Source organism: Cynocephalus volans, chromosome X (genome assembly GCF_027409185.1).
Source record: "Cynocephalus volans isolate mCynVol1 chromosome X, mCynVol1.pri, whole genome shotgun sequence".
NCBI lineage: Eukaryota > Metazoa > Chordata > Mammalia > Dermoptera > Cynocephalidae > Cynocephalus > Cynocephalus volans.
The window spans coordinates 117,024,959-117,169,137 of NC_084478.1; the positions used below are offsets into that span (position 1 = coordinate 117,024,959).

At 35.9% G+C, this 144,179-nt stretch overlaps 2 protein-coding genes across 3 annotated transcripts in view; both read left to right on the plus strand.

Moving 5' to 3' along the window:
- Positions 1-5,635: 5,635 nt before the first annotated feature.
- Positions 5,636-90,069, plus strand: RNF128 (ring finger protein 128). Of its 2 annotated transcripts, none has more exons than XM_063083572.1 (7): positions 5,636-6,041; positions 62,433-62,680; positions 74,837-74,908; positions 76,937-77,019; positions 77,993-78,089; positions 78,896-79,064; positions 88,636-90,069. In XM_063083572.1, exons 1-7 carry the CDS (start codon positions 5,636-5,638, stop codon positions 88,767-88,769), a joined length of 1,209 nt encoding a protein of 402 aa, XP_062939642.1. In that variant the 3' UTR covers positions 88,770-90,069. The 2 variants fall into 2 exon arrangements, with proteins under 2 accessions (XP_062939642.1, XP_062939641.1); XM_063083571.1 differs by lacking the exon at positions 5,636-6,041 and adding an exon at positions 37,097-37,796.
- Positions 90,070-96,900: 6,831 nt separating this feature from the next.
- TBC1D8B (TBC1 domain family member 8B) overlaps positions 96,901-144,179 on the plus strand; it is a 58,834-nt gene continuing 11,555 nt past the window's right edge. Inside the window, exons 1-14 of the mRNA XM_063083730.1 lie at positions 96,901-97,030; positions 110,115-110,225; positions 112,467-112,585; positions 113,281-113,506; positions 114,379-114,619; positions 117,498-117,705; positions 118,374-118,541; positions 129,497-129,646; positions 130,319-130,469; positions 130,931-131,145; positions 136,684-136,801; positions 137,780-138,065; positions 139,160-139,289; positions 139,820-139,918. Of these exons, the coding sequence (XP_062939800.1) occupies positions 96,901-97,030; positions 110,115-110,225; positions 112,467-112,585; positions 113,281-113,506; positions 114,379-114,619; positions 117,498-117,705; positions 118,374-118,541; positions 129,497-129,646; positions 130,319-130,469; positions 130,931-131,145; positions 136,684-136,801; positions 137,780-138,065; positions 139,160-139,289; positions 139,820-139,918 (2,352 nt within the window). The remainder of the gene's footprint in view (positions 97,031-110,114; positions 110,226-112,466; positions 112,586-113,280; positions 113,507-114,378; positions 114,620-117,497; positions 117,706-118,373; positions 118,542-129,496; positions 129,647-130,318; positions 130,470-130,930; positions 131,146-136,683; positions 136,802-137,779; positions 138,066-139,159; positions 139,290-139,819; positions 139,919-144,179) is intronic.

The following is a 144,179-nucleotide window of genomic DNA, read 5'->3' on the forward strand; positions in this document are numbered from 1 at the left end:
ATAAACTATAACCCGTTCTTATTTTTCTAAATTCATTTATATGGTTTGTAATTGAGCTGGTTACTATTTCACTAGTTACCTTCTCAGGTACATTTTTTAATTTTTTCTTTGTTAAGCATTGCTACCCAAGAATTTGTAGGTAAACTGATGGGATGTGGAATATATATCAATCAATCCTGCTTATTTCGGTAATCAACTGTTTTTAGTAAAGAATTTTTAGGGAAAAAAAAAACTTTAAAATAGGTAAAATAAGATTTGGGAATTACGTGAAATTTTCAGTTACTTGAGATTATATTTGAGTTTGTGTTGTCTCTAAAATAGAAACTCTAGTTATAAACTTTTTTCTTTATCCCAGTCATACCACCCACTATATTATCCCTCGGTTTTATATTGACACCACTCCTAGTGCTAAGTTTTTGCTTTCCTTTATACTAAAAAACAATAATAAACAATAGACTTTGAAATAAACAGATTTAAGGCTAGCCACAGCTATGTCCCTGATTCCCTGTGGGACCTTAAGGAACTCCACTTAAATTAATTGGCCTCAGTTTCCTTATTTGAAAAATTTGCCAAATAATGGTCCCATCTAGTTCTATGATTCTTTTGGTCTATCAATATTATTAAAGCACTGAAAATGTCTTTGAGTTATGTTCCTGTGTTTTATTAAAATGTGGTTTTCTATGAAGAACATTTTAAATTTATTGAACCATTATCAATTAATCAATGATAGCAGCTCACTGTAACCAAAAAATAAACATTGAAATCTTCTAATTCTAGTTATTTTTATTACTAGTGTTCCCCCTACTTTGTTGCCTGTTCAGTATTTTACGTATATACGAGGTTACTTCAAAAAGTTCATGGAAAGATTTGATTTATCTTTTAATTCTATTTATTCCACGAATTTTCTGAAGTACCCTCATTGGTATCTTTGAAATGGAAATCTGAAATATATTAGCTTTTTAAAAATGATATGCACATTTTTCATTGAAAAGCAAGCAACTTTTATTTTTTTTAAAACAGGAGTACCTCTGATGGTATTCTGTAGTTATTGTATCTCTTACTAGCTTAAGATCTAGAAGGTGCTCCTAAAAAGATTTTAATATCTGTTTTGCAGATGGGGAACTGAAATTTTAAAAAAGACTAAATGACTTAATGTAAAATAGTCCAGACAATTGAATTGTAAGGTCAAGCTTATATTCCAAAGTCTGTTTCTTTAAACTCTAATTTGAGCACAAAGTAAAATGTTTGAATAATAATACAATTTCAGTTAGTATGTCAGGTCACTATGAGATAAACTCTAAACCTTGGGGTTCATAAAATACTGAGACAAATTGTTGTAGCATATATCCAAATATCTGAGTGCCCACTCTTTGGGCTATTGGGTTAGCAATAGGAACACAATACTATACAAGAAAAAACTGACATGGCTTCTACTTTCCTGGAATTTACAGTGTTGTGGAGGAGAAAGACATTCAAATAATTGCACAAATAAGTGAGATAAATGTCACAAATAAAGGTATGTTTTTTATATTAGAGTTTTTTAACAAAGGGGGGAGGGGATGGTTGTTTCCAAGGAAGTGAACTTGAAGTACAAACGACTTGCAGCAGAAGGAGTGTTTGAGGCATTAATGACTGATATGGCTGAAGTGCAGAAAGTGGGATGCAAGATGAGACAGGCAAATAGACAAGTGCACTTGCAAACTATACAGAGCCTCAGAGGCCATGGTAAGGAATTTAGTTTGTATCTTTAAAGCACCAGGAAGCCATAAATGGTTTGTGGCCAGTATATGGTATGATTCAATTCATGTTTTAGCATGGTCACTGCTGGACGGAGAATGGATTATAAGGAGATTGGAAGAAACTGGTAGCTGTACCCCAGTGCCTGTTCTCTCCTATAGTAATAGATCTCCCAATTTTTAGCTGGGCACATGGCTACCTACAATAAAGAATACTTTTCCCTGCTTCCTTTGTAGCTAGGTATGTATGACTTTGTGACTAAGTTCTGACCAATGGGAGTGTATACAATTTCTGAATCTTTCCTTCAAAGGTTGAGAGAGAATGCTCTCGTTCCCTTTTCCACCTTTCTGCTGGCTAGAATGTGAGCACAGCGATGAGACATCTTGAATTATACAGAGAAGCACAGCACCCTAGGGATGGATGTCAGAGCAACTAGCTAGTAGGAGCCTCGGTCCCTGTCACCGTGCAGCTGCCATACCAGTTTTGTACTGCTTATCTGTTTTGGCTGTTACATGAGAAAAAGATAAACTATCTCTTTTAAGCCACCATTATTTTGAGTCTCTGAACAGAAGTCAAACCTGTATCCTACTAACAGAGGAGGCAAAAAGTGAAAGCAAGGAGACCAGCTAGGTGACAAATGAGATTGAGAGAGGTGGATATATTCAATAAAAATTTTGAAGGAAAAATTTAAAAACATTTAAAAATTCTAGTAATATTAGTTTGAAACAGTACTATATAGTAGTGGTTCTCAAACTTGGATTCATATTGGTATCACCTGGGAAGTTTTAAAAATTACTATGCCTAAGACTCACCCCTAAGTCTCTGTTTGGGGTGCAGCCCGGGCATCAAAATACTTAAAAGCTCCCCCAGTGATTTTAATGTGCAGACAAGTTTGAGAACGTTGGTATATGGTACTGTTTCAAGCATTTGTTAGCTTTATTAGAGCTCAGGCTTTACACAGTACTTTCAATTTACGTCCTATTCAGGTGCTAAAATTTCATATACTCTCAGCGCAGCTTTATCATGAATTATGCTGACAAGAAAGAAAAACTAGAAACTGATAATTTCTAAACAACTTTCATTTTCATAGAGTTCTATCACATCAAATCTGGAAAAGACTTCATAGAAAAATTCTAGTCCAACCTCTTTTATTGCACAAATGAAGAAAAAGCCCCAGAGAGGTTTTTATTTTTCCAAGGACATGATGATAGTTGTTGCAGAGTCGGCACTTGTGGAAACTTTTGGTTTACAAGATACTTCACAAATGTTCAAAGAACCACCTAAAGTACAAATAAACGTCAAATCTTTATAGATTGGAAGTTGAAGCACAGTGAGGTTGAAATAAAATAACAACTAATCTTTCGAAGCCAGAACTAGATCCAATTAACTATCCATCACAGACAAGTTGTATGAGCTAAAGTTTTTAAACTTGAAAGTGAATAGGAATTACCTGGATAGTTTATTTAAAATGCAAATTCCTAGGTTTTCCCTCAGATTCCAAATCAGGATGACGGAGGGTGGGACACAGGAATCCTCATTTTAAGGGATTCTAACGCATGTCTTCTGCAGACAAAACTTTAGAAGTACCCAATAAACACTTAGACCACTTGCCCTCCAAGAAATTACCTTAAGAGTTAAAAAGAAAATTGCATTGATCGGTATTTATTACTCCAGGACGAATTTTACTCAAGTGCAAATTTTTTTAAATGATTTAAATTTATCTTTGCAAGTTATGGCTCTTTGAAAGCCATAAAAGGAAAACATAAAAGCACTTATATATGAGGTATATAATGCTACTTACCATAAGTCATGCATTTCAACCTTCAGAGCAATTTAACCTAATCGTTTAGTAAAGTTCTCTTTAATACACCAGCACTGCTCCAAAGTGTTATGGGAAAGTTGTCATTTTTAAGCACATAATGATTTAACTTGTGCAAAAATATAATGTGAATATTTGAAACTAATATGTTAAGATTATTTTTAAAAATTTGACTTCTAATGGATTTAGCTAACCTCTCGCTAATGTTTTTAAACTATTTTATGAGAAATTTTTCCTTTAGGAGCAATTTAATAACTAAGAGAAAAGGTGAAATCAAATTTCTGGGACTTTACTAATTATTTTCATGTCGAATACTGATCTTGAATTTATCACAAATGACCATCCACCAGCAATCAGCAAGCTAATGGTTTTGACAATAATATTTATAACAACACTAAGAACATTTCTGTTTTCAGACTGATTTTCTTTGTCTAATGAGTACAGGCTTTAATACCATGATCTTTAACAAATCAAAATGTTAGTGCTAATAGCAAAATGATAAACCATTTGTGTTTATTCCTAAATAGACCATAAGCTAATACACAAGACCTTTGCACTTTTCAGTTCAATTACATGAATTATTAAGTGATTACTATGCGTAAGATACTGCTAATACCAGATACTGTGGGAGGGGAGAGATGAGTAATTGAAAGCTACGATATGATAGAAAGGGTGACATTTGTATTGTGCATCTGTTGGGATTTATTCAGCAGGTTCTGCTGATGATTTCCTGAATTCCTCTGCTCTGCAGGGTAGTGGTTACTGCTAGTTCCCACCTGCAGGGTCTTCTCCAACGTTCATATCTCAGATGCATAAGAACAGACGAGGGGGAAGACACTACTTCATTGATCGTCTCCATCAGCAATGTCTCCTATTTTCCTATTTTCTGTTGTCCCGTCCCCTTGACTCAGGTAGTCTTCCTGATTCCAGACTACTTGCCTTGGATTTTGGACTACCTTTGTGCCTGCCTTCCTTTTTACCTGATGGCTTTCTGCTTCTCTGACAGCCTGATGCCTTTTTATCCAGCTTGCTGACTTTTGGCCCAGTCAGACTCCTGATATCTCTGTTTGTCAGGCTGTCTGTTCATCTGTTCATCTATTCCTTCACCAGCCCTTGGCACACATTGCAATCTCCCCATCCCAGCAGTTTTCCCAGACTAGTTGACCCCATAGCAGCATGTGTCAGCGAGCTGCTAGCGTCCAATGTACTTCTGATTAAAAACAGAGCTTAAAATAAAGAAGGCAATGAAATAAATAAAACTGTCTATACATTTGTAAGAACTAAAATTAAAAACTCTAAATGTTAAAAATTAAACCTCAAACAGTCTTTTTTAGAGTATAGCACATGGGACGTAAGAATTAATGGAATACAGCAACTCACAGGTATCAATCAACAAATATTTGAGTAGCCTACCATGGGCAAAGCACTGTGCTTGAAAGGATCTCTAGCCACTCAAATATGTTTACTTTCTAACAAATCAACAAGGTAGCAGAGGATACTCCTTAGGGAGCCTGCTAAGAAAAAATCCACAAAGAAATTAGAGAGAAAAAAAGGCAGTAAAGTTCATTCTACTAATGCCATAGCAATTAAAATTACGGATCTTAACCTGGCTGAACTGGTTGATAGCATATTCCAGCAGGGCTTGGAAAACCAGTTTGGTGTTTTAGGTATTCTGAGAGAGGTGACTTTCAGCCTCGTCATGTAGGATTCCCAAGAGTCCAGTTCCTCATTCCAATCCACTCCATGTTTATGAAAGTGCATTAGCTGGAACAGTAAGAAGAAAAAAAAAAACTTCACTGCAGGAAGTCATCCAATCCTGATAAGTTGACATGCAGAATAAAGTTGATCGTGTTATTTATTCCTAAGGTAGTTCTGGTTAAGGGTTATGTGTGTATACAGTAGGAGGAGGGGCAGGCAAAGGGGAACGTAGATAACTAAAGTGAAAAAGAGCTGATGCATTCAGAGCTTATGTTGCTAGAGGTGAGATCAGTTACCTACCTGCAACTGAAATTTCAAACTTCTGTTTAGCAGGGACATGAGTGGACAATGGTGACTGATAGTTGGAAATATCAGCAGACAATGAACCCGGAGAATAAGTCCAGTTTTTTCCGGTTCCTTGTAATTTTTACCTTTTTACTTAGAAGTACAGCATCTTTTTCAATGAACGCCTATGTGACTGTGACTTACTACAACGAAACCAGCAACTGCACTACAACAGAGACGTGTGAATGTGGTGTTTATGGATTAGTCTCACCAGTGGCTAATGCTATGGGAGTGGTGGGCATCCCTAAGAACAATAACTACCAGGCTTGTGACTACGACACTGAATTTACCAATACTGAGAAGCCCTGGATTGCACTGATAGAAAGAGGTAATTGTACATTTTCAGAAAAAATTCAAACAGCAGGCAGAAGAAATGCTGATGCTGTTGTGGTTTACAATTCTCCAGAGACTGGCAACCAGACAATACAGATGGCAAATTTTGGTAAGTAAAATCGATTCCCAAAGATGGTTAGATGTCGTTGTTTATCTTCAAGTAGTATTTCCATCTAGAATTACTCTAGGATCTGACAATGAGGTTGTAAGAATTTTTTCTTTAATTTTTCATGTCCGGCACTACTAGGAATTACTTTATTATTCAATATTTTTAATTAATTTGTCTCGTGGACAATAGCAGTTCATGAAGGGGCTCCTATTTTCTTGCAGGTCTTCTTAGCTGTATTAGCTTTTTCAGTGTGCATTATATAATTGCTTTTTAATAAACTGTGCCTTTACCTCTAAACATTAAAAAAGCCTAACATTTTAATTTCATTATTACTTTGAACTTTTCAGTTTGATTCATTTTCTCGTGCAAAAAGAATTGTATATATTCAAGAATGTAAAACTTCAAAACTGATTCATTATTATGATAAAACAGTAGTATATTGTAACTGTGTAAAGTGTTAAGAAATGAGAATTTGACTCTAGGTTATGCATGTAAGATTTGAATCTGTTTGTGGGACTAATACATACAACACTACTCTGCAAGAAATGTTATCCACTGGAAAGGGTATAGCAGAAATAGGATAACACTAATTCACATCAAAAATAAAGATTTTCCTTAAAAATGTTTACTAATGACCTCATAAGTAAAAAGAATTAACTAATGTACTAACTTTGTAAAGGAATTTACTGCCAAGAATTACTGTTTTTATTTTATCTTATTTTATTAAAAAAAAAAAAAAGTGCCACTTTCCAAGTAGTTTTTTTACCCATTGAAGAAGTAGACTTCTGACCCATGTTTTCTACACTGTGGTTGGGTATGTGTATTTTTTGCCCCAGACTTGGCCAAGGGAAAAAAAAGGAGGGAGGCGGGAATAATATCAAACAAGGCAAAAGCTGACAGTAAATGAATATATTTTGGTAATCGGTGTTGTTATCGCCAAATTTGGCCTCTAAGAAAATGAATGCAAATTAAATTTAAACGGATTTCAGAATTGTAAAAAGGAGAAAATCAAATTTGTATTAAGAATAGTAGAGTGCTTGGAACATTCCAGATTATATACAGACGGTTTAACATTAATATTTGAAAAATAAGCTGCTTGTTCCCCTGGGTATTGAAAAAACAAGTAAGATGGTTTTCAGCAGTACAAAATCATTGTAAATGTAACAAAAGTTCTACTTGCTACCTTTTGTAACACATCCTGGCAAGACCTCAGGCATTCACATTTTTTTTCTTTTCACGCTAAGAGCATACCATAAGTATTCCCTGTGTGTTCCTATATTTTTACAAGTGACTTCTATTTTTGTAGAAAGAAAGCAGTGCAGTTTTCTGATGAAAACTGGAAATTAAACCTGTTCTAAGGAACCTCTTTCCTTTACATTTAAACTTAGAGATCCTCAGTACTCTAGGTTTCACTGCACAATCACATTCTGCTTATTCACTCTGCTATTATTTTTAAAGAATAAACAGTATCAAACTAAATAGTAGTCTGTTTTCAGAACTTGCTTTGTAACCTGCAGTAGGGACCAACATCTCTAGTGGAATGCATGTACCCCATCACTGAATTTAAAATATTTACCAAAGGTCAATCACAGTAAATCTCTCCAAAAGGCATGTGCATAGCCATTTGAATATGAGACTCTGAGAAGAGTTTTTAAAAGGTGGCGATTAGACCTATCATTCAAGATATACTTCCAGTATAATCAAAGACACGTGATCGAAAACATTTTTAAAGCTACAGCATTGCCCTGTTTTAAAATAAATACATTGAAAAAAATAGCATAATGATAGTAACTGTAATAGTTGTCATTTATCAGCATTTACTATATGCCAAACACTGTTCTAGGGCCTTTATTTTATTTAATAAATATTCTTCTGTAACATTGAATGATCTCAACCCCAAAGAACTAAAATACTAAGTTTAGGGTTTTGCAGTTATAAGACCTGTCAACTAGAGTGTCACTGGATTTCTTCCTTCCCAGAAATTTGCCTCATATAAAAACTGTTCTATGATGCAGTTGACTAACATAAGGAAGCAAGTGATGTGAGAACTATATGATTAGCCTCTAGATCATTGAAGACTGAGTCATCATTTATAACATAAGCTGAAATTCTATTTGTCATGACTCTTTTCATCAGTGTCTTGCTTTGTTTTGATACAGAGGGTGGGGGCAACAATTTCTCCTCCTCCTACAAAAGCTCATGCTTCACCTTCCATCATCTCACCTTTTATCACCCCTGTAGCCCCCTCAGACCCATGCACCCTTCCACTCTTCCCTGCCCCGCCCCCATCTCTTCATTCCTTCAGTCCCATTTTCCCACGCTAGGCCTTGCAAGCCCTTCAACAATGTTGTGTCTCTTCTTACTAATGTCAATGTCCTCCATCCAAAGACCACTAGCAACAGACCTGTAGTTTAAAAATTCAATTTATTACCTGTTACAGTAAAGGGAGAACGCACACCATGGGAAATCAAGTTAGAAAGGACTTATAGGATTTGGGCTTGCTTCAGGTGAGATGGGGGAGGGTTTAAGGAAGTGGACCATCATTGACAGACCAAACCATCTTACTTTGCTTGAGTTTTGAGGGATTTCCTGAGATGTGGGACTTACAGTGCTAAAACCAGGAAATTCTTGGGTAAACCAAGACAAGTTGGACACCCTAGCTGACTTTGTTCTGGATCTGGGTGCTGTCAGGAAGTGGGGATAATTCTGTGATTGGATTTCTAAATAAGTCTTTTTTATAATTGGGAAAGACTAGCCCGAGGCTAAAGGTGTAATTGGTAGAGAAGCAATAGTCACTTACATTAGCCAGAATAAGGGAGATCTTTGGTCATTTTTTGTGGCTTGGATGCTGTTCATATTTTGTATGTGTTCAGATATGATTACAGAGTGGTCTTGTTTTTGTCTTGATCCATCATGGTCACAGAATGACCTTCTCTAATGTTGATGTTCTGTGAGATGGTTTATATTTTCAGCAAGAAAACAAGGCCCAATTGAGAGTACCAGGTCAGGTCCTGGATATCAGGGGCTACTTGTCTCTTTCTCACTGACGATCCACTTTGCCCACTGCCTTACTGGTGTGCAAATACATTCTCTCCCCCCATATCCTTTTACATTTTTGTGCCTTCCCATTCCCTATAGACTTCCTTTAAGGACATCAATAAGCCTCAGGGATGCTTTTGCACCCCTTGCATCCCATGATTTCGTGATGGACGTGCAGAATGTCCTTACTCTGGGGCCCAGTCTATTTACAGCCTTTCTACTAGCAGTATTCTTTTTTCAAAGGGGATAACTTCAGTCTAAGAAGAGCTCCTGCTGAGGAGGAATAGCGTATAGTCTAATACTTAGGGGTAAACTTTTAATTCAGAGTTCCCCAATATGCTGTATGTTTTGACTTGCCATTTTGATGGGGTTGGAAAGAGAAGGATATGCTTACAGCTTCCTTAAGTAGGCATGTAACTTCTTAACAATCCTTTCCAAATACTGCAGAGACAGCCATTCAGTTCTACTCCAGATGTGTAGGACTCCTGAGCTATTCAAGCAGAAAATTCAGAACACGTTAAGTTCTTGTTTGCTGAGCAGACAGTTTTTGAAGTTAAGTATGCTACTTATAGGTATATTGCCTTAAGAAATGATTATATTTGAATGTAGTTTATGCCAGAAACGTCAATAATTTGGGAGGGATAAAATAGTTCTTACTTTTTTATCGTTTTCACTGTGTCCAATGAAGTAGATTACAGAGTGAGGTTTGCATCATTTCAGAATACCCCCATTCCAGAGCAATTAAGTGCATGGAAGGGAAGGGTTTAAGCAGAGCAACAAACTCACATGCTTTACAAAAATGTTTTTTCTAGAAATAAAAGGGGAAATAAAAACATATATAAATATATGAATAAACACATATATATATATAAATGAAGTGAGAAGATAATAAAAACTCTTCAATAAGACATAGACCCAAATATATCCATAAAGAAGAACTTAATTCAAGAAAACTAATCAGTTCCACTTCAAACAAGCCTCAAATCTGTCTAGTTCTATGCATCTCCAAGGCTTCATCCTCTCTATCTTAGACCTCTACAAGAACTTCCTAAATGATCTCCCTGCTACTCTCGCCGCACTCCGGAGTGTCTTCCACACAGCAGCCAGAGTGATCCTGTGGAAAACGTAATTCAGTCCCGATTAGAATAAAAACCAGGCTTTGTGCTCAGGCCTACAAGGCCCTCCATGATCAGACCTTATCCTATGCCCTTCTCCCCACATTACCATGCCTCAGCCACTCTGGTCTTCTTTCTGTTTCTTAACCAAGAGAAATATGTGCACTTGCTGCTCCCTCTGCTTTCATTTTTTCACATAATTCTGCCTCCAAAATATAACCATGTCTACAAGGAGTCTTCAAAAACTCCGTGGAAAGATTCATATTATCTTTTAATTCCATTTTTCCTCAAACTTTTTTTTTTTCATTATTTTGAAGTACCCTCAAACTACCACCAGTCTAGTGCAGGCTTCTATCATCTCTCACGCTGACTACTGAAAATAGCCCTCAAACCGGGCTCCCTGCTTCTACTTTTGCCACCTACCCCATCTATTCTCTACGTGGCAGCCAGAGTGATCTTCTAAAAATATAGGCTGATCACATCACTGCTCTTCTCAGAGCCTCCCAGTGACTTTCCATTGTTCTTCAAATAAAATCTAAACTTTACCATGCCTAAAAGGACTTGCATGATCTAGCCTCCCCCTACCTCTCCAACCTAACAATCCTTTCTCTCTCCCACAATGCTTTAACCACTCTAATCTTCAAACATTTTCTCCACCATTTGAAGCTTTTTCTGCATGAGACCCTTTTTGCTTGCTTTTCTCCCTCTCACCACCATCCCTGTTACATGAAACAGGTCCTCCAAATCCCAGTTTAAATGTCTCTTCTTCTAAGAGGTCTCTCTCGACTGTACCTATATCATTTCCCATCAAAACTTACTGCTCATTTCTGTTTAAATCTCTTATAAAGTGTAATTATTTGCTTATTAAATTTGTTATTTGCTTATTATTTGTATCTCGCACTAGGTTGTAAATTCCAGGGAAACTGCTTGCCATTGTATTCACTGTGCTGAGCATAGTGCATGGTCTTCACTAGCTGTCAAAATTCTAGTTTCTAGTTTCAACAACTAGTGAAGACCATAAGTTTAAGAAAGCAAAAAGCAATTCCCTTTTATATACGAAAAGACAGACAAAGTTAAATGAAGTTGATTGGGTGAATTTAGCAAACAATTATATTTTTTAATTGTTTTTATTTTTTTCCAATATGAGTAATAAATGAATACTTTCTCCTTGTAAAAAAAAAAATACTAAAGATATAATTAAAGTCCCCTCTTGACTACCACCCCTAATTCCAGGCCCCTTCCAGGAGATAACAATTGCTATTAATTCAGTATGTAACATTTCAGACTTTTCCGTTCATTTTCATATATAAACCTATGGAAAATACATAGTCAATTTGTGTTTAATTTTAACATTAACGAAGTTATTCTGTAGCATGCTTTAGCCATTCACCAGTAGGAACTGGAGTGATTTCCAGGTCAGTAAATTTAGATTTAAATATAATTCATTCTTTTAACTATTGCATAATATTACACAGTGCATAGACACAATTTATTTAACCACTCTTCTATTAATGAACATTTGGGTTGTTTCCAATGCTGCTCTTTTACAAACAATACTTCAGTGAACACAATTATAATTGCTACATAAGGAAGCTATTGATATTAATCTTGCATTACTATTGATGTTGACCTTGCATCTGACCACCTTGTTGAACTTTTACTAATTTTAATAGTTTGTTCCTTGATTCTCTTGAATTTTCAAGATAAAGGATCATTTTTTTTACAAAGTTTTGCCTTCTTTTATACTAATTATACTTCTTAATTCTTCCCAATGGTCTTATTCCATTGTCTAGGGCTACAATAGCAGTAATAGTACATATCCTTGACTTGTTCCTGACTTTACTAAAACATGCTTCCACTGTTCCACAATTAAGTGTATTGTTTGATAGAAGTTTCTGGGAGATACGCTTTATCAAATTTCAGGACTTTTTAGTAAGGCTTTGCAATCTTGTTATTCTGGCTTACTATATAAATATACAAGAGTACTTCAAAAAGTTAATGGAAAGATTCGTATTATCTTTTCACTCTATTTTTCCATAAAACTTTCGACATAACCTTCTATATGTATATATACATATATGCATATATGTATGTGTGTAGATAGATATAACAATAGATATAGTCACCATTGTAGGATACAACCCAAATGATAAATCCTGTAGTTTACCATCAGTTTGGGAAAAATAATAAAGTGGTATACAGAAAATAATAAAATGGTGTACAGGAATATATTCAAATGTAATTTTATGGATGCCCTGGATAAAAGAACTGAGAAAAATTGCATTACTTTTACATACGACTCCAAGTTGCGTGTCAAGTTGTAAGATACAAACAAAATTTAAAAGCATCTTGACAAATTAGGAAAATTAAATAAAAACAAGGTGAAGTACCATAGTGAATAGTAAAGAATAATATATGTATAGACAGGTATCAAATAGAAAAACATGGACAAAAAAAGGTTTACAGGCAAAAGATTTTACATTGCACCACAAGTTAAATAATGACACAGTTATTTTAAAAGCTGACACGATCGTGGGATGGTGCTAGCAAGTACATAACATGAGAGGCCTAGAAAATAACTCAGCAATGTGTGGAATTCATGGATCTCTGCAAACATTATGTGCCTTCGTATAACCTGTCTTACAATAACAAGGTTATAGTACCTATCTCAGACTTTCACACAAGTGCCCAAGTGCCACACCTCCTTGGTCCCCTGGGTAAAAGCATCCGCAAACATAACTGCATAAAAGAGTATGTACTTATAAGGAAATCTAGATACACTACCTCTGGACGCTGGTTTCCAGAAAAAACAAAATGAGTAAATTCACTGTGAACCCTTGAAAGTGCATTTTATCTCCCTTTTCTCCATTTTAAAATGGAGAAAATTTTCTAAGAGTCTAAAGACATGCTTGGCTTAACTCTTGGCCTCTTCCTCCCAAATTTTCAATGTTTTATTTATTATGTTATGATTTGCTGCTAGGACATTGATTTTCCCCAGAATTACTGATAATTGCTAAGAAAGAATGTGCATGTGCATGTGTGTGTGTGTGAAAATACACACAAAACAACGCCTGACTAAAGTTCCTCCTAAGTACGCTCACCCTCTCCTTTCAGTAATCCTTGGTTCCTAAGTACTCTTTCTCCAGCTGCCCCTCTTCCATCATTCAAGCCTACCTTCCATAGGCAGCAAGACTTCATGTAAATAAACTATATTCATTTCCATTTAAACTTGCAAGTCCTATCTCCTACTCATTTAGGGAATTGTTAGTATTCAAGAGCTATTTTCATAAAGTAGCCTGGGGTGGGAGATGGTCTACTTATTGCAACTGGAAACAACACACTTTAAGGGAAGTAAATAGATTTCTAACTGGCGATAGTATCAGGACCTTTGACAGAACTGTGAAAGAGTGAGTTTAAGAAAATGGTATGTTAGAGCATCTCTTATATTATGTAAGCAACAAACTATTCCACCTGTGCTCAGGACCCGCTTTGATCACATAAATGTTTAACAATATGATAATGCCAATTATAACTTTTTAGATTTTTGGATGGATATTTTTTCCAAAATTTTAATAATATATATTCCCAACATGACCTATCAAATGACTTCATTATGCAATGATAATGACACCATGTGGTGAAATAAACCAGTCTCTAGCAATAATCAATATAGAAGGAAATTAAAATTTGCTGAATAATTCACTTTCCTTCCATTACTATTTTAAATGAGTGTTTCTCAATATTATTACTAATAATAATTGGAGCCCCTTATTTCTTTCAGTATTGCTGTTGTTAAAATCTGTTTTTCCCTATCTTTTTATAAAGGCAATTGTTAATAGTGGGTAGTCTGTTAGCTACATGCCAAGCATTCTTCTAAGTGTAATCATCTCGACAACTCCATGTGGTATGTAGTGTTAGTAGTTTCTTTCTTGGTGTAAGGAAACTGAGGCACAGAGAGGTTGGTTAACATCCCCATGACCATACAGCTAGTAAGTTTCAAAGGTGAAGTTTGAAACCTAATATTCTGACTCCAGAGTCTGTACTCTTAATCAGTACACAATACTTTCTCTCTGGTGATCATATACTATGCAAGCTGTAAAAAAAAAAAGGTACAAGAACATCATCATTATTCTCAAGATGAGAAGTTTAGCAGTAGGTGGATATTAAAGTTATAAAAGATGACCAAGGTCAAGAGTTTGGATCCCTGTATTAGCCAGCCACCAAAAAATAAAATAAATAGAATAAAAGAAAAAATAAAGTTACAGATGATGATAGCAGAGAAGTCAAAGATCAGCACTGGCAATATGAAAATGAGAAAGTTATAAGGAGGCAATCAGAAAGCAGCTATTTCTGTTGCAATTTCAGAGGTCGAGCAGATCAGGATGATGATAATGTCCAGAGTATATCCACGGTAGTGGGGTAACTAAAGTGAAATGGAGGCAAAATCCCTGAGGTTGAATCACATCATGGGGTGAAGAGAATGGCTGTGATCCAAGTAGCAAAGTCTTCAATAAATGTGGAGGAAGGACTGGGAGGTGGGTCCATGACCAAACAGGGCAGAAAGGAATAGGCGGTAGTAAAACCAAATGCCATGTGTCTCCAAGAAGCTGGGGCTTTATTAATGAGGGTGGGGGAGAAGTAGTCTGGGAATAACAATGTGGGAGTCAGGAAACTCCTTGTACCCTGAAATATGTGGGGTACAGATGGATGCGCTGCCTTTACTGAAAGTAACTGAAGGAGAAGTGGTATCCTCAGGGGTAAGATGGGGGAATTTTACAAGTTAAACATGTGTCATATAACCTGAGATCTAGAAGACACAGCGGAAACTTTTGTAAGGGGAACAGTAGAAGAAGAAAGTAATGAGCTCTATGGAAAGGGAAGCACAGAAGTAAATATTAACCAAGTTAGCTTCCATTTGGGGCAGTAACTGAGGATGAAATAAATGTGAGGCTAGGTGGCATTAGGGTAAAGATTTCAAACTAAATTCTGGAATAAAGTTGTCTCAGGCAAATATAGAACTTGGTTTATCAGTGTAAAAGGCTGGCACTGTATATAAAACATAAGAGAATTACTCACAAGAGAGCAGGCACTCGTGAAGAAGCTGGGAAGGGCAGAGCTGAATGGGTTAGAGATGAAACTATGAAGAATTTAAATCAGAAAGGTTTGTTCCTAAAGCTGTGATTGTAGATCACAGGGATGAAGGTGATGCAAGTTAATGTTCGGGCAGGGAGGGAGGGTACGGTGGAGAATAATGGGTGCTTAATGACATGAATATAAAACTAACCTGCCCTAAGGTTCCAAATGGAACTGCTTTAAAGTCTTAATCCAAGTGCAAGTCAGTCCTTGACTTTAGTGTTACCTGGGTATCTGGAGGATGTTGCATAAAAATAGGAAATCTTTTTAAAGAATGAGCACATGACAAAATTCTTTTGGGCCATTTTAATAAATCAAATGTTCTGTTTGTTCTGGCTAATACTAATTACCTATCTCTGTACTGAGATTAGGATTTTAGTAAAAACTGGTAGAAACCCAGTCAAGGCCTTAGGATGTCAAAATTGCAAATCATTAAATGCCTGGATACGTTCCCAAGACCCCAAAGGTCCATTCACTTGCTGCTCAATAGCCAACAATTGAGAGACAATAATTGGTGTAAGGAAAGGTAGCCTTTAATCAGGAAGTTGGCAGCCTAGGTGAATGGTGGGTATGTCTCAAAGACTGTGTCTGCCTCTCCCAGGTTTGTCAAAGGGTCTTATATTGGTCTGTGGGGAAAACTTGATTCATGGTGACCAAGTGAGGACATGCAGACATACTTGAGTGTTTCAAATAATCATCAAGGAACTTCCCCGGTGAGAGTTGACCAGCTTTATACTTCATTCTCCATGGGCTCAGTTCCTGTCATTCTCAAATAAGATCAGGTTAGTAAGCTAGTAAAGAATGGCCACCTGGGTTAATTTTTCTCTAATTATTTTGTGTACAATGTGAGAGCAAGAGTCATTGTGTTCTGGCAATTAGCTGCAGACTATGTGGTTTGGGTTACTGGAGAAAAAACAGTTTTTAAATTCAAAGGTTTAACAAAATGGAGTCACTTCTGTTCAGGCTGTTACAGATACCTGCATCCTAGAATTGTATTAAGTCCAATCTACATTTACTTTGGAATATTTTTAGCTTTTAAATGGAAATGTAAATTGAGTTCTTTTCCTCAAAGCAGTCAATTCAGCTGAGGAGGAGGAGTGTAGAACCAAATAGGATTTTTGACATTATTTTAGCTCTAAAAATGTCAGCATGGACCAAATAACCATTTTTCAGAAATAATTTTTCAACTGATTTTTTTTTTCCTTACACAGGATGCAGGCAGCATCTAAATGCACAATAATTGATGTATGGTAACATTAGCTGCAGTTGGAGGGGTTAATTCTGACAAATTTAGTACTATTTCAACTGTACAGGCAGGCAACTGCTCTTAGAAAATCAATCTATGCAAAGAGGCCATATTTACCAAAGGGCTTTGTGAGGACTTCTTGGAAAAGAACTCACATGCAGAGAGGGGTAAGTTACATTTTGGTTAACGGAATATGGGTAGTTTGGCCATTTCACAAAGAACACATCCTTTCTCACCCAAAAGCTGCATCTCATCGCCTCAACAAGGGCAGCTTAAAGAATACCTAAAGAGAAATACTAGGGCTCTAACCTGATGCATATTACCACATGATACCTCACCCACCTGGGAGACCAAAGGGTAAAGAGAAACCTTAGGGAATAAAGCCCTGGGGTGCTATTCATTCTTGTTTACATTTCCATAGCCTGGGCCAAGGGTGGCTCTGCAGTGGAAAAAATCTCTTAGGGAGAGCAAGTTCTGGCTGACAACTGGGTTTTCTAACATGGGAATAAAAGACCATATTTTTTTTTTCTCAATCTAAAAAGCAAAGGTTTACTTATTCATTCAACAAATACTTACTGAGGTCCAACTATTTGTCAGACACTATCCTCCCAAGTTTTACATTTCATAGTTCCATCTCTGAGCCTTCAAGCGTGTGGCATGGTTTCTACCAGGAGCAGTGGAATGTAGTACTGATTTAGGGCATGGGCTTTGTAGGAAGAGAGACCTGAATTTGAATCCCACATCTGCTGTTAGTTTTCTAGCTATGTGATTTTGCACAAGTTACTTAAACTCTTCTCATCTCAGTCATCAAATCTGTAAAATGGTAATACTCATAGTAGTACTTTATAGGGTAGTTGTAAGGATTAAATGAGATAATGCATGTAAAGGAAACACTTCTCATGGTGTCTATTCTGTAATAGACACTCAAAAATATGGTAGGAGTAAGATGATGCGATTAAAGTCATCCTCCTTTTTGGTTTATTCTCCCTCTTCTTCACCTATCCACGTGTCTTTCTCACTTTAAAATCTTAGGCAAAATTTCATGTCCAACGGGAAGTGTTTTTTACTAGCAGTTTACCCTAGTCTCTCCTTTACTTGGCACCTATTCAACTATTACATACATAGTCTAGGTCATGTTACTTTCCTTTTTGCCTATTTTTATGTATTTTATGTATTCATTTGTATCATTACTGGATTTCTAATTATCATAGACTGACAGGTTCATAGACTGAACAAAGCAGGATATAAATCTTTCATGTACTTCAGGAATCCCTTCAACTAAAACCCTGTCTGATGGGCATCCATTTTTTGCTTGAGAACTTTTAATGATGGGCATCTCACAAGGCAGTTCAGTTCATTGTTGAACAGCCTAAGTTTTCAGGAAGTTGTTTTTCCAACTTCACCAAAATATGACTCCCTCTAATTCCCACACATTGTTCCTAATTGTGTCTTCCTAAACAATATAGGACAGTAGATTGTTAACTATTTGAAATTGCATTCTGTTTACTTTATATCATCCAGTCAATTCCCAGTCAGTGGTATTGACTTGTTGAGTTTTTATTTTACTAATGCTATAATTTGAATTTCAGTGTTTTTACAACTTAAACCTTTTTCTTTTTTTTTTTGTATTTATTGGGCGGGGGGCATTTCCTCTGCTTTTTGAGAATGACTTTACTTTTCATGTCTTGGAGAAGAATTTGACCTGTGTGATGTGATTTTTGGGGGTCCCATGAATTTCTTTGCCTAACAATATTCTCCTCCCTACTGATATGCTGTCTAAAATTTCATTCATTAAAGTGGCATTCCCTTGGGTTTTAAAAGCTATAGGATCTTTGGGTACCTGTTTAAAAGGCATATGGTCTTAGGAAAAGTAATATTATAACCTTAACAATTGATACCATTGCAGGGATTAATTCGTTGATAGTGACCTGACTGTAAAATAGCAGATTGGATGAGGTGTGACCTGGAAGCAGTACTAGACTGCTGAAGATCCAGTTTTGTTCAACTCTGTGTACACAGCACTTAGCACAGTGATTGACTCAGACTAGGCCCTCACTGATGAATGAATGAATGGAAGTATGAAAATAAATGAATGAGGCTAAAAAGGGGAGTATCTGCGCCCTCAAACAAATATTACCTACTTCAAAATTCTATCTATAACCATTCAAGTGTGGTGACAACAGAAATTTTGGAGTTCCTCAGCATAATGAAGCTATGCTGGCTATTAACAGTCTTTTTATCTCTATCTGTTATTCCTGCAGTTATGTGGTGTCTCACCATTAGCTGGCAGTCAGGGACATGACTTCCTTGTTAGGCTGCTTCTATATAAAGCTCTGGCAATAGAAACTGCCTAGATTACCACCAGTGATTCACGCAGCTACATAGAGTGCTTACACCCATACAGGGTCATGGAGTGAAGGAACCAGATTCCAGTTCAGATCTCATTTCACTGCACAATATTGTAGAGTTAACATTACTCTTCCACTTACCGATATAAGCTATTGTAGATGTAGTGATCTGCATCATACTATGTTAATTTGGATAGAGCATAAAAACCTCATTAATTCTCACCAGTGTTTAAGTTAAAAATCTGGAGTAGGCAGTTACAGAAGTGGGGAGATGATTAAGCACCTTCAGAGAGAACAGAAACTCTTTTTAAGCAATATGTAGAAGCAACTGTTTCCTGCAAACAGTCTTTGCCTATTCATTAAAGCAGATCCAGAAGAGCTTCTCTTTGGAGTCACTTTACTAGCAACCCATTTGTATTATATTCCTTGAAAATAATAAAGCTGCATTTTGTATTTTATTAAAGTTTTAAGAGAAAGGCCTGTCTGACAGCAGATCTCTGAACTATGCAGGGTATTTTAAAAATGTATATATAAACTCTTAGACATATACAAGAGTACTTCAAAAAGTTCATGGAAAGATTCATATTATCTTTTATTTTATTTTTCCACTAATTTTTGAAGTACAATAACATAATCAAAACTAATGAAATATAGAAATCTGCTTCAAAGAACAATGTAAATGACTTGAATTAACAGTACAATTGCTTTAATGCAAATAAATACTTCCTAAAGCACTAGAAAAATTGGTTTTCTTTTATAAGGTAACTGTTCCCAGAGCAGAACTTATATAAAATATGAATTTCCTTTCATCATGGAATGAGTCTTAGCCTTTCTCCAAAATACTAAAATATTACTATATTCTACCTTTTCAGTTACAGAACTTGCCAAATTTCAAGCAAGTCTGATTTAGTAAAGTTTTATTCTATTTGCAAAATAATTTCATAGTGGATGTAGAATTCTATTTTCTTTATTCTCTATGCTTGGATTGTGTTTCTGGCAATGAAAAAAGTTACACCTAAAAGAATATGCCCATTGTTCATCTGTGGAAATTCTTCAAATTGTTGGATATCCTATAAATGCTTATCTAAAGAATTAAAGTCCACAGGCCATTAAGCCCTCACTTTGTGAATGCTTAAAATGTTAGTACCATGGTAAATATCGATAAAACTTGTCTCGGGCCGAGCCCGTGGCGCACTCGGTAGGGTGCTGCGCTGGGAGCCGGTAATGCTCCCGCCGCGGGTTCGGATCCTACATAGGAATGACCGGTGCACTCACTGGCTGAGTGCTGGTCACAAAAAAAAAAAAAAAAAAAAAAAAAAAAAAAAAACTTGTCTCTTTCGAGTAGGAATACCTTATAAATCTGCTACTTTTGGCTTCTATTTAACTGAACTAAGATCTTAACCTGTAATTACATCTTAAAAACATAAAGTTATGGTGGTTTGGTTTGGTTTTGCATTAATTAGGGATAGTTTTCTGCTATAGCTTCTTATAGGAATATTTCTATTCCCCTACAGTAAGATTTTGGAGATAATATATTTGTTGAAAAAGTCTTCCCAAATCACATACCCTATTTACAGTTTAGAAGAAGAAAAAATTACTCAAAATAGAAGGGTAATTCAACACTTTCTGCCTTCAGCCAAATAAAATTGCAAAAACAAAACAGACAAGTGAACAAAAACCCCAATGTCCTAAATTTACTTTCAGATCAATTTAATTACTGTATAAATTGTATTCTGATTTCTGAGAAGCTAAACAGTAAAGTATCATGTTATACAGAAATATGAAAAAAAAATAGATAATCCCAATTCTCTTAATATGGTTGTTTTCCTGCCCCTGAGTCAGTTTCACCCTCGTCTTTGACATACCACTAACATTCATTACTAAAAGAAAAAAGTGAGGACCAGTACACAACAAAAGGCAAATTTCTACTGCTCCAAGCACTACTTTTACACCTGTTATTATTTATTCTGTTAAAATGGCCTATGCAATTGATAATGACGTTTTAGGAAACTCAGGAAACTACAGTTTAATTGAGGGAACTGACTTAAATGAGTCCAGGAGAATTTTTGGTTTGATAAAATTAAAACCTTTTTGAATCTCGGGGGTATGAAAAAGCTGATCTGGGTGCCTTAGGGGGAAATTCATAAACAAAATAGCTAACTATATGCTGGCCAATTTTATTTATTTATTTATTTATTTATTTTTAAAGATGACCGGTAAGGGTACCTTGACTTGGTGTTGTCCGCACCACGCTCTCCCAAGTGAGCTAACCGGCCATCCCTATATAGGGACCAGAACCTGTGGCCTTGGTGTTATCAGCACCACACTCTCCCAAGTGAGCTACAGGACGGCCCTCAATTTTATTTTTTGAGTGTCACTTGGCACAGGGGGTGAGGAAACACTAGTCTCTCTACGTTCTGTCTATTTCATGATTTGCCTCTTCTGAAGCTATGAGCAAATAAAATGTGTCTGATGTGTGTACAATTTATATAACGGAAGTGTGTACAACCTCATTTGACTTTGACGGAAGTTGTTGGAAAGATACTTGCTAGATACAGTATCTGCTACTTTACCACACAGGATGTTAGAAAATATTTTGATCCACACCAAAGATATAAATAATTTTTGCCAAAGAAAACACTGAATCTAATTCCCCATTGACCTCCGTAAGCAAAATACCCGTTACATTTATAGGAACATGTGCTTATTTATAGGAGTAGACCTCAGATACCACCCACCCAGAGTGGGGGTAGAAATGCATTTTTGCAAACCCTGCAAAAATCCTGAATTAATATCCACACCCTCACAGATATCTTCCTGTGGAGGATAGGATTATTTAGTTGGCTTACATATTTATGGAGAGATTGGCTTACAATAATACCGTCTTGTTTCATAAAACACAGGGGAATTCCTAAGAACATAAAAAAAGTTTTAGTTTATTTGGGCCTAGATGATATTTTAAATCTTCATTTTGCAACTAACTAAGTGAACTAGACTTATCTGTGCCAGAAAGACTTGTGAATTTGTATTTAGGGTTTATTCATCTCCTATTATAGTTACAGTGAAATTCCTTTTCTCAACCCACTGTATAACTAGATGACACAGCGTTTTTGTTTGTTTGTTTTTCCCAACCTTATAAAAGAAAGGCCCAGCAGAGGGCACGTTGAGCATTTTTATAACTAATTCAAACATCCCAGTACTTGTCTCAAGCATATTTAAATGGTAACTTGCTATGCTAGTATCTGAAATCAAATTTTCAATGTCTTCTGACACCATATGGCAACTCTTTCAAATAAAAGAACACCAAGACACTCATTGAGCCAAGGTCAGCCAAACAGATTTGAATAAAACAAAAATCAATCTAATTGATTATTTTAAAACCAAGCATCCTGAAGATGTGAATAAATTACCAGAATGAGTAAGACCAATGAGCCTATAGATTCTCTTTAGTGGCTACATGCTCTTGGGAGTAAGGTGATATACAGAATATAAATATGCTAAGTTATGCCTTTAATTTAATTATCTGTATGTGGCTAGTCCACTGGCAGTGTTTAAATTTCAGGCTAACTTTCTTTGATCACTTATCATATTTCAGAGTCACTGCTTACGGATCTGAATGCCTGCATAAAACATAGATGAAAATGTGCTGGAAAATGCATTTCAAAGCCAACTCCAAGTGTCTTTTTGATTATCTGCTCACTTGTATTATATACACCACTGCTTCCCATCTACTGGTATCTATAATTGAGATCTAATTCAATTCTTTTTTAAGGGACTAATAAACTGTAACCCTGAGAAAACTACCTTACTTTACGTGGAAAATGAACTTCAGTTCAAAAAAGAAAAAAGTTGATTTCAATAGCTGAAGGAGAAAGCCAGGAATGCAAGGATATTGTTTATGTTTTAAGAGTGTAATTCTTCTAAGAGAATGATCATCAGAGCTTTGGTAAATGGTTACCACTTCAAGCACAAATGTCTTGTATTCCTAAATACTTGACAAACTACAATGAACCAGAAAACTACTATTGCAAGACACATGTTCCCTTACATTTTCTCCACTTTTTTCCGCCTACACATCTAAAGTGTTACTCAACTCAGCTATTTATTTTTCCATCACAGCATTTAAAATCTTGCTGTTCCCCTCTTTCTATTTTAATAGCCCTTTGCCACAGTTAGTACTATACATGTTTACATGACACTAAAATAACTAAAAGATACTAGTTGAACAAAGCAACTGAATGTTCCACTTTTTAACCAATTGTTTTGGTGTTATATAAATAAGCCTGACTCTTGACTATCTCCTAATATCTATTCTGTATCTAGGTTCTCCTCCAAAAATACTTTCTGCATTTGAAACAATTCTTCCAATTTGCAAGGGCCAGTCCTGTGATCTTCTGTCATTATATATAATAACTGATATTATAAAAATTTGGGATCTATAGTCCACCTACTTCAAAGAGGATCTAAGATAGTCCTTGGTCAAACCCATTGCAAAATAAGACATTTATGGATAAAATAGAAGCAGAGGTCCTTGGAAGTGTATAGATGGGCCACATGGAGTCTCTATGCAGCTAAAGTATTCTTGAAATTATACGTTAATGAAATTAATTTTTTAATAACAGAAAATCTTATCCTAAATGTTTTAGAGCAATGCTGTCCGACAGAACATTTTGCAATAATACAAAATTCTATCTCTATGTCTAATATGGCTTGTGGCTATTGAGTAGTTTAAATATAGCTAGTGCAACCAGAAAACTGAATTTTAAATTTTATTTAATTTTAAGTAGCTACATGAAACTATTGGCCACCATATTGAACAGTGTATCAGTAGATGAACGTTATCATGGTGTCATTAGATAAGCTTCATGAGGTCCATAAAACTTCTTAAAACTGTGCACAAAATTGTGTGTTCATTTATTCTGTACATAGATTTCATCAAATTTCCAGAGATAACTGACCTCAAAAAGGTTAAGAACCACTATAGCATAAGCAGAAGTAGTTGCCCGTATTTGGGCTTTATGTTTCCAACAACAAAGATAAAACTGAAAATACGGTGAATTTTGTTCTTTTTTTTTATGTCATAAGAAAACATCCAAATTCCTCAGCAATAATAATAATAATAATAATAATCTCCCAAAGTTAAATTAAAATAGTACATTATACATTTCTACAATCAACATGTATTCCGCTTTTTTTAACTTTTTATTTGGAGAAAATTGTAGATTCACATGCAGTTGTAATAAATACAGAGATCCTATATACTCTTCACCCAGTTTTGCCCAATGGTATCACCTTGCATAACACCATAGTACAATACCACAACCAGGAAATTTACACTGATACAATCCACCCACTTTATTTGTATTTCACTAGTTTTACATGCACTCATTTTCATGTTCTATGCAATTTTATCACATGTGTAGGTTCATATGACCACCACCACAGTCGAGATTCAGAACAATTTTATTGCCACAGGGCTCCTTTGTGTTGCCCTTCTATAGCCACATGCACCTCCACCATACACCCTCTTTGTAACTCTGAGCAACCATTAATCTGTTCTCCATTAGTACAATTTTATCATTTCAAAAATTTTATATAAGTGGAATTATATAGTATGTAACCTTTTTGACATTGCCTTTTTTCACTCCGTATAATTCTCGAGATTCATCCAGATTGCTGCATATATTAATAGTTCCTTCCTTTTATTGGTCACTGGTAGTCCCTGGAACTGATGTACCACAGTTTATTTTATTATTCACTCACTGAAGGACATTTGGGTTGTTTCCCAAATTACTGTTGTGATTATTAATGAAGCTGATATGAAAATCTGTGAATGGGTTTTTTGTGAATGTAATTTTTCATTATACTGAGATAAAGGCCCATGACTGAAATTGGTGAGTAGTATGTTAGTTGCATGTTTAGTCTTATAAGACACTACCAGACTGTCTTCCAGATTGACAGTGCCATTTTACATTCCCACCAAAAATGTATGTATGATCCAGTTTCTCCACGTCCTCACCATCACTTAGCGTTACTTTCTTTTTTTTTTTTTTTTTAATTTTAGCCATTCTAGTAGGGATGCAGTGATACCATGTTGTGGTTTTAATTTGCATTTCCCTAATGGCTAACTATGTTGAACATCTTTTCATGTGCTTATTTCATTCTTATAACCTCTTTATTGAAATGTCTATTCATGTCTTTTATAATCAGAAAAAAAGTCCAAAATAGGAATGAGTTCTTCTTGCATAGGAATTTGAGTCACATCAGCACATAATATGATTTTACAAAAGAAAGAAATGCTGTTCAACAACAATTTTAAAAACTGGTTATCTGCTAAGACAACTGCTCTAGTATGAACTCTTACTTAGCTCAGTGAATATGTTTTTGCAGAGGACTAGGAAAATAGGATCCACAATCAATACTTGGCTTTCGGATACCTTGACTATAGAGAGAATTAAGAGAATACAAATGAATGGAGAGATAAGAGAGCCTTTGACAGGTATTGGATTCAGTCATTTCATGAATACATTTTCTAGTAAGTACCTGTTATGCAGATATTTACAGTATTTAGATGTAGTTTGTTACCTTGTTTTAAGAGTCACAGTTGTATACTCACCCTGACAGAGCATTCTTCTTCAGCTCAGGCACGGTAGCGGAATTACCTGCAGGCAAAACTATTACTCTTCTTAAAAAAGAGCTTGAATCAAAAACCTGCAATGGCTGTCCACTGCTTAATAAATCAAGTCCAACTCCTAAATATGTTATTCAAGGTCAACAAAGCCCTAACCTACCTTTTCTGCCCAATCTCCCACTCTTCCTCCTCTTGTGCTCAAGCCGAACTAAAATAGTCTTCCCCAAAATCACTCTGCTCTTTCCTGACTTTGAGCTTTTGTTCCTGCTGTATCCTTTACTGAAATACCTTCCCTCACCATCTGTGCCCATCAAAGTCTCATCTATCCCTCAAGGCCCTGCTCACATGTTACTTTCTCCATGTAACATCTCCAGATTCCTTGAGCCAGAAGCAAACATTCCTGCCTCTCCTCTAGCACCAGACTTTGTACTCCCTCACAGCACTCATCTCTCAGACCTCTCTTGTTTAAATGTCATGCCAATGCAATAACAAGGATGAATCTCAAATGTATTTTGCTAAGTGAAAGAAGTCAGACACAAAAGGCTACATACTGAATGATTCCATTTATATGACATTCTGGAAAAGGTAAAAACATAGGGAAAGAAAACAGATTATTGGTTGCCACGGAAAAAAAGTGGGAGAAGGGCTTGACTATAAAGGAACAGTGCAAGGGAGTTTTAGGGGTGATGAAACTGTTCTATCTTGATTGTGGTGGTGGTTACATGGCTGTATATGTTGTCAAAACATATAGAACTATACATTGAAAAGAGGGGATTTTACTTTACATCAATTATACCTTAACAAAAACAGTAGAAAACAATTCATACCAGCTAGGCAGCAAACTAGACAGACTGCCCTCGAGTTTTTGCCATCCATTTACTTGCTATTCAATGTACACTAATGTGCCAGGGTGAGATCTGGGGCTACAAAGAAGAAAGATACTGTCACTGATGAAGGAAATAGGTATGTAAGTAAATAAATGCAGCATAGTATAAAAGATGCTATATGTAATACAGGTATGTGTAAGGCACAGTGGAGATGTAAAGGAAGCAGTGGTAAGATTGAACTAGATTGTTGAAGGCCTAGAATTCCAAGTTAATAAATTTATATTTTTTTCTATATGCCATGAGAAATGACATAATCATAGCTAGGTTTTAGAAAGTATAATCTGGCTTTAATATAAAGAATATTTTGGAATGAGGGAGAGACTAAAAAACGGAGATCAATTAGAAGGCTATTTACAATTGTCTAAGAAAAAATTAATATCACTTCTCTTCTCCATTAGTAGACAACTGAAATTAGACTATGCTTTCAATTAAAGCTTGTATTTCTGATAACCTACGTCATGTAGGCAAAAACAAAAAGAGGGCCCACAGAATTTTTCTTCATACAATTTACCCCCAGTAGACTAAAAACTTTAATGAGACCTTGTTGAATTCATCTTTTTATCTTCCCTAGCAAATATCATAGGACTTTGTGGATAGTAGAAGCTCTAAACAACATTATTCTAATGAATAAATTAGAGAATTGATGAATTTTCTTTTAAATCACTGAAACTCTAAAATAGAAAATTACAATTCCTGTATGCCCAAATATAGTTATTGCTTACAATTTTGCATGTCAGATAGCCCAGAGGATCAAGGCTGGTGAAAAATAAATGTTTTATTCCTATACTGACTTTTAAATGTTTTATTTGTATACCGACTATAGTAATCAGGTAGGATGAGCCTAGCACATTTTCCCCAGCAGTATTATTTTATTAAAAGTCTTGGGCCAGCCCGTGGCTCATTTGGGAGAGTGTGGTGCTGATAACACCAAGGCCACAGGTTCAGATCCCTATATACGGATGGCCGGTTGATCACTTGGGAGAGCGTGGTACTGACAGCACCAAGTCAAGGGTTAAGATCCCCTTACTGGTCATCCTTTAAAAAAGAAAAAAAAGTCTGCTTGCTCATTGCTTGTTTGCTGCTACCTAATACAACTTGCAGTGAGTGACAAGGGTAAGATTTTGTTGAAAAGAAAGCTGGACAACAGCAGGCAGTATAATTCCCTGTCTCCAGTATACTGCTCTTAAGCAATTGACTACTGCCTCTGTGTAGAAACTTGAAAACCGCTGCCTAAAACACTGTACATGGGGCATATTGAAAGCACTAATGTAAGTTAGCCTGCTTACTGGAATGTGTATGTTGAGAAGTTTTCATTTTGCCTTTAATCCAACATAACAGAAGGCCCTAAAATCAGCAGGTTGCTGTGCCCTAAACATTGCGTAGGGCCCAAACATATGCTCTCATCAGGTCTTTAAACACCTCAACCACCACCTCAGAAAAACTAAGACATTTTACAAACTGGTGAGATTGTTGAAGGTAAACTTAATGAGGCTCTTCTTCAAACAAGAGCTTCAAGCTTTTAATTTCTGCCCTCTTTTTTTTCCATGAAAAGCAAACATTGCTGAACTACTTCACTGCCTCCAGTAGAAGGCTCTCTGTGGCTTTAAGCTGACAATATCCAGAATATTAACCAGTCACTGACTTCTGGGTCTGAACTAGTTTGTTACAAAGAACATAAAGTATTCTGATGCTATCTGCACTCAAAGTTACACAAAGACAGCTTAGGAGAAGTTTACTTATCCCCCTGCTAATTGGAAGATTGTCAGCTAATGGAGACGTGATTTTATGGATGCCAGAGTGTGCTGTTGTTTAGTGTATCTGGGCATTTTTTCCTTTTGATGTTCCTGTTAGTATTTTTCCCCACTAAATTTTCTATATTTTATACTGCATGATTTGTGGTGAAGTAAAAAACCAAAGTAATTTTCGTAGCTATAAAATACCCTTTTGTTGAAGGCCTGCTTGTCCCTCACCTGTTTCCTGCTATCAACATAACCATAACACCTAATTCTGGTGTGAGAACTTAATTACTGTGCGAATCATGAGTGTCAAGCCAGCCAATTTCAGTTGTCGCAACTCCGTGCTAGCACCTGGTCACATTGCCAGATACTTGTTTACTCCAAGTTATTGATCAAGTTTGAGCCCTGGGCAGCTGCAGCTAATCCTAATGCATATAGTTGGCAGCTGTAAATTTGTGACTTTGCCCCTTGGAATACAGAAGCTGCCTTTGCCCACACTCATGCAGACTTTAGCTTCTAAAAGGCAAGACGTAGCCTCAATAGCTGATTGTGATTATGCATTACAGTAGAAGAATGTTTATTCTTAAATTGCCTTTTCAGAAGCCCCAGCCTTACTAGGAATTACCAAATTAGGTTTCTATTGAAAAGGAATCACATTCTGCCTGTAGGTTAAAAAAAATTTACTGCCCATGTGCATTTTTAAGAGCTTAATTCCTGCTTCAACCTGAAGCTATAAAACTCCTAAAAGAAAACACTTGAAGAATTAAGACTGGGCAAAGATATTATCAATAAGACCCCAAAAGCACATGCAACAAAAGAAAAAATAAACAAATGGGATTATATCAAATTAAAAAGCTTCTGAACAGCAAAAGAAACAACAGACCGAAAAACAACCTACAGAATGGGAGAACATATTTGCAAACTATGCATCCAACAAGGGATTAATATCCAGAATATACAAGGAACTCAAATAACTTAGTAAAAAACAACTAACCCGATTTCAAAATCGGCAAAGGAGCTAAATAGGCATTTCTCAAAGGAAGATACACAAATAGCCAACAGACACATGAAAAAATGCTCAACATCACTCAGCAGCAGGGAAATGCAAATCAAAACCACATTAAGATATCATCTCACTCCAGTTAGACAGTCTATTATCAAAAAGACAGAGAATAACAAATGCTGGCGAGGATGTGGAAAAAGGGGAACCCTCATACACTGTTGGTGGGACTTTAAATTAGTGCAGCCATTATGGAAAACAGTATGGAGGTTCCTCAAACAACTACAGATAGAACTGCCATACGATCCAGCTATTCCATTGCTGGGTGTATACCCAAAGGAATGAAAATCATCATGTCGAAGGGATACCTGTACTCCCATGTTTATCATAGCTCTATTTACAATATCCAAGAGTTGGAACCAAACTAAATGTCCATCAACAGATGAGTGGATAAGGAAAATGTGGTAGATATACATAATGAAATACTAGTCAGCCATAAAAAAGATGAAATTCTACCATTCGCAGCAACATGGATGAACTTAGAGAAAATTATGTTTAGTGAAATAAGCCAAGCACAAAAAGAGAAATACTGCATGTCCCCACTCATAAGTGGGAGCTAAAAAAATAAACAAATAAAAAGGAGAAAGATAAAGCAACTACATTCATTTGTTGAACTTTCAAAAGGAGAGAACAGAACTAAGGCCACCAGAGGTGGGAAAAGGGGGAGGTGTTAGTGAGAAGTTGGTAAAGGGCCACAAAAAATAATTACATTGTGTAATGTTGAATATGCAATTATCCTGATTTGAGCATCGCATATTGTACATAGGTATTGATATTCAACCCTGTACCCCACAGATATGTACAATAATCAATTATGTTTCAACTAAAAAAAAATTCCTCCTTCGATCTCTGTACTGGCCAGCCACCCCAAAAATAAATAAAGAAAAAAACAAGAACTTAACTCCTCCCTAATTTACAAAATTAACCCTAGCCATGCTTTTCAGGTCCACTCCTTTCTATAGCTCTTCTGTTATTTGTCCTAAGTGGTGGCAAGATGATAGATATTTTATATATACTATCTGATTTGGTTGGCTCTATTCAAATGGACTATTAAGTGGTTATAAATAGATCTATTCAGTTTTTTGTTTGTAGTATATGTATTTTGTAGTTGAGAAAGAAGAAATAGAGACTTCCACAGTGTCACATAACCAGTCAACAACAAGGTTAAAAATAAGAACAGAGAGTGGAACGGGAGAGCATTGTGGATTTAGTCTATGGAGTGACACACTGGATCTGATGAATGGACTGGAAATAAACCTCAAATGTGTGGCCATATTTGTAGGGCACCATTCATTAAAAATATTTTTTCTCCCATTTTCCCCAAGTAATTGTTTATTCTTTCTTTTAATAACATATACACAAATCCTCTTGTGGTCACAGATTTAATTCTTTTGGAATCTTCATCTTTTATTTTGTTGTTGTTGTTGTTGGGTTTTTTTGGAAACTTAAAAAGGTGTCTTTATTTATTTTTTTTTTTTAAATTTTATTTTGTCGATATACAATGTGGTTGATTATTGTGGCCCATTACCGAAACCTCCCTCCCTCTTCCCTCTCCCCCCTCCCTCCTAACAATGTCCTTTCTGTTCACTTGTCGTGTCATCTTTTAGAAACCTGAAAAGGTTAACTTAGGAGACTTCATGAGACCAGATGATCTTCCCAAGTTGGTTGGCCTGATGCCACAGTGGAGGTTAAACACCACTCATTGCCATAGTTTCTTCTAGCACCTCCTTTGCCCAACTTTCCCCCAATGCCACCTGCCCCCATGCCTTGTGCCCTTCCCCACTCTTAATCCCTCTTCATGAGTCTGTGATCCTCTCAATCACCTCCCAACACTCAAGATAGCTAATCTGATCCCACAGTAATAATCAAGTAGACACAATTTAGCTCAAGTTTACTGCAATATCCTTCACCAATACGATTTCTTTCTGTGCCAGTTTTCATCAGTGGGCATAAAACACCCTTTCCACACGTAACATGTTCAAGCACTTCTCTCCATATAATCATGTGAGTGAGCATGTACAACTGAATATGTAGACATTTATCAATGCTTATGAAGCACTTGACTAGATGTGCTCTCATAATCTCTGTTATCTAGGATTTCTAGGGCTGATCAGCAGGACATCAGCACACTCTGGTGAGTGTGTTCTTAGTATGCTAAAAGGTGTTAGTGGATGTGGCTGAAAAACACCCATTCTTTCCACCTTGTAATAATATCCTTCCTATGTATGTGGAGAGGTACTACGGCAGAATGAAAACAGCATGGAATTTGGAGTCATACATACCCCATGTGAATTCCAACACTGCCACTTACTAGCTGTGTGACCTTAAGCAAGATACTTCACCTTCCTGTGCCTCATTTTCCTCATCTGAAAAATGGAAGTTAAAATTGGATATTATTTTCTGTTGTAAGAATCAAATGATGTAATTAATGCATGTAAAATGTCTGGCACATAGTAGGTTCTTTACAAGTATGTTTCCTTCTTACCTCTACTTTTGGAGGTAGTATTGTATAGAGTGGAAAGTGGTATAATGGAAAGAGTGTAGTTTTGTACTTAAATGTGGAGTCAAATTCCAATTCAGTCATTTGGTTACCATGGGTGACTTCAGACAGTAACTTAACTTGAGCCTCAGTTTCTTCTTCTGTAAGATGTACCATATAGTACTTATAGGTATAAAGCACCTGGCCCCATAGTACGCTCTCGATGGTAGCTATTCATGTTATGGATATGAGGAGACTGTTCTTAGTTTCAGATATAGCACATCTACATTCTGTAAAGCCTATGAAATTCTGTCCTTTCTTTGGGTGCATAAAAGCTTTGTTTAAAAAAAATCCCTGTTTTTTTATGGTTATATACCACCTTGAGCTGACTGAGCTTTTACCTACATTCGCAAGTGATATTATATTATTTGAAAGTATGCTGTGGCATCACACTTTGGCTTTCTGTTTTATTCTGTTTGGCTATTCCCTCTGTCTACACCACCCACATTTTCTTCTTGCTACGCATAGAGCAGCTGCCTAGAGATTTGTTGCCATGTCTTCTCTACACCTATGTTGTTGAGCTGTGTGGCCACAGCATCGCTTAGATGCCAGGGCACTAGCTGTCCCAGGTTGTGCTTTGCCGTTTATTTAATAATGGTAAGAAGCCAGACATGATGTTCTTACAGACATATTAAAGGCTAAACACTATCGTCCATCTCTACACCTCTGCAGAAACTCATTGTGATGGGAAACTTAATCTGCCACGATGGTGCCCCGCTGTTGCTTCTGCAGGATGCTGCTCTGTTTATCAGTTCATCATTAGATAGTGCACTGCTCAGGGCAGCTTTCAGTTCGGTATTGCTGATACAAATATTTGGCAGGGTGAGCCTTTGTGGTAGGATTTGAGGAATTCAAAAAGGCTCCTGGCCCAAATATATCTCCCTCAATGGTCACAGTGCCTGAAATGCATACAAGAAACATTTCACTTGAACTTTCTTTCTTTTACAAAGCAATATTAAAATGTGAATGCTGTTCTCCCAAGGGAAGATAGTGAGTGATTGTCAGCTATTAATACTTAGAATCAGAAATGCATTGGAATACTCCTTCTGTTCCTTAGCTATATGAGCTTAGGCAGGTTGTTGATTCTGAGCCAGTTTCTTCTGTAAAAAACTGGTGTTAATACTAGATGGTTATGAGGATTAAATAAGATAATGCATGTAAAGCACATAGTAACTACTCAATGAACAGTAGCTGTTATTAGCCTTAGGAAGAATAGGACCTTGAGGAAGTCTATTTACAACTAGTAAATTTGGTTCTTCAGGAATCAGGTGAGGTCTGGTACAGGGCACTGCTCAGAGCAAAGGTCCTGGTGGAGTGGTGATATAGCCAGGGAGTAGCATGGAAACTCTGAGGGCCTGGGGTTGGAAGAGGGGGGTTAGAGGAAGAGGAAGGACCGAAGAAGGGTCAAACTACACTTACACGAACTTTCCAACAAGTGTGGTCTTACTCAGGATGTGATGCTTTGTGAGGTAGTGAGCTTTAACACTGGGAGTGTTCAAGTAGAGGCTGGGTGCTGGCTACCCATCAGTAATACTCTAGTCTACCCCAGGACTTCTCAAACTTATATGTACTCACAAATCACCTGGGGATCTTATTAAAATGCAAGTTTTGGTTCAGTCAATCTGGAGTGGGACCTGTGACTCTGCATTTCTAACCAGCTCCCTGTTGATGCCGATGCTCCTAGTAAACAGACATACTCTTAGTAGCAAGGCTCTGTTGTAGTTTGAAAATAAGTCACAGTGAGACAGAGGAATATCATTGGGAATAGCCAGAGAGATACCCAGGCAAGTCTCCATAGAGTGGAAGGACTTTGATGCAGTCATGATCTACAATCTGTTTCTTACCTTGGTAAGCTTTGAAATTTGACTGGTAGCATAACCAGAGACTGGGCTCCTAGGGACTGACTCACACTTAACCAAATTCATAAGAGACCAATATATAAGCCAGAATGCTAATTGATTAATTTATAATGAGAAGTATAACTTCCAAGTGGATCAGATACTAGTGTCTGCTGATCAGAGCATTATCTCCCTGTAGGCATATTTACCTGAGGAGCTAAATGATAATAATAAGGTTGCTTGGTGAGGATGGACTCAGAGCAAGGAGAGTTCATGGGATGATTTTAATGGTTCATGTCATCGAGCTATAATAGTCTGATACCTCCATTCCACAACTGGGCTAGACTTCCAGAATAGTTCTGGGGATGGTGGCTTCCTCACTAGTCTCTCTACCACTGGTCTTGCCCTCATACAATCCAGATGATCTATTTAAGCCCAGATCTGATCATATCATTCACTTACTCCATTGACTTCAATATAAATTCACAATTTTAAACTCATTATTACAAAAAATTTAAAATATACAGAAAAATTGAAAAAAAATAGTACAATGAGTACCCATATACACCTGCCATTTAGATTCAACAATTGTTATCATTTTGCCATATTTGCTGTATGCACACACACGTGTGTGAGTATGTGTTTGGTCCATACTTTTTAACATAGTTTTCTACACTGTTCATGTTCTGGTACAACGTACTTGACAAGCTTCACTTCCCTTGGCTCCCCGTTTGAAAGTTATAGCTCAGCCATACCTAACTACTGAATGTTAATCCCCTGAATGTTCTCTGATGTCTCATATAATATACTATTGCCTACGCCTGAATATCCTTACTGTCTTTGCTTGGGTAAATCTTATTCTTAGACTCTGCCACACCCATGTTTCCATAGCACTCTATGCTTTTCTCAATCATAACATTTATTACACTGTTATTGTCTGTTTACCTCTCTGACTGTGCCACTAGACTGTGAGCTCACTGAAGGCAGGGACTGTCTCTTTTGTCTCCATATACCCCCACCTCTTCAGTGCTTTGCACTTAGTAGGTGTTCAGTAATCGGAAAATCCAACTGCTTATCACACAGTTCTACCTGATTACATCATAGGCACCTCAAAATCAACGTGGCTAAAGTGAACTCATCTCTCCTATTACCCACTCTACACATTTAAAACCCTCCTTCTGTGCTCCCTGATTGAATGCCATCCAGTCTTCTAAGCCAAAATCCTCAGAACAATCCCTAACTCCTCCCTCTCTTTTATCCCCAAAACCAAGTCCTGTTGATTCTACCTCCAAAATACATTCCCATTCTATCCACTTCTCTTCATCTTCACTACCTGTTTAGTCTAAGCCACCTTCGTCTCTCACCTGGAGCACTGCGAACAATCTTCTAGCTGGGATCCTTGCTTCTACTCATGTCCCCTCTGATCTATTACCCACAGAGAAGACATAATGATTTCTAAAATTCGGATCTGATCATATTACTCCTTGTTTTTGAATAAAGTCCAAACTCCCTAGCCTTACCCAACTGACTTTCAAGATCTGGCCTCCCCGCTGTGTACTTCTCCAACTTTATCTCTTGTATATACCCTAGGTTCTAATCACTTTGCACTTGAAGAAGCTGTAGTAATTGTAGTTTCCCAACATTTTCTCTTTCATGTCTCAGTGACTTTCCTTGTATTGCTCTTTGCCTAGAAAGGCTAACCCTCTCATACTCAGCACAGGTATAACCTCCTCTGGGAAGTTTTCTCTACTTCCCAGTCTGAGTTAGGTGACTTCTCTATTATCAACTACTGCCCTGGGCATATCTCTACCATAGCACTTATACTATATACATCTATTGCTCTATGCTTCGATTATCATTTTACTTGTCTGTCTCATCAAAGCTCCTTTATGAGCTTACTGAAAGCAGAGTTGATGTCTTATTGGATTTTGTATCCCAATGCTTAGGCCATGACATATAGTAGATGTGCAATAAAAAAATAAGAAAATAATGAATGGATAAACATTAGTAAATAGCTCTCCAAACTTCATTTTTGTAGATACCTTATAAAATACCTCCTTTCTTTTGAACACATTGTTTCTTCAAAGTACAATATAGTTGATTGTCATTCAAACAATATTGACTGATTGAATTTTGAGTGTTCTTCACCAACAAATTCAATTTCTGGAATTGTACCATTTCTTAGAGATGGCTGATCCTACCCATTTCTTTTCCTCTAGGTAATTTTTATCTCAGAGATTAACATCATCAGTATTGAAGTACCATGCTGTTGGCTCTATATACCTCCCTTGACTATAAAATCCCTTTCAAAATCTAGGGTTCAGGTTTTACAAAATTACCCATTTATTTATTTTCAAGGTGCTGTTGGTACATGTGTCCCTGAATCTGTTCAATAATAGTAATAACAGTAGTAGTATTTAACATATAATTTTTACAGTCTGCTAAGAACAGTTGTAAGTGTTTTACATGTATGAATTCATTTAATCATCTGAGCAACTCTATGATGTAGGTGCTATTATTTTCCCCATTTTACAGATGATGAGAAAACTGAGCACAGAGAAGTTCTCCAAGGTCAAAAGTTATTAATAACTGTCAGAAACCAGATGTATTTATTCAACTTAATTCAATGCACATTTACTGAGCACCTAGTAAATGTAATAACTGACAGGGTAGGCAAAAATCGTACACTTAAGTGAGGATAAATCATAATGCAATAGTGTTATGAGTGAATTACCTTGGTGAGTCAGGCTCCTTCCAGTTGTGGGAAATGGAGAAAGATTATACAGTTAAGGTCTTGAATGGTGCAGGAATATCTGTTTGGGTAAACCCAGTATGTGGAAGGTGAAGAAAAAGGCTTGGTTGTGAGGTGGTTGAAAACGGTAATTCTTTTGTAAAGACTAAGATTACTTTTAGAAGGGGCATCTGATTCAGTATATCTGGCCTGGGGTAAAGGTAAGAAGGAAACACATAGGCATGATGCTTGTTAGGCGCAGGAAAGGTGAATGGTGCCATTTGGAGCCAGTAAAAAAAAAAAAGGTAACAACGCGCTTTTCCTGCCCCTCCCCACCGCTAGAGAATCAGTAAACGGCCTGCCCACAGCACCTCCCACCTACCCAAATTCTTTTGACTGCAACTCAGACCCTTGGGATCCGCTTTTTAGAAGTACTTTTACATTCTGGCAGCGTAAAGCTGAAACGCCCTTTAGGCAAATATTCGGAGGGAAAAATATATTCTTGCAATTCAAAACGGACTCGAATCCTACCAGAAAGCTTTTACGTTCGCGGATTCTACAGTTCTTCACTTGTCTATTTTTCATAAAACGACGCGACACACCTGGCAACACAGCCTCAGATCCTACTCTAATGCCTTCCCATCCTGTTACCCTTTTAAGAGGCGGATCCCGCAGTGTCCTTTCCTCCCTCCCAGCCACCTCTACCCCCAGTCGGCTGGGCGGAGCTTCGTGCTAAAGCCCCAGAGCCCGACGCGGCCGCAGCAGTAGGGAAGAGAAGTGGAGCTTCCAGCAGCTGCGTCTGCCGCAACCTCTCCGCTGACGCTACGTGCTTCTCGGCTCGGACCGAGCTCGCGGCGCGCGGCTCTCTCTCCGCCCCCACCCCACCTGGCGCGCACCTGGTCAAGGCCAGGGTCCTGCCGAACGCCTGGACGGCGCGTGCCAGGGGCCCTAGGGAAACGAGGAACGCGCGCGCCATGGGGCCGCCACCCGGGGTCTCTTGCCGCGGTGGCTGCGGCTCTTCCCGATTGCTGGCGTGGTGCTTCCTGCTGGCTCTGAGTCCGCATGCCCCCGGTTCCCTGGGGGCCGAAGCAGTGTGGACAGCGTATCTCAACGTGTCCTGGCGGGCTCCGCAACCCGGAGTGAACCGCACGGTGTGGGAGCTGAGCGAAGAGGGCGTGTACGGCCAGGACTCGCCGCTGGAGCCTGTGGCTGGGGTCTTGGTCCCACCCGACGGGCCGGGAGCGCTCAACGCCTGTAACCCGCACACGAATTTCACGGTGCCCACGGTTTGGGGAAGCACCGTGCAAGTGTCTTGGTTGGCCCTCATCCAACGTGGCGGGGGCTGCACCTTCGCAGACAAGATCCATCTGGCTTATGAGAGAGGGGCGTCTGGAGCTGTCATCTTTAACTTTCCGGGGACCCGCAATGAGGTCATCCCCATGTCTCACCCGGGTGAGTGCAGCTACTAAATTTCCCCCCTCCAAACCTCTGCCAGAGCCAGTTTCTCCTATTTTCTTCAGTGCCCTCCTCTCCCTATCCCCTTGCTCCAAAGGAAAACGGGTGCCCTTTCTGCTCCCACTGAATGGGGCAGGGTCCTCCCCGAGATTCAACAAGGTGCGGGTTGGGCGGAAAAAATCCTTCAGATTTTGCCTCTCTGGTGAAAAATGTTTAGATAGACGAGATGCGGAGGCTGGCAAATCGACGATTGTTTGGGCTCTTTACGTCCCCTTTTGCTAGTGTTTCACAAGCGTGCCTTGCCTTGTATTAAGTGGTGGTGGGCATTGGCTTTTAAATGACTCTCAGAGAAGATCGCTTGGAAATCCCTTCCTCACTCTGCCATTTAACAGCCTCGGGACAGCAGCAGATTTTCCTCTCCTCTCTCCCTGTTTTTCTCTCCATGGTTTCCAGGTATCAGGTACAAGATTGTGTTACGGTTCCCTGTTAACCTCATTGCGATTTTGGTGGAAACTGCTTAGCTCTTGGGTTCTTCTCTGCCCAGTGGTCTCAGGTCCCAAGTGATTGTTGGTATCAGTGCTTTTCCTTGCTTCGGAAAAATCTGATTTAGGTTATTGGGTTGCAAAACCGGTGACTAAAGTTATTGAGAAAGAAGAGGTTTAGCATGAGTTTAAGGCCTAGTCTTTGGAAAAAGTAGTCCAGGTAGTTCTTAAATTTATGGGCCTGGTGTGGGTTGCTATTTTCCCCTCTTAAGTTATCCTTCCAGAAATCTCCCTATTTGTGATTAGGTATCCATGCCATATGTATATAGTGATCCTAGGTCCCAAAGGACAGAAAAAATAAAATTGAAGAAAAAGGAAGAGACACATGTAATAGCAGTCTGTCATCGTTGTCAGTAGGGCCTCAAGTCAGACCATGATTCAAAGTCCTGCTCCATTGCTTGTCCTGTGACCTTGGGCAACTTAAGTGAAATATCAGTCAAATGGGAATAAATAATAAGGAAGAATGTATCCAACAGGTTTGCCTTGAGGATAAAATGAAATAACGCCTTAAACAGTGAGTTTAGCACAGCGTAGCACATCATCCGCTCTCAGTAAAAGTTAGCTGAAAGGGTTAGCCTTCTGGAAGACACTGGAGAGATGAATCTGCTTATTTAGCTACTAGAGGATTTGTGTTTTTCCTAAAACATGTATGACTGGCCCTGCCAAGAGAGCACTTGTATTGCGTGGCTGGGTGGTATAATGGAAAGAGCACTGAACTGGAAATCGGGAGATTTGAGTTCTTTTAGCTCCTTCTTTGCCTCTATCAGCTTTGTGACCTTGTATAAGTTACTCGTATGTAGTATAGAGGCAGAGGGTGGAGGCCAAGTTGGCAGAGTATACAGAGTCAAAGTGAACTAGATGAACTCTAAGATCCAGCTCTACGATGCTGTGATTCTTAGATTTTATATTGATTAAAGGAGCAACTGTGTCTCTCTTGGTTGATAATTCATTGATTAGAATGAAATTCTTTTTAAAGCCTAGTAAAAATGAAGAATAAGGACTTAGTGAATTTTAAAGTCTTTACATTTCAGTTGGCTAGTTAAATGAATGGGTTTGACCTTGTCTCTTCCTAATGAGATTCATTTGCATAACTGATTTGTAATTGAAGAGCGTTTTTTAATTGAAGGGTTCCTATTTAGACCGTCGTCATTCCACTTCTGTTAAGGATATTCATCTGATAGTTTTAAGGGACAATAAAATTAACTTTTGGCTAGCTCTGGCTCTGTGCCAGGCACTCTACATACCTCTTATACTTTATTGAGAAACATTATGGTGTACTAGAAAAAGCACAGGCATTGCAGTCAAGATTACGAATCAAATTCTGGATTTACCACAGGATAGCTTTGTGTCCTTGGTCAGAATATTTAACTTTACTGAGCCTTGGTTTCCCCACCTGTAAGATGGAGAAAATATTTACATTGCTGTGATTATTAAGGATAATATATGTAAACTACCTAGCAGGTAATAGACAGTCAATGAATGTTAGTTATTATGATCGGCTAATGCTAACAGGATGCAAAAATTTAAAGTACAAATGTATGATTATGCAACTGTCCATTCAAAGACATGAATACACCGGGAATCTAATTTTGGCCGTTATGTTTCAGGATACCATATAGGAATAAAGCACTAAATATTGATCACTTAATTAAACTACATTCAGAAAGGTATTTCTATACTTTAAAAACTTATTATCCAAGATGATGGCCACAGCAATGTCTGCCATTAAGCTAGCCAAAACAGCGAGCATACTTGAGGTATGGAACCACATTTCTCCCTTGAACTCCTGGAGAAACTACTTTTCAACAAGGAGAAAAATCACTTTGCATTTCATCCACGTGTACTACTGAATATTTGTTTGCAAAGTGTTGTATTGTTTGCTTTACTCATTCCTGAGAGTAAGACTAGGGCTTCATTTTAAGTGCTGGTCAGAAATGACTTATCTTGGATCATAGTGGCAAAGACTTAGGACTGAGGTTAAAGTGTTGATTAAATCATTATATATTGCCATGAATTACACAGGGAGCACCAAATGTGGAAAAGCCATTGCTGTCTTCTTTGTTTACAAAAATATCTTTTCACCCACTCTCACAGGGGCCTGCACTTAAATCGTTTGTCCTTTGAGTTTGTGCTGAGTATCCACACTCTCACCTGTCACAGTCCTGTAACATGAAGACACATTTCTTTCATGTAATAGACCTAACTGGTTTAGAGTAGTTGCTTTAAAATTTTTGTTTAGTACACAGAAACTTGACTATATAAAAGCAATCAATTAGGAAAATGAAGCTGTTTTTATGTATACCAAAATTTCACAAAAGGTAGTCGCAGCCTAACATCAACCCATGCAATGTATTTCTGTATTTTCTTTTGGTTGCAGAGTATCCAGAAAATCCCGATTCACACAGATAAGTAATTGCAAATGTTAGATATTTATTAACAGCTTGCCTTGCAATCTTCAGATATTATTTCAATCAAACTGATCCAGAAACCTGGAAGGAAATTTTGGTTTCAAAGTTTAATCACTATTCAAATTCCTTATCTCAAATATGAAAATCAGATAAGAAGCAGCCAAAAGCAAGCACTAAAGCCATCTAAAATGTAGGATTGTCACGATGAGACATGTTAAGCATGTGCTCACTATTGTGTAACTTAACTGTTTAAGCAGATGGGCCCGAGCCTTGCCTGCTGTCTAATTGAGCACAGCCCCTGGGTTGAAGAGGTGTGTGTGCTTGCTTGTACAATTTTCATTGAGTCAACATGTGCAGGCATGAATTCATTGAAAGACCCGTGCAAAGCTACAACCTTCATAATCCATGACACATTTACAAGAACCTGAAACATATGCCAAGGTACAGCAGAAGCAGCATTATTCCTGAGGGCTGTTTAAAAAAAAAAAAAGTGGGAGTGGCCTGTTAGCTCAGTTGTCTAGATCCTCGTGCTGATAATGCTGAGGTCCAGGGTTTGATCACTGTAGGAGCCAGCTGCCAAAAAAAAAAAAAAGAAAGAAAGAAAAGAAATGAATGAACCAAGCAGTTTGAATTAATGATTTGATGGTCTCCAATGGGATAAATTTGATATGCAAAACAGTTGCTTGTGTACATTGTTGAAAGACAGTAGAGTAGATTAGTAGATTAGAGGTTGGGGTTTGCCACTTAGTATTTTTAAGATCATAGGCCAGTTATTTTATTTCTCTAAGATCCGGTTTTCTCTTATGTAAAATGGGCATAATAATAAACTTCCCTCATAAATTTACTGGGATTAAATGAGATAATGCAAATAAAGTGTTCAGCACTGTGTATGGCATATGGGGAGCAACTATTATTTTTTTAAATCACAGTTAAGACAATTAAATGTATTTTATAAAATGAAGGTTGAATCCTGTGTTTGTAGAACATAATTCGAAAACGAATAGCCTAGAATACTTCAAAGGCCACGTTACCTGAAATCTTAACTTGAATGCTTGAGCTCTTTAAGAATAGGGTCGGTAGACTGAATTCTTTATGAGAAAATAATTTTTTTTTTGGCCCTCCTATATTTGTCATTCTTTTCTCAAATAACTCCTTCTCCTTCCAGCTACCAATCTTCTTTCCATTCACGAAGAACTTTGGAATAGTGTTTTACACTGATTTATCACCACCCAACTCCTCAAACCCTTTATATTTAGTTTATATTCGTTTTTTTTTTTTTTTTCTAGGATATTGACTTTGAAAAGAACCTTTTTTAGGAGAGAGGTTCAAAAGTGGATGAAAAGAGATTGGCTGGTAATGCTTTACCAGTGTAAAATATCATTCCCAAATTCATTTCCAGATGCATCCTTTTTGACATCTCTGTAGTACTGTATTTGACACTGTGGACCACCCCTTCTTTGGAACTCTCCCAAGCAGTCTCCTGCTTCTTTTGCCTCTCTTTTGTTTCATTTCTGCTATTATATTAACTCATTCATCTAGTACTTCTGCTTCCTTGCATCCCGGTCACCCAGCTGTCCCCATCCAATAAATAGCTGCCACATCCAGTTGATTCTATCACTTTAAGTATTCTCGCATGCCAGAATATGTTGTATGTCCCCTTCTCCCGTGCAACTATTATTATCCTGCTTTCAGTTCCTGTGTCTTCTCACGGGAAAAAAATACTTAGCCTCTCGATTTGGTCTCCTTGCCTCCAGTCATTTTCTCCGTGCATGCAACTCTTCCTCCATATTGCCATCAGAACACAGCTCTGATCACATACATGCCATTACTTATAAATTGTATACTACATTTCTCTTCATGGCATATAAAACTCTTAATAATTTGGTCCCAGACTACTTTCAAAGCTTTGTATCCCTCTTCTCTTGTGTTGACCGTAAACATTCTCTGTCCTTTCCTATTAACATTCCTTTGCTTGTACTTCTGCTGTTTCCGACGCAGGCTTTTCTTTCCAGTTCTTCTGGTCAAAAATTCACCCATCCTTCAAAATCCAGCATAAATAGCTCCTCATCTTTGAAGCCTTTCTTAATTCCTTCTTTTCCTTTTCCTAGCTCACACCCAAAACGAAGCTATCTCTTTTTGTTCCCACAGCATTTCATTTCTTCTAGTACTTTCTGCATTTTGCTGGTAGTTTTTTGCTTACGTATTTTGCCTTCCTACTTAATTGTGATCATTTTAGAGTTTTGTTAATCTTTGTATGCCCTTTATACTATATGTGGTCTAGAAATGGTGGTTGAATTGCCTTAAAAAACCCAAAAACTCTAAGGCTACTGGACAAGTTTTACTAGAAAAGTATCTAATGGAAGGGGATTGGAATTCAATTCATTGAGCATTTGTCAAGGGTCTACTGTCTGTGCTTCTTGCCTGAGTATACAAAATAATTAAGGTAAAGTCCCTACCCTGTTAAGCAATATATAGCCTCTAGGAAGAAGAAGAAGAGCATACAGGAATAAGCGAGTACAAATATCTCAAGATTGCAGGCTCTCTAATTTCTGTGGTGATCACCATCATGGGACAGTTCTATGGATTTTTAATGTAGGTAACAAGAAAATAGTGACAAATGAGTTCTTAGAGTTTTTACATAGAACTTTCTTTGTGCTTTTTTTTTTTGAAGTTTTAAAAGCTATTTACACCAGCATTCAATTTATGTCTCCAATTAAAACGTTTCTATTGAACATGTTGGTGAATGTGGAATTTTATAACATAAAATAAAACACTTTAAAAAAAAAAAAAGGAAAATATAGCTTGATCAGCGAATTGTTTCCTAAACACATAAAGAATTTTTTCCCTCAGTCTCTGGAAGATGCGTGTTATCACATACAGAATGCCATAATTAATGTCTGTTCCTATTCTTAAATGTAAGAAAGAGAGGAAAGTGCCAAAGATATTTTCTAAGTTAATTTTGATTCTAAAATTAATTATGTTTCTTGTGAACTCTTGGAAAATACAGAAAAATATAAAACGAAAACTAAAAAATATACCCATGAAATTCACAACTCAGAGATAGCACCATTAATATTCCTCCTTGTCTCCTTTTCCATGCATAGGCATAGCTTTGTATTATCATAATGGTTAATTTTTCTTGAGCGTTAATGTAGTATTAAGAAAATACAAAAAAATTAAAAGAATACATACAAATTTGTAGATATAACATTTTAGCATTTTGGGGTGCTTTTGTTGCCCTTTTATCCTTTTGCTCTGCATATATATTATTTAAATAATTGTAATTACATACAATATATACTAGTTTTGTATCTTTTTTATTGTAAGAATTTCCCCATGTAATTAAAAATAGAGTGTTCTCTTGTACTTGAAAGTCATGGCCATTGACTGGGGGTTGGGGTTTGAGTCTTTCTTCCATTAGCTAGCAGAAGGGAAGTGCAAAAATGGTGATGGAGAGGGGTGTGAATTGAGGCATTTAAAACAAAATATATGCTGCACAGAGGTTTATGTAAAAATATGCTTACTAGCCATAAATGTGGCCTGCTCTAACCCATATGCATTGCCTATTGTGGTCTTGGTCCTTTGAAAGATTTGATCACCACTTTTGTGCTTTAGTTGCTTTTCTCCCACAATATTCCTGTAGATGGTATCTTTTTCACAATTGAGGTTTACACCCTATTTTCCTGTTGCTTGGTTAAGTAGCACCTTATTGACTAAAATGGCTTTTCTTTTATAATGAGGGTTATTGAACTGTAAACTATTGTTGGGGTTTTCCCCAAAGTTTACTTGATAGGGTACCATAAATATTTCCCGGGGGGTGAATAACTTTTTGTATATGTAAATTTTATTGAAGTATAACATACATACCAAAAGAGTACATAAATCATTAGTTTATAGCTCAGTGAATTTTCACAAAGTGAACATACCTGTGTAACCAGTACACTGCTCAAGAAATAGAATAGTACTGAACTCCAGAAGACCACCTCATACCCCAATATGAAGAATTTTTGATGCAGCACAATTGTCAACTTTGTCTCTTGGAGGAATGACCTCTTGCAGCATGTGGTAGGAGCCCAATCACCCACAGAAACAGTCTCTTCCACTGCACTGGAGCTATGTTATAGTAGTGGAGCTATGTTATAGTAGTGATCCTCAGCTACATACTGTAGGGAGTTATTACCAAGCACAGAGTACATGCACTTTTTGATGCAGTTACTAAGCCAGTTCAAGGTTGCCACACTTTCCTGTATAACACCCACCTTGCAGCCTTATGGGCAAAGCAGAACAAAAGGACTCTTTGTTATTATTCCATTTCCTGTTCTTTTTCTTTTTCAGCTGTATGTATGCCTTTCTATATATCATGGTATATAGTTACTGCTTGAATTTACCCATCGGCTTAGTACAATACTCATTTCTTTCAAAAAGGAAGTTTGGTGATAAATGCTGAGCTGTGGGAAACTGGATTTGATGGAAGATGTTAGGTTCAGAATCTAGTCTTGAATTACTTGGTTTTAACACTTGAATGATCAAATTTAGTGCAAATCAGGAATTTTGAGTTAACCCTATACATTTTGAACTTTTTTGAAAGAAGGTGGTACTAGAACTTACTTGTTGATGTGTGTGTGTGTTTGTCTCTAGATATTAACTTTTCATTTCAAACAAAATGTTGAAGTAACTTGTTAACTGCTGTCTGCAACTAAAAAGTCTTGCTTTTAAAAAGAAAATATACCATAATGTTAACAGTATTGGTAAAATTATGGGTGGTTATTGTTCTCTGCATTATTACTTTTCTGTATTTTCGGAACTTCCTACAATGAATATGTTATACTATGTAATCAGAAAAAAAATCGTTATTTGAAAAAACCCAAAATACTCCTGTAGTGTTGATAAATCCTAAAGAAAGCATTGATAATGTGACTATAGCAACAACAGGAACAATGCATATCTGATAATATAAATGATTTATAGACTATTGCGAAAATTTGAGAATTGCTTTGGCCTTTTGACTATATCTAACTCATATGATTGTTAGTGTGATCCTTTCTTGTTGACACTAATAGTTTTCTTCATATGTAAAATGAGCCTTGAACAGTAAAATAATTTTAGGACTGACTGTTTCTATTTTAGTATGGCATGTTGCTTTTCTCTTTGTCCATTGCATCACTATTTGTATTTTTTCTTTTTATCTGCCCCCACACATACACACATACTTCACTTTTCTATGAATTTTTGTTTCTTTCCTATAAGAGGCCCACTTACCCTCCTTAGCCCCCTTCAGTATGCATTCTATTCAGTACTTTTACTATTCATGCTAAATGTAACCACAAAGAAGAATTCAATATCTTGGCAATTTTTACCCATGAGACACTGGGTTCATCTGATGATGATAGCTCTTGTCATTCTAGAAAATAAATTTTGTTAGACTAAGGGCAAAGGGGAATCATGGCATTTTTATCTTACACTTTATTAATGACAGAAAACATACAAGCTCATTAAAATTGAATTACTTGTTTTAAAATTAGCATTTCCCTTGAAATTATATTCTGCTGTGTAAAATTCCACCAGTTGGTAGTTCACACAAAAAACTGTCAGATTGAAGGGTTTCTTTGGTACCACTTGTTTTCTTCTCAGGACGCATTTTGTGTCCTACTTTTCTATCCCCTTCCTCTGCCTTTAATAACCTGATTAATTCTATTTTAGGTAATCTCACACACACACACACCCTTTCTTGGAGCCTCTTCCTTCTTTTCAAAAATTTTGTGCATCCTTCTGTGTGATTCCACTTCTTTTGAAGTGAGTTTAAACATTGTAACAAACCAGTGTTCTCAATGTCTAAATGACCTTGAATGTGTCCGTAACTCATGCCCATAATCTTCACAAAAACCTCCCATCAACCATGTAATCCTGTTAAATATGCATTTTCTCATGTACCAGTATTCAAGATAAATTTTAAATGCTTTTGTTTGTTTTGCTTTAGGCATTGCAGTGATATCGTTTTCTGAAAAATTTTATTACAAATATGGATTAAATAATTTCTATTTGCTTTGCAGTTTCTAGTCCTCAAAGCATTTTTACATGGAATAATCTGTGGGCTCGTTTGAGAACCCAAACACTGTTTTACAACATTATTGTGGGGAAATGTGTTGTCTGTAGTTGCAAACAACTGGCTTACAAATGAACTTTTGAAACACACTCTGTTTGTGTTTCTATTGTGGTTATTGTTCATAATGATAGCCCCATAAAGTCTAGTTTATTATATTCTTTTCAACCATGCTGGTTTAGAGAGTCTTCTCTACTTTTTCAGTTTCTTTGGCATGTTGACCAAGGTTCTACCTCACCTTTTCCATGTGTTTCACCTTAAAAACTCTGCATTTTGTTTTTCTGGTCAGTGATGATCTCAGAAGACATTGGCATATTTTAATAGCATTTGTAATGCTCCTAAAAGTTTCAAGAAAATATCTTAACTTTGGCTTGTGGCTTAGTCATCAATAGATTTTCAAGTACACGTTTTCTTAAAGGATTTCAGCAGTCATTTGGATGAAGGTTATAAAAGTGTGAGGTTTTCATTCAGAGAACCATTAGCAATCTATGTTTAGCACAGTTCCAAAAATAGGGGTGTTTCAGTCAAATTCTTGTATTCCACCACTACCGTTTCATTTGGGCAAGAGTGCAGAATGTGTAAGAGAGACTGAAACTGGCCAGTTTAAAATCACCAGTCACCTCCCTTGCCTCGATCCCCAAACCTTACCATTTTTGCTGCTCCTGTCTGGCTGATGCCTTTCAATTGAACTGGCTAACAAGACAAAATAATTGACTTACCTTGAGTAATTATAGACAAACAGATTATCCTTTATTGGTAAATAAAACTACATGATTGCTCTATTTTTATTTCAATCTATTGTACCAAAGTGAATGTGTTCCATTTGAAATTGGGAGATAGCATATTACAGTGGAAGAACAGGTGTCCTTGAGTCAGACTGCTTGTTTTGAATTCCAGCTCTACCAATTAATAAATATGTAATCTTGGTCAAATTGTTAACCCAGACCTCATTTATCTTGCTCATAAAAAGGGGGATAATCATGCCTACTTTCTTTGATATTGTAAAGTGTTTGGCATGTAGTGAGCACTTAGTAAATGTTAGTTCTCTTGAACCTTTTGCTAACAATTTTATTACTACTAAACATAATACTTCTCCTTGGTTCACTACCACATTTTGAAATATATAATTGTTTTATATATAGAAGCAGATAAAAGCTGTGACATCCAATTGCTCTTTTTGGGGGCAGTTCCTGAGGAATGCAGGGAGAAATCACATAATCAAGAAACTGAAACAGCTATCTTGTCTTCCTTCTCCCCTGTGTATTTCCATTTTCAGCAACAGCAAAACCTTAAAATCAAGATATTAATCTCTAACAATGAACATGGCTGTGGATTTTTGACTGGCACAGTGGTAAAAAGAGGGAAGTTAGGAATCAGATGGATTTTTATATGAATCCCATCTCTATAATGTAATAACTTTTTTTTTTGGACCGGTAAGGGGATTGCAACCTTCGGCACGGTGCTGTCTGCACCACGCTCAGCCAGTGAGCGCACCAGCCATCCCTATATAGGATCTGAACCCACGGCCTCAGCACTACCAGCACCGCACTCTCCCGAGTGAGCCATGGGGCCAGCCCTGTAATGTAATAACTTTGAGACCTTAGCCAGATTAATGTCTTTAAGACTCAGTTTCTTTCCCTGTAAAATGGGGAAGATAATTGTATCTATCTCATAGGGTTATTGTGAGGGATAAATTAGATAATAAATGTAAAGTTCTTAGTGTACATCCTGATTTGTTAAAGAACAGCTTAACCACCTCCTCGCCCTCATTGATAGCCCAGTCTTAGAGATTGGCCATGCATGTGACTTCTGAGAGCCTCCAATATGCCAAAGAAACCCTGTTTAACTTTGTTCAGTGCATTATATTCTGAACTTATTTATCTATAGAACCCCTTTTCTCTCTGAATACTTAACATCTGAAATATAATTTAGGAAACATTAATTGCCATGCACTTGACAACTTCTTCCTTCTCTTCTGTTTTTTGGTTTTTTTGTTTTTTGTTTTTGAGGCCAGCCTCATATTTTCACTGTATCAAAGTTTTGTTGCTGTCAAGGATTGACTACGCCAATAAAGTTACCTCACTATGATAAGAACAGAATGCTTTCAGCTGTGTGACAAACATTTCATCATTTCTTATGTACTAATATGGTACTTTTTATATAAGTTTAATGTGGCTTCAAAGTGTAATTCCACAGTCTAGGTTTATCTCCTTATTGACTTTCAGAAACAATTTATTGTGAAAAGATAAGAAAATAAGTGAGACAAGTTTTGTTTGTTTTTATAATCAGCGTGTGGGTCTTGGTGCAAAAGCTAGCTTTTGTAATACTTCCTACAGGAGAAACTTTAATATATTCAGTACTAGAATGTTCTTATTTATAAATTTTTTGATACCTATATAATACTAAAAGTGATGCAGAAGCATAACAAAATCTCCTTTTCTTTAGTTTGGATACCTAATGGAATACTATTTGGACTACTAGAACTTTTTTGCCCCCTTGGTTTCTTGTGGCCAGGTCAAAAAGAATACCCTATCTCTCAACATAATACTCTTCCGAACTTTAATGATAAGTGTGATTTCCAACCTAATCGCCCTATTACTAACTATACCTGAAAAGAATGCATGCAAAAAGAGGTTCCAATTTCAATAAAAGTTTGAACACCCCTTTATGACCAGCACTGTGCTAGATGTTGTTGTAGCAGAGGAGTGAGCAGGTGATAGATAAACAATGATTTGGTCCTTTTCTTCTAGGGAGGTCACATTTCCAGCCTCTACTGCATTTTGTTTCCTTGTGTGTGTGCATTTGTGTGCGTGTGCATGTATGCTAATAATGATATTTTAGTCTGGCACTCAAATATCAGTTTAGGTAGGGCTTTCAGATCTACACAAAAATGGCACCGTCTAGAGTTTGGCAACAATTAAGATACAGAGTACATGTACCTTCCATGCATTCTTGCGCTAGTTCCACCTGGTCTGAAAGGGTGAGAGTAGAGTGGCACGTGGTGGAAGCCATGTCCCAGTTTCATTGTAAGTCTAGGCTGTGGCTTAGTTCTGTGCCCATATGTTTTCCCCTGGATACAGCAGTAATTTCTTTAATGGAATTTTCATTCTCAAGGCCTCACATTATAGGAAAACAGAACTAATGAGTACAAGGACAAACAGATCACCACAGTTTCTAATGTTTATTTGTATGAATTTTTTTTTAATCCTGAAACCCCCAAGTTTCCTGTCTGTTTACCCTTTTTTTACTGCCCAGCAAATAATATCTAATTATTTTAACCTGTTGTATATAACTTGTTAGTCAGTAGTTGCTTCACTTTGCACCTTAAAATATTCTTATCAGATTCTGAACAGCTCTGGATATTATACAATTTGTTATCCCAAGGGACCGAATACATTTATTATAGAGTTTACTGCCTAGCATTCATCTAGAAAATGGTAATAAACAGCAAATCTTGACTTTGGTTTCTAGAAATCTTACCACCCCCAAACAAAAACTACAACAATAGAAAATATTAGCATAAAATTTTTAATATAATTACAGAATATACTATTTATTAATTAAATAACATATATACTACAACTTATGCAAGGCCTTGCAATAGCATACTTTTTTTTTCCTCAGTATCAGCACAAATTTAAGGTTATATAGAGACCTATTCCAGCTGTTTCAAATGCTTCTCTTTTATGCCCTCTGAACCTCCTCAGAAGTACTCAAACCATCAGTCTCCTAGTGAACTTGGATGACTGTGTTCTAACTTGAGCTTAGGGCTAAAATGACATCTGTCCTAGCACCTGAATGTAAATCTGAAACTAAGGTGTAGCTGAGCCCCAGGCTGGAGAGAGATTATTGCCACCATAAGTGCAGCTTTGGCAGTAAGGTAATTTGAACAGAGTCAGCACTGTGGCGGTAAGCATCACACTACACCCAAGGTCTATGGAGTAGGATTAGTGCTTAACTTTTTATCTGTATATATGATACAACCTTGCTATAGGCAGACATGTCCTGTCTAGATATGCCATTTTTGTATATACACCTTAGACTCTGTTTACCACAATTATCTTTAAAGGATGCATTTGTTTTCAGGTCAAATCAAGATTCACATTATCACTAAATATAGCATATTTAAAGTTGCATTCATCAAACATCTATTTGACTTATGTTAATATGTCAGGTACTCTGATAGATGCTGTAAGTACAGTGATAAAAGACCCTACCCCTAACATGAAGAAGCTCATAGTCTAGCAGACAGTTAAACCAGATAACTTCAAGGTAAGTCTGCACTAGATAGTGTAAAAGTGGGACATCTAACCCAGATGGATTAGGATCTTATAAAAGGAGATTGGACTTTATTCTGTAGGTAAAATGGAGTTCTTTAAGGGCCTTTAGCAAAGGAATAATGAGTATTTTTCCCTTTTAGAAAATTTTATTTCTGGTAGACATGAGGAGAATGAATTGGAGGGCTAAGACTGAAGGCTTGGTATGTAAGTGGTTTTTTTTGTTTGTTTTTTTTTTTAATTTTATTTTGTCGATATACATTTTGGCTGATTATTGCTCCCCATCACCAAAACCTCCCTCCCTTCTCCCTCCCCCCCCCCAACAATGTCCTTTCTGTTTGCTTGTCGTATCAACTTCAAGTAGTTGTGGTTGTTATATCTTCTTCCCCCACCCCGGTTTTGTGTGTGTGTGTGTGTGTGTGAATTTATATATTAATTTTTAGCTCCCACCAATAAGTGAGAACATGTGGTATTTCTTTTTCTGTGCCTGACTTGTTTCACTTAATATAATTCTCTCAAGGTCCATCCATGTTGTTGCAAATGGCAGTATTTCATTCGTTTTTATAGCTGAGTAGTATTCCATTGTGTAGATGTACCACATTTTCCGCATCCACTCATCTGATGATGGGCATTTGGGCTGGTTCCAACTCTTGGCTATGCGATGAACATTGGGGAATGGTGATTTAGGTGAAAGGTAATGGTGACAGTGGAGATGTATTATAAAAGGAAAGGAATGAAATTATTTCTAATGTGGCTAGTTTTCAAACTTCTCTCTATGAAGTACATTACATACCGATAAAAACAAAATAATGCTATTGGTGGAGTTTTTCTAGGCACTGTTAAAAAGGATTGGCATTGAAACTCCTTGACCTTAGTGTCAGTCAAAGTATAATCAAACGCCAGCCCAATATTTCTCAAAGAATGGTCCACAGACCACATGCAGCAAAATAACCCACAGAACTTGTTAAACCTGCAAATTCCCAAGCCCCACCCCAAACATACCGAATGAGGGAATGAGGCCCAGGGAGCTCAATGTTTTAACAAGTTTCCCGCGTAATTCTCATACATATTAAAGTTTGAGAATCACTGATCTGGCCCAACAGTTCTCAAAATATGACTTGGGGACTGCTGGTCCCTGAGAGTCTTTCAGAGGTGCATGAGGTCAAAACTATTATTTTCATAACAATACTTAAACATTACTAGCCTTATTTACTGTGTTGATATTAACACAGATAATGTAAAAGCAATGGTGGGTAAAAATTTCTCTTAAGAATGCCCTCAATAAATCAGTAGGAATAATAAATTTTATTAAATCTCTACCCCGCAAAACTATACTCATGTCTGTGTGTGTGTGTATTTGTGTGCGATGCACATCAAAGTATGATTGTTATCTGAAGGAAAAGCACTTGTATGACTGAGTTGTGAGCTGAACTAGCTGCTTCCTTCAAACAACTCCTTTTAACTTGAAGACCTACTGACAAAAAACAGTTATTCAGACAGGTCTCTGGAAGATATTTTCTCAAAAATGAGCCAGATCCTAACTAGACTGTCATTTCAAGGAAAACAACTGACAGTGTTAGTTGCCAATGATAAAATCTAAGTTTTCAGCAAAAATTAGAATTGAAAAACTTTTATCCACCATGCGAGCTTGATAACTTCCCAATACTTAGACTTTTCTGATGAGATCAATGGTGATATTAATGACTGGCTTTTTCTGATATTGTATAATTTTGAAATGAGTCAGCATTTGGAAGATCTGCATAACTCAGTGAACTAATATTTTCCAAAATGACCAGTGCATGATATTACAAAACCACGCATGAATAAAAAAATCCCTTCAGTGTGCAAGACAGACCAATGAATTTTCATTAGCCAAGTAGAAAGAGTTTATTGATACGGTTTCAAATTCTACCTTCCACATAATATTTAAGACTCTATTATTTGTTAAGTTTTGGTGTGATATCAAAGAAGAATATGTGCAATTATCTGAAAAAGCTATTAAAACGCCCCTCAATTTTCCAATTGCATATCTGTTTAAGTACAGATTTCCTTCATATGCTTCAACCAAAACAATATATCACAATAGATCTAATATGGAAGCAGATATGAAGATCCAGCTTTCTTCTGTTAAGTCTAACATTAAAGAGGTTTGCACAAATGTCAAACAATGCCACTCTTCTTTATTACATTATTTAGGGAAAATATATATGGGGGAAATTTTATGTTAATTATATTAACATGAATTTATGATTATTTTAAATGAATAAATATTTTAAAAAGTCCTCAGTGTTAATTTCTAATATAGTAAATATCAATAGAAATAATCTACATAAACAAAAGTTCTTTGGGGTCCTTAATAACTTTAAAAAGTATGAAAACATCCTGAAACCAAAAAAAAAAATGGAGAATTGCTGATCTAGCCCTTTGGTTGTTATTGATGTTCTAAACATTACCATCAGTGGAAATTAGCATAGTCCAGGCAGGACTAGGTATTTTTTATAACAATTCCAAGAATTGTTTACCTGTTAGTATGACATGTCATAAATTATTCATCTGTGACCTTTTGAACAGTATTGCTTCTAATTCCCTAGTGTCCTTAATATGCCGTTTCCTGAGGACTCCATCTGCCAGAGATTGTTTTTTGTGCTGTATCAAGTCTGTGACCCATTCCCTAGTGTAGTATAGCCTTCAAAACCTACAGCAAAAGTTTTTTTTGGAGGGGCAGGGCAGAAAGGCATCTTGCTATACTATACATGGCTGTGTGCTTCTGTTTCATTTGTTGGCTTTTAAAAAGTGATTTTGATCACCTTCCTTGTCACCACCCCTGCCCACAAAAGATGATTTGTAACAATACAGAATGTTAAGAAGCATTGCTTTAATCAAAAGCCAACCTGTACTAATGCTTATTCTGCAACAGACTAGATTTTAACTAAAAGATAATTAGGAGCATAATGGCATATTGAAGGGGTGTGCAGTACTGACTTGGTCTGGTTCCCAGTGAACCATAGACATATATTTTCAGATACTTTAAAGAAATGTATATTTGTTTCTCTGATGAGGTGCAATGGTAGAACTATTTTTTTTTTAAATTGTGAGAACTGCTAGGAAGCAGTTTATATAAGAAACTGAAATTTGGTTAATCTGTGACTGGGAATAATCAAAAGGGAATAGAAAAATGTTGCCACAAAACAGGACTTTAAAGAAAGAGAAGCTAGTTAAGCTTAAAAGTTTAGATAATTTTTTTTTCTTTTTCTGTTTTAAAAAAGCACCATTTAGGATTCTTGGTCTGATGAGCTTTGATACTTCTTTGAATTAGTTGGCTTTCCCCAGTTGCCCAGAGAGTTTGCTCTATAGAGGGAAAAACTGAGCCTTTGAAAGCTACTGTGGACGAATGAATATTCAAAAGAAGTCCACTTGAATTGGCTCCAGATGTTCTAATGGAGGAAACGTTTCTTATGTTGGAACTCGTCACACCTAGATCTTGTTCATTCTAGATATCCGTGAATTCAAAAGTGCTGACCTCATTGTATTACCAGGATGTTTGGATAGTATTGAGTGTGACCTTAGTTATGGAAAAGCTACTTTGGCCTTCAGTTGCCTTTATTACTTGTAAGTCACTCATTGTGAACTCTTTTTTTAATATTAAAAGTAGAATACTGATTGAAAGAGATACTAGAATAGCTTTCCTCACCTCCTTGTATTTTGTGTTTGAATGCCAAGGTGCTATAAGTATGCTATCATTATGCTTAGAATATTTCATATATTGTAAAATGTTTTAAAATTTATTTTACGTTTTGAGACATGTTAATATTATGTAAATATGGGGGGGAGATCCAGAAGCACAGAACTTACTACATTGTTGGTGCTTAAATATTTGTTCAATGAATTTGTCTGTGTTCACAAATAAATAATTAAGATTCGACCAAAACCATATCATTAGATTTTTGAAAGAAATAAAAGGGCTTGGCCACCAGCAGTATCCTAGGTCAAATTTCTACACATTATGAATAATAACTAGAAAATGTTTTTCCCCATTAGTGCCAAGGATAGACACCCTTTATATGAACATTTTAATTGAATGATCTTCAGTAATAGTAGGAATTGCTACAGCCTGTTTAATTGCCTATGTTCCCAAGATAGGCACATGCCAAAAACCCTTTTTCATTATTGAACATTTGAAATTGGAGTCCATATTTTTTTCTACTGCTTAACTGCTACCTATTTCCAAACTGTTCCTTCTCCTGAAATACACTAGATAACAGAGTAAAAATGTGATAAAATTTGAGCCACATCATGTTATTTATTACTAATGACTTTTAAGTAGGAAGCTTAAGGATTCCTTATGGAATTGGAATCTATAAGTACTACATACATTTGTGGTATTAAAATCAGGGTCATTTAAGTTGTACTGGACCCAGGAATTTGTCTTTAACCAATTAGGGTCTAGATTAGCTATTCTTGACCATTAAATTGTCAAATATAAAGTGGTGTAAATACACTGGAATTATAAATTTATAAAAATGACAGCTTTTTCTGTTCAATTCTGAAAATGTATTTATCGTATATAATACATTAACATTTATGAATAAATCCTTGATTAGTTTCTTCAAATCAGATAGGCATTTAACTAATAAGTTTTATAGTTTGTCCTAATGATTTTGCCTAACAATTCAGGAAAGAAAAGGGTATAAATGGTCTCACAATCACCTTTGCAACAAATTCAGATTTAAAGAGATTGAAATCCTGAAAAGACAGTTCCTCTGTGATCGGGGTTTAGGTCAATAGTAGTTTGTTGTCCAATTAATGGTCAGTTTTCCTCATCAGAAACTTTCAGCAAATTAAAGATGTTTTCTTTTCTTTGGGATGGGTGCTGTGGGTTTGTTTTCTTGTTATTGTTGTTGTTGTTTTATAAAAACGGGATGAAATTAATAGCTGATTTGAAGATTCCATGAGGATAGAAGAAGAAATTTAGTCATATTCCTTTGCTCGACTTGATGATAGAACATTAGAAACCTAGTACATCTCTACCTACTTCAGGCAGAAGCTGCAACCCAGTCTTCTGATTCCCACGTCAGTGTTATTTTTGCTATGTTATGCTGCATCCCTTGCTCAAACTCTAGTCTGTTTTAAGTTACCAGCTTTTAAATAAAGAGCACTACCAAGTTGAGAAATATCAAAACAAGAACAAAACAATTTGTTATTTTACAAATTATTGGACACTGAAGGAAAATAAATTTTCTTTTTTATGTAGGAAGGTATTCTACTAACCCATTATCAATTTGTAATGTGATTTAGAAATTACCTTTTTTCTACGACTGGCCATGATATATATGCACAATTCACTTCACTGATTATATACTTCCTACTGGTGAATTGCTAATATATGGAAGATATTTGCAAGTGCCTAGAGGACAGGGACTATATTTTATTCCTTTCTGTAGCCCGAAGGCCTAGCACAGTGCCTGATATATGTGTAATACTAAAAAAAAAAAAAAAAAAAACCTTAATGAATGAGGTTGGAGTACGGTCCTCTGTATAATTGGTCTGCAAGAAGGTTAATTGAACCATAGCCTGGATCTTATTAGCACTATGTTTTAATGAGCTCAGCTATGTAACTCATGCTTGGCTTCTTAAGCCTGGCACTTTCCAAAGGAGATAATTGTTACAATGAAATTTTGCATAGAAAAACGGAAAGCTCTAGAACATGTACAAGCGTCTGTATATTAGTACATTGACATTGGTTTTAAAGATCAACTGTAAGAATAATTTGAGGAAATAGTAATAATTTTACACACTTGTTAAACTGTTTACACTTGATTTGTTGTTCTATTGTAAGAGAATAAACTGATAAGAAAAATTCTGCAACATCAATGAGGTAGGTTCAATGATATAGGATGGTTATCTGTTACGTAGACTTGTTTTCTTGAGGGTCTTCAAAGATCAATTTTCATGAGCACTGAAGATGTGCTTTGAGTTTCTCTTGGAAGGGAATAGCAGTACCTCACCTTTTCAAATAGGCAAAGGATTATATTTTAATCATCTCTTTGAAAAAGTATCATTCTTGAAATTTTTGAAATCTTGTTTGAGATGAGAAAAGCTTCTGGCCTTTGTGTATTTTAAATGTTCCCTTCACTTTCTCCAACACACTGGAAATAAGGGAGACTAAAAGTGCCAAATAAATTCTGAATATGACCACATCTGTATTGCTTATAATAAATGGCTAATTTTACATACAGAATGTTTTGTGATCCTTTAAAAAGGTTACTTAACAAAATCTCTAATGTTAATTTGAAAGGTTTGGAACCAGTTGAAGTATTCCAACAGCCCCCTTTCAATACTTTAAGGACAGAGAAAAGCTTAATGGAGAAAAAGGCTCAACAAGCACTGCTTTAGCAACAGAAACACACAAAAATTGGAAAAAGTTGTGGGTTTTTTGTTTTTGTTTTTTTCTGTTCCACAAAAAGAAGTCTGTTTGTTCTTTGGAGTTTCAGGGTACATATCTTATTTTGTAGTTTTCAGGAGAGCAGCAAGTAAAAAAAACAAATTTAATTTAGGATTGTACATGGATTTTGGTTTTTGGAAGTAGGTATGATTAAGTGAAAAGAATAAGCAAATTATATTTCTTACAAGTTAAGCTTTGAGTTGTATACTACTTGTACTTAACTTTGACTGTAATGTCCAGTGGTGAGCTGGAGCCAGTTTGATCAGTCAGTTGTACCCATTTCTTCTCAACTCTACATTTGTGTGGCTATGGTGGGAGTATTTACACCATGGAAATTGGCACATACTATAAATCAGGGCTTCCTCTGACCCTGAGAACTGGTTGCTCAACATTTGCCACTGTACTCCTGAATGTACCTATTTAATTTTCATTTTTGCAGTCAGATAATAGCTTTAGGTTTATTGAAGATAGAGAACTAATGTAGAATGGTGGCGAAGAGCAGAGGCACTAAAGCCAAACTGTCTGGGTTCAAATACTAGTTCTGTACTTACTACCGTTTGTTATCCCAGGAGAGTTAGTCAATCTTATCTTTAATGAAGATAATAACAATGCCCACCTTACAAGGTTGATATGAGGATTATATGTGTAAGGGCCTAGTTTATAGATAAATGTTTTCTGGCAACCTCAATTATCCACAGCATGGCCAGGATTCAGGAAGTAAACAAAAAATGTCACTGAGCAACTAATATAAATGTCACAGGGTACTTGCACTGAAGCCCTTAAGATCTCTCTGGAAGCCTGTTTTACTCTTTCTGTAGACCCAAGCTTGATTTTCTTTTCTGAGCCAATAGTAGATTAGAAAGAGAAGAGATAGGCTGCTACAAGCAACAAGTTAAGTGAGAACCTTCCTTTCTCAAAGAAAATTACCCAACGTGAGAGCTCAAAAATGAGTCAGACTAGATGATCTCTAAGCTCCATTCCAGCTCCAAAAATCCAGTGAAAAATCTTAAGTTTGGAGACAAATAATCTTACTACTATATTAAATAATGGCTTGCAAAGATGATCCAGTGTCAATAATAAATCCTAATTTGGATATCCTAGTTAAGAAAATAAGGCAGTATATATTACTTTTTAAATTCTGCCATTTGCAGCAACATGGATGAGCTTGGAGAAACTTATGTTGAGTGAAATAAGCAAAGCACAGAGGGATAAACACCACATGTCCTCACTCATAAGTGGGTGCTAAGAGAGAAAGAAGGAAGGAGAGAAAGACCACGTGGTGCGTTGGGCTTGCAGAGGGAGAGAACGCACCTAGGGATACAAAGTGGAGTTGGGGGGGAAGGGGTAGGGGGAGGGAGGTTGGAGATAACTGGGTGGGGGACTTGGGGTATAATCACAATTTGTGGTAATGGGCATGCTGCCCGTATGGATCTGGCCATCACGTCTTGGGCATAAGTGGTGACAATCAGCTTTGTAACTCATGAATATTCATAAGCAATAAATAAAATGTCTGTTCAAAATGGTTAAAAGTGAGTATTTGTGTAAAGCTTTTTGTTACCTATAAATTTTACATATATGGAACATCTAATTCCCTGACAATGCCAGATTAAGAAAGGTGTGACTGGTTAATGGACACAAAAAATGCTTATGTTTTGTAATGATAAATATGATAATTACCCTGTATTGATGATCACATATTGTACACAGGTATTACTATTCAACTCTGTACCCCACAAACATGTATAATAGTTTCAATAAAAAAAATTAAAAATATTGATAAGAACATTAAATGCAAATGATCTAAGAGTACCTTCCAATAAAACTTTGAGATGATTAAAAAAAAAATTGAGACTGTTCCTGCCCTAAAAAGGTTCTTAATTTAGAGAGAGAGAAAGGCATGTCAATTGAGATGCAAAGCAAAAGGAAGTACTACATAGAGGTTAAAAATCAAGTGACAGGAGAACAAAGAGGGAACATTTACTTTCTCACTGGGAACTTGGAGAAACTATATAGGAGCAACATTTGAGCTGGGACTTGAGTAGTACATAGACAAGCAGAGGAGGGGGAATCATAAGAGCAGATGTAGGGCATCTTAGGCTGAGGAAACCAAATGAACAAAGAGAGAGTTAAGAAAAGTGAATGACAGTAGTCTCATGAGGCTGGATCAGAGTATTTATGAGGTGGAGATCTAGTGGTGATATGTCAAACTGGCAAGGTCAGTTGAGACCAGATCATCCCAGGGGTCTTCAAAAAGTTCATGGAAAGATTCACATTATCTTTTAATTCCATTTTTCCATGACCTTTTTTATGTACCCTTGTATAAGCCTTTACATGGTAGGCTAAGGACTCAGACTTTAATGAGTAGTAGGGAGCCACTAAAGACTTCTGAACTGGGAAGTGGCATGATCTAATCAAGTGATGGCAAAAGTCAAACAGGAAGGTAAACTCTGATGAAGCTTTAAGAAGAAGGAGAATACTGGATATAGAGTGACCAGTTAGAAGGTTACTGAAATAGTTTAGGCAAGGAAATTGTGAGGGCCTTTACTAAGGCAGTGGGAATGGGAAGAAGGATCTGTTAATGGGAGTCACCAGGGAAGTAAGTAGCATCTGTGTGACTGACTAGGTGAGAAGTGAGGATTCAAACATGATTCTGAAGTTATTAAACCAGGTGACCTGAAGGGTTGTGATGCCATTAACTGTGATTGGGAACAATGGAGGGGGAGCAATTTTTAGATAGCTGCGAGAGTGTGGGGAGGAGGAGATATATCATAATGCTTAGAAATAGGTCTTTTATATGATTACAAAGCTAATTCAGTACATATTTTATAGTTGAACTATACATAGCATATATGAATATGGATTGTGGGGACTGAAACACAGCATTGTTCCTAATATGTAGACAATGTACATTTCTTCACTATCCTTGTTTTATTAATTTCCATCTGATCACAATGACCAGTATGTTCCTGAGTATCCACCCCTGCCACCCACCTCATATCTTCTAAAAGAATTTTTTTAAAAAAACTTATTTCCATTAGTCAAAAAACATATTAGAAGGCCACATCTGTGATTTCAAAATAAATCTTTAAAATTATAATATATTCCAAAGCCTGATTTTTAGAATTATCTATGCTTTCAAAGATTGTACAGGTTATAATATCAGAAATGAATGCTAGGTTATATAATTAATCAAAACTTTATAGCCGGACATTTTCCTGAGAGATGGCTTGTAGAGAAAAGACAAATAAGGTCTCTGCTTTTAATGTCATAGCTAGAAATTTAAAGCTCCCAAATAAATAGAAAAAAGAGCCACTTTTTCAAAAAATTGCCAGTTCTCCAGACCCAGAAGGGATATTTGGGTCATATACTGATATTGGAAGAAGATACAACAGAAGGTATCTACATTTCAGACTCCTTCACTCCCCATTACTTTTGAGATATACCCCATGTAAGTGAGAACAGAATGAGTCTCTAATGTCTATCAAACTGAGTGATCGCACATGAGGCAGTAAAGTTATAAAAGGGTTTAACAAAATGGCTATCATATGTAAAAATACTGTCTTTTGTAACTTTTAGGATATGTAATAATACCCTTTGAATATATTGTTTTGAATTAATAGCTTCAAATAAGGAGAAGATCATAGCTAGTGTACTGTGAGGTATTTCTGTTTGGCCTGATCTTATGAAGACTTTAGCTACTGAGGGCTGTAAATTTAAGGGATTACTTGGGTAATAATTCTACTGTGTATATTGATATTTAAGGTTTGTACTCTTAATTTGATCACTGAAAGTGTGAATACTGTTTTTAATATTGTACTTTCGTATTTAAATTTTGTCTAAAACGTACTTTTAGAGTCGGGTATGTGTGTGTATGCGTTGAGGGGGAAGGGGACATGTTTATTCCAGACTGGAGTTTGATCATTAACCTAAATAGTAGGAGGTTTCTCTGGTTGGCAATACCTTAACATTCAAAGAACTCTATTCTTTTGCTTAAGATTATTGGTCTTGGGTTATGTAAACTAGAAAGAACATAAACCCTGATAAGCACTGGAATGGCATGAGCAATGTGACATTCTCACAACACTGGGGAAGATGTTTGTCCTTTATTATTTTTTCAACAAAACTTACATATTTAGGTGTAGAGAGGGAGGTATTACAGATACTAGGCTGTTAGTAATAAGCTTAGCGTAATGTCAGGCTTGTTTTTAATTGGTGCTGAACAGAAACGTTCATTTCTATCAATTCTATGTGTTATCTTCATTGCTAACCTGATCAGGTCCATGTAAAACCTTAAAGCACCTTGTACAAATTTTATATTGCTTTTGAGTATATAGAGAAATGGTACATCATGGACATATTATTTGTCTGAAAGTACTATCTTGATATTTAAATCCTTATACATGTTATTAGTGAACTCATGCAATAGTCTACCACCTTGTAAATGGGGAAATGCATAGTTAAATATTTCTATATTTCCCAAGTCTCGGATTCCCTACGATATAAGCCCTATTTTCTTTCATCCAGGCACGATTTGTCTTTAAGCAAGCCCTCACGTAAGATGCAATTGGACCTCAAAGGCAATACTGTTGAATTATATGTAGTTAACCAGTGGAAGGGGTGGTATTTGTTATATGTAATGGCCTCCTTACTAAACTACACGTTCTTTAAGATTAGTAACTAAGTCTCATGTGTGTGTACATGCCCTGCATTTTTTTTATATGTAGTAAGTGCTCCATAAATGTTAATTGAATGAATGAGTATCCTTCCTTTGTCTAATTGGGACTCATTTAAAATTATTTTAGCAATTGAATTTTTATGTTAAGAATGCTTTACCAAACTAAACTGAATTCATTTTCTTTTACAGGTGCAGGAGACATTGTTGCAATCATGATTGGCAATCTGAAAGGCACAAAAATTCTACAGTCTATTCAAAGAGGTGTACAAGTAACAATGGTCATAGAAGTAGGAAAAAAACACGGCCCTTGGGTGAATCACTATTCAATTTTCTTCGTTTCTGTGTCCTTTTTTATTATTACTGCGGCAACTGTGGGCTATTTTATCTTTTATTCTGCTCGAAGATTACGGAATGCAAGAGCTCAAAGCCGGAAGCAGGTTTGTAATGGTCCTTTCTTCCAGTTTTAAAATATTTTTACTGTTTTAATTGTAGTTTCAGTGTCATGCATTTTAATTTATTTTACTTGCTAGACAATTACCTATGCATGTTTTATGAAATCTGGTAGTTTAAAAAAGTATGCCAGCTTCCATCTTCTCAAATCTTTTATTTTCTATAATATGTCAAATAACTTAATCCTGCCTGATTTAAATCTTCTAACACCACATTAGGGAGCATAGCCAGCATTTAATTATATATGGGTGTAAATACATATGTTCTTTTAAACATTTTTTCTAAATTACAAAAGTATTTCATACTCAATATAGAATATTTAGAAATTAGAAAGTACAGAGGAAAAAACCTTCACATAAAACCTTGTGTAACAAAATAACTGTAGTCACCACCCAAAGGTAACCATTGTTATTTACATGTATATGTGTATTTGCATGTGGGGGGCAAGCTCAGAAAAGAGACTAGGCTGAATATAATGACAAGGCAGGTTTAAAGACATCATTGTTCATGGCACAATAGTAGGCTCCAGAGTCACATATTTGTAATTTCTACTATATTGTAACACTGATGTATAAAAAGGTATAAAGTATAGAAAAAATACAGTAAAAATACTGAAGCATTGTTTAATAGGGAAGTACTGTGGTTGTGTGACATCGATGCTGCCACCTTTAAACTGTGCCTCGTTTCCTGATACCCTCACTTCTCTCCTTACCCAGCTTAAATTCCATGGTCGCTCCTGCTGATACATCTTCAATTCCCTTGGCCCTTCTTTCTGCTATGCTTCCTAGCAAAACTCATCCCTGGTTAAATCCTACTTCTCCCCTACTTTGTGTCTGCACCTTGCATAGCTGAAGTAGCAGAAAAACATTTACAGCTATACTGACTGATCTCACTTTAAGTTTATGATCACAAACTCAGAGTAAGCCCTTAATGCTGCCCAGGAATCATACCATGTTTTCTTAGCCATTTACTCTCCTACTTTCCTAGGTCACTAATACATGTTCCATTCTCCTTAAACTTCCAGCACAGCCTCCAACTTTACTCTCATCTTATATCTTTTTCTACTGAGAAAATTGAAGCAGTTAAGAGTACTTCCACACCTACCCATCTATTGCACCTGAGTCTATATCCTATTCCTCTGCCTTGTATTCTGTTACTGTGGATGAACTGTTCCCTTGCAAAGGCCAGCTTTTTCACTCATGTACGGGATCCTTTTTGTCTTTTGTATACTCAAGAACATCACTCCAGCAATTATCCTCTCTCACTGTCCTACTTTAGCAATGTCTCCTTTCCCTCTGGATCTTTCCCATCAACACACAAACACATTAATATCACTCCCATTTTCAAAAGAATTTCTCTTGACCCAAGGCCAGAAACCTTGGAGTTATTCTTTATTCCTCTTTTTCTCTCACTTTCCACATAACCTCCATCAGCAAATCCTTTTGGTTTTACCTTTATTATATATTCAGAATCCAATGATTTCTCACCATCTCCATTGCTGCCTGGTCCAAACCATCATCATTTTTTACCTCCTAACCTTCTTTATAATTCTCAATAGCGGCTTAATGCTTTCAGATAATCTCATAGTAAGAAGCAACAGAATAAATTTTTATATGTACTGAGAAGTTCGTCTAGAGTGAATTTCTGGCCACTTCATGCATTTTCTCCAATAAGCAAAGAAGAACCTAGTTTATTTGGGGGTGGGGAGTACAGTGAGGATTTCTATATAGCAAGAAAGTTAATTGAATTTAGGAACAGATGACAAATTGAAATTTTATTATAAAAACTTCATAAAGATTAGATACTGGCATATGATAATGAGTGATGATTATCTCAGTGTTTAAATTTAATTGACCTCTGTCCTTGTCCTCAGAGGAGCACCTTATCACATTGGTGGCAGTTTCAGCCTGTTACTAGCTGTGGTCAAAAGGATGTTTAAAATTCCTTGCCAGGCCCCTCAGTAGTTCACACTGTGTTAATATTTGACATTTATATATTGTGCTATTTTTATCTCTGAGGTTGGAAAGAAATTGGTATCCAGTATGACTAAGTATTCAAAGGTTATACTTACAGTGACAAGAGTGTTTGGTTTGTGTATGTTCATGGTGGGTATGTGTTTCTGTATTCTAAGTGCTATAATAAATCTATTAGCATAGCACTAAACCCCGTCAGCAATTTATAAGGTATATAAAGAACTTTTCCTGGTGTTCCACAAGTATCATTGGACATTTAACCCTGACCTCATTTAAGTAATTTTCATAGTTTATAATATATTTTATGAAAATTAACCTCTGTAGTAAAGGTCAGGAATACCATTAAAACTTCTCATCTATTAGAGAAGACTTTTGAAAGGGCTTCTTTTACTACTTAATGGACCATTATATGTTTATCCTTTGGGAACTAAAAGATTAAATAAGAAGGGTCTTCAAAAAGTTCATGAAGACATTCATTTTTATCTTTTAATTCCATTTTTTTTCTGTGTTCCAGTAAAACTTTATTCGTGAAAACTGAAACTTGAATTTCACATAATTTTCACATGCCATGAAATAGTCTCCTTTTAATTTTTCATCCACCATTTAAAATTTTAAAAACATTCTTAGTTCATGGGCTGTCCAAAAACAGATAGTGGTCTGGATTTTTCAAACTTTCTGAAGTACTCTCATATATGGCGAATAATCCCTTTTTCTTGCAAATATGTAAGGGTGCTATAATGTCATTTATGTATTTTGTTTTCATTACTTCCTACTTATTTTTAAAAGGCAGGTCTTGATGCATACAATGGTTATAACTATCACTAAATATTTAACTGCATTATCTCCATTTTACTAGAAATGGTGAAGCTGAGTTATGGAAACTTGCCTTTATTAGAATATTAGGAAAAAATGATATATTCAGGAATTTCTTTCTTCTGAAGATTATCATGCATAGTATACAAGGGTACTTCACAAAGTTCATGGAAAAATGGAATTAAAATATAATACAAATCTTTCCGTGAACTTTGTGATGTACCCTCATATGTCAAGCAAACTGATAACTGGGTAATCATAAGTTTTGAAGACTGAATGCTCAGATGAGCCATGAGAAGTAGTAGCCTGACGTGTCATACTGTGATGTATAAGAATACTATTATCCCTATTTTTGTGCATGGAAAGCTTTTAAATGAGGTGAAAAGTATTGATGAGTTGTGAGTGAAAATAACGTATTAGGCATTACAAGTTGGATTCGGGTCCCAACTGGGAACAACCTTAACCTGAGACAAAGAAGATTACGGTAAACCTTATGGCATACTCAGAATAAATTACATTTGGGAGTGACCACTATACACCTGTCTCTAGCATGGGGTACCCAACATTGTGGGGTATAGTACATGTACCCTAACTATGCTCAAGCAGTTAATACTCAGTTGCAACAGTGCAGGTGTTGGATTAAACACTGGCCAGTAAAACAAAAGAGGGCTCTAGGTGAAATAGGAGTTAACCTAGGTATAATGTGACAAGGTAAATTTCCTTTAAATGAAGGATGACTTTCAGAAGAAAAGGATTTACTAACTAAAATAGACAGATTGGAAGGATTCATCTTCAAAGAAGAGGGAAAAGGATAGGAATATACTTGGAAAGGTGAAAAAGCCTGGATAAAGTGGTCACACATCCAACACATAATGCTAGAGAATGCTGTGACTCAACATTGGGAAAGTGTACATACTGTGACACAGTAGAGTCTATTAACTATTTCACCTAAAATGGAGGCCCAAATAGCCATAGGGTAGTGGTCTTCCATTCTTAGCTGTGGAAACGCAGGGAAAGAATATTTAAGACACATGAAGAATCACAAATTTATGGAAATTTGGGGTGGGGGGGTGAATTGTAACTTACATTGCTAATCTCTGACTGATCTTGCCCAGAGGATGGATCAAAATAAGACTAGCTCATCGGAAGAGAATTAATACTGAACGATACCCATGTACTTCCCATGGGAAGGAGATGGCCTTGCTGCACAACAGTTAATGGGAACCTATAACTGTATAATATGAATTGAGACAAATAGTTGGCTTTGTCCCCAGCTAATATGGAACCTAGAAATAACAGAATTGTTGCCACTGGTGACACTTGTCTGTGATAATATCTGGTATATGGTCAAAGGCTGACTCTTCTAGGAAGGTTTAGTAAACATTTGTATGATACATTTATTTATTTGTATGATTTATTTTGTAACCAAACCAAACTGTATCATAACCATACTGTGATATGGTGTAATACTGTTATTGTTGGTAAGATTCAACTGCCTTATATAAATAAATCATGTGGTTATCAAATGTTTTGGGAAATTGAACTAACGTGTCCTCAGGATGTGATACCAATGGAGAGTGATTGGCCTGAGGAAGAATTAGAATGATTTAGCTCATTACCATATTAAATAACTCTATACAAGTTTATCACAAAATTGAAGTGGCCATAGATCAGTGGGGTAAATGGATAATTAAATTGGTGCAGCAATATAAAGATATTTGTGATGCTCTTATAGACTGAATGAATTGTTCCTTTCAGCCTATTTTCACTCTTCATTGGCTTCTGCAAATATTAAGTATACTAATGTTCTTATGGCATCTCATATATACATACTGTATTAATTGAACAGTATTTTATATATTGTAAATAGTCCAGTATATATAAAGATTGTACTAACAAGTATTTATATATAAATACTGTATTAACAGTTACTGTACTGACAGTTTTGTTGTAAAAATGTTTATTTTAAATTTTTATTATTACCGTATTCATTCTTGCAAATCGTGATAGTTCTTTATGCCCTTAGCCTGACCTATCAGTTCCCAAACCCCTTCCCTCCCTCACTCCTCCCCTTCTCTAGTATCCTTAGGTTTGTTCTCTCCTTCTGAAAGTTTAACATATTGTTGTGGTCTTTCTTTCCTTCATTCCTTCCTCCTCATTTCCTTCCCTCCCTCCCTCCCTCCCTCCCTTCCTTCCTTCCTAGCATTTGCACCAACATGGATGAATCTGGAGAAAATTATGTTACATGAAATAAGCCAGACAAAGAAACAGAAATATTGCATGTTCTCAATCATAACTGGCTGTTGTAAAAAGGTTTTGACCAACGGAAAGGGGTGAGATTGTGAGGAAAGAGATATCATAGCAGGTCTAGCTTTTTGCTCCTTGCATGTCCCCAAAGGGACTATGATTAGCCCTTGCCCAACCCTGGGAATGTGGTCCTCAAAGTGTTCTTTATGTTAGTGATTGATGATGTTGTTATATACACCTGGAGCATGGACCACGTTCTACCAGCTTGTCGGGGTCGCTTTGCACACCTGATTTCATTGTTGGGGTAATGAGTTTCAGGCAATATGGCCATTTGCTAGCAGTGACAATCCCCCTATCTGAGTCTTGGACCCTGATAACTCAAATTGGCTCCCTGGGCAGAGATATGCCACGCATGTCCCTGTAGTTTGCTGCTACAGAAATAGCACTCCAGAGTACTCTCCGATGAGGAAGGACTAGCCTATGTTAAATATCTTAAAAATCTTCCTTAAGCTCAAAGCATTACTAAAAATTATCTGAAATATTTCTGTTTATATTAGGTTCTTTCTACTCCACTAGTACATGAAATTAACTGGAAAACTCATCAGGTGTCTGCATACCGTATCACTATCAACATATACACATTTGTGGTTGGTATGTTTGTATGTATGTGGAGGGAAAGTGAAGGAAAATGGTCAGGGCCCCTCAGATATTCAGAATCTTGCTGAGCATTTGATGTAAATATGCACGTGCACCCAGGTGTTCCTTGGTTATTGTCTAATGTAATTGCGCATGTGCACCCAGGTGTCCTGGGTTATGGACTTAGGTATAAAGGATGAGTGGCTCTGATCCACTGGGCTCCCGCCCCCAGGATGCCCCCGGGGGGTGGGCACTGGGAGGCCGCTACTGCCGCTGGAGGCTATTGTTGCAAACTGTTGCTGCTAGTGCCCCTGGGATGCCCTGAGAAGCTGCCGCCACCTCCGAGAGTTGAGTTCCTATCATCTGCCAATGGCTTCTGGGATCTTTCCCAATTACCTAGTGTGGACCTGCGTGTGAGGGGTCTATGACCCAGCCTGGAATGTGAGGGGTCTGGTGACCCAGTCTGTACAACAGGTTTGAAGGGTCTGAGCCCTGGCCCTGACAATACAAATGGAAAACTTAGTGAAACTAAAATAATGAAATGTTTTGGTTTCAGTTATGAGTTGCTTTAGCAATACAATTGTCTACAATGGCAGGAGTCCAACAATAGCTCCAACCAGACAATTGGTGTAGCTATGGCCTTAACTCTTCAGTATGTATCATCTGTTCCTGGCTAAATTTGAGAATTGTTCAGGGCCTTTTACAAAACCATGAAAGTTTTGGCTCTTATATAAGAAGAGCAGATTAAATAAATTCTTTTCTATGTGAGACCTAGTTTTACAGTCTTCTGACTTTCCCACTGAACAAAAGGAAGCTCTTATAATGGGTCTTAGGATTTCTGTATGTTCACTTACTCTAACTTAACATTATATCACTAATTCTTTTTTCCAGCTTTGAGTTATAATCGACAATTAAAAATTGTATTGAATGTGTACAACATGGTTTGATATATGTATACATCGTGAAGTGATTACCACAATCTAATACATCCTTTACCAGACATAGTTACCATTGTGTGTATGTGTGTTTGTGTATGGTAAGGACACTTAAAATTTACTGAGAAAATTTCAAGTAAACCATGCTGTATACCAGATCCTCAGAACATATAATCTAGAAAAGTCAAACCCACAGAAGCAGAGAGCAGAACAGTGGTTGCTAGGGACTGGGGAGGGGAGGTAGAGGAAATGGGGAGATGTTGGTCAAAGGGTACAAACTTGCAGTTGTATCATTAATTCTAAAAGTGTTGCTTATCTTTCTTTGAAAATGCTATACTCTGAGCTATAACTTATCTACTGAGTCAAATTCCCCCTTTCTTCATGACTCTTCCTTACAGAGCATTTCCTTACACTGCTCACGGTGAGTATCTTCATAGGAATGGTCTGCTCTCCTATTTATCCCCATCTCTGTAATCGCATAGATGTATGGGAAGCTGTTTTATAGCCTGGACCTCCTCTTACCTGTAGGAATGCTTTCATTCAAATATTATGCCTAGGTTTTTGTTGAACGAAACAGATTTCTTTCATTTCTCATATACCTAAACAGCCACATGGCTCAGACATGGATTTTGTTCACAGGGATATTTCTGAGAAAAAGAATCCTCTTACTATAATTCTTGATTTTAAGTATCTTGTGTTACAAACTCTGAGCCAAATTTTTATGAAAATGTTTATTTTAAAAAGTTGGTGACTTAAGTGCAGGAAAATCTAGTTTGCTATTATCTTGCTTTTGCACACCTGCCTCCCATAGAGCAACTGGGTTTGATTTTATACCTAATGTTTTTCATGTTCATACCTAATTTTTATTCCTAGGTGTTTATACCTAATGGTTTCAGTTAAGCTAAAAGCTGAACTGCCTGGAACCAAAAACCAGGCTGACAAATCACCTGACTGAAACATGTATTTTACCTAATCGGATATAAATACACAAATGAACTAGATAGAATATCTTTGCATTGGCTGGACTTTTGATTTTCAGCCCCAATAAATTCCCACTCAGAACCAAAAACAAAAAACCCTTAACTATAAACAACTATATAGCTAAGATTCTTCAATGACTAGAGCTTTTGATTAGTCAGAGTACTGACATTAAGCTTCTGTTAAGAAAATTGGCCAACAGCCAGCTTCTTTGAATCAGTCTCCAACTCTACTGCCAAATATTCTTAGACCAGGTACTCTCAGGATTGGGGAGGAGAAGGGAAGGTTGGTATACTGTACTTGTTTTTAAAGATCCCCAAATCACAGTAAGTAGCCAATTTAGGAAGAATTCTGAGATTGGATAGTAGCTGACTTTGAGATTTTTTTTCTTATTTCTTTCATTTATCTTTTTCACAAGGAACGTGAAGCCATTTAAAGGCTTCTTTGCTATTACACAATGGAGTCAGTGTGCTACAGTGGAGAGATCATGAGCATTAAAGCCAGATAGAACCTGGGCTTGAATTGAATCACAGCTCTGCAGCTAACCAGCTGCCTGGGCTTTAGTCAGGCTTCTGAACCTTACTTTTCTTGTCTATAAAACTTAGATATTAAAATACCTATTTCACAAGGTTGTTAATTATTAAACAAGATGACCTGTAAAAAGCTTAGGGTTGAACCTGACGCGTGGTAAGGGCCCAATAGATAACCTCTAAACCTCTACCAAATTTAGTGGAGTAGAGGCTTTTAATAAAGTGAAACTGAGAAATGTGTTGGATGAGAAAGTTGTGAAAGTCTGTTTATATTTTCTAAATTCAGAAGGTATTCGTTGAGCAACTACTGGCCACTATGGGAGTTTTTTTAAATGACTAAAACCCAGTCTTCAGCTACTTACAATCTAGTAGGAAAGAAAGACACATGAGTAATACAATTACAGAACATGATAAGAGGTGGAAACTATGCTATTGGAATTTATAGGGTAGGAGGGAATTCTGATATGGTGGCAGAACATTGGAAAAGTATCCAATATAATTTGTGTAACAATGTAGGTATAGTCTTGAAGTTCTGTTTTTTAAGGAATACAATATAAAGTTTGCATTGGAGCAAAATATGTTTAAATGTTGAGGTATATTTGGGCACTCACAAGTTGACTTAACTAATATTGTGCAAATATACATATTTAATATAAACTACTTGGTCCTAATGCTTCTCTCATATGTCAGTTTTTTAGAGAGTAATACACCTTGAAACTCTTGTTATCAGTATGACAGTGAAATATTTTGAGTACTAATGGAAGTTTTGTGAGTGACCTTCATTCAAGCTCTAAAAATATAAACTGTTTTTGCCAAAACTTCTTGTCTTGCATCCATATTTAAAGAAAATGGCTTTTCTTTTCTTTATTCAAGCTCAGTAGGAACTATTGAAAATATCCAAATTTCCTTTCTAATCCAATTTTTATTCTTCGTTAAACATTGGTTTGTGCTATGCTGCAAATATTTTAGAGATCTTTTATAATTAAGTCCCTTGCTTAGTATCCTCTGGCATCTTAGATTTCGCCCTATTTTTATTTTTTAGTATAGGTCTTAATGTGAGTTCTACCATTCTCCTGGGAATAGACTTAGACATGTAAACATACAAAGTTTGCCTTTGATCCTGCACCTCAAATTAATTTACTATTACAGACTTGGCTATAATTGAGAAAGTTATATGTTTAACATTTATTCCTAATAAATTGATAAGCATTAGCACTGGAGACTCAGGCACTTACATTATGTTGAATTGAATACTGCGGAATGAAAACCAGACTAAATAGATTTAATCAAGTAAATACCCTAGGGGGCTATCACTTCCTTATGAGTGCATTTCCCAATTGTGTTATACAGCTTGTTGCTTAATCAGAAGTGCATTAAAGACAAAGAGCAAAATGATTGTCAAAGACTTATTATCTACCTTACTATTCTTCCCCCTTTTCTCTTGTTGGCTCTATATCTTTTTCCTGTTTTTATTTTTTTCCTTTCGATGTCTAATTAGCTTATGATCTATGTGAAAAGAAAATAGCGAAGTTCGGATTTCTGAGCCAGGGCCAAGACCCTGTGGGTATACTGGTTGTTCACTGAAAGGATTGTCACAGTTTGACAGACCATAGAATCGACAAGCTTAGAAACATATCAAAAGATAGCTGATTTATGGATGGTTATATTGTAATGGACTCTTGTAATATCAAGAACGGAGTTCCAGTACCAGCTCTATCAGTTACAGGATGCATGCCTTTTTGGATAAGTTATTTTACTTTTCCAAGCCTCCAGTTGCTCATCTTTAAAATGAGAATATTACCTCTTTCAGGAGGTTGTTGTGAAGATTAAGTGAGGTAATGGATATCAAGAATATTTTCAAAACTGTATAACAACTGTATGACTACAAGGAAGTGGTAGTATTAGCTACCTGCTCCAAGCCACAGTCAAAACAGATGGCTACCTTGATGTAACTCTGGGCTTTGGTGGGGCTGACACTAACCAGTTCTGATATTTTGAGCAAGGCATTCTTCCTCTTTGGTCATCAGTTTTCTTATCTGTCAGATTAGGTGTCAGGCTAGCTGATCTAAAGGTCCTAAGTGTACCTCTGTTCAGTGTTACTCTATTATTTGCTTATGATGCAAGTTAAAATAGACGGGAAGGTATTTGTTCTCAAAATAAAGCTCCAATATAGAATTCCCCTTTTAAGTCACAAGTCTCAAAATGGGAGTATAAGTGCTCAATTAGCACCTCTTTCATTCTTAGGATCTATTTCCATTCACAGCCTTCACCCGGGCAGCAAACTTATCTTCTCCAGGTTTGGCCATATAGTCCCCTGTGGCCGAAATGGCCCCACAGAGGAGCGGGGGCTTGTCACCAGGCTTCCCATGATTCTTAGGATCTAGGTCTTCCTATTACTGTTTCTGTTAAGCTATATTTGCTGGTCGGGTAACAATCCAAGAGGTTTCTGCTGTTCCTGTGACGCCAGAGAAATAGTTTGGCTAGTAATCGTCTTGGCATTTAGCCAAATACCTTTCACATAATGATATCTAGGTGACAGGTTTGGGCATTAAGGAGATTCCTCACATACCTATATATTCCAAAATATATTTGCTACAAATATGTAGAGACATGTTATAAATACCCATTATGCTTATTGATGAATGATAGTTTATATTTTCATTTAATAAATATTTTATTGAGTGACTGCCTTATTATACTATATTATTTTATACTAGATGCTTTACTTACATTATCTCTAAATTTCATGTAATCTAATGTCAGCTGGGGACCCTGCTGGAGATGGGATGGGGGATGAGGAAGCTGTTTACATTCTCACAACAACTTCCGGTTCTGAACGCCTAATTTTTGCTGAATTTTTGCTGAAAAGTTTATTCATTTTATGGTTCAAAATAGGGAAATTGCTTATCATCTTGCCATGCTGCACATGCTGTCTTTATATTCCACACGGCATCTACTCAGGTGTGAAACCTAGCTGCTACTTCAATTTACACATAGGTTATATTCACTTGAGGTATGTTCATTTGTGTATGTAGTAGATTTTGGTGAAAGGGAAGAAAGGATTTATTTGTACCATAACAAATAGCTTCAAATTAACACCAAACATCTCATACCACCTGGGATGTTTTCCTCTGGCCAGTTCACCCCACACAAAGGGACTGTCTCTCATTGATTCCTCTCTGTAATCTTTCCCTTACCTCTTAGATTCCTCCCACACCCCACATTCACTTCTGACTTAATTACATGTAATGTTTTAGTCCTTATTCCCTGAATGAGCCTTGTGCTTGCTTTTGCATATTCAGACTCATCCTGATATATGTTCAGTGAAACAAAAAGGCAACCATTCTCAGAATCCGTCCTCCTTATAAGGCAGTAATGGTTATAAACAGCAGTTTTTGTCCCTAATACCAAACACTGTAAAAGTTGGAATTAACAAGCTCAAAGAATTAAATGACCTGTCTAGGGTTATTCATTTGGTAAGTGACAAAGTCAGATTTTGAATCCAAATCTATTTGAATCCAAATCCTCACTTTTCCATCAAACAAGACATGATTCAAAAAGAAATTGGGAGAGATGCACTTTAAGTTCCTCTGAGCCTGAAAAAGGGAGATGGCTTTGAAAATTGATAGCATTTGAGTCTATTTGGAATAGGGACACGTAGCTTTACCATTATGGTCCCAAAGGTCCTGTTTAAGAATGAAGGGAAACAGGGCTGGCCAATTAGCTCAGTTGGTTAGAGTGTGGTACTGATAACACGAAGGCCCAGGGTTCAATCTTTGTACCGGCCAGCTGCCAAAACTAAAAACAAACAAGAAATGTAGGGAAACATAGGAAGTGGAAAGCTTCGGTAATTTGAAAAATCCTGCCTGATTTCAGATAAATGGGAAATATATTTTTTAATCAAATTTTATCTTTTAAAATTCATTTACACATTGATTTTTGCCTGATAAATATTTGTTAATAAACTCTACCCTTTTCATTTTACTCCTTTTAAAAAATAGTTTTTCTAATACCTGCTATTTTTATTACAGAGACAATTAAAGGCAGATGCTAAAAAAGCTATTGGAAGGCTTCAACTACGAACACTGAAACAAGGAGACAAGGTACATTTATGAATTTTAAATGCTGTTTGTTTTAAAGCAATGTTACCAAGCCATTGTTCAAGCTAAGTGTCCTTCCAAAGTATGCTTGTCACTGGTGTTTATAAACCTTATTGTCTTTTTCAAATTTATTTGGTGCTGGAAGTAGTCTGAATAATGGCCCCCCAAAGATATCTAGGTCCTAATGCTAGAACCCGTGAATGTTACCTTATATGGCAGAAAGGACTTTGTAGATATGATTAAATTCAGGATCTTGAGATAGGGAGATTGTCCTGGATTATCCAGGTGAGTCCTAAATACAGTCATAGTGTCTTTTATAAGAGGATTGAAGAGGGAGATTTGACTACAATTCAGTAGGAGATGTGACAATGGAAGGTTGGAGTGATGTGAGGAAGAAGCCATGAGCCTGTAGAAGGGGATTCTTCCCTAAAGTCTCCACAAGGAGCACAGTACTGCCAACACCTTGGTTTTAGACTTCTGATTTCTGGGACAGTAAGAAAGTACAGTTGTGTTGTTTTAAGCCACTAAGTTATGGTAATGTGTTGCAGCAACAACAGGAAACTAATACAGTGCTTCAGCGCAACTTTGCAGCTTGAACATCCATTTTCAGATTTAGGACAGTTGAAAACTACCATTGATGGGTGAAACATATTACAGAAAATAGCTGTAGAACTTATCAAAATAAAATTGTACCATTTTCTGGGGGTGAGTGGCGGAGGGGGATGGGGGGAAAGTGGTCAGTGGATACAACATAGTAGAGAGGGACAATGGGATCTGGGGTTCTATAGTAATATATGGTGACTATAGTTAACAACAAAGCACTGTGTATCTTCAAATAGCTAGTGAAGATGATGTCGAATGTTCCTAACACCAAGAAGTGACAAATGTTTGAGCTTATGAATATACTAAGCACCCTGATATGATCATTGTACACAGTATGAATGTACCCAAATATCATATTGTACTCCATAAATATATACAGTTATCATGGGTCAATTAAGAAAAATTAAAAAAAGAGAAATAGAGAATAGAATAGTGGTTACCAGATCCAGGGGAGGGTGATTACTAAGAGGTAGGAGACGGGGTTGGGGAAGGTTGGTAGACTGGTACAAATTTGCAAAGTTAAAGTTAGATAGGAAGAATAAATTCTGGTGCTCTAGGGTGACAATAGCTAATAATATTGTATTTTATAACTAAATATAGCCAGAAAAGAGGATCTTGAATGTTATAACTACAAAGAATTGAGAAATGTTTAGATGATAGATAAGCTAACTGTTCTGATTAGATCTTTATGAAATATATACACGTATTGAAACAAGAAACTGTGCCCCATAAACATGTACAATTAAAAAAAATAAAAAGTATACACTTAAGAAAAATTATACCATTTTCAACAGCACCAAACCTATATGCTAAAAAGTACAAAATACTACTGAAAGAAAGAATTCAAAAAAAGACCTAAATAAATGAAGAAATATACTGGGATCATGGGTCAGAAGACTCACTGTTGTTAAGGTGTCAGTTTCCCCTCAAACTGACCTATAGATTCAATGCAGTTTCAGTAAAACTTCTTGTGGTATCTTTTGTAGAAATGAGCAGGCTGATACTAAGTTTATATGAAAAAGCAAAAGAACTAGAAGAAACAAAACAATTTTGATAACTAGCAACAACTTTGAATGATTCACACTACCTGATTTGCAGAATTATTTTAAAGCTGTAGTAGTAAAGATAGTGTGGTACTGGAGAAAGGATAGACTTATAATTTAAAATTATAAGCTTTAAAACTTATTATAAATTTTAACAAATTATAAGTTATAAGTTATAAAAATTATAAGTTAAATTATAATTATAAGTTTTAAAAAATTATAATTGCCTATTGAAATTTTGTAGTTACATAGTCATTTAGTGATATGATGCCCCTCCTTTTTATAAAAATTTATGCTAGTTAAATGCATGTATATTCTGATCTTGTTCTGTAGGTTAACATATTTTTTCTTATCTATCAGAGTAACAATAACTATTTGCTCATAGGAAATTGGCCCTGATGGGGATAGTTGTGCTGTGTGTATTGAACTGTATAAACCAAATGATTTGGTGCGCATCTTAACCTGCAAGTAAGTTTGATTTTCTTTTATATCATCGGTAAGAATAGCTGACCCACGAAAAAGGATTGTGATGGGGAAAACCTGTTTTGAATGTTTCCAGACTGATGTAAATAAACTGTTTATTTTTAACTTATAACCATTTAAATATTGAAGAATGCTTTATTTGTTAATAACACTGAAATTGGTATGAGTCTAATTGTATAAAGTTTTCATAATCTGATACAATTTGTTCTAAACTAATTGTATAGAAAACTGAGAACCTAGCCAGCTCAGCAATTTACATATATATAAAAGTAGTACTGGATTATTTAATTTTAAATTTATTCTAACAATCCCACTGAGAAAAAAGTGAAATAAACTTATGATCACCTATTGGAAGTCTTCACTCTTTAGTTTCTTTTTATTATCACTCTCCTGAAGGTTGTTCTTAACATTCTCAACATTCTTTCTCTTAGCTCTAAAATAGTGGTGTTCGTAGATGATATCACATTGCCTAAAGCATCAGTACTGTGTTGTACTCAGTACTACATTGTACTATATTATTGAGAATTACCGTACCATTTTACACTTAGGGATTGACAAGATAATTGTTTAAGATTTGAAATACTGAGCAAAGTCTTAGGTCAGGTAGCATCTTAGCTATTTTCAACTAATGAGTACTGAAAATAGTTTTTTTGAACCTAGAGTAATGAGGCTTTTATATGAGGGTATCTTCAAAAAGTTCATGGAAGGACTCATATTATCTTTTAATTCCATTTTTTCCATGAACTTTTTGAAAGACATTCTCATATTTAAAAGTACTATATTATGAAATTTTCAAGTTTTGTTTCCGTGGCTATTTCTTTGTATTAATGTCTTTTTTAAAAAAGCATCCATTCAAAGACCAAGTAAAGTTACAGGGTAACCTGTTAATATATATTAGACAAAGTGTTTTTGCTATTTCACAACTGATAACTAAACTATGTGTTCTTTACTTCATTAGCCATATTTTTCATAAGACCTGTGTTGACCCATGGCTGTTAGAACACAGGACTTGCCCCATGTGCAAATGTGACATACTCAAAGCGTTGGGAATTGAGGTAAACATTGCTACACTATTTGTTTGGAACTAAAGCAGTGTTATTTATGTGCCTTTCAGGAAAATAGCATCCTTATTTTTTATCTATGTAATGTGCCAGACTTAAAACTGGATATATTTACATCGTAGAGACAGTGAGGTGCTATCTTGACCACCTCCATTTTCCTTCTTCTTCCCTCTCCTCAAATAAACTTGTTACTTTGTCAGAATTTGAAGTGATGACCATATAAACTACCAACTTCGCATTCCCCTTTCTGTTTTTTACTATCTTCCTTTTGTATCGTGACCAAATTTGTAGTTAAATGAGCGTATATAATTTGAGAAAGCATAATAAATATTAAATTATAATTTTATATTTGATTAATGAAAAAACGACCTATTTTCAAGATACAACAGAAAGTCAAGCTCAGCAAAATATTCTTGACTGAGGAAACACATAGATGACAGTGATTCACAGTTTCCCTAGGGGACAGTATGTTTCTTTGGGGGGTTTTTTGTTTGTTTGTTTTTTGAGTGCCTACCTTATACCAGGCATTATGTTATAAACTGCTGGAATCACCAAAATGAATATGTCAGATGTGAGGGCACTCTGCCTGTAGCATTTTTCACCATTGGTAGACCCAAATTACTCTAACTGCCCTCACTAGGATCAGCAAGAGATTTTTGTGATCATCAAAAGGGATTATAGGTTTAAAAGGTTAAGAAATATAGCTCTAATGAGTCACCTATGAAAAAATTTTGTAATGATATGTCAGGGAAAAGCATGTACTCTAAAAGTCTTTTAATTTGTTCCAATGTTTTCCAAAGGTGGATGTTGAAGATGGATCAGTGTCATTACAAGTCCCTGTATCCAATGAAACATCCAATAGCGCCTCCCCCCATGAAGAGGATAATCACAGTGAGACTGCATCGTCTGGATATGCTTCAGTACAGGGAGCAGATGAACCACCTCTAGAGGAACATGTGCAGTCAGCAAGTAAGCACCATATTGAGGGTCAGTGAGTACCCCACAAAGGGTCCATCTTGGATCACACGCCTGTCAGAGTACCCCTGCTTTTTAGCATTTGTTCCATTCATCCATTCACACATTCCAAGGTTTTTCTACTTAAAATGATGCAATGAAAGATGCACCTGTCTTAAACTTAATATACACATATTCAAATGTACCTGTAATAGATGAGATGCATAAAGAGTGGAGATTATTCACAAAAGAAAAATTTATTGGAAAGCTCTCTGATGCATTTAAATGTTGGCTCATTAACTACTTACAGAGGCTAAGAAGAAACATTAAACATTAAAAGCCATTGTGTATTGCAGATAAATCAGAAATTAAGATAAAGGTGTCCTGAAATGATAAAACAATTTAATTTACAAAAGCTTGATTTATACCCAGCTCCTCAGGAACCTATCTTTTGCAGATAGGAAACTGTGCTTTAAAAATGGTATGTGCTGCCACCTGTTGACTAATTACCATGTACCGAACAAACCATTAGAAACTAAAGTTGAATATATTATTTTCAAAACTCATGTGAATTAATATTGCAACTTAGTAATTTTTTACCAATGGAGATATTTTAGGGAATTTTGTTACTTTTTCCCTATAAAGAGAAAAACTATATAAAAATATTTTCCATTTCGTTACCTTCATGTTTTTGGTTGGTTTGAAAATTTTTTCACCATTCTTGTTTTAAGATAATTCTAGCATAAAAGTGGAAGAAAAACTAATTGTCAAGATGTCTTGTGAAAGCTTCAGCTTCTATGACATAAACCTTTGCCTTCTGTAGGCTTATCAGTGCCATAAATACTATTTCTGGAGATGTCATTAGGAATACTACCATGCAAAAGCAAACCTTGTATTTCTTGTAATCTAATCTTCACACATTTTCTCGAGTATAAAGTTGTCATCAGAATCTTAATAATCCGTCCGTTATTCTACCTATAATAGAGAGCCATTGTCTATTTGCCTCAGATGATCTTAATTATGATCATAATCGTGTGGTAATAGAATTCAGTGAAGATAAAGGGCAGTGTAGATTATAATTCAATTTATTGCTAGGTTTGTTTTTGAAACATAATTGATTGTACATATCTATGGGATACAGCATTGGATATCAATGCCTGTATGCGATATGTGATGCTCAAATCAAGATAATTAGTGTATTCAACATTATACAATGTAATCATTTTTTGTGGCCCTTTACCAATTTCTCACTAAACCCCCTCCCCCACCCCCTTTCCCACCTCTGGTGGCCTCAGTTCTGTTTTCTCCTTTTGAAAGTTCAGCAATTTATTATGATTGTTGTATCTCTCTTTTTTTCTCTCTTTCTTTACTGATTTATTCTTTTAGCTCCCATTTATGAGTGAGGACATGTGGTATTTCTCTTTCTGTGTGTGGCTTATTTCATTTAACATAATTTTCTCTAAGTTCATCCATGTTGTTTTGAATGGCAGAATTCCATTCTTTTTTATGGCTGACTAGTATTCCATTATGTATATATACCACATTTTCCCCATCCAGTCATCCATCAACAGACATTTAGGCTGGTTCTTAGCTGTTGTAAATAGAGCTATGATAAACATGAGAGTGTAGGTATCCCTTTGACATGATGATTTCCATTCCTTTTGGATATATACCCAGCAGTGGGATTGCTGGATCATATGGCATTTCTACCTGTAGTTGTTTGAGGAACCTCCATACTGTTTTCCATAATGGCTGCATTAATTTACAGTCCCACCAACAGTGTAGAAGAGTTCCTTTTACCCCACATCCTTGTCAGCATTTGTCATTCTCTGTCTTTTTGATAATGGCCAGTCTAACTGGCTTGAGATGATATCTCAGTGTGGTTTTGATTTGTATTTCCCTAATGATTAGTGATGTTGAGCATTTTTTCATGTGTCTGTTGGCCATTTGTATTTCTTCTTTCAGAAATGCCTATTCAGCTCCTTTGAACATTTTTTAATTGGGTTGCTTGTTTTTTTACTAAGTTGTTTGAGTTCCTTGTTTATTCTGTGTGTTAATCCCTTGTCAGATACATAGTTTGCAAATAATTTCTCCCATTCTGTAGGTTGTCTTTTCACTCTGTTAATTGCTTCTTTTGCTATGTTGTTAGTTTGATATAATCTCATTTGTTTAGTTTTTGTTGCCTGTGCTTTTGGGGTTTTATTCATAATGTCTTTGCCCAGTCCTACTTCCTGGAGTATTTCCCCGTATGTTTTCTTTTAGCAGCTTATAGTTTTAGGACTTATATTTAAGTTTTTAATCCATTCTGAGTTCATTTTGGTATATGGTGAGAGATATGGGTCTAGTTTCATTCTTCTACCTATGGATGTCCAGTTATCCCAGCACCATTTATTGAAGAAGCAGTCTTTTCCCCAATGTCTGTTCTTGGTACCTTGTTCAAAGATGATAAGTATGTGGGTTGATTTCTGGGTTCTGTATTTTGTTCCACTGGTCCAAGTGTTTGTTTCTATGCCAGTACTATGTTGTTTTAGTTACTATAGCTTTGTAGTATAATTTGAAATCAGGTAATGTTGGGCCTCCTGTTTAATTTTTTTGGCTTAGGATTGTTTCTGCTATTCGGGGTCTTCGTTGTTCCATATGAATGTTAGGATTGTTTTTCTTTTTCTGTTTCTTTGAAGAACGTAATTAGTATTTTTATGGGGATTACATTGAATTCATAGATTGCTTTGGGTAGTATAGACATTTTCCCAATGTTAGTCCTTCCAACCCAAGAGCATGGAATGTCTTTCCATTTTCTGTGTCCTCTAATTTCTTTCAGCAGTGATTTGTAGTTCTTGTTGTAGAGATCTTTCCTCTTCTTGGTTAAATTCATTCCTAGGTATTTTATTTTGGGGGTGACTGTTGTAAATGGGCTTGCTTTCTTGATTTCTTTTTCTGCTAGTTTGTTATTGGAGTATAAAAACACTACTGGTTTTTTTATTGGTTATATATATATTTGTGGTGTAAAACAATACTGGTTTTTGTCTGTTGATTTTGTATCCTGCAGCTTTACTGAAATCATATATCAGCTCTGAGAGTTTTTTTGTAGTGTCTTTAGGTTTTTTTTTATATATAGGATCATGTCATCTGCAAATGTGGACAGTTTGGAATTTTTTTTTTTTAATTCCAACCTACTTTTTTTGTGTGTTCTGTTCTTCTTGTGGTTGGGGGTTGGGGGAGACAGGGGAAGTAGAACAGATTTTGCAGAGAATTTGAAAAGCAAATGAAATAATGATCCATGCCACTTCTCCTGTATTCTTTATATGGATGAATGATAGTAACACTCAACAAGGTGCCCCAAACCAGAAACCAGGGATATCCCAGACTCTTCCCTCTCCCCTTTCCTATTGATTCAGTGTCCTTTTTCTCAAATTTCCAACCTTAATTTCACAGTCATAGTTTGAGCCACTATTTTCTCTCCACCCTCCCTCCCAAGAAATTGGGGAACCCCAGGCTAACTCCTTTAAGGCTTGCCAATGTATGGCAAACCATTCTTGACTTGCGTGTGTGGCCCTACTGTCTGCTTCCATAGAACTTCTATCATTGCATTTATTGCACTGAATTGTATTAAAACTTTTGAAAGTTCCTTTGGGTAGAGAAAGTGCCTTATATTCACTATTATCTACCCAGCACTTATTACAGCCTGCCACATAGTAGATACTCAAATTTGTGTTGACTGAATGACTGTGTAGAACAGATTTAATTCTGTCTATGATTATTTATTACTAGTTTGGGAATCTTGCATACGAGGAATTGATTCTTATGGTGATAGCTGATTTGCATAACTTTGGAAACGCATAATTAGTTCATGTCTGTGTGTAACGATATTGGGCTAAGTTTTGTTAGAACATTGGTATTCAAACTTAAGCACTTAACTAGAGGGCTTGTTAAAATAGAGGGCTCACCACCAGACTTACTGACTCAGCGGGTCTAGAGTGGGGCTTGAGAATTTTCATTACTTTTTTTTTCCCCTCTCTCAGTCACGCTTTATTTATTTATTTATTTATTTGTTTGTTTGTTTATTTATTTATTTATTTATTTATTATTGAATCAAAATTGATTATACATATTTTGGGAGTTCAACATTGAGATATGTTGATCAAATCAATATTACTAGCATATATATGGTTACAAATCATACTGATTCTTTATGGCCCTTCTCCAATCTCACCCCATCCCCCTATCCCTCCCCCCTCCCCCCTCTAATTACCCTAGATTTCTTCTCTCCTTCTGACAGAATAATGGTTACTCTATCGATTTGTTGCCTAGATGATCTGCCTAATGCTGAGAGGTGTGATCAGGTCCCCCAATATTATCATAGAGCAGATGCTTCTTCTGTCACTCTGGAATGGGCTTTGTGGAGAGAGACATCCTCTTCTTATCTTTATCTCTGCTGGTGACTCTCCTCGTGTCAATGCACTCCAGTGGCTGGTGGACCATCTGTGTGGTGGTTGTGGTGTCTAGCTGCTTTCGTAGCAGCCTTGGTTATTGTGGTGGCTGTGGTGGACCACCCACATGGAGGTGATGATTTTGGCATGCTCCCTGGTGCTGGCAGTGTACCTGGTGGTGGTGGGGGGGGTGTCCAGACCTGGATCCATACCTAGGGTCCCCGGGCGGGCCCCAAGGCACTGGTGCAGTGTGCCTGGTTGTGGGAGTGGGGTCCAGTCCCCGAATCCATCCCTCAGGTCCCTGGGTGGGCCCTGAGGCGCTGGCACAGTGTGCCTCATTGTGGGAGGGGGGTCTGGTCCCCACCTCCATCCACTGGGTCCCCAGGTGGGCACTGGTGGTGTGCCTGGGCTGGAAGTAACTTTTTGTCCTTTGCTTACTTCTAATATGGGGAAACTTCCTGTTGGAACCAGTACTTAAGCTGTGTTGTTGAGCTAAATTGCTGCTTTGCTGCTGTTTCCCTAGGGAAGGCTTTTTGTGCAGCTCAGGGTTTAATCTTTTCCTTATAGGTACTTCTGGCTCTCCAGAGACGGGTGCACCTGGGTTGTGTAGAAACTCTGATCTGGGCCTGAGTTTTTTCATCAAACTGCACCCTGTGTACTTCTGCATTCCTGACCAGTCTCCTCTGGGTTTTCCTGTGCTGATTGGAGGTGGATCGGCTGTCCTTGCCATGTCCCAGTGTTCTCTCTGTCAGCCCATCTCCCCCACCACCTGTGCTCCAAACACTTCCCATGGACGGGCCCCACGCTGGTCCCTTGCCATGACTCACCAGCCTCTGAATGACTCCACTTTTTCAGCTGTTCTGGCTCTTCACTACTGCGTAGGCCCACGGGAACCCTATTAGTGGTCTTGCTGTCCTGGCGGCCACCAAGACCCTCTTCTCCCCTGCTGCCTCCAAGTAACTCCATCTGAAGGGCACAGCTGCGGCTTCTGCTGGCTCCTGCTCCATGCACTCAGCAGTTCCAGCCTTAAAGCAGCCGCAGCCCAAAATGCTCAGAGCAATTTTTTCTTTCTCTCATTGTGGTTTCACCCACCTTCATGCAATTTGTAGGTCTCTCCTGCTCTTCTCCTGAGCTCCAGCAGCACCAGCTTGGCTGTTGTTACATTTTTATAGTTGTAAATTGGTTGACTTATGAGAGAGAGTGATGCTGTGGACCGTCTATTCCACCATCTTGACCAGAACACCTGAGAATTTTCATTTCTAACAAGTTCCCAGGTGATACTGATGCTGCTGCTCCAAGAACCACATTTTAGGAGCCATTGAATAAGAGCCATTGAATAGTTGTCAACCCTGGATTCACGTTACAATCACTTGGAGAGATTTTAAACATTACTGATGCCTGGACTCTACCTCAGACCAGTTAAATCATAGTCCATGAGGGTTGGGGCCCAAGCTCAGGTATTATTTTTATTTTTATTTTTATTTTTATTTTTATTTTGAAAGAATTTCAGACTGACAAAAATTTTTTTTCAGAAATAGTACAAACTATGTCCATATACTCTTCACCCACCTTCTCCAAATGTTAACATCTTATATAACCATATACAATTACCAAAGCCAGGAAGTTAACCAATAAAATGTTAACTGAACTGAAGACCTTAGTCAAATTTTACCAATTGACACACTAATGTCCTTTTTCTGTCCCTGGATCCCACATTGTTTTTAATTGCTCATATCTTCTTAGTCTGCATTCTGTGACTGCCTCTTCATGTTTCATGACCTTGACCTTTTTGAAGACTATCGGTCAGTTATTTTGTAGGACATCCCTCAATTTAGGCTTTTCTCCTGTTTCCCAATGATTAAATTCATTGCCCGTTTCTGGCAAGAATACCACAGAAGTGATGCTGTGCCCTTCTCAGTGCCTCATATTATATCATGAAGCACATGATGTCGTCGTCTTATTACTAACGATTTTAACTTTGCTCACTTGGTTAAGGTGGTGTCTGCCAGGTTTCTCCCTTTCAAGTTACTATTTTTGCCTTTGTAGTTATTAAACATCTCATAGAGAAAAACTTGGAGACTATGAAAATATCCTGTTTCTCATCATACTTTTACCCACTAATTTTATTTATTTATTCAAAGTATTTTAGGATTTATTTGTTCATATTCGTGGGGTACAATATGTTGTTTCAATACATGCACAATGATACACTTAGGGTAGATAGCATAGTTTTGTACACATTAGTCTACCACTTTTCCTCTCCTGCTCTCTGCCCAGCCTCTGGTAAACATTATTCTACTCTCTACTTCTATGAGAACCACTTTTATTTTTTTAGCTCTATATGAGTGAGATCATGTGGTATTTATCTTTTTGTGCCTGACTTACTACACTGAACATGATGGTTTCCAGTTCCATCCACGTTGCTGCAAACAATGGGATATCATTTTTTTTATAGCTGAGTAGTATTCCATTGTGTATGTATACCACAGTGTTTTTATCCATTCATCCATTGATGGACATTTGGGTTGATTCCATCTCTTGGCGATTGTGAATAGTGTTGCAACGAACATGGGAGCCTTTTTGATATATTGATTTCATTTCCTTTGGGTATCTACCCAGTAGTGGGATAGATGGGTCATAAGGTAGATCTGTTTTCTACAGTTCTCTGTGGAACCTCCATACTGTTTTCCACAATGTCTGTACACTCTCACTGGCAATGTAGGAGAAGTACCTTTTCTTCTTGTCTGCACCAGCATTTATTTTCTGTCTTGTTGATAATAGCCATTCTAACTGGAGTGAGATGATATCTCATTGTGGATTTGATTTGGGTTTCCCTGATGGTTAGTGACATTGAGCATTTTTTCATGTGCTTGTCGGCCATTTGTATGTCTTCTTTTGAGAAATGTCTCTTCAGGCCTTAGCCCATTTTTTAACTGGGTTATTTGACTTTCTGATTTTGAGTTGTTTAAGTTCCTTATATATTCTGTACATTAGCCCCTTATCTATGTGTAGTTTGTAAACACTTTCTTCCATTCTGTAGATCGTCTCTTCACTTTGTTGAGTGTCCCTTGCGTTCTGGAAGCTTTTTAGTTTGATGTAGTCCCATTTGTGTATTTTTGTTTTAGTTGCATGTACCTTTGCAATCTCACTCAAAAAAGTGCTGCCCACTTACATTTTGTGTAGTGTTTCCCCTATGTTCTCTTCTAGTAGTTTCATAGTTTTGGGTCTTAAATTTAGGTCTTTGATCCATTTTGAATTGATTTTTGTGTATGGTGAGAGATAGGGGTTGAGTTTCAGTCTTCTGCATGTGGTTATCCAGTTTTCACAGCACCACTTGTTGAAGATGCTGGCCTTTCCCATTGTGTACTTTTGGCACCTTTGTTGAAAACCAGTTGTCTGTAAATGTGTGGGTTTATTTGAGGGCTCTCTATGGTATTCCATTGGTTAATTTGTCTGTTTTAATGCCAGTACCATGTTGTTTTGGTTACTATAGCTTTGTAGTATATTTTAAGTCAGGGAATGCAGTGCCCCCAGCTTTGTTCCTTTTGTACAAGATTGCTTTAGCTATGTGATTACCCACTAATTTTAGCAATCATAAATGTTTCTTGCTTGCAATAATTATTACTAAAGTGTTTGCCAAGTGGTGATTTTCTATTTCCATCATTCTTTCTACGTTTATTAATTATACTTCTAATGTAATTAAGAGCTATTCCTTCTCCTCCATTTATTTATTTAATTATTTATTTACAGTAGCATGGGATCATATAGATATGTTTCATTCTATATTATGTTTCTCATGATTTATCCATTGCTCATATTGTCCTAGATTTGGTCATTGGGAACTCAGGTTAGTTTGTATTCTTTCAGCTTCCTTATTTTCTGGTACTATGAGATGTTATAGGTCTGGGATTGGCAATTTTTTTCTGTAAAGAGCCGGATAGTAAATATGTTTAGGCTTTGAAAGCCATTAAGTCTCTTGCATTTTTTTTTTTTAATTTATTTTTATTTTTTTTTTTGGTTTGTCCTACAGCCTTTTAAAAATATGCATACCACTCTTAGCTATGGATTTGGCTTTTAGGCTGTAGTTTGCTGACCCCTAGGCTAGAATTTAGGTTAATCTTGTACTCTCTCTTTACTATCTCTAAAATCAGCCATTTCTTCAGGGGGTCTTTTATTGAATAGTGGTATTTCAAAACCAAGAACTGGGTACTAGGCATGTTTATTGTTACTAGGGTGTCATTGCTTTTGGCCCTTTCAATGAACAAGGCTAGGAAACATATGTATTTACCCACACAAATATATCACACATCTACATCTATTTCTCTGTCTACCTTCTGTCTGAAAAACAATGATCTCATACTGATACATCGGATTCCAATCCAACACCACAGGGTTTATTCTAGTTTCCTCCTTGCCTCATTTGTAACTCTTCTCTGTGAATGGAGAAAGGCTGTCCTTACCCACAATATATTTACTTATTTGTTGAATTTTAAAATATACATAAAATAGTTTCAGCATTGCTAACTCATACCCCTCGGTAAAACAATTTCACTAACTAGTGTACAGTTCTTTTTGTTTTTAGCCTTGTAGGATAGAGTCCAAATACCATTTTCCAAATTTATTCAGGTTTAGTTTTTTTCTTCCCCTCCATCTTCAGGATGGTTATATATTTCATTTGCAATATAATTAGGTTCATTTGTTTACTGTTTATATTCTATTTTGGGCACCACTCCCAACTTCCTGGTTGATTTTTAAAATCTAGCTTTCTATATTTGTTTATGTGTATGAAGAAGCATTGGCAATTTTTTTAAGTGCCCAGGTGATTGAAATGTGCAGCCAGGTTTAACTGTTATATTTAGGGTAAAGAAGAACTAGAAGACATAACTTTTTCCCTTAAAGAGGCTATATAACATAGGTAGAAGTAAGCATACATTCATGAATCCAAAAAAAAAAAAACGTAATTATAAATCAATGTAAAATGCCATAGGTGCTTTATGTAAGACATAGTACAAATCATATAATTATTAAAGGAACAGAGAATGAGTGTAATTATCTGTATTACGGAAATAGATAAGAAAGCCTTCTTGGAAATGAATGTTGAATTTTGTCTTAAAGGAAGAGGGATGAAATTATGCTAAAATTTCTATTTCCTTTTAAAGATGAAAATCTACAGCTGGTAAACCATGAAGCAAGTTCTGTGTCAGTGGATGTCGTTCCTCATGTTGACAACCCAACCTTTGAAGAAGATGAAACTCCTGATCATGCAACTGCTGTTCGAGAAATTAAGTCATAAAATCTGTCAATAGAAAACTTGAACAGTTAGTAATAACAGAACTGCCAGTCAGGGCCTAATTTACTATTAATGAACTGGATAAACTTAATAAAATAAGAATGATACTGAAAGTGCTGAAATGACTAATATTATGCTATAGTTAAATGGCTTAAAATATTTAACCTATTAACTTTTTTCCACAAACTCATTATAATGTTTTTCATAGGCAAGTTTCCTCTCGATAGTGATAGCAACATTTTTAAACATTCAAAACTCTCTTCAAGTACTCATGTTTTTCATTTATAACAATTTTTCTTATAAAAACATGTTGCTTTTAAAATGTGGGGTAGCTGTAATCACTTTATTTTATGATAGTATCTTAATTAAAAATACTACTACTTTAGCTTGGGCTATATGTGTCAGGGTTTTTCTCCAGGTGCTTATATTGATCTGGAATCGTAATGTAATAAGCAATGCAAACTTAAGCTAGTACTTCATGAAATGTCTATTTAAGCTACATTAAGTTGATAGAACAAGATTAAAGCAAAATATTCATTTTGACGTTTTCTTGTTTTTAAAATTAGGCTAAATGTACTTTATATGAGTGTCGAGCATAGTTTATTCAGAGAATATGGACTGAATTGATTGGTATATTAGTGACACCAATTTGACACAAGATTATAGACAAAAAGTTTTCTTACAGAAATGCTGTGTAACTGTTTCTCAAACTTGTAAGGTTTTCAAAAGCACAGTATATAAATTACCATGCTATTTCAAAATGGTTATGACAGAGTAAGTCACAAAAATTGGTAATTGATCTTTTTGCATGAATTAGTCTGCAAAAAATTTTCTGTAAAATTAGTCTTTAGAAAATGTTTTCCAAACAATGTTGACCTTGAAAATTGAGTTTACATTGACTTCAGTGGGCTAAAATTACATTAGATAAAATAAAATTCTGCCCATGTAGCTATAAATTTTGTGATTGCATTTTCTTGGTGTTTGAAAAAGAATTCGGGGGGGGGGAATTCCAGGTGCCTTAATATAAAGTTTGAAGCTTCATCCACCAAAGTTAAATAAAGCTGTTTAAAAATGCACTTTATTTGTATTCTGCGTGGCTTATCTTTTGTTTTAGAGTTTTGTTTCCAGTGCAAATTTCAGCAGAATTTAGGCAAAAACAGAACAGACGTGTATTTTTGTTTGCTGAATGTAAAATGGATGAAACCATTGCATTCTTGTACACTGATTTGAAATGCTGTAAATATGTCCCGATTTGTATTGATTCTCTTTAAATATAAAATGTAAATAAAATATTCCAATTAAAGTTTGTGTCTGGGCTTCGAAAAGTGTGTTGTATATGTCTGCCAGAAACACTCACTGGAGGTTGCCCTTTTAGAAGCAAGTTTAACTTTAAGGAAACAAGCATCAGAATGTGCTTCTCGTTCAGAGTCTTTTGGATTTTAGCCATCCTAACTGGGGTTAGATGGTATCTCAATGTGGTTTTGATTTGCATTTCCCGGATGCTGAGTGATGTTGAGCATTTTTTCATATGTCTGTTGGCCATTTGGATATCTTCCTTAGAGAAATGCCTATTTAGTTCTTTTGACCATTTTTTAATTGGGTTGCTTGTTTTCTTCTTGTAAAGTTGTTTGAGTTCCTTATATATTCTGGATATTAATCCTTTGTCAGATATATATTTTGCAAATATTTTCTCCCACTCTGTTGGTTGTCTTTTAACTCTTTTAATTGTTTCTTTTGCTGTGCAGAAGCTTTTTAGTTTGATATAATCCCATTTGTTTATTTTTCCTTTGGTTGCCCGTGCTTTTGGGGTCGAAATACTGCCATTTGCAACAACATGGATGGACCTTGAGAGAATTATATTAAGTGAAACAAGTCAGGCACAGAAAGAGAAATACCACATGTTCTAACTTATTGGTGGGAGCTAAAAATTAATATATAAATTCACACACACACACACACACACACACACACACACACAAAAACCGGGGGGGGGAAGAAGATATAACAACCAGAATTATTTGAAGTTGATACGACAAGCAAACAGAAAGGACATTGTTGGGGGGGAGGGGGGGAGGGAGAAGGGAGGGAGGTTTTGGTGATGGGGAGCAATAATCAGCCACAATGTATATCGACAAAATAAAATTAAAAAAAAAAAAAAAGAATGTGCTTCTCAAATCTAGCCTGTAGGAATTCAGGTTTGCAAGTTCTATGGGGAAGCCCATTGGAGCCTATAGTGGAGGTAGCTTGTGAGATTTTTCTTTGAAAATCTCTGCGAAAAAGAGTCAGAGAAGCTTGCCTGTTTAGAATCCAGCATAACTCACTGAACCGAAGAAGTGGTAGTTAGAGCAGAGGTAGAGCAAAAAAGTAAATAAAGTTTGTGTCTGGTGTTTAGTTTTCATATACTAACTTTTCACATATAATATGCCTGGATTTGGGAGGGGAAAAATAGTTGTTTGTAAATGGTCATTGATATATTTGACCAATAAAAACTAAAAGTTTAGTATGATATATATTTACATATTTCATTACATAATGAGGAACTGCTGCCATTGTAATATCACTGAACTTACCATGAATTATTTTTAAATGTCAGCAAGGTAAATAATGAGGTCGACCAGCGATAATATAAGGTTGAAAAAGGACTTTGATGCTAGTCCATCTTTATACTATCCATTAAATTAGGACCTTTTATTAATTTCAGGTTTTCCTTCCAACTTCTCTTTGGCAGTATGATTGTTAAAATTCTGCTGATGAGTTAAGTGCATCTCTTTTGTCAAACCTGTTAAGAATACACTGATGTTTGGAACACCTCAGAACAATGATTAGAAAACAAGGTACACATGTCTTATGTGGCAATATGCCAGGGGTGTGTGTGTGTGATGACTATATTCTTGCCCTATATTCCTAGGGAGTTAGCTCTATCTCAAGTTTTGTGCGGGTTCTTTTGGGGGACTGTAGGGAAAATATAGGAAAATGGTCAGGGTCCCTCAGATGTTCAGAATCTTGCCGAGCATTGGATGTAAATACGCATGTATGCCCAGGTGTTCCTTGGTTATTGTCTGTTGTAGATGTGCATGGGCACCCAGGTATCCTGGGTTATCTGACTTAAGTATAAAGGATGAGTGGCTCTGATCCCCAGTGCCCCCCGCCCCCGGGATGGCCTGGGGACAGGGGGCATGGGGAGGTTGCTACTGCTGCTGCAAGCAGCTGCTGCCAGGGCCCCTGGACCCTCCAGGAGGCCGCCGCCGCTGCTACCACTGCAGCTGCTGAGGTCTGACCTCGTGTTGTCTGCCAATGGCTCCTGGGATCTTTCCCAATTACCTAGCTTGTGGACCTGCGTGTGAGGGGTCTGGTGAACCAGTCTGTACAATGGGTTTGAAGGGTGTGAGCCCTAGCCCTAGCAATACAATTGGCTATGTCAGCAGGAGTCCAACAATAACCCCAGCCAGCCAATTAGCGTAGCAATTGCTGTAACCATACAGGGAGCATTTTTAATTTAAAAAAAAATTTTAACAGCTATATTAAAGTATGATTTACATAATATACCCATTTTAAATGTGCAGTTGGATGATGATTAGCAAGGTTATAGAGTTGTACAACTATTACCACAATCCAGTTTTAGAATATTCCCTCACCTCAAAACATTGCCTCATGCCCATTTGCAGTCAATTCCTTTTCCCATTCCCAGCTTCACACAACCACCAATCTACTTTCTGTCTGTATTAGGTTTGCCTATTCTGGACATTTTTTATAAATGGAATCATACAATATGTGGCTTCTTGTGACTGACTTCTTCCCCTTAGCATAATTTTTTCAAGGTTCCTCCATGTTGTAGCGTGTGTCAGTACTTCACTGCTTTTCATTGCTGAGTAGTATTCCATTGTATGGCTGTTCCACATTTGGTTTTCCATTCATCAGTTAATGAACCCTTGGACTATTCCAACTCTTTGGCCATTATGGATAATGCTGCTGTGCACATTCACATGCAAGTGTTTGTGTAGATGTATGTTTTGGATTCTCTTGGGTATACACCAAGGAGAGGAATTCCATGCCACTTATGAATTTTCTTACTTCTTGCTAATGTCTTGATATTCTTTAGCTTGAGGACCAGACTTTATAATGTACTCTCATGTAGTAGTCGAAATATAAACTAATTCTTTTAACAGTGGTAGTAGATAATATTTGTCCGTACAGGTAGTATCCAACTTAAGAAGGAGGTGTTTTCTGAGTTTATTTGTAAGTTTAGCGAAACTCAGGTTGTATTATCTTATAAATAAGAAAATGCAGGTTCCCAGGTCAGTCAGTAAAAGTATATTTAGAGATACAATTGGAATACTAGGAACATTCTTTCTTCCCCCCTACATCTAGTTTTGTTCGTTTATGAAATATTTTAATTAGGTTCTATAACATCTGGAGAAATTTTATCATCTTAGGCTATAACAAATTTCGAGTTATTTTCCTTGCTCATTGCTTGTTTTGGAGTGATTTATTTTTTATATTTTAAACACATTAAACAACATAAAATTTAAATTAATATACTACTAATATACATTCATGATTATGGTGGGCACTTTGACCTCCAGAGATAAATGTTCATTATTTTCTATCATCAGAGCTAATTTGGTCAAAAGTTTGGGAAACACATACCCACTAGTTCTCAACATTTTTCTGCATAAACACAATCTCATGAATGTGAGACAACTCAGAGGCATACTTAGACTTGGATGGTTAAGAGAGTAGTATACATAAATAGGGTTTAGCATAGATGGTTAATGGCAATTTCCCCTTCTAGCTATAATTCCAACTGATATCCCAGGTCTCAACCACAGCCTTAGAAAATTTTAATGGGCATGTCCCTATATAAACTTTTTAAGAAAGCAATTCAGTCATCTAAAATTTAATGGCTTGTTTTCTGATAGATGCCTAAGTGGGTCTTAATGGAAATGTGATTAATTGCCTCAATTTGTTGTAGAGTTTAATTTTCAAATATCTAAGTTGCTTTAAATCAGTGCATTTAAAGTTTTAATGTGCCTACAAATTATTCAGGGATCTTGTTAAAATGCACATTCTGATTCAGCAGGTCTGGAATGAGGTCTGAGATTCAAAATTTCTGGCAAGCTCATGTGATGCACACGTTTCTGATCTGGGGTGCACACTTTGAGTAGCAAATCTTTAAATAGATCTCCTCTAACAGTGCTCCACCTGTTCTGAAACTTTTCCTCCAAAACGTGCTGCAGCCTGTAAAAAGTAAAAATAAAAATAAAAAATAAAGCATAAACTAAGCTAGTGGAGTTCGTTTCAAATAAGCTGGTAAAATCCTGGGTGACAGCCTCAGCCTTTTCATAACACAAGATTTGGAATTGCTATTTGATGTTTCCTAATACCTTTCCTCATAGGTGCTTGAGGCAATGATTTAGAAAGCTAAGTCAGCTGGAAGACTCACCTCCAGATGAATTAGGTATGATACATCTCTGCATGGTATACTATTGGGTCCATAAATATGTAGCTTGGATAAATCAGAAAATAAGAATGGAAGCAGACGGATGAGTTGGGAATCTATTATAATAGTATAGCAGGATAGTGATGTGAGGCTAATCTAGAGCCATAATAGAGGATGGGATAAACTTTTGAAAAAGTGGGGTGCGGAAGAGAGGGAGAGAGACAGAGCCTGGTGGAAGTGAAGTAATAAGGGTGATGAGAAAAAAAAGCCTAAAATTATTCCAAGGTTCTTACCTTAAGCATCTTGGTAAACAGTGGTGCTCTGAATTAAGAGAAACCGGTAGGAGAAGAACAGTGGGCAGGGAGAATATTGGAGAAATAAATTTGGCTTTGGATATTTTATATTTGAGGTATCTGATGCATAGGCAGTAGAGTGTCATGGTTTGTAGTCAGACAAATCTAGATTCAAATCCTAGCTCTGCTATTTATTTAGCTGTGTGATCTTAGGCAAAGTACTTAACTCTTCTGAGCCTCTTTCATGTATAAACATGTAAAAATGTGCAAGCTTATTAATGAAAATTAAATTAGAATATATATAGTATATTGCATATAGTACCAGCAATATTATATATATTATGTATATAGTACCAGCAATGATATACAAGGCAGTTTGCAATCCCAGTCCTCCTTCCCTAAGCAATTTACATTAAAATACACAGCTGAACATTGGAAAGCATGACATGCTGTTTTTTAAGGCACTTTCAGAAAAATGCTTTTATTTGTAAAGGCTTGAAATAAATTGCTTATAATCAAGCCAAGATTTTACATCACAGAAGTAGTTTAATGTGAAAAAGCGTATTCTTTACATAGTCAGTGAAATGTTTAATTACTAAAGCAGGAGCTCTTAAATGCTCTGCTCTGAGCCAACATTAGGCCTGATCCTGTAACAGGGAGTATGTAGGTATATCCGGGTGGAGTTGCAGAATAAGGAGGCAGAAAAACCATTCACTTCTGCACAGCTCTTGCCACCACTCTAACCTTTAACGGTATTGGAAAACAATGTGGTTTAGTGAGGAAGGAAATGGAAAGGTAAGTAGAAAGGAGGACGCCTCAAGTCTGTCTACGTTTGCTAGGTTTACTGACATTTCACCAGGAAAATAAGAAATTATCTTCCTTAGTACATATCCAAGTTGGGATGGCTTTTCCCAAGGATATACAGTCTGGGATCTGGGAGGAGTGCCTCCTCCCATAGTCTCCAGAAAGCTGCCTTGGGACTACTTACTGCCTTTTAGTAGAAAAGAATCCCAAATTGCCCTTTTTCTCACCCACAAGAAAAATCCCTGCTTGTAGGCATGCCTGCCTCACTCGACATGGCCCATCTATTGGGAGAGTTAAGCGGGAGACGCTCCTCCAGGGCAGAGATCCTTGGATCCACGACTTGGCATCTGTGGGTGCCCCACCCCATTTTTTTTAGTCACGTTGCCTTGAGGCTTCATTCTGTAAACAGTTTGCCAAGAGCCCTTTGTTTGTACATTGCCTCTCATATTCCTTCCTTCCTATAAACCTGTTTCCGCGTTTAGTGAACTCTTTAACTCCTGCGGACTTAATTATCGCAATAAATAAAAACATTCCTCAAATAATTCCTCAAAATGATGCCATGCAAATTTCTGAACTCATTCACCCTAGTGTTTAAGCAGCTGCGTAACCTTGATAAGATACGAACAGGTGAAGGCTGCCCTGAAAGGTGTTTTGTTTTGTTTTGTTTTTTCTTAAAAGAGCTTAAGAAAAAAAAAATGCTCATAAATTGTTTAGATCCTGAAAAGGAAAGTTGAAGAGATTTTGTGGCTTATTACAGTAGTCAAAAAAAAAAAAAAAAAAAAAGCGGCAGTCGGGGAAGGGAAGGGAAGGGCGTAGGGCGTGAGGAAAATGGGTGGCTTCTGCAGATTTTACATTCTTCCAGTAACGAGCAGAAAGAGCTTAATATAAGGAAGATTTTTGGATTTAGACAGGAAACCCTATCATTGACTATGTGAACGTGGGTAAGTCACCTCACTCGTCAGCGCTTTCGTTTATTAATGTGCAAACTGGAGATCTGCTACATCGCCAAGATTTCTGTGAGGATTACTTGAGATCTCCTGAGTATGTAGCGCTCATTAAATTTTAGTTGCTGCCACTGCTATTTCCCGGAATGGGCCGTTATTCCCAAACTCCGGAAACTTTGTTCTTTTTTTTCTACGGTGTAATGCCCTCGGCTGTAAAAAGGATGAGCAAAATCAGCACCTTTATACCAGAGGCTCACTTATTTCAACCAAAAAACGCTTCGAACTTTAGATAGGTAAAACACAGTTAACTGGTGGCGGGACCCGCTTTGAAAGCACCCCCCTTCTTTTCTCACCCCAGTGTATTGTGGGAAGTGTAGTCCAGTCCTCCCATCTCGTGAGTACAGAAAAGCGGGTAGGAAACTACAACTCCCAAGAGGTGAAGAAGCGGGACTTTTTCCCAGCTGGGCTGTAGCGCCGTGGGAGGGAATTGGCAATCTCGCTGCCTACGTGGGAGAGAAGGGAGGGTTAGGGGAGAGCTGTTGCCGCCTGAGGAAGATTTGGTGGGAGGCGGAGTATAGGGGAAGAGACGGGTAGAGGGTGAGGTGAGGAGGGCATCTAGGTCGCTGCTCCCGAGCAGCACAAAGTTCTTCGCGATGTGGCTGAACCCTGAGGAAGTGCTCCTGAAAAATGTGCTGAAGCTGTGGCTGATGGAAAGGTCCAACGACTACTTCGTGCTGCAACGGCGTCGGGGCTACGAGGAGGAAGGCGGAGGGGGACTCACAGGTAAGCTGTGGCCTCACCCACCTCCCTCAGGGAGGTGTTCGCTCTACGCTGTGACTTAAAAGGTGGTGAGGAAAACAGTTGCTCGTCGTTACCCGCTGCCCGATCCTAAGCCCTGGGCGGAGATACTGGGGTTCTTCTCCCGCCACCACCTTTCCGTCACCACCTCCGAGTCCTGAGAATGCCTCACTGGACTGCAGTTGCTTTGGGTGGGACAGGAGAAGGGAGGAGGGATTCTTTCTGAGGCAACCGGGTACCTGCCCGGTCGCTTCCCATAGGGTGAGGAGGCTGATGACGAGTGTTCGACCTATACAGGTCGCATTTAGGCTGGTGACGGGGGCCAGTTGGCAGCTGTGGACTTAACTTTTTTCACAAAACCCATACTGATAATCACCACCCTGGGGAGTAGGAGTGCGTAGGGGCGCGGAGATGTGAGGAGAAAGGGAGGTGCCCAGATCATATCCTGAAAGAGAGGCTTCAAAACCGAGATGGAGGTGGGGGTAGGGTTGGAGACGGGGGAGGTCGAGGGTAGGGCTCAGGATTGCTGACCTCTCCTAATTTAGCATCTTTTACTTTGTCTCTAAGTTTTCAATCCTTGCGATTCCCTCTCACACAACACCGTAGGAAATTTTTTGAGTGTTTGGTGCTGCCCCTTCTTTCAAAGCCATGATTCTAAGCCAAACCAATTAAACAAACGGAAGTTTAACTCTTCCTGCTGAATCCACCCTGTCCCCAATTCTTAGACTTAAAAATCGTGAACTGTCCCTTGGCCAAGTGTTTAAAGTCGCCAAAGAATGTTATTTCGAGACCACTCATCTTGCACAGGGACACTTAAATTTTGGACATTGGGGAGACCAGAGCTCTTTGTCGTGACAATTTCTAGTTTGGCCTTGAAATTTCTAGTGGCCTTGAAATTACTAGTGGCGTTGTAGTGGTGGACCGAGCTTAATTTAGGTAGTGTGATGTAGCAGGAAGAGTCTGAAAACCTGCATTTTAGTCCCATCCTAATCTCTTCTTGGATGACATTCGCCAAATTCTTTCATAATACTCAACCTTAAGCGCCTACTATGCGCCACAAGGAATGCTTCTTACGAAGACAGTTGAGATTCAGGTCCCTGCCTCTGAAGTGCTCATAATCTGGTTAAGTGGGGGAGGGTAGAATAGGGGAGGGGGAGACTCAGTAGTTAACAGGCAAATTATACCTACAATCAAATCACTGAAGGGTTGGGTGAAGGTTCATGGAAGAGGTGACATTTGTTTTCTCCTTTTTAAAATGGTGCCTACCTGAGAGATGAGAGGATAAAATGAAAGATAATAGGCGCCAAATCAATGTATGTTGTTAAGATGGTGGTAAATGTGTGCTATCTTTTTTCCTCAGGACAGAGAAAATTCTGGGGTTCTAGACTTTTTTTTTAAAATCTTGCAAGACCTATTCACCTTATCCAACTTCTAGAAAGGTCCTCTTGAAAATATGGCGACAAAAATTGCCCCGTTAAACTTGATATTTTGTTATTTTCTGATTTTTAAAAATTATAGTTATTGTGCGGAAGTCTTTCCGTTTAAAAGATGCAGATATTTTTCAAAATAAAATTTGAGAATTGATGTTCATAATTACCCAGTGATGTAAATTATCCACCTGAGTCCATAGAGAATATGTCAGGATATATTTAAAATAAATTTTATAGCCTCAAAAATAGTCTTCTATATATTTTGGTTCCCCATAATTTTACTTGACCAGAAATTTTACTGATACCACATTTACCGAATAAGTGTATTTTACTTTGTACAGCTGCATTCCTGAAAAATAATAGATAAATCAAATTCTTAAATCAAGTCACTGCAATATACTATTAAAGGGTTTTTTACTTGTTGCAAGTTTCCTTTAAACAATCACTCCTTTTTTTCTGTGTTTGGTTTTTCATTTTCTTAAAGCGTGGACCAATTGCACCAGTTTCTTATCTCTGCCCTTCCCACCCCGTTTTCTAGTCACCATATCTCAAGAATAAAAGGAAATTTGTCTGAAGAAATAAACCAGGATTTCTACCACACATGTATGACTAGTGATAGTCCCATTGACTTAGCAGTCAATTTATATCTGTACATGATTATTTACCTGTGGTACTGACAAGATTCTTGAAATTACTATATGAGAGCTGCCACTGTAATTCCATGTAAATTAAGCAAAATGGATCAGAAAGAACCAAAAAGATGTTTTAAAGCTTTGTTTCTTTTTGGTCCAGAGCAAAGATGTGTGCTGATTTTCATGGCTGCTCAATTACTGTATTCTTACTTAAAATTGTAAAGGCAATAGCTTTACTGTGCTTTACCACAAATCCACATTTGGATTAGCTCTCACAGGGGCTTGACTGTGTGCCAGCATAAGCTTGCCTTTGTCCATTTTGTTTGCTGAAATCCAGTGTTATGTGCCACCCCTTTAAAAGATTAGTTTATACACTTCGTTTAATGAAGAAAAGATAATGACCATGTAGAAATGTTAATGATTATATTTTCCTTAAGATTTCATTTATTTGCCATGTGATAATTGGCAATAACCACCAGCAATGTAGTGACTTTAGGTGCAGATTTAGTGAAGTTAGTTGACTCCATTTTTTTTTTTTTTCTTCTAATGAAATCGGGGCAACAGAGAACCCTAGGATGGTTATAGCAGGAGACTAATTTGGAAGTTAGAATTCTGAGATCCTTTTTCTAAATATTTGAAACGTTTCTCTTGGGTATCTGGTATATTACAGACCATTTGCCTAACTTTATCTTACTTAATTGTCCTGGCTCACAGCAAAGTGAAATATCTTGTGGAAAATTATGTTGGTGGTTTTACTGCTAAAGTGATTTTCCTTCATTTAGAGAAGTAATTCACCCTTCTGGGTTTTTACAGTTACCTTACGTTATCACTTGCTTCTCCTGGCTAATAAGGGTAATGACTTTTCTGTGGCACCTAAATTTGGCACCTGGCTTTATATAACTAAAAATAATTTATGTGTATTTGGCTGATTAAACACAAATCAACAATTTGCTTGGCAGATTGGAACTACTACATGGGTGGAATTATAGGGCTATGTTCTGTTAAGTACTCTAGTGTATGAGACTTAGGAAAATCTGCTAGTCATGAAGCCTTAATTTAGGTAGTTTGTTGAGAGTATTTTACTCTTGAATTTTCCATATTTGAATAATGTAAGTAGGTTCCTAAGTGTTGAATTAATAATCTCCCTTAGTAGAACTTGTTTTTGTGGTGTAGAACAAAACTAGGAAATAAAATTTATTAAAATGGGGGCTTTTTAGACATTCTGTTTCCTTATCTCCTCTTTAATCGTGGTACCATTAGTTTGAAATTAAATCATCTGTAAAAACTAGAACATGGTAATGTTTGAAAGAAGCTTTTCAAAGATGATTGAAATAAGATTTTCAATTTATGATGTTTATATAGACTTCACAAATCATTATGTAAATGACATACCTAATAAACAATAAGATGGCTGTTGGGAAAATAGAATAGTTTGGTCAGGGCCCTCGCCTCGGGTCTGGTTGGGTGTGGTTCAGCATTCTTTGTAAGCAAATTGTGTATGTGTATTTGTGGGGGGGAGTTAGTGTGCATGCGTGCCAATGTATCTTTATAGTTTTGTTGCTATTCTTGTGTTCTTTAGAGGGAGAGAGGTAGAGAGGAGTTTTAATGAAGCAGGTTGGTGGGCGTCTGCCTGGGGGCCCTCAGGCATTTGCCCAGCACAGCCATGCTTTCCAACCTATGGCTCCAGGGACATTTTGGCCCGTTACCTAGCTCATAGACCTGCGTGAAGGGGTCTGGTGACCCAGCCTGGCATATGGAGGTTTTGTGACCCAGTCTGTGAATGGGCTTGAGGGGTCTGGGAGCTCCAGACCCAGCCCTAGCTCGACAATTGACCCAGTTGGTGTAGGATTACCGGCAGGTAAAAGAGCCCAACAACTGACATAGTCGAGTAGCTAGACAATTGGCATCATGAACAGGATTAAGAGCGCTACAATTGGCGATGTCGACAGGATTCCAGACATTAGCCGTAACCCACAATGGCCTTTTAAAAAATCTCCCTGGAAATATAAAGCTTTTGTCTTCTTTTCCCCCACCCCCAACTCAAGGAGTTCAACTCTGAAAGTGTTTGCATTAAGTATTTATTAGCAAAATATCCCTGCCTTCCATGAACACAAAGGAGCCATCTAATAAATTCTGACCTTTCAGGTACCTGATTACTGGAAAGGGGGTGCCCAAATCGTGGGCATGATATTTCATTTTAGGTAAGGGAAGATCTCCCTCCTCCATACACACACACGCACACGCACGCACACACATGCACACGCACACGCTATAAGTTAATAAATTACCATTTTGGCTTATTAAGAAGAAAATCCCGTAGGGCAACCACTAGGGGAGGGAAAATCACCCTGTGTGCTCCTCTCCCTCCCTGAAATATCTTGATCCCTGTGAAATCAAATAAAAAATAACCTTTAAAGTTCTCTTTGAATGAGAAAGGGCAGTGTTATAGGAGGTTTGGAGAAATGAAGGATGATGAGTGTCACCACTTTTTCTTGGTAATAGCAAAAGGATTGACTGCATACCTATACATGTGTCTATATATATATACACATACACGCACACACACACACACTCATATAAATACACACACACACACACACCTGTTGATACTCTCACCTTTTCCCCTCCCCTGCTTGCTTTTGGGGTCTTTCCTTCCTTATGCATAGGTTGGAACCTCAACTACAGTTCCCCTCAGGGCCATAAATCCTCAATTTATAAGAGTTAAGTTAGAGTCATATGGTGTAGATTGTGTGCAAAAAGTTTTTTTTGTCAAGACAGTAGAAAGCTAATATTTGCTATCTAGTATATTTCATTCTGATAAAAAAAAAAAAAAGACTAAAAAGTGATGGACATTGACCATCCTTTCTCAAAACCTCCTACAAGACTGCCCTTTCAAAGAGATCTTTAAAGGTAACTTTTACTTGATTTCACAGGGATCAAGATGTTCCAGGGAGAGAGGGGAGCACGCAGTGTGATTTTTCCCTCCCTAGATATTGCTCATTTTAATAAGCTAACTACAAGCCAACATCCACAAATATATGAACATACCACCAAGTCCAGTGATTCCACTTGTGTCCTCCTTGATTCTTTAATAGTTTTATGTCTCTATTCAGATGTTTTATACAGTCTTAATTTCATCATCTGTAAAATGGAGATAAAACTTGTCTTCCTCACCTTACAGCATTGTTGTGGTGGGTCAAATGAGTGTTGAAACCTGTGAGCAACTATACATTTGACATTTATTTATCTCTTAATGAATGAGTAAGATGTTAAGTATCATTTTCTGGGCCTGAAGGCCAAAAGATGCTGTAATTTTATACCATTTTCTTTAGTGATTACTTTTCCCATGTAGGTATTGATTTGCAGTGGTAACACTGAGCATGCAACGATATCATTGCAATGGCAGAACACTGGCAGTTAATCATTGAAGAATTATGGTATGATAGTGATTATGCACTATTGTTTGTAATCAGAATAATGTACCAGAATTAGAGTAATTTATCATGACAGCATTTCCTTTTGATCTGTGATTGCCTGAAACCTGAAAGTTCTCAAGTAGAGCTTCCAGAAATATAAGAATCACTTGTTTTACTGAGTGGTATTGAAGGGTACATAAAGCTTTGGTTACCTTAGTAGTATTTTTCAAAACATAATATTTCAAGAAGAAATAGCGAAAATTTTAGTGAAAATTTATGCTGCTGTAGACAGTTGTGAAAGGACTATGGATGTAAGATAAGCTAAAAATAATAATAAAAATAAAAGGTATTATGTTCACCACATTTCTGTACAGCTATGACAGACTTTAATTTAAACTTTGTTAGAAATTTTGCCCAGTTTTACAACCTATGCTGCTGCTGTATATGAGCACGAAAGGTAATAGTAAATCCTAAATGTGATGGTATGCAATACATTCGTTCAACAGGTAATTACTGAGAGCCTTCTAAAAACTAAGCACTGTTTTAGATGCTGGAGATAAAGCAATGAAGAAAACAAAATCCCTCTTCTCATGGGGCTAACATTCTAGTTGAGGGTGGCAAATAAATGAATAATATATGACAGATGGTGATAAGCATTGTGAAGAAAAATAAAGTAATGTATCGTGATAGAGAGAGGGAAGGGGGTTGGTATTCTAGATAAATTGGTCTGGGAAGATCTCTTAAGGTGACCTATGAGCAAAGACCAGAGGGACTATAGAGCATATGAGCCATGCAGGTATTTGGGAACAAAGTGACTATAGATAATTCTTTCTAGGAATTTTGCTGTGAAGGGAAGCAGAGAAATGGGGTGGTAGCTGGCCACTGTCCTGGATATTGGCTATATAGTGGTGAATAAAACAAATAGTTCCTACCCTTACAGAGTTTATAATTTGGTGGGATAGACAGATAATAAATGAGTAAGCAAATATATATATAATTACTAGGGTAGTCAGTAATAATATCAGCTTGGTTTGGTTAGCTTATAAGTATGCATGATTGAGGATGTATTAGAAACCCCCAAAACAATTTTCCAAGGCCAGCTCTGGTATATAGTATGCTTATCAGAAGTCCTGTTAAATGATACAAAGATTTCCTAAAAGCAATGATTAATAGCAATAGGTGGTACACTGGTGGCAGAATTCCAGTGTGGCATCTGCGAAGCATCTTGCCAAAAACCAGTTTGGATTGCTTTTAATTAAATCATCCATCTGTGAGCACTAACAGTATCTGGGAGTGGTTTGGTAGAGAAAAGTGCAGAGGACATTCTAGGTGGGAGGAATAATATGACAGTGCAAAAGCAAAAGATGACCGTTATTGGGAACATAGCAGGTATTCGAGATTTACTAACTTGGAGTTGAAAATATGAGACTCAAGATATAATGCCCTTAGCAACTAGAAAAAGGTTTTTGAAGAGCAATATCCTCATCTATACCAGAGCAAAACCTGAGATAGAGAATTAAAGGGACCTAAGAATTAAACCTTTGCTGTTCTTTGTCTCCACTGTTCTTCAGACTCTAGATGGTCTTGTTTTCTTTCTCCCTTACTCCAGTATAAAGTGTATAGTGAAATTTTAAAACAAGTGATAATTGCATTTTCTGATTTATTATATTAGTTGTCCTCTTGTTTTAATGTAACCAAAATAATGGCCTGGTTTAATTCTTCTAAATAATGTTTAAATATACTGTACTGTATATGAGTTTATTCATTTGCTGTCTTATTTGCTTTTGGCTTTGCACCATGAATTCAGGTATTATATTTCTCTTTAATTTTCTGAGGGTTACTCTTTTTGTACATTGGTACATAAGTCTTGAGTAAGAAGTGGCTGTAAATAAAGATGGTGACAATTCTCATATTTTCCTATGTTTTGATCTTTAGAAATGTAGGTGGGTTTGATTGATAATTCATCTATTCTTTTTGTTCCCACAAGACATTGTAATCTGCTGTTTGTGGCATCAGTTGCTTCTCTAAAAAACATTCTAACTCCTATAATGAACAAAAATTTTAGGGAAGGAAATGAGTGATTATATATATCCAGTTTTCAAGTAAATTATTTTAAATGAATGCAGGGAGAGGGAAAACAGGACAAAAGGATTATTATTTTTTATTATTTTTATTCATTATTTTCTGAAGCCTTGGTATAAAGTTGGCAACTTTTAAAATGCCAACTGTGGCTATTGGATTATTCTAAAATAAACATGCACAGTCCTGTTTTAAGGACTTAGATCTGATGGCAAAAGTAATGGATGGAATCAGGGAAACCTCCAAACTCTATTGAGCACACTACTTTCTCTCATTTGAATGTATTTTTTACTAAGGGTATTGGCAGTTTACTAATTAGTTTGTTCATTAATGTTTAATGAAGTTGAGATGGTAAAAAGTTCAATAAACATGTACTTGTTTGACGCTGTAAGCATGACAGCTTATGAGAAGAGACAGAATCTACTGTAAGTTTCCAGCAATCAATACTATGGCCAAAATTTATAATTGAACATTTTACTTTAAATAAAGATAAATCTTGTCTGTAATTAGAAAGTTCATATACATGACTCTCTGTAGCTAGAGCAGTGTTACCTTACACAGTGCCCTCAATCTACTTAACAAACAGAAAGAGCCACTTGTCAAAGTAAAGTACACTTTAGTTTGTGTACTAAACTAGCACATTGATAATGAGTGCTATCTTCAAACGGTGGCTATTTTACTAACCTTTCCTACAACACTCAGCCCTTGGTCCTACCTGTTCATTATTACCATTGACCTAATACAAAAAAAAAAGAAATGTTTATCAAATGTACAGTTGTGTAAAAATTGGAAGGGTCAATTAATAGCACAGATTAGTGTTCTCAACACTGGCTGCATGTTAGATTAAACTGAGGACCTTTTAAAACAAACTAAAGGATTCTGGAATATTTATGGATAAGATAATGTCTGGAATTTACTTTAAAATACTCCAGGAGGGATAAATGGAAGAAGATTGACAAAATGTTGATAATTATTGAAGCTAGGTGATGGGTACATGGAAGTTCCAATATATTATTTTATTTTTTATGTTTGAAATTTTTCAAAATATAAAGTTAAGAGAAATATGGGAAACCCAAGTCCTACCCCAGGTCAATTAAATCAGAATTGCCGGACTCTGTACTTTATAACTTTAAGCTTGAGTAGCTTTTAAAAAATCCTCCAAATGATTCAAATTTTCTGTTTGTGTTGAGAAGAATTACTGTCATGGAAGATGAAAATAAAGATTCAGAAAGATCTGGACAAGTTGGAATGCTCAGTTGAAATGAGTGAGATAAAATTTAATATGGTAAATGCGAACTGCATCTAGGTATTTTTAAAAATCAGCTGTATAGGACAGAGGATATCTAGGTTAGTGCTTATATTTATGAAAAAGATCAAAGTATCTTTGATCATAAGCTTAGTATAATGATAAGATATAGTGGCCAAAAAAGCTAGTAATCTTAGACTGCATTAATAGAACCATGGAGCCCACAATATAAAAAGCCTATCTGGTATTCAGGATTGAATAACACATTTTAAAGAAACTTTGACAAATAAGTATGTTAAGAGAATGATAGAAGAAATAAGAGACACAGTTGAAAGAACTAGGTATATGTAAGCTAGGAGAAGAGTAAGTGAGAGGAAATAAGATTGCTATAATCATAATATTTGAAGACCCATCCTGTTGAATCGAGTATATGTTTTGTACTGTCGCCAAGTTGCAAGAAAGTAGCATTTTATTTATTTATTTTTTTTTTTTTTCGTCGTTTTTTCGTGACCGGCACTCAGCCAGTGAGTGCACAGGTCATCCCTATATAGGATCCGAACCCGCGGCGGGAGCGTCGCCGCGCTCCCAGCGCAGCACTCTACCGAGTGCGCCACGGGCTCGGCCCAGAAAGTAGCATTTTATATATCTTAAGAAAGACCTTCCTTTTTCTTTTTTTGGTGAGTAAAAAATAGCTTTGTTTTTCTATCTTAAAGGTTAAAAAAGTTTATCTTAAATTTTAGAAAATATATATAGGGCTGGCCCCGTGGCTAACTAGGTATAGTGTGGCGCTGGTAGCGCTGAGGCTGCGGGTTCGGATCCTATATAGGGATGTCTGGGGCGCTCACTGGCTGAGTGTGGTGCAGACCACACCGTGCAGAGGGTTGCAATCCCCTTACCGGTCAAAAAAAAAAAAAAAAAAAAAAAGAAATATATATATATATATATATAAGAAAATAATGATAATTTATGTGTAGAGAAGATGGATGTGCTAGAGGTTGGATTATATGACCTGTTAGGATATTTTTCATCTCTAAAGTCGGCTATCTCTATCCAGCCAGAAAGAAATGGTTTGTGAACAATAATTCATTGTCTGCAAAGTTCTTGTGTTTCAAAATCATAGAACATTGCGTTTTTGTTATCTTGTTATGCTATCCGATAAAAAGTATTTCACATCAGTTATGGTGGTGAATTTCTGTAAGTGGGTGTTACTTGTATAGTAGGATGCTACCAAAACCCCATGGACCTTTACCAGGATCTGGATCACTGGTACCTTAGTTATAATTGTTCAAAGGATGATTTGAATTTCTCGATATTTTTAAATTTCTTATTCTGTCATGCAGCTGGCAGTATCTATTCTCCCCAATTTAATATAGCTATAGGATTTCCCTTGTGCAGGCTGATTCGTGACCTTGAATGTTAAGACTGTCAGATGATAAACCTCTGTATATATGGAAAAGCATCCCAAAGTTGTCTGCTTGTTTTCTTGTACTTTGAGAACCCAGACATTGGCACATACTAATTCCTGAATGACTTGCAGGGACTTGGTGATTGTAGCTTAATGTGCTGGAAGAGTTCCCCAAGTGACTGAAAATGTTTTCTAGCACTAGCTTCCAAATTATTTCTTGCTTAGTTTTATACTAACTGCCTGATTTCACCGTCTTAGAAAAACTGAACAATTTCCTTTCTACATAGTGTAAGGCACTTATAATCTTGTGAACATTTTTGCTGCAAAAACAAAAACAAAAACCTTTCTTGGCAGTGATTTTGACCACTTTGTTCCAAGTCTCAAAATCTTCCTTCAAAGAACTAATCGTTATTATATCACTCAGGAATGGTTATCAGTGGACTCTTCTTTCCTCTCTACCTCCTCACACATTCACACTGCCACTGTTATCTTTCAGTTGAGCCAAATTTTTCTTTACCCTTTATTCTTTCTCCTATTTTTCTAATAATTTTTTATAGTATATGTAAATAAGGATATCAGATTTGATCAGTTTTATCAAAAGTGTAGTAAAGGTGAAATAAGTGGTTTTCCTTGCGAATTTGAAAATTTCTTTTTTTGAAACCATTTTTAGAATTTAAATACTTGGAAGGCAAAAATCATCAAATAAATCTAGCAGCTGAAACAGTCCTGCATTTGATAAATGTTTTTATTTGAAGTTATAATTCTTTTATCTTGACAATTTTGTTAAGCTATTATAAGTGTATTTGTATATACACACATTTATATACTTGATTCTGTTTTTCAACCTGGAGATAGTTACATTTTTTGGTCATCTTTTGCTTCTACTGTTTTATCTTTCTTTTGAGTATTTTCACTCTCCTGTCTTCAGATCGAGAACATTCTACTCCTCTCCATTTCCTAATTGTAATCACATTGTTCTTAGGACGCTATCTGCATATGATTAGCTTCTACTTTTCTTTCTTTATCCTTGATCAAATCTCCAATTTCTCACAGTCACTGCTTCAACAAAGTAAAGGGTAGAATTATTTGTCCTTTTATCAACAAACCCTCCAGTAATTCCCTCATTACTAGTTGAAGTATAATCATTTCCTCTGTCACTATTGCTCATTCCCACTTTCTCTTCTCCAGTACCTCCTCTTTCACAATATTTCTCTGAGTATTCTCATTTCTATTGCTTTAAAAAAAAAAAAAATCTTCATTTGTACTGTTTTTTTTTACATCAAATAACTTCTTTCTTTTTATTATCTGCACATGTTGCCATTGCCAGAATCTTCTTTGTTGATACTTTGCCCCCAATATCAAAATCCTCTGTCAAATTGCTAATTGATATTATGCTACATTTATGACCCCTATTTTTACTGATTTATAATTTATTTAAATTTTTCTCAATAATCTGTATTCTAAATTAAAGGGAAATATGATATAAAGCAGAACCAATACTTATCCAATTAAAGCTTCCAGAAAAGGAAGGTAGATTTTTATATGTTTCAGCCATCCCACTGATACAGTTGTCAACATATTATACCCTTGTTGGGCCCAGCAATATGTTGAAAGTTAAGGATACTAACACAGAGGTAGAAGACATGGTTATTGTCTTCATAGAACTAATAATCTGTATAAGGAGACAGGAATAATACACATGAAGCTCTTAGAAAGTAGTTGTAATAACCAGCCTAATAATCAAATACTAGATTGTATAGTATAGACTTTAGGCACTGCAGCTATCCAGAGAGAAAGGAAAGCATTATTGCTTGGGGTTGCCAGTGAGGATTTCATGGGGGAAAGTGGATATTGATGAAAATGTGGAATTTGGATTACCTGGATTGGGCTAGAAAACCTTCGTTAGCATTTCTAGGTAAAATGATAATAGCTTAGTAAAAGCCCTCAGGGGAAAATTAGCTGGTTATTTAAGAAAACAGTAAACTTTGTTCTAGAAAATAGTTGAAAATATAATTAGATAATTAAACGAACTAATTGATCTAGAGCCTTGAATTCCAAATTGAGGAATTAAGAATTGTTATAAAGAAATCCCTTTACTGAAGCATTTTAATTAATCGAGTTTTTATCTAAGATTTTTTTTTTTTTTTTAAAGATGACCGGTAAGGGGATCTTAACCCTTGACTTGGTGTTGTCAACACCATGTTCACCCAGTGAGCTAACTGGACATCCCTATATGGGATCCAAACCCGGGGCCTTGGTGTTATCAGCACCACACTCTCCCGAGTGAGCCACGGGCCAGCCCTAAGATTTTTTTATGTAATAATAGTATTAGCTAATATTGGGTCTTTTACTACATACTAAGCATTGTTCTAAGTGCTTTATATGAAATAACTCATTTAATCTTTATAACAACCCTTTGCCATAGGTTCTGTTTTAACCTCCTTATTTTACAAATATGAGTGCGGAAAGGGTAAGTACTTTAATTTGCTAAAGTTGACAAAAGTAAGTGACAAAGCCAGGAGTCAAACCCAGGTAGTCAGTCTCTGGTACCAGATTCTACATTCTTAGCTACTATATACATCGTCTTATGAGGGAAGTATGTAAGTGCTGCAGATATATTGTGAGATTTGGTTAATTAAACCCGGCATTTTTATTGAAAGATAATTTTCTCAAACACTACTCACATTGGCATACTGTAATTTCTTCATCCCAAATGTATTTTCTCTTTAAGAAAAATATAAGGACTCTTTGGGCTAAAAAAAATTTTAAATAAGTTTATTAATTATTTGTCATATGAAGGGATGTTGATTTTATTTATTTATTGTGAAATATTTATCTCAACTATCTTTCTATTACAACAGGGCTTCTGGTTGGGACTCTTGATTCGGTCTTAGATTCTACTGCTAAAGTAGCTCCATTTCGCATCCTATACCAGACACCAGATTCTCAAGTTTACTTGTCAATTGCATGTGGTGAGTGTGATTTTTAAAACATATAATTCGAGTTAAATAAGGATACTATGAAACTGAATATTTAAATTTTTTATATTCCTCAGTTGTTTTGAGATTTAGAAACGAGTTAAATGTGTACTTCTACTTTGAAAGCATAGCAAGACCTCTGTTTATTTAAGAAGGATTACAGATTATTAAAGTTTTTAAAAATCCGTCGATATGAGGGACCTGAAGCACATGGACCAGCAGTGCTGATTCTGAGCAGATTTTTGGCCAGTGCTACTGCTATATGACTCCTTTCTTCAGCTTACTCCTGCTTCACTCAAATGGAAGATGGGAACTTTCCCATGAAATATATTGTTTCATTGCTAATAGATAAGGAGAATCTGAAGTTAACTGTGAGCCCAAAACTTAAAGGTTTCCCCCTAAAGAAATATAAGTCTGAAAAATTGAACATTTTTTATTCACATACTTACTTTATCACAAAAAGCATCATACCTTGAAATATGAAGGAATGTCTTACAGGTAATGCTACACATTCATTCATGCTGGGGTGGTTCAGATGATTCCACAATTGTAGGTAGAAAGGGAATTAGGATGATCCTTCCCGATAAAGCAAGTCAAAATAAATTTTTAAAAACCTACCATGACAGTTTGTTACTTCTTTTGTGATGCCATTATGATGTTGATCTAAATTAGAGTCTCAGATTTCTATTTTTTTCTAATTTTTGATGTTGAAAGACTGTCTTTTTCTCTTTATCCCTCCTCCTCCTCTCTTCTAAAATAGATATATTTTAAAAAAAGAACAAAAGCACATGAATTTCTGGATAGTTCATATGTGTGAACACATAATATACAATCAGTTTTCTAGACTGTGTGGCTTGTGTTTTGTATTTCCCTCTAAATTTCTTTTAGTGTTGCTGTGAGTCTTCTCTCCTGGTTCTGTTAAATTGAATGCCATTTGAAACGTAAATGAAGATGACATTGCATCTGCTGATGTGACAAGAATTCTATAACCTCATCTACATCTGGTTGGTAGAAGTTCTTTAGGAAAAAAAAAACCTTTCTACTTTAAAAAAAATAAAGGATTATTATATAACTTATTTCCCCAAATTAACCTGATGTGGAAATATAATAGTTATCTACTAATGAAGCTTCCTTATACCTAAAGGATCAAAGTAAAGTTCTTAACATTTCCCCATAGCTTTTATTTGTGGTTCATTAAAGAAAGTTTTTACTCTTGATATAGTGACTTTAGTAATATGAGTGAAATTCTAACTGAATTGTAAGAAATAGGCAATTTTGCAAGGTCAATAAATTTTTAATGTGTCAGCCTGCCTATATCATAAAACATACTAGGAAGTCAAGATATTTCTTTTCAGTGAATTTGTATAATCCACAATGCTATGGAAATTTTAAAGGCATCTGGGTAGTAGGGGGAAGATTGATAGATATTGAAATGTTCTTCAAGAAAAAGCAACCTAGAGCTAATAATATTTGATCTGACCCACAACAAGCCACCTAACACCAATTCAGCAGGTCACATGGGTTTAACCTTGCTACAGGATTTGGTTTCTAACCTCCTTTATGAAATTTCTGTAAGTTTACTAGGTCTTTTAATGAATGGGGTGAATCTGAGCAAAGATTTCATGCCTTCTAAAATAAGTAGAGTGGCCACAGTTGAAATTCACATTTACACAGCATGCATAGAATTGTCATGTGCATGCTGTTTTCAGCCACACAGATTGTAGACACAGTACTAACTGTATTTTTTGAAGACCAAGGATTGAATTATGTGTATGTATTTTCTTGTACTCTACATATTTTTTTTAAAAAGATACTGGTTACTCTCTAGGCACAAGTTACTGCCATCTTGTTTTCAGAATTTTATATCTTTTCTCATGTGCTGTATTTACTTTTCTCTCTTTTCATTAATTTTATTCTTTAGAATGAGAAATACTGTTCATGCCTACATAAAGGGTAGAAAATAAATGTAATTACCTTTATTCCTTTATGACCATCATTTTTTTTCTTTTAACTTCTCAGTATACATTGTAGTTGATTTTCGTGTCCCTTTACCTGTTCCTCTTTACCCCCTCCCTTCACCCCTCCCCCCACTACATCATATCTGTTCGCTTATGACCATCATTTTTGAATGTGAGCAAATATAATTTTATTTCTTATAAAACTAAAGTTGTAAATATCAAGAGCAGTGCTGTGAAGTTTGCCTTGAGTATTTTATTCTCTTATATTATTAATCAGGAGCCAATAGAGAAGAAATAACCAAGCATTGGGATTGGTTGGAACAAAATATCATGAAGACCTTATCTGTGTTTGATTCAAATGAAGATATTACTAATTTTGTACAAGGAAAGATAAGAGTAAGTGGCATGAATATATTTTATATATGGAATACTAAAATCTTTTATCTCTTATATGAGGATCAGAGGTTGCATGGAAGGTCATTGTCTACTGGCACCTTTTAGGATTGGTAGAAGCACACACATGAATGTCAGAATCAGTGCTAAAGAAAACTGTAGAGTCAATGGTTTGTTTTTGGTGCCCTTGTGAGTGCTCTTAGGGGCATTTTCATTTCCGTATCTTTTGAGTTTGGAATTTGAATAAACCCTTTGTTCATTCAAAAGAAGATGTTCCGGGGCTGCCCCGTGGCTCACTCGGGAGAGTGCGGTGCTGGTAACACCAGGGCCACGGGTTCGGATCCCATGTAGGGATGGCTGGTTCGCTCACTGGCTGAGCGTGGTGCTGACAACACCAAGCCAAGGGTTGAGATCCCCTTACCAGTCATCTTTAAAAAAAAAAAAAAAAGAAGAAGATGTTCGGCACCTGTATTTGCGGTAGCACCTTGTGAGGCATTAGTAAAAACCTAAGTACAAAACTGAAGAAAATGTGCTCACCTCTGTCCTAAGAGAAGTTCGTATGTGCACACATACACGTATGACATATGTACCTGTATAGATGTATACAATTGTATTCAACTGTTTAAGGTTAAATATATGAAATATGTTTTTGTTGCTAGGTGATGATGAATTTTCCGAAAATATTTTGTCCCCTCTAGGGATTAATTGCTGAAGAGGGAAAACATTCTTTTGCAAAAGAAGATGATCCTGAGAAATTTCGAGAAGCCCTTTTGAAATTTGAAAAGTGTTTTGGCTTACCAGAGCAGGAGAAGTTAGTGACCTATTACTCATGCAGTTATTGGAAAGGACGAGTTCCTTGTCAGGGTTGGCTCTATCTTAGCACCAACTTTCTGAGCTTCTATTCTTTTTTCTTGGGATCAGAAAGTAAGTGGTTTCTATTGCTTATCATGGCTTTGAACTTGCTGACTGACCTATCAACTTTGTGGTGGTGTTAGCTTGTAAATAAAGTAATGGGATTGATAGTAAAGGTAATTAAACTGTACACTGAAAAGTTCATTTCTTGTAGAGAAAGAATCCTTTTAAGACTGGTTACTTGGGGTTGGCCGGTAAACTCAGTTTGTTAGAGCATCGTGTTGTAACACCAAGGTCAAGGGTTTGGATCCCGTACAGGCCAGCCACCAAAAAACAAAAAAACTATTTGCTTAACATAGAAGTGTGTATAGTATGTTTTGCATATTGTGGGAAGTGAATGAGTATTAAATGATGATGGCAATCTGGCATATAACTGCTTTTTTTCCTTTGTTATAAACCATCTACTTGCTTCAGTCATGTTTTAATGTTTGTTTCAAACATACGATATAAATACAGTAGCCATAGTACTTAATGGCCCATGTTTCACTTTGCAGCCACAAAGAAGACTTAAACAGTACTGTTTATAGCATACATACAGCTTTTACATAAGTGGTTAGGGAATTATATAAAGAAACAGTTTTAAATATTAAATCAGAATTTTTAAAAAAAAGATTTTTTTAAGAAAATCTTTAAAATTATATCTGTTCCTAGAATCACCAGTTATTGTATGTTTATGGTGATGCTTCAAACTTTTAACTAATCTTCAACTCTAAAGTATTTTAGCCATTCATAGCATTTTTTCTTTTTCTGTTTTTTACACTTTCTTTTTTTCTTTTTTTCACAGCATTTTTCAAATGGTTAACTATTGTTTCAAAAGATCTGATAATGAATTTAAATCGATATTGAGAATTTAATCATACCCACTTATAACTCTTATTTTTCAGTAAAACTCATTATCTCCTGGGATGCAGTCTCAAAACTTGAAAAGACATCAAATGTCGTATTGACAAAGAGTATTCACATATGTTCCCAAGGGGAGAATCACTACTTTTCCATGTTTTTGCACATTAACCAAACATACCTTCTCATGGAACAGCTAGCGAACTATGCCATAAGGAGACTTTTTGATAAGGAAACATTTGATAATGACCCAATCCTTGATGATCCTCTACAAATCACCAAAAGGTATTCAAAACTTAATTTTTACTTTTAAAAGTATTGTTTGACCATAAGAATTGTAGCATTGATTAGCATTAAAAGTTAACTGTTGTATGTTATATGATAGCTTTTCACTGGAGTTGATCATTGATGTGTGTTTTTGTGAGTTTATTCATATGTATTTCACAAATAATGTCCTCCTCTCCATAACATTTAATCCTAAAAGGTAACAGAAGTTAGGTATGAAAGTTATTTTTTGAGATTTAGATAGGATTTGCCCTGAAGTTCTTTTAGAAATGTAGAGATTTTTGTGTGTGTGGTTAGTCTAATTCTATATTTCTCTCTGAGTAGTCTAGACAGTTTCAGGTCTGAAATAGTTAAATTTATTGTTTAGTTTTAAAAATAATTTATAGACAGCATAATTTTTTTATGAAGAAGCAAGTTAGTGGAGTAAGTGGATCATGAGAGTAGAGTAACCCTTTGACAGGTCATAATCTCTCAGGACCTCAGTTTCCTCATCTATAATTTCTACTTCAGTGGGCACTCATGAAGCATGAGTGAAATGTGTTTGAAAGCACATTGTAGAATGTAAAACACTAGGTAAATGTTAATCATTATTAGTGCCTGCATGAGAAGTATTTGTCTCATAGCTGTTTGCCACTATTTGGTTTGCTGAAACTGACCATAGCCTTTCATCCTGCTCAACACTCAGAACAGTTGACTGAAACTAGCAAGCCAAAGGGGAGGGGAGAGGAGAGGATCCAGAAATAGCCAGTGAAACAGCTTCTGGCAAGGAGGATGAGAATGTACACTGTATGGGAAAGTATAAGAGGAACCTGAGTTGAAGTTCTATGGATAGACCAGAACAACTAACCTGGAGGGTTGCGTGATTACTGCACAGCTTTAATTGGGTACAGTTGTTCCTCTTGCCTATTCTTAAACTATTCCTAAAATCCATATATGTAAGGATTCCTTTGTGAGCCTGCCTGCATTTCTGGAAATTAGACCAACAAGGTGAATTTTTTACACTGTATTACCAAAACTAGGTCTCAGTGTGCATCATTTATAAATAGAATTCTAAAAAAATTAAGAATACTGTTTGTGTTACATTATAGCTGGGCATTTGTTTTTGTGGTTTATTCCTTGATTGGCCACCATAAACTTTTTAGCCATTTTATTTCCCTTAAAATATCCTCTAAAAGTTCATCTATCAATGAGCTATTCATTACCAAGTCTGTATTTAAATGAAGTATAGTAAATCTATATTTGTCTATGCATTTTAAGAGAACCTATTGAAAATCATATATATATATATATATCTCTAAATATTTTTTTTCTAGTGAGTTAAAATGAACAATAACTTGTTGAGACTTAGTCTCCAAATGGCTTTTTTCTAAAATGAAATGTCTTTATTGCTTCTGCTTATTGTTTTTACAAATATGTGTTACTTCTATAATTTAAACTATCAATTAAATTGTAATTGTGAATTCCGTAAACAATACAGAAGCATAATAATGATAGCTAAGTTAGCATAATTGACCCTTGAACAATGCAGGGGTTAGGCACAATGGAAAATTTTTATGTAACTTTTGACTCCTCAAAAACATAACTACTTAACTACTAGTTAAGTTGCGGCCATGCTACATTTTTCACTCAAAGCACTGCAGGGGAGGAAGGGAGCGAACGCATAGTTATTTAAGTAGTAGTTGAGTAATAGCCTAGTAATAGCCTACTGCTCAGTAGGCTACTTAACTGTTTAGTTAAGTATGTCATGAGCACATGACATGCCTAACTAAAAATCTTCCAATATATTTATTTTTTAAAATTTGCATTTAAGTGATTCAATACAGTTCATACCCATTTGTTCCAAGTTCAACAGTATATCTTTCCATGTTTTTTAATACATGAATTAAAAAATATTTGCAAAAAACATGAATGGGACTGAACATCATCACATTGTTCTATGATCTTCTTTTGTTCCCCTTACAGTAATATATAATGGACATCTTTTCACAGAAATGGACCTTATCCTTTTAAATGATAGTGAAATAACCCACTAAATTACAATTTAGGTGAGATAAAAATTAACATGGTTTTTTGTTCATATTTATCAGAATTATTTTAAAAGACATGGTGAATTATAACACATTCAAATAGTATATACAGGAAGGATGGATTTAGTTTTAACTTGGTTGGATTTGAGTTAGAACTTGCATAGTATACTTACTATCCCAGATGGCATTGCTGCTTAGCACAAGTGTTTACTGCCCCTAGAAAAATTGTACTATTTAAAACAATTGCTTTTTATTCATGTATTTATATATCAGTTAACAAGTCAACTGTATTTACTGACACCTGTCCTGTGCCCAACACTGTGCAAGTAGTGTTGTTTTACTGTACTTCTACTTTGGATTTTTTAAAACATTCATTTAAATTTTAATATTCTCATATATGGACTACTCTTCCCCTGTAAATTTTGATGCCATAAATTTTCATTATTTTTGTTTGTTTTGCCCGGCTAACCTTGATTTTCTAATAACCAAATATGAAAATTTTTATCTGCCGAGATTGTTCTTAGGCATGGTCACATATTATGACAATGTAATAACATAATAATAGTCTTCCAGCAAATCTCCCCTTAACAGATGGTTTGGAGACCTATGTCGTCTCTAACTCTTGTGCATTTTAATCTACTAATAAAACAAAATTGGAAAAAAGAACAAACAGAATGAGTTTGCTAGGAATCTGTGTTTTTTCCGTTTCAGAATTTGTTGAAGAACATAGCATTTAGGGTTTAATCTCTCTGCTTTACAGTATAATTTAGATTAATCAACACAGGCATGTGTGCACCTTAGAATTCATCATTTGAGCCTCATCCACCCCCCCTTTTTTTTCTTCCCTATAGAGTTTTGGAAAATCGAGCCCACAGTGAGCAATTTAATGCCTTTTTTAGGCTGCCCAAAGAAGAGACTTTGAAAGAAGTACATGAATGTTTCTTATGGGTACCATTCAGCCACTTCAATACTCATGGAAAAATGTGCATCTCAGAAAACTATATCTGCTTTGCTAGCCAGGATGGTAGTCTATGTAGTGTAATCATTCCATTACGAGAGGTAATGTAAATTTGGTTTACATAACAATTTTCAGTTTGAAAATATTACCATTTACAGAGTAAAATGTCCTTTAAATCTATAAGGTATTAAAAGTTCAACATGCAGTATCCTTTTAGGAATATAAAATAATCACTTTTTTAAGTTCAGTGTTATTCTTCAGGATAGAGTACTAGCTTTTGAGATATTCTCAGTTCCTTTTAGTAAAGCCATACAACTTTTACTGAAAGTGAAAATAGAAAAAAAATAAAAAATTAAAAACAAGATAAGGGTTTAGGATGATACAAAATGAAGCTTGATCATTCAGACATTTATGACATGAATATTAAAACTTAGATTATCACATTTGATGTACTTGGCCAGAAAGAATAGAATTGATAGCTTTTGTGTAAGAAATAAATTGTCAGTATTTGGCACTGAATTTTTATATTTGTATTATCATTTTTAAAGGCTACATGTTAGTTAAACCTTTTTCTTGAGAAGTGAAATAACTTGCACTGAGGTTACTTGTATCATTGGTGCAACTAGTACCCAAGTTTATTTCTTATCTTAAGATAACATACCACAGACCAAAACTTTTCGACACAAAAGGGTAAGCCAAACATATTTTACCTGAAGGTGTCAGCAGTAAGGGATAATGTGAATCATTTATATATGTTTTCATCCCTCAGGTCTTAGCTATAGATAAGACAGATGATTCCAGCAAATCTGTCATCATTAGCATCAAAGAAAAAACAGCTTTTTGCTTCAGTGAAGTTAAAGACTTTGAGCAACTCGTGACAAAACTCAGGCTCAAATGCGGAGCAGCTTCAACTGAATGTCATGATATTAGTACAGAGGTAATTAATTATACAGCAACCAAATCTCTTTGAAAAAAAGGTTTGTGTTTAGTGTGGCCCATTCTTTCAAAAAAAAAAAAAATCATGGTATCTTTCCTATTCATACCTAGGTTTATTTTTTTAAAAGACTGAATCTGGGGCTGTCTGGTTAGCTAGGGCTCAGATCCCCATACTGGCCAGCCACCAAAAAAGCAAAAATAAAAGACTGAATCTATTTGCTGTTTATCATACAAATACACCTGTACTTTCACATATCTTGGATTTTAACAACTCAAGCTATATTTGATAATTCAAGAAGGCCTTGAGAAAAGGACTCTCCTCTTCTTGCTGCAGAGAGAGAGCAATTTTAAACCAGTCTGAATATCTTTTGTTTAATATCTAGTAGGTCAGCGTTATTTACATAAGCTGGCCCAAAGCAAAATAGTGGCATATCTATTTGCTAGCAGAATAATAAAGAGGGTAAATATTCCTGGCAAAGGGTAATTAAGAGCCTGGTTCTGATGTTTAGTATGTCTTTAATGGAAATGTAGACAGGTTGAATTCAAATGAATTTTCTTTTTCAATGTCTGGGAACCCCATGTTTTAATAGGTTGATAAAACTTACCAAATTATAACTACATAGTCTAATTAAAAATTCCCCAAATATCAACTTTGGCTTTACTGTCTATATTCTTTAATTTGGATTGGAGTATAGAGCCTGTTACCAATCTCTCCTAAGTACAGACTGAAAATAATATGCCAAGTCAATTATAATGCAGTATTGTTAAGACTAATTTTCCCTTTGATAATAAAAAAGCATAATGAAAACATGTATTCAAAAAGTATATATCATCTCACCTCCAAACACAGAATCTTAACATTAGCCATGAAGAGTTTTTCTTGCCACAACTTTATTATCTCTCGTTCTCTTTTAGGGTATTCCTTAGTTTGATGGGGAGACACAAGTAAAATTTGATCAATCTTGGTAATTTCTCTTCCAATGTTCCCATATTCTTACTTATATCCCTTTTTGTCCTTGTCCTGTTCCATTTCAGATTTAGTTTGTGTTAGACTGAATGCTCTGCTTATCTTTTCTTTTCTTTTATCTGCCTCTCCAAAACCTAGAAAACTGTAATTTTTCCCTGAAAACTCTTATTTGCCTCTATTAGCTGAATATGCTCAGTTATCAAGAAAGGATTTTGTTTCAAAATGAGTTTACTGTTTTTCCAGATATATATCAGAGTTCTAAGGTTTTATAGTTTCTCTTACCCATTTTTAGAGGTTTTAATAAAGATATGTATAAAATACCAGTCAGTATACTGGTTTGCTTGAAAATGTATTTTTAAATTTTTCATAATGTATTTCTTCTTATGATTTTTGTCTTAGCAATGATGAAGAATATTGACCCATTTTAGTATTACAGATCTAGCTTTAGTGATAGTACGTTAAAATTAGCTGAGAAAGCTTTTTAAATAAGAGCTAGTTCCATTTGATTTCTAAGTAACAGAAATTGTAGCTACATTCTCTTATAGCTACACCTAGCATACTGAAACAAGGAGAAAAAATTGCATTCTATGATTTTAACATACTCGGTGAATCCTGCACAAACAAGACTTTTTTACTCTAAATCTCAAAAAGAGTCTAAATCAACAAGTCTAAATTTGAGTACAGGAAAGACTTTTAGAAATTTTTATTGTGAGTATATCAAAGATATGATACAGAGAACAAATGCTCCCAGAATTACTGGGATTGTGCATAAGAACCAGTTCTGTCCAGATTTCTAAGTAGGTGTCAAAGAAAATGTTTTATGTGTTAATAAATTATGCTAAAACTTGGATACATAAACAGGTTTTGTAAAATTCTAATCAACTGCTTAGAAAGCACATTAATCATTTACTTTTATTTACACATATAATCAGCAAATATTAGATAATTTTAAAAAACTACTAAGTGAAAGAAAAATGGGCCCTTTTAGCCTAGTTTTAAACAGAGTGGCCTAAGAATGGAAAGCACTGCTAAAGATCCATTACTTGATGCTTTTAAATTGCACTATAAGTGAATCATGGGAACTGTGGAATGTCAGGAAAGATACAAATTGAGCTTATGCCTTAAAGTGTTTAGATAGGCAAATAAATATCTTCTACAAATTAGCATGTGTAAACATACTTTTTTCATTCGTTCTTATAACCAGCACTATCTTACTTTCTAAGTTTTTTAATAGAAGTAAAGGGGTTTTTATCTTACACAATAATGCAAATAGGAATAGTAGTTTAACCCACATAATTGTTTTTGTTTGCTTTAATAAGAATAAGGTAATGTGTTTTTTGTGACTCTAATACAAATTATAAATACATATTTTTGCTGGGGGAGTAGATTTACTTCTAAGTTAGAAAACCAGAACCTTTATTAAAAATAAAATTAGCACCTAATTTTAAATTATGAACTATGCACAGGAGCCTAAGATAAGCTTCTGATATTTGAGAAAAGTGTTTGTTTTGTATTTTTTACTTTAATTTTTGGTTTTACAGGTCAATTCTAGCCCCCAACCACCATTTATTATGCTGAGTTTGTTAAATATTGTAATTTAAATCTAGTGTTTTGAAGAAAAATTACATATAAATGTAATTTTTGCCCTGTCTTTCCTTGTTAGCCATATGCTAATTCTAAAATTGATCTCAGATATCAAAAACCAAACAGGTAAAGAATACCTGCTATAGAGTCAGCAGCCCATGCTGCTATCTAGATGTGATTGGATTTTGCTCAGGCACTAAATGTCTGATGAATACCAAGTTTATTTCAATTGTAAGGGACAGAACCCACATAAATATATATATAGAATTGATATGGCCATGGAATAAAACCTCCCATTCAAAAGGGCCAGAGCAAAAAAAAAAAGTTCAAAAAAGTTAAGCTTAATTTTTTGAATAATCTACCTTATTATACTCTTCAAGCAATTTAAATATTAAATTGTTTTAAGCTAGCATCTTTGAAGATGAATGTGTTAATGTGATTTTACTAATACTTAAGAGGTAATCATGGAGAGGGCTGGCATATTGACATATTTGTAATCATTCTTATAAATTTATGTGTGGGGTTTTATCACTTAAGAGGTTATTTGTCTTTTCCTTCTTGGAAACTTTTCCTGTAGTTTGTATATAGTACCAATAGATAAGCTGGTGCCTCAGTCATATGGTTTAAACTAAAGGAATGTACCTTGCTTGAGATCCAGACTACAGCCATGAATTTTTTAATGTGTGTTTGCACAAACATATTTTCTCAATAAAACAGCTAATTTTAATATTAAGTAGTAAAGAACATAATTTGTCAAAATAAGCTTTTTTGAAAAAGAAGTGAACTGTTGCAATTTGGGACCTATACTCACTAATCATTAAATTTTCCTTTATCTGCTTTTCCTCATTTACCCTTGTATTCAGACATTGATTTGAATACTCCTTAACTTTCCCTGAATCCTTTCTTAACGTCAACTCTCCTAGAGCTTATACTGGCTTCCTGGATTTCAAGCTAAAATACCACTGGACTGCTTTACCTTAAGCTGCTACTTTTCCTCTGCTTCAATCATGATCATTCTTTTCACCTTGTTTAAGCTACTAAAGTTTAAGGGATGACTTTAGTGAGTTTCCTTTTTTTTTTTTTAAGCACCCCTAGTAGTAACTCAAGACCTCTGGGTAACTGATATGTTTTAAAAGTACAACTGTAGATTATAAAATTCATATGGAAATACAAGGGACTAAGAATAGCTAAAACAGTACTAAAGAGGAAAAAGTTGAAGGACTCACACTTCTCAATTTCAAAACTTACTATACAGCTGTAGTAAACAAGCCAGTTGTGATACTGGCATAAAGGTAGACATATATCAGTGTAATAGAATTGAGAGTCTAACAATAAACCCTGATGTTTATGGTCAATTGATTTTTAAACAAAGATGCCAAGTAAATTCAATGGGGGAAAGAACAGTCTTGTATGTATATCCACATACAACAAAAAAATTAAGTTGGACTCTTTCCTTAAACCGTGCACAGAAATTAAAATGGATCAAAGACATAAATGTAAGAGCTGAAATGATAAACTCTAAGAGAAAACATAGGAGTAAATATTAACCTTGAATTAGGTGATTGTTTCTTAGATATGACACAAAAAGCAACATGACAAAAGAAAAAATAGGTAAATTGAACTACATAAAAATTAAAAACTTTTGTGCTACAAAAGATACCATCAGGAAAGTGAAAAGACAACCCACAGAATGGGAGAAAATATTCGCAAATTATATGTCCAATAGGGACTTTTATCCAGAATGTATGAAGAACTCTTACAACTCAATAATAAAAGATGACCAAGTTTAAAAAGAATGGTCAAAGGATTTGGATAGACATTTCTCCAAAGAAGATAAAGAGATGGCCGATAAGCACTTGGAAAGGTTTTCAATATCATTAGCCACTAGGAAGCTGCAAATCAAAACCATAATGCGGTACCATTTCATACCCACTAGGGTGGCTATAATTAAAAAGACAGAACTGTTGAGGAGGATGTGAAGATATTGAAATCCTCATACATGGCTGTCGGGAAGGTAAAATGGTACAGCTGCGTTGGAATACAGTTTGGCATTTCCTCAAAATGTTCAAGAGTTACCATATGACTCATTTATTCCACTCCTAGCTATCTGCCCAAGAGAACTGAAAATATATGTTCACACAAATACTTGCACATGAATGTTCTTAGCATTATTCATAATTTCAAAAAAAATGAAAAAACCTCAGTGCCCATCTAATGGGTGGATGAATAAAATATGTATGCATACAGTGGAATATTATTTGGCAATGACACGAAATGAAGTACTTACACATGGTATAACATGAATAACCCTTGAAAGCATTATGCTAAGTGAAAGAAGCCAGACACAGAAGACCACATATTTTATGATTCCATTTACATGAAAATTCCAGAATAGGCAAATTTATAGTGATAGAAATATTAATGGTTGTCTAGAACATGGGAGGGGGAGGGCAATGGGGAGTGACTACAAATGGGTGGGGATGTTGAGGGAGGGTGATGAAAATGTACTAAATTTAGATTGTGGTGATGGTTGCACAACTCTTAATAAATTAAAACCTTTATGGTATAAATGCACGAATTTTATCATATGCGATTAATATATTTAATAAGATGTTAAAAATAAATAAAAGCTTTGGGGAATCTTCGTCAACATACTTAGCTTAAGTAAGGCAGAAATATCTTTGATAAACCTGAAGGTTTTCACCATAGTTAAGCTTTACTAAGTATGGTGATAAAGTTTCTTCAAAGCTTTTAGAAAAAGCATCAAATTAATGCTCTGGAATCCTATTAAGATAGGACTAAAGAAAAGTGCACTAATGCAGAGAATGGAATCGTCCTCCTAACTTGTTCTCTTCTATCCTAAAAAAGTTAAATTCAACTAGCAAACTTAAGTGTCACTTATGTATTAGGCATTATACTAGTTGCTTTCACATAGACTGTATTGTTTACTTACCTAATTAGCCTGTGATAATAGATGTTATCCTAATTTTATATATGAGGAAACCAAGGTTCAGAGAAAGCAACTTATTCAGAATTGCATAGCTGGAAAATAACAAAGCATAATTGATTAGGTTTTAGTAGTTTCAGTTACAATCACATAATAATCCCACATTAAATTCTCAAATCTGTTCAGTAATGCATTTGATAATCTCTTGAGTTACTTCTAAAGATAACTAAACTCATCCATTCAATGAAAATTATATTACTGTAAATATCAGTATAATCATAGATAGTACCATATTTCTATCCTACATTCTGACAATTGTGATTATTGACAGTATGGGATAAGAAGAAAGGTCACCAGAATGAGAATAAAGAGGCCAAGTTCCATATCCAGCTGTCATTAAAAATTCCCGAATATAGACAAGTTGCTTAATCTCTTTGTGCATCATTTGCCTCATCTTTAAAATGAAAGGTGGAACTAAATAATATTCTTTGATTTTGTACTCCTTGAAATATTCTCTTGGCATATCTTGAGCTGAGACTATTTCCAAGAGTGCTCTCAACCATGTCTCAGAAACTGAGGTTTCCAAGTTCCAGAATTATTTTTGATCTTGAACTTTAAGGCTATTTGAAAAGCCTGTTCCATAGTTCTTATTTTCTGTGTGAGAAATTTATCATTACTTTATCCACTACCTGTGTACTAACTCCCAAATCTAGGTCTCCAGATCAGACCTCTGTCCTCAGTTCCAGATGCATATATTTAACTTCCTACAGTGCATATCCACCTAGATATCCCAATGATACTTCAAATTTTACATGTCTAAAATGAAGTCTTCCTCCCTCCTGCCCTTTCTTCCTGTATTCTCTAAGATAATGCCATCAGCACCCAAGTTGATGGTTACAACAGTCTAGTAGCCCACACTTTGTTATCTTAGATTCCTCTTCTTTCTTACTTCTCATAAGTTCTCTCAGATCCTTCCTATCAGCTCCATACCCACTACTTCTATCTTATTTTAGAACCTCATTTTGTGTCTGTACATACCTTCTTGAAAGGTTTCTCCAGTTGCCCCTCCCTCCAATCCATCTTCTTCATCAGCTCTAGAGTGATATTTTTCAAACAAAAATCTGATCATGTTACTTTCCTACTTAAAATTTTCAGTTATCTTCCACCAAATAACATAGCAAATAAAATTCTAACTTTATAACATATAATGCTTTTCGTGATCTGATCCCTGCTTGTATATCCAGCCTTATCTCTTTTCAATCCCCTATGTATACCATATGCATTGGTTGTCCTGAGGTATTTTTAAATCCCCAAATGTTCTTTGTCATTGTGTGCATAACTACCTTAGTATGTACCAAAAATTGGGAACAATTCTTCCCTTCATTAGGAATGCTCTTTCTCCCTTGTCTACCTGGAAAACACATGCTCATCCTTGGAGGTCCATAAAAAGCATCATATTCTCTGTGAAACCTGACAACATCCACCTATCTGTATCTAGTAAAGTTGATTACTTCCTCCTCTGTGATGCAACTGTAATTTGTAAATATCTATTATAGCACTTATGACAATGCATTGTTATTATTTGTTAGCTGTCTTTCTTTCCTACTAAACTGTTTGCTCTTATTTATCTTTATACCTCTAGTGCAATACCTGGAACATAGTAAAAACTCAGTAGATATTTGAATATTATTGAATGAATGAAAGATTGTTTTCTATTGATACAAAATATTTTTGATGTCTGCAGTTTTAAATATCTTAAGGCATATTTTGAATTTGATATATTTTTAATTATTTGAGGTGTACAATTCAATGATTTTTAGAATAAGTTTTCCAAGTTATGCAAGAATCATAAATCAGTTTTAGAACATTTTTATCTCCCCAGTAAGATGCCTTATACACATTTACTGTTAATCCCTGTCTCCTCCCCTACCTCCAGCCCTAGATAAACACTTATCTAACTTTTGTCTCTATAGATTTGACTTTTCTGGATATTTCATATGAATATAATCATGCATTATGTGATCTCGTGTCTGGTTTTTACTGATCATGTTTTTGAGGTTCATCTATGTCGTAAAGTGCATCTGTAATTTGCTCCTTTATATTACTGAATAGTATTTCTTTGTGTGGATATATCACATTTTGTTTATCCATTCATTGGTTGATGAACATTAAATTGTTTCCAATTTTTGGTAATTATGAATTAGGAACATGTGTGCAAATCTTTGTGTGGATATAATATGTATTCATTTCTCTTGGGTATATATCTAAGGGTGGCATTGCTGAGTCATGGTAAATTTATGTTTAACTTTTGAAGAAGCTGTTTTCTAACAGGCTGCATGATTTTACATACCCATCGATGATGTATGAGGCTTCCTATTTTTCTACAACTTTGTCAACATTTGTTATTGTATATCTTATTATAGCAATTTTAGTGGGTGTGATATGCTGTCTCATGGGTTTTAATTTGTATTTTTATAATGACTAATGCTAATGAGCATATTTCATGTGTTTTTTAGCCTTGCTTTTTAGAAGGATAATTTTGCTGGATATAAAATCCTTGGTTGGTGTCTTTTTCTTTCAACATTTTGAATATGTCATCTTACAGTCTTCTGGCCTCTAAAGTTTCTGGTGAGAAGTCCACTGTTGATCTTACTGAGACTCCCCCATACATGATAAATTGTTTTTCTCTTGTTGCTTTTTAAATTCTCTTTGTCTTTGACTTTTGTCAGCTTGATAATGATGTATCTAGGTGTTATCTCTTTGAAATTATTCTACTTAGAGTTTTTTTGAGCTTACTGAATAGATTAATATCTTTCATGAAATCTGGGAAGTTTTTGGCCATAATTTTTTCAAATATTCTTTCTGCTCCTTTTTCTCTCTTCTCCACTTCTAGGACTTCTATTATGCATGTATTGGTATGCTTGATAGTTTTCCACAAGTGTTTGAGGTTCTAGTCATTTTTTTTTCTACTTTTCCTCTGACTAGATAATCTCTACTGACTTCAAAAATGCTGATTTTTTTTTTTTTGCCAACTCAAATATGCCATTGAGCCACTTGAGTGAATTTTTCATTTCAGTTATTAGATTTTTCAGCTCTAGAATTTCTATTTTATTTTGATTTTTATAATTTCTGTCTCTTCACTTATATTCTCTATTTGACAGGACATAATTATCATACTTTATTTTTTTAATTAATAGACTTTATTTCTTAGGGCAGTTTTAGGTTTATAGAAAAATTGAACAGAAAAGATATATAGTTCCCATATATTTCCACCTACCCTCTACCCTGCCCACAGTTTCTCCTATTATTAACCTCTTGCATTGGTATGGTACATTTGTGAAAAATGATGAACCAATATTGATACATTATTATTAACTAAAATCCATAGTTTACATTAGGGTTCATTTTTTGTGCTGTACAGTTCTATGGGTTTTTCCAAATGCATAATATCATATCCTCCATTACAGTATCATACCAAATAGTTTCCCTGCCCTAAAAATCCCCTGTGTTCTACCCATTCATCCCTTCCCCCAACCCATGGCAACCCCTCATTTTTACTGTCTCTGTAATTTTGCGTATTATAGAATGTTGTATAGTTAGAATCATACCATATGTAACCTTTCATACTGGCTTCTTTCACTTAGCAATATGCATTTAAGGTTCTTCCATGTATTTTCATGGTTTGATAGCTCATATGTTTTTATTGCTGAAAAATATTCCATTGTCTGGATGTACCACAGTGTTTATCGTTTCACCTGGTGAAGGACACTTTGGTTACTTCCAATATTTGGCAATTAATGCATAAAGCTGCTCTAAACATTCATATGCAAGCTTTTGTGTGGACATAAGTTTTCAGCTAATTTGGGTACATACCTGAGAGCATAATTGCTGGATGATGTGGTAAGACTATTTGAGCTTTGTAAGAAACTGCCAAACCATATTCCAAAGAGGCTGTACCATTTTGCATTCCTATCAGCAATGAAGGAAAATTCCAGTTCTACATCCTCAGGAATGTTTGGTGGTGTCACCATTTTGGATTTTAGTCTCTTTTAGATTTTAGTCTCTTTAATAGGTGTTCAATGTTGTTTTAATTTACAATTACCTAAAGACATATGATGTTAAACATCTTTCATATGATTATTTGCCATTTGTATCTTCTTTGGTCAGGTGTCTGTTTAGATTTTCTGTCCACTTTTTATTGGGTCTTTTATTGTTTTAAACATAGTTTCCTTTAGTTCTTTGAATATATTTATAATAAAGGCTTTACATTCTTTGTTTACAAAATCCAACAACTGGGCACCCTCAGGGTTGGTTGCTTTTTTAAAAAGTTCTTGTTTTTATTTTTAAACCTACCTTCGTTGGATCACCTCCTGAGTCAGTATAATTTAGTGGTCATTCAGTAATGGGTCAGAAGATTTCCTTAAATGCCTTAAGCTGTGCCATTAAGTCTTCTACCTTTTTTCCAGGGGAGTTGTTTTTTTTTCTTTCTTTTTTTTTTTTTTTTGTGATAGGCAGTACAGAGATCACACCCTGGACCTTAGTGTTACCACATTAACCAGCCAGACCCCCAAGGAGATCTTTGTGTAAAGGTATACTTGAAACGTCAGGCAGTTTACAAATCAGTCTTAGCTTTCATTTCCTGGCCATGCTCACAGCCCTGCACAAGTGTGCATACTTCTAAATCCTAAGAATATGTTGGAACCTTTCAAAGTTCTGTATGGTCATCTGGTCCTCCAAGTTTTATTTTAAAATTTTTAGCCAGGCTCCTGTTTGCCTTGGCTGAAATCACAGCCTTAGGCAGCTGTGATGTTACCAGCAGATTGTAATTGTTTTCTGTAATGCCCTGGGAACAGAGCTTTTTTTTTTTTTTTTTTTAGTACAGAGCTGAACTGTGAATCAAATCAAATAACAGTGCCCCTGAGAACAGAGATTCTCAAGGAAGCTGCTAGTTTGGTCAAAATATTGGCTATATTCTGGGGATGGGGCTTTTAATGAAGCTCCAAAAGATCCACTGGCTGTCACTGCTGGCTTTCAAGGCTGTCACACTTCTGAGCTTATGAGGGGAGGAGGATGGGAATAGCCTCAAGTTAATACCCCACAGACTCTGCTGTTCTCACTGAGGTTCAGTAGTTTCTTGAATGGATGATTCTCAGTTCGTTCTGTGCCTTTGGTTAAATTTCTAATGTTCTGAAATGGTTTATTTTGAATGTTTGGCCAGTGTTTTGTTGCTTTTGTTGAGGAGTAGGTTCACTGGGATTCTAAATTTGCTGTTCCAGAAGTCACTTTGTTGACATCTCTAATTTTGAGAGGAAAACAATGTTTCCTTGAGACATTGCTTTGATATTTAATATGTATATTGACTGTGGTTTATAAATGACAGATAAAACATTAGCACTTTTTTTCTTGCAGAAACTTAAGCATGCATTTGGGACAGTTACATTCTGACTTTCTTTTTCAGCTTGCTCTTAGTTATGACTCTACAGGCCCATCTGATAATTTCGAGGCACTATCTTTGACATGTCAGAGAGAATGCAGTAAAACTGTGAACAACGAAGCCTTAATGACAGTATTTCACCCTCAGAATTTGGAGACTCTTAATTCTAAAATGGTAAGGAAAACAAAATATTTAAATCTATAGACTAAAACAGTTGATGAAAAATTAAAATCTTAGAGCAGACTAAAAGGCACCACAACTGAAAACTCTTCCTTGAGGACTTCGAAAGGTTTTCCAGCAAGTACTACTATATGACTTGTTTGGTTCCACTATACACAAGGACTCTTATCAAGAATGAAGATGAAAGATCAAAGTTGGACATTGAATTTTATTTGCATAGATTTCTAATATTCTATCCTGAAATGGAAGCGATATGGGAAGAATGATAGTTCAATGCTTTACCTCCAAAATGCCATGCTTTTGGCTGGCAGGTTAGCTCAGTTGGTTAGAGCATAGCCTTATAACCTTGAGGTCATGGGTTTGGATCCTCATACCCACCAGCCACCAAAAAAAAAAAAAAAAAAAAAGTATAAATCGGTGTAATGCTTTCACCGTTTTTTTATGAGTTTAGCTAAGAACTAAAATAGCAAGTTAAAGCTGTTCTGCTCACATGGGTTTAAAAGATTGTGATAAGGGCCCAGTGTTTGACCCCTGTGTGAATACTGATTTTGATTTTCTATGCTCTTGATTTCCATAAATGTTTTTTCATGCTGAAGAGGATAGGCAAGTTATTTTAAAGAATTTAATTTCTCACCATATTTAGTTGCTTTGATTTTTTTGTTGCAGTTGAAAGAAAAGATGAAGGAACAGTCATGGAACATCCTATTTGCAGAATGTGGGCGTGGTGTTAGCATGTTTCGAACCAAAAAGACTCGCGATCTGGTTGTAAGAGGGATTCCAGAAACCTTAAGAGGAGAGCTCTGGATGCTTTTTTCAGGTATTATACTTTTTATTTATTTTATTCATTTAATAGACATTAACTATGCCCCTTCTAGAAGTTATGCACTATGCTAAAATCAAAGAATTACAAAGATGGCAAGGGCAAAGTCTTACTCATCATGAGTTCAGACAGGTCACTGAGAGAAAGGTAAGTAGTTATGTGTACTGAGCTATATATCCACACATTTAGTATCTGAGTGGATTAGTTTATTAGGCAAGATATATCTAATTGGGGGGATCTCTATATCTAGTGTCAAAGAAAAGTTAAGGGGGAAAATCTTATTAAAATATTATTCTGTTGGATAAATTATAGATTCTATTGTGAAGATTTTTCTTTTATACTCAGATATCACTTGAGTATAAAGCTAAATTTCAAGGTAATGAAATCCAATTCTTCATATATATGCAACTAGCTTTATTATAGTTTTCTTTTGTATGTTAATACAATCATATTTACAGGTGCTGTTAATGACATGGCTACTAATCCTGGCTATTATGCTAAAGTGGTTGAGCAGTCCTTAGGGACCTGCAATTTGGCTACGGAAGAAATTGAACGTGATTTACGTCGCTCCCTGCCTGAGCACCCAGCGTTTCAGAGTGACACTGGCATATCTGCTCTGAGGCGGGTACTCACTGCTTATGCATACAGGAATCCCAAAATTGGATACTGCCAGGTATAACTTCACTGTAAGCTCAACTGTGTGCATGTTCCAAATGACAAAATCATATCAAACTGAACTCTACCAATTTGGAAATTGTGATAATAAGGACAGTGGTTGGACTGAGATTGACAGTGGATATTATTAATATAAGGAGGATGATAGTGGGAATACTTAGGAGAATTGGTATTTCATTAATTTATTTTTCTTTTTCATTTAACAAATGTTTGTAGAATTCCTGCTCTGTAAAGGATACTGCTCTAGATGCTTAAGGCTAAATAAAGATGTATCAGATAAGGATCCTTAAAAGTATATAGACTAGTAGATGTTAAAGCATATTCACTGAGAAATCAAAAACCAAGTGAGAGAAATTGTTAGAGAAATGTAAAGTCCTGTCAGGATTTATAATAAGGAGAAATTATTTTCGTCTGGGAGAAGCAGAGAAGGCTTCATGGAAGAGGTAGCATTTGCAGGTCTTGAAAACTGGTGATTTTGGAACATATGGAGATGGAATGAAAGAACATTCTAGATGAAGAGATCAGGTAATCCAGCACAGACAGAGGTAAATGTTAAATGTGTAGAGGACCGTGTTCTGTTTAGTGCAGTAGAAGTGTAGAGGGAATGAAGTGAAGTAGTTGGGGGAAAAAAAGTAAGATAATTTGGGACGGGTCAGGTGTTTGAATGTTATTTTGTAGGCAGTAAAGAAATCATGGGGAAAATATCCATTAGGAGCATACTTATTAATTAGGGTAGGCTAGACTGCTAATACAAACAGATAATAACTGAAACACAGTGAGTTTATTTCTTAAAGTAATAAACAGAGGAGAATGAATATTCAGGTCAGTAGGCAGCTCTGCTCCATGAAATTATTCAGGGCTTAGGCTGAAGGCTGACAGCAGACTCTGTCATCTTTAAAACAAGGCTTCCAAAAGACATTTCCATTGCCATTACCACTCATAGGAAGTGGGAGAGAGCATGGAGAAACAATTGTGGGAGATTTTATGGGCTAGGCCTGAAAGGGACACTCATCACTTCACGCAGATTCTATTGAAAGATCTTAGTCATGTGGCTGAACCTATTCACAGACAAGTTTGCATAATGTAGTGTGGCTGAGCAGACATGTGCAGCTACTGTGGGAGAAGGGGAGATTGGATTATGGTAGATAGGGTAGCACTCTCTGCCATACATTTATTTATAATGGTCTGAGCACCGTAGTGATTACAAATCAATACTATCTATCCATTGAAAAAAATAGAGATTACTTAAAAAAAAAAAATTTAAGTGAATTGACCATCTAAATGGCAAGTATTTTTTAGCGTGTTTTAGGATCTCTGAAAGTACTATAGAAGCGTAATGCTTCTTTTCTCAAAGAGCTTACACTCAAAGAGTCTGCGATGTTATCTATTTGCAGTAGTTTAGAAATAGCTTCAAAGTAGGCAGCACTTGATGTTGACTTCTAAAAGATGAGAGCAGTTAGAAACATGGAAGTCAAGGGAAAAAGGGTAAGGGTAACAATGTGAGTGATACCGTTCAGATGAGAATAAGCCTGCCATGGAGATCAGACTGGCTAGGTTCACATTGGAATCAAGAAGTAAGTGTTGGTGTGAGACACAATCATGGAGAATCTTTAAAGCCTAGAAAGAGTTTGAATTTAATATGGTAAGTAGGTTTTATCGCTTTGATTAAAAACCCATGTGAGTCATTCAGATACATGGTTGGTTGGCTGGTTGGCTTGTTCTTCTGTCTGTTTGTCTTGAGATATAATTCACATACCACAAACTTCACCCTTTTAATGATTTTTAGTACGGTCACAAAGTTGTGCAACCATCACCACTATCTAATTCCAGAACATTTTCATCACTCTAAAACGAAGTCTCATGGGCCAGCCCATGGCTCACTTGGGAGAGTGTGGTGCTGATAACACCAAGGCCACAGGTTCAGATCCCTATATAGGGATGGCTGGTTCACTCCCTTGGGAGAGCGTTGGTGCTGACTACACCACGTCAAGGGTTACGATCCCCTACTGGTCATCTTATAAAAAATAAATAAATAAATAGAAAATAAAAAGAAGTCTCATATCCGTTAACAGTTATTCAGCATTTCTCCCTACTTCCAACCCAGGCAGTCAATAATTATTTTTTGTCTCTGTGGATATGCCCATTATGGGCATTTTTTTCTAAATGGAATGGTACAATATGTGGTCTTTTGTTCTGCCTTTTTTCACTTAGCATATTGTTTTTAGTGTTCATCCATGTTTGTAGTTGCATGTATCAGTACTTCATTCTTTTTATAGCTGAATAGTATTCCATGGTATGGATAAACCACACTTTGTTTATCTATTCAACAGTTGATGGGCGTTTGAGGTGTTTCCATGTTTAGGCTGTTTGAATAATACTGCTATGAATATTCATGTACAAGATTTTGTGTGGGCATTGTTTTCAGTTCTTTTGAGTATATGCCTTGAAATGCAATTGCTGGATTATATGGTAACTCTATGTTTAACACTCTGGGACACTGCCAAACTATTTTCCAAAGAGACTGTACCATTTTACATTCCCACCAGCAAAATACAAGTGTTCCAGTTTCTCCACATCCTTGACAATACTTCTTATTGCCTATTTTTTTATTGCAGCATCCTTGTCATCCTTGTTGAAAATCAACTGACCATGAAAATCAGAGTTTATTTTTGGACTCTCAGTTCTATTCCATTGATCTATATTTCTCTCCTTATGCCAGTACCATACTACCTTGATTACTGTATCTGTGTAGTAAGTTTTGAAATTGGGACGTGTGAGTCCTTTAGCTTTGTTCTTCTTTTCCTAGATTTTTTTTTTTTTGGCTCTTTTGGGTTCCTTGCATTTCCATATGAATTTTAGGATTAGCCTGTCAATTTCTGCCAAAAAAAAAAATCAGCTGGGATTTTTGATAGTCATATTGCATTGAATCTGTAGATCAACTCAGGGTGTATTGCATATTAACAATATTAAGTCTTCTCATCCATGAACACCAGATGTCTTCCCATTTATTTAATTCTTTCTTTCTTTTAAGGATGTGTGCTAGTTTTCAATGTGCAAGTCTTACACTTCTTTCGTTAATTTTATTTCTAAGTATTTTAATCTTTTTGATATTATAGTAAATGGAATTATTTTCTTGATTTTATTTTTGGATTATTTGTCGCCAGTATATAGAAATATAATTGATTTTTGTATATAGCAATCCTGTATTTCATAACATTGTTGAGCTTATTTACTGGTTCTACTAGTTTTTTTGTGAATTCTTTAGGATTTTCTATATACAAACACATGGAGTCCAAATAGTGATACTTCTTCCATTCCAATGTGAACGACTTTTTCCCTTTTTATCACCTAATTGACCTGTCTAGCACCTTCAGTACAATGTTGAATAGAAGTGATGAGAATGCTGTGAGTATGCGTAAAGCCATATGAATGTATGTGGCCTTCAAGATTCCCAGGAATATGTCAGAGGTTTCAAAGCCCCCAGCTTTTCTTTTTGCCCTTTGTTAGCCAATTTTTTGGCCCAACTGTTACCTACTGCCCCAGATAACCACCTGTTCAACAACTGCCTCTGATTGTTTTCAACAAACACCCCTGGGGAGAAGGCTGTTTACATGGGATGAGCCCCAAGTCAAGTTAAATAAAGACAGAATTCTGTACGGAATCTTCTAGGGAGCCCCACTATACAGGTAAAATAATGACAATTCTCTGGAAATAAGGCTTTGAAGGAGCTCCAGCATCACTCTGTTCCCTCCAGTGGCTGTTAGGTACTTGTTTTTACTGTGATTGCTGGGTGTTGGTTTTTAAGGCTACCATGAAGCTGGGGAGGGGGAGTGGTATTAGGGCAATTTTAAATGCCAGAGAGCTCACCTCACTGTTTTTATTGGGATTCAGCCATTTTCTTAAATAAATGCTACCCAAATTACTATGAGATCTTGGTTAATTTCCAGAGTTCTGAAAAAAATTGATTCTGATCATTTTTGTCAGTGCTCTTGTTGCTTTTATAGAGAAAAGCATTTTCAGAAGTCCTTACTCTGCCATTTTACTGCACCCGCTCCCATTGTGGCTTCTTGCACAGGAAAGTGATGGAGTAAAAAACTAAGCTTGAAATCAAACATTGTGTCAGATATGGCAAGGAATTGGCATACTTACTATACAAATCTATAAGAAATGTATTATAATATAAAAAAGAGCAATGAAAGAATTAGTCACAGAAGAGAAAATTCAGATTGATGATAAAGCCTGAAAAAGAAACTTCAACCCTAAATTCAAATTAAAACAATGAGATACCATTTTCACTATCAGCAAAGATGATTATAATTATTACAATTCTCAGTTTTGGAAAAAATGCAGTAAAATAGACTTTCAAACACTATTGGTCAGAAATGTAAATTGATACAGTCTTTCTGGAATATAATTTGGCAAGAATATCAAGTCTTTAAAAAGTAATACCCTTTGACCAAATATTTTCATTTCTAGTTATACTGAGAAAATAGTATAACACTTGGATGAAGATTTATATACAAAGATGTCCATTACAATGTTATATTTAACAGTAAAAATTGGAACCAGCCTAAATGTCCAACAATAGTAGAATGGTTAAGTAACTTATAGTATATCCAACTTAGATACACTAAATTGAAAAAATAAAGTATAAAAAAATATGCTATGGAAAAATAAAGATTTAGTGCACAGCTTGATACAAATTTTAGAAGGAGAAAAAGGCAGGAAAAATTGCTGGAAAATACATCAACTTGTTAACAGTGGTGATCTCTGGGTAGGTAGGATACAGGAGGTTTTATTTTATTTTTCACACCTTTCCTTTCTTTCCAAATTCTATACCTTAAGGGTTTAATACCTTTATAATAAGGGATGTGGCAATGTTACATAAAAGTAGTGATATAAAATTTGTGTGCAAGAAGGATTAGAAGAAACAAAAAGTTTGGGTAGTAGTGGGAAAGAAGAGGGAAAAGCAAATCTAAAAGATAATTTATAAGAAGGAACTATAGGATATGAAAGCAAATCGGATTTAGAAGATACAGGGTTTCTAGCATGATCAAAATTAGGATAGCTAAGAAAAGAATCCCATTTTATAGGAAAAGATGTTTAGTTTTGGACATAGTTGAGGATGTTTGACATCTAAGGGGTATTGTCAAATTATAGGTAGTTGGAAATACTGATGAATTTTGGTTTTTCCAATTTTAGTATCCTTGAAAATTATGTGTGTTTTTTAAATTCAGATTTGTAATAATTAAGAGTTTTTTGCCCATTGAAATTAGTATAAATTAAAGAGGTTTTACTTATTGTGTTCTATATTCAGATACTACCGCTTCATTTTTCTTGAATGTGACTGTGTAAAATAACTTATAAGCAAATGTTAGCTTGTCTTTACCTTATTTTGCTTTTGTACCAGCTCAGAGTTCTCATGTTTCCACTATTATTCTCAGTTGTCCTTGTTGCTGTCTAAAACTACTATGTTTGAAAAAGTGAAATCACCTGAGCAATATTTACTTTTTTGTATTTTTTCTATGAATTTTAGGCAATGAACATTTTGACGTCTGTGTTGCTTCTGTATGCAAAAGAGGAAGAAGCTTTTTGGCTTCTGGTTGCTGTATGTGAACGAATGTTGCCAGATTATTTTAATCGCCGAATCATTGGTAAAAAAAAAAAAAAAAAGAAAAGAAAACACATATACATACATATGCACACACGCATACACACACGTATAATACACACACATACACATATTTCTTTTCTAAGCAATTTCAGTGTCTCTTGTCTATCCAATTACCAATCAAACAGAAGAACCAATGAATTAGGTTGTGAAATATACAAAATGCAGGCAATGTCAAAATGTCACATTTACTGACATTCTCAAGAGAAATGCTTTTTGTACTAGTTGGAAAGATTGTTGAATATGTTGCTTTTTAAATTTAAGTATCTGGTTGGTTTCTTTATAAACTTAAAATTCCCGTTTTATTATCTCTATTGCTAAAACAATGGTGATCTGAAGCATCCAGAGCTACTAGGGAATTTTTAATAGTTTCTTGATGGGAGGGAGAATTTAATCACTTAATAAAATCTCTGCATTCATATGAATTATATAGGTATTTGAAAGGTTTGAAAGAAGGGTCAAGTTCTTTGTTTGTTAATATTATAATATTTTCTTCAGTCATCAAGTATTTATAAATCTGTGATCCCTACCTTAAAACCTACAGACGGTCTCTACTTTGTACCCTCGTAAGCTTTCAGTCTGTGGCTAGGTCATTGATTGTGCTGTCTTTCATTATAGTTATTTGTATATTTATCTTAGGTTTTAGTAGATATTAAACTCTTTGAAAATAAGACTATTTTATTAATCGGTATATATCTTTGTAGTACATAGTACAGGTCTCTACATATAAGAAAAACTCAATAAATAACCCTTCAAATGAATTTGAATTGCATCTAGTGCTTCTAGATAGGTGACACTCTACTAGCAGATATAAAGATGTATGAGATATAGAAGAGGCACTCGGGGAGTACATAATTTAAGGAGATGGGATATATCTGCATGCTAATAGGAGTGAGGAGGGTATTGGAAACAAGTCTTCTTGAAAGATGTTCATTTTTAAACTTCTTTTGATGTTCTCTAGGTGCCTTGGTGGATCAGGCAGTCTTTGAAGAACTTATCAGACATCACCTTCCTCAGCTGACAGAACACATGACTGATATGACATTCTTTTCCTCAATTTCTCTCTCATGGTTCCTCACACTTTTTATTAGTGTGCTGCCTATTGAAAGTGCAGTGAATGTGGTGGACTGTTTCTTCTATGATGGAATAAAGGCCATTTTACAACTGGGATTGGCAATACTTGACTATAATTTAGATAAACTACTGGCGTGTAAAGATGATGCTGAAGTCGTAACAGCTTTAAACAGGTACTATAAGAATCATAACACTTGAATCTGGAGGGATTCTGAGAAATTGCATTGCTCGATCCCCTTATTTTATAGATGAGGAAACTGGGCCCTGCAAACTTCAAACAATTTGCCTAAGGTCACCAAGCTAGTTTAATGAAAGAGCTAGGCATAGAGTCTAGTCCTCTATCTGCAAATAGAATATTATAAAAGTAAATTACTTTGAAGTGAAACATTAGATTATTTACACATTTACACTAATATTGTTACTTCAGTATGCTGGGACTTTCATGGTCCCAGTTTGAGCTATAAAGTGTCTCTGGGTAAAAATAATTTGAAGGAGGAAAGGGTAGTTGATAATGTTAAGGATCCAGTGGGGGAAATTGTTCTGGTTTCCATGTGGTTTCTCACGTAGGTTAAACTTCACTTTCCTAGTGGCTGTATAAATGCAATTTTGTGTTGGAGCATGTGAGTGTATGTATGTGTATGCACACATTTGCATATGTTAAATGAGTAAATATTTGAATGGGCAACTGTTGTAATGCTGCATCAAATCATATTGTGTGGTGTTATAACACCAGCATCAAGGGGTGGGATCCCCATACAGGCCAGCCACTAAGTAAAATAAATAAATAAATACATACATACATAAATACATAAATACATAAATACATAAATACATAAATACATAAATAAATAAATAAATAAATAAAATCCCATTGTGTATAGAATAAAATGCAAATGCCTCACCCTGGCATTCAGAACTCTATGATAAAAGGCCTCAATGTACCTTTCTTTACTTATCTCCCCTTACATGCCTCTATATAACCTATATGCCATTCTTACTGGGCTATATAGTATTTGCAAAGTACTCTCTGAGCCTGTTTGCTTCCTTTATGCTCTCCTCCCCCACCTCAAAGTGATTTTCTTATCATCCCCCCACGTGTGTTCTCCTGACTCCCAACCATCTTCAAATTCCACTTCTTCATAAGACCTTCCCTTGTCCTCTCAGATGAAATTAACTTCTGAGTAACTTGGGAGAAATTAGCTGTTATTTTCTCTGTTTTAATAGTTTTAGTTCCACTAATTCTTGTATTGCTATCACTTTTGGATAGGTTCTTTGACAGTGTCACTAATAAGGATAGCCCATTACCTTCAGGTGTTCAGCAGAGTTCAAATGTGAGTGACAAGAAAAGCAGTCATATTACAGTGGATATTACAGATTTGATTAGAGAGTCAAATGAGGTAAGTTTTTTATACCATAAATATAAGTACACAACATATTTAAAATGATTGATACAGTAGTTATAGCTCTAGTGGTATATTAAAAGTGAGATAATAATGTAAGTAAAGAAACAATTTAAAATCCAACTTCACTATAAAAATGAGTTCTGTGAAGTGTTCTTAGGTTGTATAATTTCCTGTGCTTCAATTTGCTTTTCATTAGATGAAACTAATTTCATTTGCTTTCACAAATAATGACCACTTCTAAATATCTATCACTATATAACAAGGTGAAAATTATTCTCAGAAACTTAGAATTTTACCAGTGTTCTTGTACTTAGTCTAGACACACAGATGGAATTCTTTCTAGTGAGTATATATAAAAACTGAGATGTGGGAGGTGAAAATTTGCAAAATCACTGAGTAAGTCAGAAAAATAGCTAGAAATAGAACCTAGGCCACCGAGAATTTAATCTCATGAAATTCAGATGTAGGAGGAGAAGTGGATGTTTATTATGAATGAGTATCCACTGAAATCCTATTTCTTGCAGAAATATGGTAATATTCGCTATGAAGATATACACAGCATGCGCTGTCGAAATAGGTTGTATGTGATACAGACCCTAGAGGAAACAACAAAGCAGAATGTGGTGAGTGTCTACCCATAGGGGAAAACCGGGTGGAGTTAACTTTTTTTCTTTAACTTCCTTAAGATGTTATCATTCCATGTGAAGAAAATGAAAAGGACTAAATTTTTTAGCTAGATTCTTCTCAAGCTTTAGCTTACTGTATATTTTTTTGAGAGGAAATAAGTTATTTTCTTCTGGTTGAATTATGTTGCTTTCTCCAACATGTTTCATGTTATTTGACCTTCAGTGCCACTGCAGCTCAGTACTGAATGCCTGTGATGTAAGAATTTAAGCATAACACATTTGTGATGTGCTGCATCAGTAAGAACAGTTGATCTGTATAGTCGTCAATGCTGCTAAAAAATATTATTACCTAAGGTAAAGTAAAAAGGGTATAAAATTGTGTTTTAAGTACTCGCCTTTTTAATATTTGGATGACTCATAAGAAGCTGTTAAGCCTCTGGTGAGTGGGATTAATAGATCGCTGGACAGAGGGGGAGAGTTTTATTTTGCTGTTTATATCCTTTTGTACTATTTGAGCTTTTATCATGAGCATGTGTGTTGTTTTCGTAAACCTACTTGCTTAAAGGCCAGGTCCTCAGAGATACAAATCTGGGAAGATTGACATTTCCAAAGATTCTAGGTTTAGATTTCAATTAAATAATTCAGTGATGTTACTGTAACATAGCACAGAGCCCCTTGTTTTAGTTTTTATTTATTAACTTTTAAAAACTTTACTGAAGTTATATGTGCCCATTTTAAAATAAATAATTCAAGCATTACAGAAATATAAAAGTAAAGGTTCCCCACCTCAGGATTAACCATCTTAAAATGATTTGGCATATATCCTTCAAGACCTTATTTCTATGTATCTGCACACATAAATGTTTATGCGCATATAGTTTTTAAAATGAGATCATACCAGTCACTTTGTTTCTAACTTTTTTCACTCAGAAATATATCATGGTCATTGCATGTCATCAGTGCATAAAAATCTACCTCACTCTTCTTAATTCACTGAATAGTGTATCATAGTATAGATATGCTATAATTTATTTAACTATTCTCTGTTGATATACATTTAATATATCTCCTTTTTTTGCTCTTAAAAATAATTCTTTATGTAAAAATCCTTGTGTATATATTCATCGTAAGAATATTTCTGTAAGATAGATTCCTAGAAGTGTAAGCTGTATATAAGGATATGCCCATTTAAAATTTGACAGGTCCTGCCAAATTATCCTCCAAAAGATTTGTACCAGATTATAATCCCACCAACAGAATGCCCTTTTCCCTACATTCTCACAGACACCACATATTAAAAATCATTCTTTTGTGTCAACTTGATAGGTTAAAAAATCAAATCTCATTTTAAGTTTCATTTCACTGATCACATATGTTTATTAGCCTTTCTCATTTGTTCTTTTAATTGCTTGTTTGTAGACTTTGCCCATTTTTCTATGATTGTCTTTTTCTTATAGATTTGTAGGAGCTCTTTGAATATTAGTGATATTAATTTTTTGTCAGTTATATTTGTGGCCTAACGTTTCCCCATAGTCTTGTTTCTGTTCATTTTCTTTTTAGTGTCTTTCAGAGTACACAAGTTACAAATTTTTATGTAGTCAAGTCTTTCTCTTTTTTCTTACATTGTGTCTAGGTTTCATGTCATACTTAGCAAGCTTTTCCCTACTTAAAATTATATAAATTATAAAAATATTTTCTTATATTGTCTTATAGTACTAGTATTGCTTTGTTTTGTATTTAACATTTAAATATTTAGTACACGAAGAGTATATTTTTTGTTCATGGTGTGGGATAGGGCTCTACTGTTATTTTTTTCCAACTGACATCACCCATTGTCTGAAAACCATTTATTAGTCTATCCTTACTGTACTCTATTTTTTTCATATGCTAAGTTCTTATATACATATAAGGGCTTATTTCTGTACTTTTTTTTTGTTACTGCAACAATATCACACTGTTTCAATTATTGTGGTGTTATACTCCATTTTGAAATCTGGTAAGGCTTTTAAATAAAATTCCTTTTTAAATAAATTTTATAAATAAAAACATGTACAATGAAAAAAATTTTTTAAATAAAATTCCTTTTCAATATCCATTTTAATGATCTGGCTTTTTTTTTTTTTTTTTTTTTGATCTGGCTTTTTAAATGTCCTTTAGTAAGAATTTATAGTTTTCATCATGTAGGTCTTATACATTTCTTATTTGGTTTATTCTACTCCTAAGTATTTTATGGTTTTGCTGTTGATATGAATGAAATGTTTTTTCCTCTACATTCTCTAATTAATTATTGCTGTGCATGTAAAAGTTATTGATTTGGATATGTTGCTTTTCTTTTATATTCTTATTATTTTTGTTTGTTTTTGCTTTTTTTTTTATTGTTGGTTATGTATATTCATGGGATACAAAGCTGAACATCACCACTTGTGCCCAAGATGTGATGGCCAGATCAATACTATCAGCATGCCCATTACCACAAATTGCGATTATTCCCCATGTCCCCCACCCAATTAATCCCTGACCTCCCTCCCCCTCCCCTTCCCCCTTCCCCACTGTCCTTCACAACCCTAGGTGTGTTCTCTCCCTCTGCAAGTCCAACACACTACTGTGGTCTTTCTTTCCTTCCTTCTTTCTCTCTTAGCTCCCACTTATGATTGAGAGCATGTGGTATTTTTCCCTCTGTGCCTAGCTTATTTCACTCAACATACTTATCTCCAAGCTCATACATGTTGCTGCAAATGGCAGAATTTCATTCTTTATTATGGCAGAGTAGTATTTCATGGTGTATGTATACCACACTTTCTTTATCCAGTTGTCTATTGATGGACATTTAGGTTGGCTCCATATCTTGGCTATTGTAAATAGAGCTGCGACGAACATGAGAGTGCAGGTATACCTTTGACATGATGATTTCTCCTCCTTTGGGTATATACCTAGAAGTAGGAATGCTGGATCACATGGTAGATCTATCTGTAGTTGTTTGATAAACCTCCACACTGTTTTCCATAGTGGTTGTGCTAGTTTACAATCCCACCAACAGTGTAGGAGCATTCCCTGCTCTCCACGTCCTCATCAGCATTTGTTACTCTCCGTCTTTTTGATTATAGCCAGTCTGGTGGTGGGTGGGTGATATCTCACCTCTGTGGTTTTAATGTGCATTTCCCTGATGATTAGTGATGGTGAGCATTTTTTCATGTACCTCTTGGCCATTTGTATGTCTTCCTCTGAAAAATGTCTATTTATCTCCTTTACCTATTTTTTAATTGGATTATTTGGTTTTTTACTGTGTAGTAGTTTGAGTTCCTTATATATTCTGGATACTAATCCTTTGTCAGATGCATAGTTTGCAAATATTTTCCTCCTCTCGGTAGGTTGTCATTTCACTCTGCTGATTGTTTCCTTTGTTGTACAGAAGCATTTTAGTTTGATATAGTCCCAATTGTTTATTTTTTCTTTTGCTGCTTATGCTCGTAGGCTCTTGTTCATAAAGTTCTAGTTCCTGAAGCATTTCCCCTATATTTTCCCTTAGTAGTTTTACAGTTTCTGGTCTTATACTTAAGTCTTTAATCCATCTTGAGTTGATTTTGGAATATGGTGAGAAGTGTGTATCTAGTTTCATTCTTCTGCATTTTCCCAGCACCACCTTATTGAAGAGGCAATCTTTTCCAATGTATGTTTTTGCTGCCTTTGTCAAATATCAATCAGCTTTAAGTCTGTGGGCAGATTCTGTTTTCTCAATTCTGCTCCATTGGTCTGAATGTCTATTTTTATAACAGTACCATGCTGTTTTGGTTACAATAGCTGTGTATTATAACTTGATGTCAGGTAGTGTTATGCCTCTGGCATTATTTTTTTTGCTCAGGATTGCTTTGGCTATTTGGGGTCTTTTGTTGTTCTGTGTGAATGTTAGGATTGCTTTTTATATATCTGTGAAGAATGTTATCGGTATTTTGATGGGGATTGCATTGAATATGTAGATCACTTTGGGTGGTATAGACATTTTCACAATGTTAATTCTTCCGATCCAAAAGCATGGAATGTCTTTCCATCTTTTTGTGTCTTCTTTTTTTTTTTTTTTTTTGTCTTTTTCATGACCAGCACTCAGCCAGTGAGCGCACCGGCCATTCCTATATAGGATCCGAACCCGCGGCGGGAGCGTCGCTGCGCTCCCAGCGCCGCACTCTCCCGAGTGCACCACGGGCTCGGCCCTTTTTGTGTCTTCTTTAATTACTTTCAGTAGTGGTTTGTAGTTCTCACTGTA

What these genes read in the sequence shown, in the direction of transcription:
- RNF128 (XM_063083571.1), top strand. Translation starts at nt 37,319, where the DNA reads ATGGGGCCGCCACCCGGGGTCTCTTGCCGCGGTGGCTGCGGCTCTTCC. An exon ending in GAGCTCAAAGCCGGAAGCAG is followed by an intron (nt 62,681 to 74,836) that starts GTTTGTAATGGT and finishes TTTTTATTACAG; the next exon opens with AGACAATTAAAGGCAGATGC. An exon ending in TCAAAGCGTTGGGAATTGAG is followed by an intron (nt 78,090 to 78,895) that starts GTAAACATTGCT and finishes TGTTTTCCAAAG; the next exon opens with GTGGATGTTGAAGATGGATC.